Source organism: Amblyraja radiata, chromosome 22, assembly GCF_010909765.2.
Source record: "Amblyraja radiata isolate CabotCenter1 chromosome 22, sAmbRad1.1.pri, whole genome shotgun sequence".
In the NCBI taxonomy this organism is placed as follows: domain Eukaryota; kingdom Metazoa; phylum Chordata; class Chondrichthyes; order Rajiformes; family Rajidae; genus Amblyraja; species Amblyraja radiata.
This window is the reverse complement of record NC_045977.1, coordinates 36,404,933-36,549,111: the sequence shown is the minus strand read 5'-3', so window position 1 is coordinate 36,549,111 and position 144,179 is coordinate 36,404,933. Positions and strand designations below refer to the sequence as shown.

General features: G+C 45.1%; 3 protein-coding genes and 2 long non-coding RNA genes across 6 annotated transcripts in view; 4 read left to right on the top strand and 1 right to left on the bottom strand.

Moving 5' to 3' along the window:
- Positions 1-61,107: 61,107 nt before the first annotated feature.
- On the top strand, positions 61,108-78,279 carry LOC116985927. Its single transcript, XR_004415373.1, has 3 exons — positions 61,108-61,241; positions 68,913-68,914; positions 78,229-78,279. It is a non-coding gene; the product is annotated as an uncharacterized LOC116985927 (long non-coding RNA).
- On the top strand, positions 63,285-68,909 carry gfer (growth factor, augmenter of liver regeneration). Its single transcript, XM_033041050.1, has 3 exons — positions 63,285-63,496; positions 64,840-65,051; positions 67,510-68,909. The coding sequence occupies exons 1-3, from the start codon at positions 63,290-63,292 to the stop codon at positions 67,670-67,672; spliced, it is 582 nt and encodes a 193-aa protein (XP_032896941.1). The 5' UTR covers positions 63,285-63,289; the 3' UTR covers positions 67,673-68,909.
- Positions 78,280-80,365: 2,086 nt separating the features above from the next.
- Positions 80,366-117,905, top strand: syngr3 (synaptogyrin 3). Of its 2 annotated transcripts, none has more exons than XM_033041048.1 (4): positions 80,366-80,487; positions 107,596-107,830; positions 113,250-113,395; positions 116,827-117,905. In XM_033041048.1, exons 1-4 carry the CDS (start codon positions 80,389-80,391, stop codon positions 117,016-117,018), a joined length of 672 nt encoding a protein of 223 aa, XP_032896939.1. In that variant the 5' UTR covers positions 80,366-80,388; the 3' UTR covers positions 117,019-117,905. The 2 variants fall into 2 exon arrangements, with proteins under 2 accessions (XP_032896939.1, XP_032896940.1); XM_033041049.1 differs by lacking the exon at positions 116,827-117,905 and adding an exon at positions 114,555-115,208.
- A 239-nt stretch (positions 117,906-118,144) lies between these two features.
- On the bottom strand, positions 118,145-131,423 carry LOC116985925. The gene is made up of 3 exons (XR_004415372.1): positions 131,413-131,423; positions 125,345-125,353; positions 118,145-118,262 (listed from the first exon to the last, which is right to left on the bottom strand). It is a non-coding gene; the product is annotated as an uncharacterized LOC116985925 (long non-coding RNA).
- Positions 131,424-137,809: 6,386 nt separating this feature from the next.
- The window catches only part of znf598 (zinc finger protein 598, E3 ubiquitin ligase), a 23,571-nt gene continuing 17,201 nt past the window's right edge, over positions 137,810-144,179 (top strand). The window contains exons 1-4 of the mRNA XM_033041046.1: positions 137,810-138,117; positions 141,522-141,634; positions 142,613-142,742; positions 143,397-143,608. Of these exons, the coding sequence (XP_032896937.1) occupies positions 137,887-138,117; positions 141,522-141,634; positions 142,613-142,742; positions 143,397-143,608 (686 nt within the window). The 5' untranslated portion in view covers positions 137,810-137,886. The remainder of the gene's footprint in view (positions 138,118-141,521; positions 141,635-142,612; positions 142,743-143,396; positions 143,609-144,179) is intronic.

The window sequence follows — 144,179 nt, the reverse complement described above, 5'->3', positions numbered from 1 at the left end:
CTTACACATCAACGTGGAGGGCGGCACGGTGGCGCTGTGGTAGAGTTGCTGCCTTACAGCGCCGGAGACCTGGGTTCGATCCTGACTACGGATGCTGGCTGTACGGAGTTTGTGCCTACTCCCCGTGACCTGCGTGGGTTTGCTCCGAGATCATCGGTTTCCTCCCACACTCCAGAGAGAGAGATGTCTAATTGGCTTGGTAAAATTGTAAATTGTCCCTAGTGTGCGTAGTGCCTGTCGTGTTAGGGTGCGGAGATCGCTGGTCGGCATGGACCCGGTGAGCCGTAGGTCCATTTTCCACGTTGTATCCCTCAACTAAACTAAACTAAACCTGCCTGTACATGATCTACAGTATATCCCTCTAATCACTGCCCTTCCATATGCCCATTTATAAACCTTTATAAGTGAGAAGTGGTTGGAACCTTCTGCCGGGGGTGATGGTGGAGGCAGATATGAAAGTGGCATTTAAGAGACTTTTGTATGCAGGGAATGGAAGGATAGGATGGATTATGTTCAGGCAGAGATCCGAGTTCGATCCTGACCTCGGGTGCTGTCTGTGTGGAGTTTGCACGTCCTCCCTGTGGATTTCCTCCGGGTGCTCTGGTGTACTCCCACATCCTAAAGACGCGCGGGTTTGTAGGTTAATTGACCCTCTTCTAATTTGCCCCTGGCGTGTTGGCAGTGGATGAAAAAACGGGATAACATTGAACTAGCGTAAACTGGTGATTGATGGGCTGGCGTAGACTCAGTGGGCAGAAGGGCCTGCTTCCGCACTGTATCTCTAGTTTGGTTTAGTTTAGTTTAGAGATACAGCGCAGAAAAAGGCCCTTCGGCCCACCGAGTCCGCACTGACCAGCGAACCCCGCACATTAAAACACTATCCTACACACACCAGGGACAATTTTACATTATTCCAAGCCAATTAACCTACAAACCTGTACGTCTTTGGAGTGTGGGAGGAAACCGAAGATCTCGGAGAAAACCCCAGCGTTCACGGGACGAACATACAAACTCCGTACAGACAGCACCTGTAGACGGGATCAAACCCTGGTCTCTGGTGCCGAAAGCGCTGTAAGGCAGCAATTCTACCGCTGCGCCACCGTGCCGCCCCAACTAACTAACTAAAAGGCGTAATTATGGAAATGTGATATGGAAGCAAGCATAAAATCAACCACCATTAATTTTAATCAATTTTATTTAAAAAATGACTTTAATTATATAGATAAAGCCACAAGATTAAAATAATCAGCCTGTTTTTCTGACATCCTATTTCCTTGTTTTTGAACAACTTCACTCCAACGTAGATGGCAATTTAATTACGGTGCATATATTGGACTGCAGTCTATAATCAACTATCAAATAACGAAACATCCCAGCTTGCTAAACTCAATAATCCTTGTAAAAACACTGTCAATTAACATTCTTGAACAATGATTTGTACAGGAGTGGTGCTTCTTTGGAATAACATGTATAATTGACAAGTCTTCCTTGTCTGATGTCACAAACTAAGCTGTCATAGTGTCATACGTTGTGGAAACAAGCCCTACGGCCCAACTTGCTCACAGCAATCAACAAGTCCCATCTACACCAGTCCCACCTGCCTGCGTTTGCGTCCACCCGATCTATTCCTCTCCTGATTTTGTACGCCTTTACAAGATCATCCCTCAACCTCCTGCGCTCCAAGGAATAGAGTCCCAGCCTGCTCAACCTCTTCCTATAGCTCAGGCCCTCGAGTCCTGGCAACATCCTCGAAAATATTGTCTGCTCCATTTCCTGCTTGACATCTTTCCTATTACATGGTTCCCAGAACTGTACACAATGCTCTAAATGCGGCATTATATAATCTATCTATCTATCTATCTATCTATCTATCTATCTATCTATCTATCTATCTATCTATCTATCTATCTATCTATCTATCTATCTATCTATCTATCTATCTATCTATCTATCTATCTATCTACTATTAAAACTCTGTGCCTGCCACCTGCCGTCTGGCTGCCGTCCGGCTGCCTTTCTGCCTTTTGATTCGTTCCATCGTGTGATGTCACAATGCCCAATACTCGCAGATGTCCAATCGGAATGGCCGATGCTCGCAGATGTCCAATCGGAATGGATCCATTTACATGTACAGCTGCCGGCTGCATTTCTTCCTTTGATTCATTGCCACGCCGAATCCAGACGCTCAATCTCCGAGATCTTTTCCATTTCGGTAGAGATTTCGCTTTTCTTTCTAAGTATCCGCTCCTCATTACATTTCATCATGTTTAAGTACATGTTTTTAATCAAATCCTTCTCCCCCCCCCCCCCCCACTCACTCATTTTGTCGCCTCCTGCTGGCCAGCGACCATAACGGCTGCTGGCGCCCGCATCTCGCCTCAAAGACGCCATTTGAAAACAGCCGCACTGCTCATTCCTGAGCCGCTTGAGTTGGAGGACCACGTCTCCCGTGGGGGCTACGGGTAGGGAACGGCTGCGTTGGGGGAGCAGACCCAACGGGTCTGCCCTCGGTCTAGTGTCATATATAACTGCAACGTCACCCTCCCAACTTTTATACGCAATACTCTGGCTGATGAAGGCCAATGTGCCAAAGGCCATCTACCTGTGATGCCAGTTTGTCAAGCTGGGGGACAGTGTGTCTGGCACAGTGGTGTGCAATGTTGGAGCCCCACAGGGAACGGTTCTGGCCCCGTTCCTCTTCACCCTGTATACAGCAGACTTTAACTATAAGTCTGACACATGCCACGTACAGAAATATTCAGATGATACAGCAATTGTGGCATGTGTAAGGAACGGGCAGGAGGAGGAATACAGGAACTTGACCAGTGCCTTCTGTGCCTGGAGTGAAGAGAACTGTCTCACCCTGAACACAACAAAGACTAAAGAGATGGTGGTTAACTTTGGCAGGTCCAAGCTCCCCCTTCAGCCGGTCAACGCTGCAGGGGCTGACATTGAGGTGGTGCAGACATATAAATACCTTGGAGTGCACCTTGACAACAAACTGGACTGGTCTGTCAACTCTGACTCCCTCTACAAAAAAGGCCAGAGCAGACTCTTTTTCCTCAGAAGGCTCAAATCCTTCAATGTGTGTAAGGATATGCTGCACATGTTTTACAACACAGTGGTTGCAAGCGTTATTTTCTACGCTGTTGTCTGCTGGGGCAACAGCATTAGTGCAAAAAACAATAGGAAGCTGGTCAAACTGGTTAAACGAGCTAGCTCAGTGCTGGAGGGGAGAGTAGACTCTGGGATGGATGTGCTTGAGAGGCGTATGAGGCACAAGGTGCAGGTCATCCTGAAAAACCCCGGGCATCCCCTCCATATAATTCTGGAGAGTCAAAAGAGCACTCGGAACAACAACCGGCTCCTCTCCCTGCCCTGTAGAACGGAGCGGTTCAGGAGATACTTCACCCCTGCAGCCATTAGATTTTATAATTCGGACCGCTAGGCTGTAGGGGGATGCATTTTGCAATTATTAATTTTTAACTGTTAATTATTGGTCTTTTTAAGTATTTATTGCTCTCAGGTAGTGTCCACATTGTATTCTATGTATTTTCTGTCTGCGTTCGTTTTGTATCTGTGGGTTTGTTGGTTGGGAGCTTCTGGACATCTGAATTTCCCTGAGGGGATCAATAAAGTATTTATTATTATTATTATTATTATTATTATTATTACTTTCAATGCAATTCAACATCTTTTATGTAGAGCTCCCTGTGGCTTGTAAACATTTGTGGTTAGCCTTACCACAACTTGTTGTCAATAAAAAGTGGTGTATATTTGAAACAGGTGAAATAGATATAGTAATCCTTATGCCCCTGTCCCACTTAGGCAACCTGAACGGAAACCCCTGGAGACTTTGCGCCCCACCCAAGGTTTCCGTACGGTTCCCGGAGGTTGCAGGTGGTTGCCGGAGGTTGCAGGTAGTGGAAGCAGGCAGGGAGACTGACAAAAACCTCCGGGAACCGCACGGAAACCTTGGGTGGGGCACAAAGTCTCAAGAGGTTTCCGTTCAGGTTTCCTAAGTGGGACCGAGGCATTACTGTGCAATGGAACGTACAAGGGCAGCACAGTGGAGCAGCGGTAGAGCTACTGCCTTACAGCGCCAGAGACCCGGGTTCAATCCTGACTATAGGTGCTGTGTGTATGGATTCTACACCTTTTCCCCGTGACCACGTGGGTTTACTCCGGGTGCTCTGGTTTCCTCCCGCACTACAAAGACGTACAGTTTTGTGGCTTAATTAGCTTTGGCAAAAATCTGTAAATTGTCCCTAGTGTGTGTAGGATAGTGTTAAGGGGCTGTCCCACTGTACGAGGTAATTCAAGAGCTCTCCCGAGTTAAAAAAAAAATCAAACTCGCGGTAAGCACATAGAATGTACGTAGCGGGTACGTCGGAACTCAGGACGTCTCTTAACGGCTCGTAACGCTAACGGTAGGTACTCGGGAAACGCGATAAGCTCGGGAAGATTTTTCAACATGTTGTAAAATGTCCATGAGAGCCCCGAGTACCGACGAGCGGCTATTACCGTAATTCTCCGAGTTCGAATTAGGGGAAACTCGGGAGATCTCTTGAATTAGCTAGTACAGTGGGACAGCCCCATTAGTGTGTAGGATGATCGCTGGTCAGCACAGTCACGGTGGGCCGAATGACCTGTTTCAGCGCTGTATCTCTCAACTAAACTGAACTAAAAACGAAACAATGACCTATCGCTTGCCAGACTTTGTCCCGCTCCTCACCTCTCTTCCAGCTTTCTCCCCTCACCCACCACAATCAGTCCGAAGCTGGCCTCCGACCAGAGATGCTGCCTGACCCGCTGAGTTACTCCAGCATTTTGTGTCTTTTTGTAAACCAGCACCTGCAGTTGCTTGTGTTTGGAATGCCCAAATCGTCCCTCCCTTGTGTCTATCTCTGTTACCCCCCCCCCCCCCCGCTACCCTCAGTAGTGAATCCACGCCGACCATCGATCACCCGTTCACCCAAGTCGCACCAGCTTCTTGTTTTCACCCAACATACAGCAAACAATGGCCTGTTTCCTTTATCATCGTCTGACTATCATCGACTCGTCTGAAGAAGGGTCTCGACCCAAAACGTCACCCATTCCTTCTGTCCAGAGATGCTGCCTGTCCCGTTATAATTCTTTTTTAAATACGAAGAAAGGCAGTGTGACCAAATAGGTCAGACAGTCTGGTCTCGACCTGAAACATCACCTTTCCATGTTCTCCAGAGATGTTTAGTTTAGAGTTACAGCGCGAAAACGGCCCTTCCGCCAACATAGCCCGCACTGACTAGCAATCCCCGCACACTAACACTATCCTACACACTAGGGACAATTTACACTTATACCAAGCCAATTTACCTACAAACCTGTACGTCTTTGGAGTGTGAAAGAAAACCGAAGATCACGGAGAAAACCTACGCAGGTCACGGGGAGAACGTACAAACTCCGTACAGACAGCACCCGTTGTCGGGATCGAACCCAGGTCTCCGCAGCTGCAAACGCGGTAAGGCAGCAACTCTACCGCTGCACCACCGTGACCGCCTGACCCGCTGAGTTACTCCAGCTCTTTGCGACTATTTCAACTAAGACACTGCTTGAGTTTAGTAATTAAGTTTTAGATTGCATTTCTTCACCTATCATACAAAAATGTCTCATTACATAAAAGCGTTTGTGCCCAAATTTCTTCCATCACCACCTCGAGAGAACAAAAGAAAAGTGCTAAATGCATGTTACTAAATCTGATCAGCTCAATGATAATGTATTTGATGTTGTCAGATTACAAACAGTGGCAGGACTGTGTGTTATACTGGGGATGCAGTGTGCAGTTGAGGGGGTACTTCAGCACCTTGTACCAGGTGCTGCCTTTAAACATCTGACCACAAAGAATGATGAATGAGATATCTGTACAGTGCTTGAATAACAGATTGCTCTCCCGTTAGATCACATTACCCCTTTATTTTTAGAAAATCAAAAACACCTTCAATAAAGTCATTTGGTATAGAGGAAATATCACATTTTCTTCATCTCTCAGCACCTGAAATTGCATTCCCAGCTGCTGATTAAAAGCTTAAGATAAAAATAAAGAACTTTGTTTGAATTCCATTGAATAATGCCAGCTTCCCAAATGAAAGAAGCTCTTTATTTCTGGTCATTGAAAGATGCAGTGTTCCTTTCATGTTCGTCAGGCAGGTGGAACGGGATGGAGGTATGTAGTTGTCAGTTCCGCGATTCAATGGGCCAGTGATTTCACTCAATATGCTGGCTTCACATCCAGAGATGAGCCTGGGTTCACGATGAGACACTGCCCGATTGGTTCATCATGGGTGCTGATCTCCCCACCATCAAAATATCACCTATTCCTTTTCTCCAGAGACGCTGCCTGCCTGACCTGCTGAGTTACTCCAGCATTTTGTGTCTATCTTCCTAGCATCTTCCTTCATTGGTTCTGCTTCTAGGTCATACTAATAGTCAAGAGGCAAGAGTCTCTTGGGGGAGTCCAGAACCGGGGGGCTCACCTGTTTCCACCTATCCACCCACCAGCCCCTGAGTTACCCCATCCCTCTCACCTCTTTTATACCAATCACCTTTCCACTCCATTCTCAATCCAGCCCGGAAGCCCCACCATCTCTTTGCCTCCAGTTGCTTCTCTTGAGGCTCATCGACCATTTGTCATTTTGCTCCAGATTCTTCCAGCCTCTGCACGCTCTTCCCCACCACTTCCGAGAATCGCACGTTGTGCTGAGATGAGCTGACAAACTCTGCAGCCAGTGGCACAAAGACACTGGATGGTACCCTCCATAACTCTTTTGTTAAAGTGAGTCACCTCCATAGCTTAAGGAGGGGCATTGTATCGGCAGCAGGCCATTCAGACCCTGCGGCCCATTCTAGAATGCAGAGTACTTTACACAATGCCTGATCAGGGCCTGTCCCACGAGCATGCGACCTGCATGCGGCAAGCGCGACTTAAAGGGCCGGTCCCACCAGCATGCGCCTGCATGCGGCAAACGCAACCAAACCAGAAGCGGGGGCCGCGCGGAGGTTGAGTGAGTGACGTGAAGTTCGAGCGAAGTCCGCGGGAGGTTCGCGCGTGACGTACAGCGTCGAGGCAGCTGCGGGCCGGCAGGCCGTTGCCGCGCGGAATTTTTGAACACGTTCAGTTTTTCGGAGCCCCGCGCGATGTCGGGACCAGCTTCGCAGAACTCCATACGGCTCCGGCGATCGAAGTGGGACCGGCCCCACGAGGCCGTACGGCTCAAGCGACCACGTTAGGTCGCGCTTGCCGCATGCAGGCGCATGCTGGTGGGACCGGCCCTTTAAGTCGCGCTTGCCGCATGGAGTCGCATGCCCGTGGGACAGGCCCTTTAGGCTTGGTCATTCCGGTCAGAGACACAGGCGACTGCAGATGCTAGAATCTTGAGCTCAAAAGCCGACTGCTGGAGGGACTCAGCGGGTCTAGAGAGGACGGCACGGTGGCGCAGAGGTAGAGTTGCTGCCTTGCCGAGGGTTTGATCCTGGCTATGGGTGCTGTCCGTACGTTCTCCCTGTGACCGCGTGGGTTTCCTCCGGGTGCTCCGGTTTCCTCCCAGACTCCAAAGACGTGCGGGTCTATCGGTTAATTGGCTTCTGTAAATTGTAAATTGTCCCTAGTGTGGGTAGGATTGTGCTGGTGAACGGGGGTGATCGCTGGTCGGCGTGGACTGGGCGGGCCGAAGGGCCTGTTTCTGTACCGTATCTCCTTAGTCTAAAGTCTGAACAGTATGCCTCCAGGTGCGACACAACACCTTTACATGAGCAAATAAAGATGAGCTTAACGTCAGTCAGAGGGGAGATGCTTTGAAGGTCTTGTTAGAGACATTAATGCACATATACCTATTCAAACCCAAGCTCATTTGAACTCTTGGGCCTGAGGTAAATCACAGAGCTCCGGCTGAGAAAGTGGAATAATTAGGGATCATTCATCAGTGTTACACTATTCACAATGTATTAATTGTGTGGGGTTTTCTGCTTGCTGGAAGAATAATACATTGTGTAAACTTCAATAACAAAATTCTGATGAAACTTCGGTGTCCAAATATCAAAGGTATGTGTTGTGCATGGACAGATTAGGGTTTACATACCAGCTCTGTCCTGCCGAAAATGGAGCTGTCGGAGAGAATGATTGCCAGAACCTTTAATTATGGCGCTTATTTGGCTTCAGAAGCAGCCTCATCTCATATAATTGCTGACTGAAGGATAATGGAGGGGGAAAAAATAGCAGCATGTACTGACTTTAGACTTTGCTTTGGAGATACAACTCAGGAGCAGGCCATTTGGCCCACCGAGATCACAATGGCCAGCAATCACCGCCCCCACCCCCCCACCCCCCCACCCCCCGCGGGCACTATCCTCCACACTAGGGACAATTAATGTTATCGAAGCCAATTGACTAACAAACCTGCACGTCTTTGGAGTGTGGGAGTCACGGTGGCGCAGCGGTAGAGTTGCTGCCTTACAGCGAATGCAACGGCAGAGACCCGGGTTCGATCCCCATTACGGGTGCTGTCTGTACGGAGTTTGTACGCTCTCCCGTGACCTGCGCGTTTTTTCCTCAGATCTTCGGTTTCCTCCCACATTCCCAAGACGTACAGGTTTGTAGGTTAATTGGCTTGGTAAATGTAAAAATTGTCCCTCGTGGGTGTAGGATAGAAACATAGAAACATAGAAATTAAGTGCAGGAGTAGGCCATTCGGCCCTTCGAGCCTGCACCGCCATTCAATATGATCATGGTTGATCATCCAACTCAGTATCCCGTACCTGCCTTCTCTCCATACCCTCTGATCCCCTTAGCCACAAGGGCCACATGTAACTCCCTCTTAAATATAGCCAATGAACTGGCCTCGACTACCCTCTGTGGCAGAGAGTTCCAGAGATTCACCATAGTGCGGGGATCGATGGTCGGTACGGAGCCGGTGGGCCGAAGGGCCTGTTTCCACGCTGTATCTCTAAACTAAACTAAACACCCGCAATAAACCCATGCGGTCACGGGGAGGTACAAACTCCCTACCGACAGCACCCGTGGTCTGGATCGAACCCGGGTCTCTGGCGCTGTGAGGGAGGGCGAGGAACTCTACCACTGCGCACCGTGCCGCTTTTTAAAAAAACATCAGAAGATTGCAGTCACAACAGGTTGGAAATATCTAGTCATTATTTCTCAGAAATTCTGTGAGAATGTAAAGCTTGTTTAACCAGCTTAGGGTTACTGCATTACCCCATTACTGCAACATGTTTATGTGCTTTTGAGTGAATCAGCATTGGGTCAACCTCCACGTTACCGTCTGGGAATTTTCATCTCAAAACATTTTTTTTTCCTGAAACGAATCAAAACATGAGACAAAGCAACTTGGCAAATATCAAGAGTCAAGAGAGTTATCTTAGTTTAGTTTAGTTTAGTTCACAGATACAGCGCGGAAACAGGCCCTTCGACCCACCGGGTCCGCACCGACCAGCGATCACCCCGTAATCTTGCACTATCCTGCACACTAAGGACAATTTACAATCTTTACCGAAGCCAATTAACCTACAAACCTGTTCATCTGTAGAGTGTGGGAGGAAACTAGAGCACCTGGAGAAAACCCATGCGGTCACAGGGAGAACGTACAAACTCCGTACAGACAACGCCCGTAGTCAGGATCGAGCCCGAGTCTCCAGCACTGTAAAGCAGCAACTCTACCACTGCGCCACCGTGCCACCCCTTTGGTAGCAAATATGGAAAGTTGAACGATGAGTGTTTCTTGCTCCACAGATACTGCTTAACCTGTTGAGAATTACCAACATTTATTATTCTTATTGCAGATTTCCAACATCTGCATTATTTTCCTATGGTGTTAATCCCATCCTGATGTTTTTCTTCCACAGATGCCAACTGCAAAGACAATGTGTGACAGAGCAGTTAACTTTAAGGTCATCTTCCCCAGGCAACTTCTTCCCCAGCCAACAATGGGCCATTGTGGGCTCCGTCCACTCTGAGGTCATCTGTTACCCGCCCAGACTCGTTCTCGCCTTTTCTCACCTCCAGTTTATTTCCTCCACCCCAAACCTCTAACTTTCTGAAGAAGGGTCTCGACCCGAAATGTCACGTAATCCTTTTCTCCAGAGATGCTGCATGACTCGCTGAGTTTCTCTGGCACTGTGTCTATCTTCAGCTTAATGTCAGTGTTAGGAATGATATTGGAATCTTTGCTTGGAGGTCTCACAACCAAATCACTATACATGGAGAATGTACGACAGTATAACTGGAAGACGTGGAATTCTTTGCCACAGATGCTGTGAAGGCCAAGTCAGTGGATAGTTTTAAGGCCAAGATCGATAGATTCTTGATTAGTACGGCTGTTAGAGATTATGGGGAGAAAGCAGGAGAATGGGGGTTAGGAGGGAGAGATAGATCAGATATAGAAACATAGAAACATAGAAAATAGGTGCAGGAGTAGGAGTAGGCCATTCGGCCCTTCGAGCCTGCACCGCCATTCAATATGATCATGGCTGATCATCCAACTCAGTATCCTGTACCTGCCTGCTCTCCATACCCCCTGATCCCTTTAGCCACAAGGGCCACATCTAACTCCCTCTTAAATATAGCCAATGAACTGGCCTCAACTACCTTCTGTGGCAGAGAATTCACAGATTCCACTGTGTGAAAAATGATTTTCTCATCTCGGTCCTAAAAGACTCCCCTCTTATCCTTAAACTGTGACCCCTTGTTCTGGACTTACCCAACATCGGGAATAATCTTCCTGCATCTCGATTGAATGGTGGAGTAAACTTGATGGGCTGAATGGCCTAATTCTACTCCTATTCCTTATGACCTTATGACCTATACCCATATGGGTTTCTGAAAGCCTGCATTTCGTAACCAAATGTTTGACACTTTTTTAAAGTAACAGAAATAGCAAAGAAGTTCAATGCATTGGATGTGCGAGACATGGGCCGACAGAAGGTTTTCAATAATGTTCCACATAAGAAACTCGAGGCAATGAGTGGGTTCTGCCCCTGTAGTCTTAGTTGGGCTAGTGGAGCAAGACATCTCATACAGTAAACCAGGGCTGTGGAGTCGATACCCAAAACACCCGACTCCGACCCCCGACCCCTAGGTATAAATATCTAAATCTGCTGTGATGACATGACACAAGAAGGCATTTCATAAGAGCCACATGAATCACCAGGCTACCTTTTAAACCCTTGAAGTACTTGAGTCTAAAGGTTGTAGCTATGCTAGTGTGGCTTTTTTATTGTTTATTCTTGAAAAGAAAGACATAAATCATTATGTTAAAAGAAAAAAAATTACATAGAAGAAAAATGACAAAATTAAAATTCCATTAAATGAAATAAAAATGACAAAAGTATTATTCCAAAATGTATTAAACTAAGGCCACAGGTATGAGCTAAATAGCTAAATGATGACAAAAAAAATATTCTCAAGTGCAATAGAAATTAAAACTAATTTCTCGTGGTTCATGCCGACAGATGGCAGCACCAATGTGATTTATCATTCTCTCGGGTGGAAATAAAGTGTGCGGTATGTTTAAAAAGTGGGAACTTTTCCGATTTATGTAGACTCTGAAATTTATGTTGAGGTCGGAGTCGGAGATTGTCGGGACTTTTTTACTGATGCCGTTTAGGAATTATCCTTTAATCAGATCATTAATCCGATCTTGCACTGAACATTATGCCCTTTATCTTGCATCTGTACCCTGTGGACTTGACTCTAATCATGTATAGTCTTTCACTGACTGGATAGCACGCAACAAAAGCGTTTCACTGTACCTTGTATCAATAACAAACTATACTAAAACTGGTTACTTATCTTTGGTGATCTTGTGGTCATGACTGCGATGAATCTGGGGAGAATCCTCATTTAACTTTGATATTTGTAGTTGGATCATAAATATTTGGAAAGAACTTGTTCACAGTCAATAGCAGTAGGATGCAGAATTTTATTTTCAAGAAAATATCAAGCAAATAGGAGCAGGAGGATGCAGATTGCCCCCTCAAAATGACACCTGGTTTTCTATTAATTGGAGAAAATTATTGTTTTGAGAGGTAGCACGGTGGCGCAGCGGTAGAGTTGCCACCTTACAGCGCCAGAGACGCGAGTTCCATCCTGACCACGGGTGCTGTCTGTATGGAGTTTTACGTTTTCTCTGTGACCGTATGAGTTTTCTCTGGGTGCTCCGGTTTCCTCCCACAATCCAAAGACATAGAAACATAGAAAATATGTGCAGGAGTAGGCCATTCGGCCCTTCCAGCCAGCACCATCATTCAATATGACCACGGCTGTTCATCCAAAATCAGTGCCCCGTTCCGGCTTTTTCCCCATATCCCTTGATTCCCTTAGCCCTAAGAGCTAATCCTAACTCTCTCTTGAAAACATTCCAGTAAATTGGCCTTCACTGCCTTCTGTGGCAGAGAATTCCACAGATTTGTGCAGGTTTGCAGGTTAATTGGCTTCAGTAAAATTGTAAATTGTCCCTTGTGTGTAGAATAGTGCTAGTGTACACAGATTGCTGGTCGGCGCGGATTCGGTGAGCCGAAGGGCCTATTTCCGTGCTGTATCTCTGAAGTCTATAGTCTAATTACTATGGTTTAAGGCGCGAACAGTTATGATAGGTTTTGACTAGGTGCACAATGTAGTCAGATCAAGTATACTTTCTTCAGAAAAAACATGTTGAGACATTCCTGCCTGAAACACGATCTTCCTTCAAGTTTTCATAAAAACTTGACTTTCCTAAATCAAAATAATGAATTGATGTGTCAAGATATCCATGGCCATGGTTATTTGGTATTTGAAAGGCACCTGATCATTAGTATTAAGAAGGAGAGAATGGTTTCATTGTTCCCTCTGAAAACAAGCTCATAAACTGTGATTAGTATTTAGAACAATATTATAATAATAATAATAAATTTTATTTATGGGCGCCTTTCAAGAGTCTCAAGGTTTTATGAACCAAAGATGAATAGGAAGGTTCCTTAAAATGAATAGGAAGGTTGTTATAATATGTATAAGAGTATATAATAGTACAGTATGTATTTATTTATGATTAATCTTCTAATGGGATAGCTAATGTCACTGGTTTATTATTAATTTCTCCTTGGCTGGTAACAAATACTTTATTCATATTTTGTAATTGCTCTCACTCTAAGTATTTGACCCTGGTGATGAATGATATTTGGTTGGAAACACAGTGTCTTCATTAAGCCATCCTTGCAAGGCTTTAAGATAGCAGAGCCACTTTTACAGATGGATAACTGAGGTGAGATCATTCTTACCACAGCCCTTTAGGTGATACTAGACTAAATGGGACCCGTTGGGTCCCAGCATCACACCGGAGGGCTGGTCCCCCAACGCAATATTCCACCTCTCCACCAATTCCAATATTGGTGGCCAGTGGGGGTAGGGGGGGGGGGGGGTTTGGAGCACTAGTATGGGTGTTGTGGGCTGAAGGGACTGGTTTCCAGAGGGCTATTATGGACATTGTGGGCCGAATGGATTCTTGGGCTGGCGGCTCAATCACTCAAGCCTGTTGTGCTGGCAGCTCACTCACTCACGGCTGGTGGGCTGGCAGTTGACTCACAGCTATTCCTTGAAATTCCATTTCACGCAGGGTGCAAAGCCACCAAATTCAAGTGCAGTTTCATACCATTTCAAGCAGGATGCAAAGCCACTAAAGACAGCGAGTCGTGACCTCTCCCTCCTCCATCTTGCAGAGACTGAGGATTTTATAGTCCCTCCCCTCACACCAGAAGGGGCGTGACCTTCATGGTGTGATTGACAGGGGAGAGAATCTCAACATTTTTTAAACACTAATAACTCTTTTATTTTTTGATGGGAAACATTCTTGGCACCTGATGAGCGGAGGGGGACTCTGAATAAGATGGCCAAAAATCACAGCCATACATGGTAGCGTTTTTAAAAAAATCAATATAAAGCACAAACAGGAAGTGGTCAAGATTAGACTTTTAATTAAAAAGAAGGCAAGGCAACTTTAATTAGGCAAGGCAACTTTAATTAGGCAAGGCAATTTTAATTAGGCAAGGCGACCTTAATTAGGCAAGGCAACTTTAATTAGGCAAGGTAACTTTAATTAGGCTAGGCAACACAACTTTAGCATTTCCAAACCAAAGGCAACAAGCTTTAGCATTTCCAAACCAAAGGCAACACAGCTTTAGCATTTCCAAACCAAAGGCAACACAGCTTTAGCATTTCCAAACTATATTTTCAAACTACATTAAGGGCACTGACAGATCAGTAAAACCATTCACAGTTTAGGAGACATGTGGTCAGTGTTATTCACAGCTCAGACTGAGAGATGTGACCCTCTCGCTCCCCCATCTTGCAGAGACTGACTGAGGCACTCAACACTTCCGGGTTTTATAGTCCCTCTGGAAGGGGCATGGCCTTCAGGAAAGAGAATCTCAACATTTTATCTAAACACTAATCACTCTTTTATTTTTCATCAATGGGAAAAATCCTCTTGTCCAGCGCAGTAGAGGGGGACTCTGAGTAAGATGGCCAAAATTCATTATCGTAAGTGGCAGCGTTTTTTCTAAAATCAATATACAGAACAACAGGAAGTGGTCAAGATCAGACTTTTAGTAATATAGATATTCGTCTAGTTTAGAGATAAAGCAGTGGAAAGGGGCCCTTCGGCCCATCGAGTCCAAGTCACCCATCTATGTTGTCCCACTTCCGCATCCACTCCCTACACGCTAGTAGCAATTTGTGGAGGGCCAATTATCCTACAAACCCACATGCCTTTGGGATGTGGGAGGAAACCAGAGCAGCCGGAGGATACCTACCAGACACAGGAAGAACGTCCAAACTCCACACAGCCAGCACCCGAGGTCAGGATCGAACCCGGGTCTCTGGCGCTGTAAGGCAGCAACTCTATCAGTTAAAGATCTAAAGCATTCCTCTCAAGCTTAGTGGTTCAGAGCAAACATCAGTATTGAAATGTTATTGACATCAGGAAGTCCAATGTATTAAAGTGCCTTTAATGTAGAAAAATATCATAATATTTATCAAATAAAAACTGATGCCGTCATTTAGGTATAGATTTATTATTGTCATGTGTACCGAGTTAAACATTATTCCCATATCATGTGTCTCCCCGCTCGATTGTAATTGTGAGTTGCCTTTCCGGTGACTGGTTAGCACGCAACAAAAGCTTCTCTCTGTCCCTTGGTACACGTGACAGTAAGCTAAACTGAACTGAACTGAGGTACAGTGAAAAGTTTGTTTGCATGCTATCCAATCAAATCAAAAAATATTATACATGAATGCAGTCAAGCTAAACTCAAAGACTACAGACAGAACAAAGACAAAAAATGCCAGAGTGCAGAATATTTTGGGTTAGCGGGGGCAGATAGTCAAGAGTTTTGACAATTGACCGTAGTCGGGATCGAACCTGGGTCTCTGGCGCCGAGAACGCTGTAAGTGAAAGTCAGCAACTCTACCGCCGCCCCACCGTGCCGCCCTTTGTTCAACGTTAACCCTGCAGTTTCTATGAGGAAAGCGGGGAGCAGCGACACTAACATTGATGAATCACAGCCAGAATTATCCAGTTTAATTTCCTGATGGAGGGAAATTTGCCTCATTGCGTTCAAACACGCACAAGATGGTTTTATGCAACAATGCCTTCGAGAATTCGGAATAACAAATGCCAAAGGGATTCATATCCAATTGGCATTTAACGTGATTCATTAACATACACTAATTTTGAAAAGTAAAACCAATAAAATTGTATATCCAGGTACGTGTCCAAATAGTGACTCTATAAATAGTTTTTTTACAGGATTGCACAAGAATCAGCAGAAATGTTACATTAATCATCAGAGTAGTTGCTGCAAGCCATGATGCAGGCATACCAGAAGAGCATCAACACTTTTTGTTTGTTAACAATATTTTTCCACACATTTGCCTTTTTGTTGTAATACTTTCAGAGAGGAATTACCACAAACATGTGACTGTAGTTAATAATCTATATAGAGAATTAGTTTTCTCTATCGATTTCGACTTGTATAGGAGAGCATTGGTTTAAGGTGAAGGGAGAAAGATTTCATTGGAATCTGAGGGGTAACCTTTTCACACAAAGGGTGGTGGGTGTATGGAGCGAGCTGCTGGAGGAGGGAGTTGAGGCAGGGACAAACCCAACGTTTAAGAAGCATTTAGACAGGCGCATGGATAGGATAGGGTTAGAAGGATATGGGCCTAACGCAGGCAGCTGGGGACTAGTGTAGATAGCATGTTGGTTAGCGTGGGCAAGTAGGGCCGAAGGGCATGTTTGTACACTGTACGACTCTATAATCATGTTCATAGGTGATAGGAGCAGAATTAGTCCATTACATAGAAACATAGAAAATAGGTACAGGAGTAGAGGCCATTCGGCCCTTCGAGCCTGCACCGCCATTCAATATGATCATGGCTGATCATCCAACTCAGTATCCCATACCTGCCTTCTCTCCATACCCCCTGATCCATTTAGGCACAAGGGCCACATCTACTCCCTCTTAAATACAGCCAATGAACTGGCCTCAACTACCTTCTGTGGCAGAGAATTCCACAGATTCACCACTCTCTGTGTAAAAAATGATTTTCTCATCTCGGTCCTAAAATACTTCCCTCTTATCCTTAAACTGTGACCCCTTGTTCTGGACTTCGCATCGGTGCTGAAAATATTTTTGTCAGCTATGGAGATGTTGACTAAGTACAATTTGTAAAATACATCGGTATGAATATAGGAAGTGGGCCTCACTATTCTATTAACTAAACCAATTACTTAGTGTCTCTAAAACTAAAGGGCCTGTCTAACTTGGGCGACCTAATCTGCGGGTTCTGGCGAGTTTGCCCTTGACTCATACTCGTAGCATGGTCGACACTCCTTCATACTCGATAGTGCTCTCCGCGTTCTCGATGCCTCAGCTAGGTCGCAGCGTTTTTCAATATGTTAAAAAATGTCCATGAGTAAAAAAAGGTTGCCATGGAAAATATCGATACTTTTTTTATTCGTAGGTTTAGTCATAGTAGGTCGTCATGTTAGTCGAAGGTAATCATGGGTAATCAAAGGTAGTCGAGGGTAGTCGTTGATAGTCTTCATCATAGTCGAAGGGAGGTCTTCAACATGTCATTTTTTCAAACTCTTCTAAACTCGCCAATTAGGTCGCCCAAGTGTGACAGCCCCTTAAGGCTAAGGTGGTGCCAGAAATGTGGCATCTCTTGTGTACTACCTCAGTGTAATCTACTATTCCTGCACTCTTACACGTGAATGTACCGGTCAAACACCGATTTTCCGGCACCCCTGGTTCCAGAGCCTTTCTGGATTGTCCGTATTGCCGGACCAACAGAGGTCACGGCCCCTGAGAGGAGTCCAACGGTACCGGAAAGTTCCGCCTAGGCCGCCGGGGAGTGTGGGCCGAGATACAGGCCCGCAAACGCCGGCAATGGAAGTCGGCTATGGGAACGGATCCGCCGGTTCTGGCCAGGCCGGAGTTCCAGAGCCACGGCCACGGGGGGCAAATTCGACCCGCCGATCGACCGCGGAAGTGTCGATGAGGTAGAGATCGGCCACCTCACCCGGCCTAGATGCCACATGTTCGAGGGGGGGGGAGGGGAGACGTCCGGTGGGGGATTTCAAGTGCGCTCTCGTAATGTTGTCCGGATTAAAGCAGACCCCCAGTTGCCGGAAAATCTGTGGTGCACCAGTACCAATGTATAGTAAGATTTTTACTAAACTGTATGCAAAAAAAAGGGAATTTCACTTTACCTAAGTGCAAGAGACAATAAAGTACCTTTGAGCCATTATTATTTCAAGACAGTTTGGTTGACATTCACAAACCGCCCGATCCTATTTGCCTCACAGAGATGTCTTGAGGAAATGGGAGCTCAGTCGGCACGAGAATGCTCCGGGGAGGAGGGGGTTAATGACTGGAGGTTAGGGTGTGGTTGTCAAGGTTGGGAGTGATATTTCCTCCAGAAATATTCCAATCAGAGGTAATTATAAAGATTTGTTCGTTTAGCTCAATATATGATTCTGTTCCGCATTCTATGGCGTGACACAACTCACAACGTCATGGTCTGAACATTGACTTTGGACTTTAAACCCTAGAGATGCAGCGAGAGGAAACAGGCCCTTCGGCGCACTGAGTCATTGGAGTGTGGGAAGGAAGTGGAGCACATGGAGAAAACCCACGCGGCCACAATAGACATAGACATAGGGAATTTCACAATGACCAATAACCCAGCAAAACGGAAGGAATAGATTAGACTTCTGCGAATCAGCGCGAAACAGGCCCTTCAGCCCTCCCAGTCCAGGCCGACAAGCGATCGCCCCCTACACTAGCACTATCCTAGACACTTTACAATTTACAATCTTACCAAAGCCAACTAACGGAGCACCCGGGGAGAACCCACACGGTCACGGGGAGAACGTACAAACTCCGTACGGACAGCACCCGTAGTCAGGATCGAAACCGGGGTCTCTGGCGCTACAAGGCAGCGACTCTACCGCTGCGCCACCGTGCTGCCCTCGTTCTCCAGTCGTAGGTAACTAATCAACAAACACGTCCCCCAACCTTTCCCTCCTCACTTCGCTGCACCCCATTAGATGCACTCCTATTTCTCCCAAGTTGAATGGAGACGTGCGGGGCTGACACTGAGTGGTGGGGGACTGGAACACCTTGCTAGAGGTGGTGGTGGTGGAGGCAGATATGATAGTGGCATTTAACAGGCTTTTAGATTGGCACATTGATGTGTGGGGAAGAGGGGGATATGGACCACGTACAAGCAGATGGAATCAGTTTAGCTTGGCATCATGTTCAGCACAAACATTGTGGGTCGAAGAGCCCATTCCTGTGCTGTATGTTCTGTGTTCTGTGTTCTATGAGATGTTGCCTGACCCACTGAGTTAGTCCAGCACTTTGTGCCTTTCATTGTAAAGCAGCATCTGCAGTTCCTTGCGTCGATCATAGCTAATGGATATTCCTTTAATGCCACACTCGGCTGGTTACTATTGTCTGTTCTCTAAAACTTCTCTTTGTGGTCACAGATTCCTTATGTAATCATAGGAAGCGAATCTTCTTCAGCTAATCTCGGCTGCTGATTCAATTTGAAGTCAGCTCAAACCACAGTCATTTCAAAAAAAAAAAATCTTATGTAAGGTTTATAATTTCAATAGATCGCAGATGTACAATTCAGTTACATATCATGGTATCAATTAAAACACAAAGTGTTGGAGTAACTCAACGGGTCAGGCAGCATCTCTGGAGAACATGGATAGGTGTCATTTCGGGTCGGGACCCTTCTTCAGAATTGATTCTATCCATGTTCTTCAGAGATGCTGCCTGATCTGCTGAGTTACTCCAGCACTTTATGTCTTTCCTTTTGTGAACTAGCATCTGCAGTTCGTCATGTTTAGTTTAGAGCTACAGCGCGGGAACAGGCCCTTCAGCCCACTGAGTCGGTGCCAACCGGCAATCACCACGCACACCAACACTATCCTACACACACTAATAATAATAATAATAATAATAATAATAATAATAAATACTTTATTGATCCCCTCAGGGAAATTCAGATGTCCAGAAGCCCCCAACCAACAAACCCACAGATTCAAAACGAACGCAGACAGAAAATACATAGAATACAATGTGGACACTACCTGAGAGCAATAAATACTTAAAAAGACCAATAATTAACAATTAAAAATTAAAAATTGCAAAATGCATCCCCCTACAGCCTAGCGGTCCGAATTATAAAATCTAATAGCTGCAGGGGTGAAGGATCTCCTGAACCGCTCCGTTCTACAGGGCAGGGAGAGGAGCCGGTTGTTACAATTTACAATTTTACCAAGCCAATTAATCTTTGGAGTGTGGGAGGCAACTGGAGCACCCGGTGAAAGGTCCTCACGTAGGTCAGAGGAAGAACGTACAAACTCCGTACAAACAGCACCTGCAGTCAGAATCAAACCCGGGTCTCTGACGCTGTACGGCAGCAACTCTACCGCTGTACCAACGTGCCGCCCTGCGATGTCTCGTATAAATCACAACTGGTAATCGCAACAGCGGTAGAATTGCTGCCTCACGCTGCCAGAGATCCGGGCTCGATCCCGACTACGGGTGCTGCCCGTACAGAGTTTGTACATTCTCCTTGTGACTGCGTGGGTTTCCTCCGGGTGTTCCGGTTTCCTCCCACACTCCAAAGACGTGCGGGTGTGTAGGCTAATTGGCTTCTGTAAATAGTACATTGCCCCGAGTGTGTAGGATAGTGTTTGTGTACGAGGGAAATCGCTGGTCAGCTGAGCTTGATGGGCCTGTTTCCGCGCTATATCTCTAAAGTCTCAAGTAAAATTCTCCTCCATCCTTGTTTCTACAGCCTTGTTCAAGCTTGTTGATTAACGATCCAATTATTTGGGGAAATTGAGTAGGAATTGAAAGCAGAGAGCACAGTCAAATATTTGCTTTTCATTTAGGACAGAAGTACATTAAATATTGAATAGTGTGGATAGACACAAAATGCTGGAGCAACTCAGCCGGACAAGCAGCATCTCCGGATAGAAGGAATGGGTGGAATTTCCCAAAACGTCACCCATTCCTTCTCTCCAGAGATGCTGCCTGTCCCACTGAAGTACTCCAGCATTTTGTGGCTATCCTTGGTGTAATCCAGCATCTGCAGTTTCTTCCTACACATAGAATAGCGAGTGCAACACCAGGCCCTTCGGCCCGCATACCTGTGCCGACCACTAACCCCATCTGCCCGCACGTGGTCTACGTATATTCCTTGTTTCCCTGCTTGTTCAAGTATCTATCTAAATGTCTCTTCACCCGACCAATTATATCTGCTCCCACCACGTAGCGGGCGCTCTAGGCATCTAACATGCTCTGGTACAAAAAAAACATGCTTCACACATGTGTTTAAGAAGGAACTGCAGATGCTGGAAAATCGAAGGTACACAAAAATGCTGGAAAAACTCAGTGGGTGCAGCAGCATCTATGGAGCGAAGGAAATAGGCTCCACACATGTCCTTCTTTCGACTTTATTCCTGTCACGCTAAAGCTATGCCCTCTAGACATTTCAACCCGCAGAGTAAGATTCTGACTTTCCACCCTTACTCAAGCGTCTCATGCATTTTATAAATTACTATCAGGGTGCGCCTCAGCCTGGGGGGGGAGTCCCAGTAAAAACAATCCTGCTCCGCCGAATCTGTCCTCATAGATAATACTCTCTATTACAGGCAGCATCGAAGATCACAGAGTGGACCATTTCAAGTAGAAATGTAGAAAGTTACAGTGTGTAAAAAAAATAGATATTACGGGCTTTGTAGTCTCCTTGTACCAATCAAACGCCAAATTCAAAATTCTATATTTTGAAAATGGGCAAAGCAAAAAGTAGCATGTTCTCTAGAAAGGATCCTAAAATAATTGATCGGAAGGGTGTGATTTTCAGTCAGGACGTCTGTATCATTCAGTCAGTGAGATGTGGATGTAGATGTAGACGCTCCTCCAGGCCACTCCATGCGCCCGTCCCGCGCTACCCACGCGCTAGCAGGTCGCGTAAATGGCGCGCGAATGACGGCCAAGTGGGACAGGCCCTTTAGATTTAACTCTTAGGGCTAAGGGAATCAAGGGATATGGGAAAAAAGCCGGAACGAGGTACTGATTTTGAATGATCAGCCGTGATCATATTGAATGGTGGTGCCAGCTCAAAGGGCCGAATGGCCTACTCCTGCCCCTATTTTCTATGTTTCTATGTTTCTCCCACACTCTAACTACATACAGGTTTGTAGGTGAATTGGCTTGGTATAAGTGTAAATTGTCCCTAGTGTGTGTAGGATAGTGTTAGTGTGCGGGGATCGGGTCGGTGGGCCGAAGGGCCTGTTTGCGCGCCGTATCTTAATACTAAACTATATCCTATTAAATGGTGAGGAATGCTTGAAAATTCACGTCAAACATTCCTGGTCCTTTTTTCTTGTGCTAATTACTTCACAATCCGCGGGTTTTTCCGAGAAAGCACCTGTTAAAATCTTGAGTGTGAATTTGCATTAACTACACGTGCACATATTTTGACCAGGCAGTTTGTCTAATGCCGCTGAATTCCCCAGTAGAATGACGGAAATGAATTTTACTGTTTACCGTATGAGCAATCTCGCATTTATTATCACCCGCCCTATCGCCAGTCCCTGAGCTATTTAAGAGTGTAGAATTGGCCACAATTCAAAACCAACAAAGATTTTTTTAATCCTGTGAGATTATAGATCACCTCCCAATCATTCCATGGAAATGAAACGTTTTTTACGGATGATTTAACTCAGATTATCAATCAAGACCTGGTACAATTACAACACATGTGAAACCATTTCAGAACACCCTGTAGCTAGTCCGAGAGCACGTTTACTGATTTTCATTCGTCAACTGTTTGGATTTGTTGCCAAGATGTTGTTCTTGGCATTTGGTTTGAGAACGGAGAACATAGGACAATACAGCACAAGAGCAGGCCTCAACCCTATCCCTCCCCAACTCCTAGGTTCACCCATCATTCCCCACCCAAACCATCCCCTCCCCAGGTATTATCCCCTGCAACCGCAGGAGATGCAACACCTGTCCCTGTACCTCCTCCCTCGCCTCCATCCAAGGACCCAGCAGTCCTTCCAGGTGAGACAGAGGTTCACGTGCACCTCCTGTTACCTCACCTACTGCATCTGGTGCTCCAGATGTGGCCCCCTGTGCATCGGTGAGACCACCGGTAGACTTGGCCAAGGCCTGCCGGACCACCCTGTAGCCAACGGTTTTAACTCCTCATCCCTTTCTTCCTCTTCTCATTCCCACAGTGACATTTCTGTCCTGGGCCTCCTCCATTGCCAGAGTGAGGTATTGCACAAACTGGAGGAACAGCACCTCATATTCCGCTTTAGTCGCTTACAACCGGTATGAATGTTGAATTCTCCAATTATAGGTACCTTCTCATTAAACCTCCTCCACCTTTCTCCCCCACAACCCCCCTTCCCTGTGCCCCACCTGAGCTCCCACCTATGTTTCCCCTCCACCCACCCTCTCCCCACCCACTCCACTACTTAATTCCCACTGGCTTCACAATCCGCAACTCTTCAAACCCGCCTCACTCACACCTTCCTTTCTTATCTCTGGACTTTGTTCCAACTGTCTGCCTATCAACCCCCCCCCCCCCGCACCCCCTCACCCGTGTCAACCTATTACCTGCCACGCTTTGACTTGCCTTTCCAGCTTTCTTCTCCCCCTTTCACCCCCATTCCCACTATCAGTCTGAAGAAGGGTCTCAACCCGTAACGTCACCTATCCATGTTCTCCCGAGATGCTGCCCGACCCGCTGAGTTACGCCAACACTTTGTGTCCTTCGGGCCACAATAAGACCAACTCTTGTCTACCTTTCACATAACCCATATCCCTGCATATCCATGTGCCTATCCGAAAGTCCTTTAAATCCCATAATATATCTGCCTCATCCACCACCCCAGGCAGCATACCCGAGTGAGTCATGTGAGTCAGGTCCATGGGAACCTGAGGGGCAACTTTTTCACACAAAGGGTGGTCGGTATATGGAACCTGCCAGGGGAGGTAGATGAGATGTTCAAAAAACATTTGGACAGGCACATGGATTGGATGGGTTCAGAAGGATATGGGCCAAACACTGGCAGGTGGGACTATTGTAGATGGGACATGTTGGTCGGCGTGGCCAAGTTCAGCCGAAAGGCCTGTTCCTATGCCATATGACTCTATGATTTAATGATATTCGTGGAACCTTCAATAATCCATATCCCATATACTATCGGAAGCCGCCCAAGGGAAATGTTCCACCATCCTCATGTTAGTTGGCATGAGCAAGTTAGGCCCAATGGCCTGGTTCCACTCTGTACGATGCTATGAACTGCTCCTAATCCTATTCTCTTATGTTTATTTCTTCACGATTTGCTGATTATGTCCCAGTAATGCCCCTGTTAAAATCTTGAGTGTGACTTTACATTAATTTCAGATGCGCATATTTTGACTGTGATGAATTTTACTGCTTTAGACGGGCTCACCATGTGAGCAATAACTCGCAATTATTATCACCTCCCTGCTTTCTTAAAGACTGTTTGACATTCACAGGTTCACATCCTCACATCCGCCCTATCACCAATCCCTAAGCTATTTAAAAGTATACAATGGGGCACAAGTTAAAAACAACATTGATATTCTAATTTTGTGAAATTATAGATTGCCTCCCTGGCCGGAACTGAGATGTTTTTTTACGGATGATCTAGATTTAACTCTCAATTTATCAATCAATCAAGAGCTGGCATAATTACAACTCAATTTCTTTCTTTTTTAAAATATTTTTATTAGAAGCATATACATATCATAACCAAAACACAATTTGTTTATCAGTTACATATTAACACAGCTTCTGTTTATTTCTTTATAGATTTTTTTGAAAGATAGAACTATAGAGATGAAGGGAGGAAGAAAAAATAAAAAATAAAATAAATTACCAGTAACACAATTTTGGAGATAGGTAGATTATAAAGTGTAATTATTCATCCAATCCTGGATTCAAGTTTCAGTCAAGCTGAACCATTTTACCCTTTCAGAAAATCAATAAATGGAGACCATATTCTAGCAAATAATTCTGATTTGTCAATTAAGACAAGTCTAATTTTTTCCTAGTGTAAGGTGTCAGACATCTCCACAATCCACATTTTAATTGTGGGGGTTGTTGGGTTTTTGATGGGAAGTGTTTTCCAATACTGAATATTCTGATGCAGTTTATTAAGGAAAGGAGGAAAATTTAATTTAAATAAAGTATATTTCTTAGTCACATAAATTCCAAGATATTTAAATTTTTCGTAGACTATTTTAAAAGGAGATTGTTGCAATGTATGTGGGTTAAGTTCTGATATTGGCATAGTTTCACTTTTATTCCAATTAATTCTATATCCCGAGAATGAGCCAAATTCAGATAAGATTTAGCAAGTTTGGAATGCTAGTTTCTGTGTTTGTAATGTATAGTAATACATCGTCTGCGTATAAAGAAATTTTATTAACTGTATCTTTAGTATTATACCCATAAATTTCTGGATGGGCTCTAACACTTTCTGCAAGTCAATTTCTATCAGAAACTACTTCAAAACTCCCTCCACCTACCCTGATCGCACTAAAACAATGTTCATGCATGAGTGATAGGATTTGTTGCCAAGGTATTTTTCTTAGGTTTAAAGGTACATTTCACAGATAATATCTCAAGGTATTGTTCTATGTCATAACACAAACGTCATAGAACAATTTTAGATAGTGAAGATGGTTGTCAAAAATAGCAGCAGGATCTTGATCGGTTGGCCAGGTGGGTTGAGGAATGGATGATGGAATTTAATAGTAAGATTAAACGAGAACTTACCAGTTTGAAGTTTGATCTGTATTTTATGAGGAGTTACGATGAGGGATTACGTGAAGAACCCCGCCACGACGCATGCGTGTCATTCTTCAAAGCAGCGGTGTGAAATCACAGATAACTGTAATGACTAAACATAGTAAGATTAGAGAAGAGATACCAGTTAAGTATATGATCAAGGGTGGGAGCGGAGGGCACGTAATCCCTCATCGTAACTCCTCATAAAATACAGATCAAACTTCAAACTGGTAAGTTCTCATTTAATCTTACTATTTTACTTCGGAGTCACGTGAGTGACTACGTGAAGATTTTAAAGCTCTGTGATTTCATGCCGTGGAAACGAGTCCATGCATCACGTCTGCCTTGATGACTGTACGAGGAATTGTGTTAACATAATTTGGACATGAATTCGACATTGAAATCATAAAATTTATTAACACAAATTTATAACCCCTTTTTATGGGTTTAAATTAATTTACAGAACTTAAAATTGTTTCTGCAAACGTTCCAGGTTTCATTACTGGTTTATTGTAAAATAATTTGAATGTTTTTTCCCCCAGACCATCCTGCTGCCTTGAGGATTTGGTCCATTGGTACATCCAACTGTATCGCTGCCAATGTAGCTGCAGCCCTGGTGGAATGAGATTTAAAAATATTAGTATCCACCCCAGCCTGTGTTAGCACCTGTTTCAGCCATCTTGAGATGGTCTGGACCGTCACTCTTTGTGTGGTTGCTTGCGGCTGACCAAAAGTGCCTTCTCATTGCCTCTTAGGATTTTCGTTTTCTCCATGTATAACGACAGATGTCTTACTATACACAGATGGTCATCTGTTGGGTATGACCTAAATTGTATATTGAGGCCTGCTGATCCCTGTCTGTTCTGCTTACTAACTCATAGATATGAAACGTAATATTTTCTGTTGAGGAAGTCATGTTGTCCAGTCTTAGTTTATGCAGTGTACTGTACCCTCTGTGCCGTGACCAATGCCATTAGCATGACTGTTTTTAATGTCAGTCTGTGTAGGGACAGAGCTGTTGCTGGAGACCAATTCCTGAGCATCTTCAGGATAATACTTACATCCCATATTTGGGAGTACCTGGTTCTTGGGGGATTAGTATTAAAAATTCCCCTCATAAGTTTTGTTACCAGTGGGTGAGTCCCAATAGAGTAACGCTCTGTCCCCTGCCATAGGTAAGTTGATAGGGCACTTCTGGCGCAGTTGATGGCACTGTAACTGAGCCCCTCATCATAGTGGAGGCCTGCCAGATATTCCAGAACAGACGGGATGTTCATGTCTCTGTAGGTGATGTTGTTTTTATGGCAGTTCATCGCCCACTTCCTGATATAGACCAGATACTGTTTTTTGGTTGACTGTCTTTGGGCCGCCGAGATCATGTTCACTGTTCGGTCCGTCAGTCCCAGTTGTAGTAGAGGTGTTTTTAAAACTCTACAAATTAATAAGTTCAAATGTTTATGGCATGGGTGGCTATCCCTTGTTACGGGATGTAGCAATAAATCTGGTCTATGTGGGATGGTGATACATGGTTCTAATACCATGTTTAATACCACTGGGAACCATGGTTGAGTAGGCCAATCGGGTACTACCAATACCAGACGCAGAGTCTTGTTGTATTTTCCTTAATACCCGACTGATGAGGCAGGAAGGAGGGAATGCGTAAATAAACAATTTCCCCCCCCAATGCAGCGAAAATGCATCTGTCGCCGCTGCCCCAGGGTCTGGTTCCCATGAAACATAATTTGATAACTGGTGGTTAAGTTTGGATGCGAATAGATCGATATCTGGTGTTCCATATTGCTGTAATATCAGCAAATACTTTTTTATTCAACATCCATTCGGTGTTTTCATTAAATTTGAGTGACCTGGTGTCTGCCACTAAATTTAGTCTTCCTGGTAGGTAAGTGGCTGATATCCAAATATCTCTCTGGAATACACCATTGCCAAATTGTATTAGCCAGATTGTCACATGATGTCGATTTGTTTCCACCCATGTGGTTATGTATGCTACCACGGTGGTATTGTCTATCTGTAGTCTAACATGCTGGTGATATGATCCAGTACAATATGACTTTAGGCCATGGAATGCACCCAACATTTCCAGGTAGTTTATGCCCAGTGTGAGTAATAATGCTGCCTCCTGAGCAGTCCATCTACCTCCACAGTTGGTGATGGTATTGGTGGCTCCCCACCCAAGTGCACTGGCATCAGTTTGTAGTACTATGGAAGGGTTACTGACAATGATTGGATTGGAACAAAGCCAGATGTTATCTATCCACCTTTTTATTTCATTTTAGCTTGATTGGTAGTTTCATAGGTCTGTCAAAGTGACCTGCATTAATTTAGAGTGCTAGTATTTTTGCTCTCTGTAAGTTTTGGAGAAACTCAGCGGGTGAGGCAGCATCTATGGAGCGAAGGAAATAGGCAACGTTTCGGGTCGAGACCCTTCTTCAAAATCACTAAGATATTCATCCAAACTTCTTCTTTTATAAGTACAGTTTGATCTTACTTGTGGTTAAACTCTTGCATGGTCGAAAGCTGTGATCTCTCCCCCATGCTTCTTCAAACTAAACTAAAACTACTAGCGAGCCTGCATGAGAATCCCAGCTGCAAACACGCCTCCGACTACGTATAAATCCCACCCGCATAATTACAGGCAGATAAAATATAAAAGCCCTGTCCCACGGTACGAGTTCATTCCAAGAGCTCTCCCGAGTTTGCCCTGATTCGAAATCGGAGATTTACGGTAATGGCCGCTCGTCGGTACTCGGGGCTCTCGTGGACATATTTCAACGTGTTGAAAAATCTTCACGAGTCTTCCCATGCTTACCTGCCGTTAGCGAGTCTTCCCGAGTACCTGCCGTTAGCGCTAAGAGACGTCCCCGAGCTCCGACGTACCCGCTACGTTCATTCTCCGTGCTTACCACGAGTTTGATTTTTTTTTTAACTCGGGAGAGCTCTTGGAATGAACTCGTACCGTGGGACAGGGCTTCAAAGGTAACTGGTTATAGTTATAACATACTGAGTTAAACTAGATGGCTGCTACACACAGTGAATGGTAGGGCTCTGGGGAGTGTTGTAGAGCAGAGGGATCTGGGAGCACAGGTACATGACGCACTGGAAGTGGCAGCACAGCTGGATGGGGTGGTCAAAACAGCTTTTGGCACAATGGCCTTAACCAGTCAGTGCATTGAGTATAGAAGTCGGGAGGTCGTGTTGCAGTTATATAAGACGTTGGGTGAAGCCGCATTTGGAGTATTGTGTTCAGTTTTGGGCAGCATGTCATAGGAAGGATGTTGTCAAGCTGGAAAGGGTACAGAGAAGATTTCTGACGATGTCGCCTGAGTTGAGGGCCTGTGCTAAGGGGAGTAGTTGAGCAAGCTTGATCTTATAGAGGTGGATAAACTCACGAGGAATAGATCGGGTAGGCGTACAGAGTCTCTTGCCCAGGGTCGGGGAATTGAGAACAAGAAAAGAAAGAAAACAAAAAAAAGCACAGTCTGGAATTGTGAAGTATAATTGTGAGATTTGGAAATTCGACATGTAGAAGAATTATGGTAAAGCCTTATGGGCCTGTCCCACTTACGCGACTTTTCGGCAACTGCCGGCACACGTTGAAAATTTAGTGGCGACCAGAAAGACGCTACGACTCTTTGAGCGACTGAGGAGACGACTCACGACCATACATGCGAGACCCTGGCACCCAAAGAGTCGTACCTTCTTCTGGTCGCTGGTGGATTTTCAACATGTTGAAAATTTTCGGCGTCCTGCTGCGACAATGACAGGTCCGGCAGGTCGCCGAAAAAAATCGCGTAAGTGGGACAGGCCCATTAAGGGGTCAGGCATGGTCCCCAACCACAAACATTGGGCAAGAATTTGGAAACTTCATAAAGAAACTGAAAATAACTGCAGGTGCTGGGAATCTAAACCAGCAACAGAAAGTTCTGGAAAACCAGGCAGCATCCTTGAGACTTGTCCCTAGCAGGTAGGATAGTGTTGGTGTGTGATGATCGCTGGTTGGGGTGGACACGGTGGGCTGAAGGGCCTGTATCCGCATTGTTCCTCTAAACTAAACATTAGACTCTAGAGATACAGTGTGGAAACAGGCCCTTCGGCCCGCCAACATGTACACTAGCACTATCCTACACACTAGGGATAATTTATAATCTTACAGAAGCCAGTTAACCTACAAGCCTGCACATCTTTGGAGTGTGGGAAGAAACTAGAGAACCGGGGAAAAACCCAGGGAGAACGTGCAAACTCCGTACAGACAGCACTTGTAGTCGGGATCAAACCAGAACCTCTGGCACTGTAAGGCAGCAACTCTACCACTGTGCCACCGTGCCACAGGGAGAAGCCAGATCTAATACGACAGGCCAATGATGCACCCAACATATAAGATCACCCATAACAGTAAATCTGCAGATAGACACAAAAAGCTGGAGTTACTCAGCGGGTCAGGCAGCATCTCTGGAGAGAAGGAATAGGTGAAGTTTTGGGTTGAGACCCTTCTTCAGTGCTCTTCAGTCTCGACATGAAACGTCACCAATTCTTTTTCTCCAGAAATGCTACCTGACCCGCTGAGTTACTCCAGTTTTTTTGTGTCTATCTTCGGTTTAAACCAGCCTCTGCAGTTCCTTCCTACACAGTAAATCTGCAGTTGTCTATAATAATCCTGCCTGTTGCTCCCCCCATTCTCCATTCACCCCAGCCGTCCCCACTCCTCAGCAGAAAATTATCAGTTTAGTTTAGTTCAGTTTAGTTTATTGTCATGCGTACCGAGGTACAGAGAAAAGCTTTTGTTGCGTGCTGTCTAGTCAGCAGAAAGACAATCCATGATATCCATCCAGGCATTTACAGTGTATTAATACATGATAAGGGGATAACGTTTAGGGTAAGGTAAAGCTAGCAAACTCCGATCAAGGATAGTCTGAGGTAGATAAAAATTCTGGAGAAACTCAGCGGGTGAGGCAGCATCTATGGAGCGAAGGAAAAGGTCTCGACCCGAAACGTCACCTATTCCTTCGCTCCATAGATGCTGCCTCACCCGCTGAGTTTCTCCAGCATTTTTTTATCTACCTTCGATTTTTCCAGCATCTGCAGTTCCTTCTTAAACAAAGGATAGTCTGAGGGTCACCAAAGAGGTAGATAGTAGTTCAGCACTGCTCTCAAGTTGTGGTAGGGTGGTTCCGTTTGTCTGAAACAAACTGGAAAAGCTGGTTTTCCGCGAGCGCCCTCATCGACAGGCAGATTATTATCTAAATGGCGTCAAATTAGGAAAAGGGGAAGTACAACGAGATCTGGGTGTCCTTGTTCATCAGTCGCTGAAAGTAAGCATGCACGTATAGCTGGCAGTGAAGAAAGCTATTGGCATGTTGACCTTCATAACAAGAGGCGTTGAGTATAGGAGCAAAGAGGTCCTTCTGCAGTTGTACAGGGCCCTAGTGAGACCACACCTGGAGTATTGTGTGCAGTTTTGGTTTCCAAATTTGAGGAAGGACTTTCTTGCTATTGAGGGAGTGCAGCGTAGGTTCACAGGGTTAATTCCCGGGATGGCGGGACTTTCATATGTTGAAAGAATGGAGCAACTGGGCTTGTATACACTGGAATTTAGAAGGATGAGAGGAGATCTTATTGAAACATATAAGATTATTAAGGGATTGGACACCCTAGAGGAAGGAAACATGTTCCCGAGGTTGGGGGAGTCCAGAACCAGGGGCCACAGTTTAAGAATAAGGGATTGGCCAATTAGAACGGAGATGAGGAAAAACTTTTTCACCCAGAGAGTTGTGAATCTGTGACATTCTCTGCCTCAGAAGGCAGTGGAGGCCAATTCTCTGGATGCTTTCAAGAGAGAGTTAAGGACTTGTCGCACTTTGCGATTTTTTTCGGCGACTGCCGGCGTCATATCAGTGTCACCAAAAGATTTCGAACATTTCAAAATCCAGCGGCGACAAAAATTTTTTTGCGACACTTGAAAAAAAAACAGCAGCGCGTCATACGTCATCACACTGCGTCACGCTGCATCACGCCGCTAATTTTTCGGTGACATGATACGTCAGTCAATGATGCTGGCAGTCGCCGAAAAAAAATCGCCAACTGGGACAGGCCCTCTATCTAGAGCTCTTAAAGATAGCGGAGTCAAGAGATATGGAGAGAAGGCAGGAACGGGGTACTGATTGTGGATGATCAGCCATGATCACAGTGAATGGCGGTGCTGATTCCGGTTCTTTTACCCCCCCCCCCCCCTAGTCTGGGTCAGTAAAACGCTGATTCAAATACTGTAGTCCAAACCCTTTATTCACCACGGGGTCGATTTCGGATCCACTCACTCGAGCCCGCAGCAGCCTCGCGCAAACAGAACAGAAAGAAAGACGATGACACGCCCAAGTGAACCGATCTCCTATTGATACAGATACACAGTGGCGGGAATCCAACGGCAGGAAAGTACGGAGGGAGGCAGCCCTTTAGCCCAATCACAGATACCGGCGGGAAAATACAGTGGGAGGCAACCCCTTTGCCCAATCGCAGATACATAACAGTTGTCAGTACATTGAAACAAGACAGAAACTTCTTCAGGGGTCCAGACTTGGTGGCCGCAGATGGGTCACATGACTTCCAGGAATTGGGTCTCCACTCTGTGATGTCATCACCAAGTCTTAAACAGATACCTTCCATTCCCAAAGCACCTCAATCCCTGCATATTCAAGAGTCAATAGTGTTTTATTGTCATATGTCCCAGATGGGACAATGAAATTCTTACTTGCTGCAGCACAACAGAATATGTGTATATGTAAACATAGTACATAGCAGGGGAGAGAAAAAATAGAAAAAGTTAAATAAATAACAAATATAGTGCAATAATAGTATTTTGCAGTTCAGAGCTCAGATCTTATCCATTGTTGTGTTTAATAGCCTGATGGCTGTAGGGAAGAAGCTGTTCCTGAACCTGGACATTACAGTTTTCAGGCTCCTCTTCCTGATGGCAATGGTGAAACGAGTGTGTGGCCAGGATGGTGTGGGTCCTTGATGATTTTGGCTGCCTTTTTGAGGCAGCGACTACGATAGATCCCTTTGATGGTGGGGAGGTCAAAGCCGGTGATGGACTGGGCAGAGGTCACAACTTTTTGAAGTCTTTTTCGTTCCTGGACGTTCAAGTTGCCGAACCAGGCCACGATGCAACCAGTCAGAATGCTCTCTACCGTGCACCTGTAGAAGTTTAGGGGAATCCTCTTCGTCATGCCATCTCTCCGTAATCTTCTCAGGAAGTAGAGGCGCTGACGTGCCTTCTTTATAAATGCATCGGTATGCTGGGTCCAGGAAAGATCTTCAGAAATATGCACGCCCAGGAATTTGAAGTCATAGAACAGTACAGCACCAGAACAGGCCCTTCAGCCCACAATGTCTGTGCTGAACAGATGCCCATGATCAACTCTTATCTGCCTCTACATAATCCATATCCCTCCGTTACTCCCATATCCATGCACCAATCCTAAATCTCACTATAGTATCTGCCTCCACCACCACACTTTAAAAAAAAATCAAAATAAACTTTATTCAAATAATATATATATACAATATAGGAACCGTGCAAAAAATACATCCAACATTCTCGGAGGCTATATTAAACATTTAACACGGTTTACGCAAATTACACCAATTATTTTTCCCCACCCTTGCTACTCATGTGGCCCATACTGGTGTGGAATCCCTTCACTTATTTTTGAGGGGCGTCTCCACCCCACCCTTTCCCCCCCCCCCCCCCCCCCCCCATGTCCAGCAGCGGAAGGACCTTAGACTGTGGTCCTCCCCCACCGAGCCTTGGCGTTGACTGCACCGAGCTTCAGCGCGTCCCTCGGCACGTACTCCTGCAGTCGACCACATTCCCCGACGGCCATCCCGCTCCGCTGGGAGGTCAACAACGCTCGGGCAGACCAACACACGTCTTTCACCGAGTTGATGACCTTCCAGCAGCAATCGATGTCAGTCTCTGAATGCGTCCCAGGGAACAGTCCGTAAATCCGAGTCTTCTGTGACAGAGCAGTTCGGAATAAATCGTGACAGGGACCCTTGCAAACCTCTCCAGGCACCACCACACCTGGCAGCGCGTTCTAGGCACTCACCACCCTCTGTGTAAAAAACTTGCCCAGCACGTCTCCTTTCATCTTTGCCCCTCTCACCTTAAAGCAATGCCCACTAGTGTTTGGTTTTTTCCATCCAGGGACTGTCTACCCTATCTGTGCCTCTCATTATTTTAAATACTTCTATCGGATCTCCCTGCAAACTCAGGCATTCCAGTGAAAAAAACCCAAGTCTGTCCAACCTCTCCCTGTTGATGTGTAAGAAGGAACTGCAGATGCTGGTGTAAACCGAAGATAGACACAAAAAGCTGGAGTAACTCAGCGGGACAGGCACCATCGCTGGAGAGGAGGAATGGGTGACGTTTCGGATGCGAGACCCTTCGTCAGACACTCCCTGTAGATCCCTGAAGAAGGTTCTCGACCCGAAATGTCACCTATTCCTTTTCTCCAGAGATGCTGCCTGGCCCGCTGAGTTACTCCAGCTTTTTGTGTCTATCTTCGGTTTAAACCAGCTTTTGCAGTTCTTTCCCACACACCCTCTAATCCAGGCATCATTCTGATAAACCTCCTCTCCACCCTTTCCAAAGCTTCCACATCCTTCCTCTAATGGGGTGACCAGAACTGCACGCAGTACTCCAAATGTTGCCTAACCAAAGCAGTCTATCCGAAACAAGATTATTTTGTCTGACTTTTGAGGCAAGTGCAGCCTCTTGTGGTTCTGACTAAAACAGCAGAGAAATATTTCATCACTGTTTTTATACTGATTGAACCAAGTGAAACAACTGGAGTAACTAATTTACAAAGATTAGATGAGGAATTATCACGATACTTTACCCCAGGAAGTAGGAGGGGGTGAATGGGGCAGTGCATGCTGTGGGAGGGAGTGAATGGACGGGAGCCCACCCTGGAGGTGAATGTGGCAAGGCAAGGCAAGGCAAAGGCAAATTTATTTGTATAGCACCATTCGTGCAAACAGCAATTCAAGGTGCTTTACAGGAAAGAAAAAATAAAATAGTCAATAATTAAAAATTGCAAAATAAGCAATACGACAAATGTATGAATAATAAAACAACGTCAATCAAACAATAAAACGATTTTAAAGAGCACATAAAAGGGTTAAAATTGGACGGTTAAGATTACCTGCATGTCGGGTTATGGAAAAGCTATAGTAAACAACAGTGTTTTTAGGCCTGATTTAAATGCGCTTACAGTCTGTGCACACCTCAGGTGTTCAGGGAGCTTGTTCCACAGGTGTGGAGCATAAAAACCCAATGCTGCTTCAGCCTTTTTAGTTCTGACCCTGGGAACACAGAGTAAACCTGTCCCTGAAGACCTGAGGAGTCTAGGCGCCTCATATACAACAAGTAGGTCAGAGATGTATTTTGGACCTAGACCATTCAGTGCCTTGTAGGTCAGTAACAGAATTTTAAAATCTATCCTCTTACACACAGGGAGCCAGTGCAAAGATTTAAGGACAGGTGTAATGTGGTCCATTTTCTTGGTGTTGGTCAAGACTCTGGCAGCGGCATTTTGGATAAGCTGCAGTTGTTTAATTGATTTTTTATTGAGACCTGTAAAGATGCCATTACAATAATCTAACCTACTAAAAATATATGCATGAACAAGTTTTTCAGTGTCTTCTTTGGACAGAAATCCCTTGATTCTTGCAATATTTTTTAGATGGTAATAGGCAGATCTGGTAATGGTCTTTATATGGCTGTTAAAATTCAAATCCGAGTCCAAAACTACATCAAGGTTTCTGGCTTTGTCTGTGGTTTTCAGTGCAATTGAGTCGAGTTGAGCACTCACCTCTAGCCTTGTTTTTTTGGGACCAAAGACAATAATATCTGTCTTATTTGCATTGAGCTGGAGGAAGTTCTGGTTCATCCACTCATTGATGTGTTTGACGCACAGGCTCAGTGAGTGTAGGGGACTATGGTCATGTGGTGACACTGCGATATATAGTTGTGTGTCATCGGCATAAGTGTGGTAGGATATGTTAAAATGCTCTATGATCTGAGCTAGGGGGAGCATATAAATGTTGAACAAAATGGGTCCAAGAATGGAGCCCTGAGGAACCCCGCATGTGAGTTTTGTACGTTCTGATTCAAAATTACCAAGGGAAACAAAATAATCCCGATCTTTCAAGTAAGATTTGAACCAGTCCAGCACAGAACCAGAGAGTCCCACCCACTTCTCCAGTCTGTCAAGCAGTATGTTGTGGTCCACCGTATCAAAAGCAGCACTGAGATCTAGAAGTACCAAAACTGAAGCTTTTGATGACTGTTTAGATGTATGTCGTTTAGGACCTTAGTGAGTGCAGTCTCGGTGCTGTGATGTGGCCGTAATTCCGACTAGAAAACATTAAAAATATTGTTTTGGGTCATAAAGCAGTAAATTTGTTGGTAAAATTATTGTCTTTGGTCCCAAAAAAACTACCCTTTCAATAATCTTTGCCAAAAATGCTAAATTAGATATGGGCCTGTTGTTGCTCATAGCTGAGGCATCCAAATTAGGCTTCTTCAATAGGGGCTTGATCACTGCTGTTTTTAAGGCTTTGGGAAAATGCCCCGATTGAAGGGAAGTGTTTACTATGTTCAGTACTTCTGGTGCAACACTGTTAAAAATATTTTTAAAGAAGCTTGTGGGCAGCAGATCAAGACACCAGGTAGTGGACTTTAGCTGTTGAACAGTTTCAGTCAGAGATGCACAATCTAAAAGTTTAAAATGTTGTAGATTCATTAGTGAATCTGGAGGCATAGGTGACAAAGCCATGTTCCCTGAGGTGGAGCTAGACATTGTTTGTCTTATCTTCAGAATTTTATCGGTGAAGAAATCTGCAAAGTCATTGAATGACTTGCTGGACAGGAGCTCAGGAGGGACTGATGATGAGGGGTTTGTCAGTCTATCGACAACGGCAAACAGGGTGCGGGAATTATTATTTTTGTTGATAACCTCTGAGAAAAAGGACTGCCTTGCCCCTTTCATTTCCTGATTATAGATACGGAGGTTGTCTTTGTAGATGTCGTAGTGGACCTGTAGTTTGGTTTTTCGCCACCTACGTTCGGCCTGTCTACACTTTGTTCTTTGGGATCTCACTGCTGTGGCATTTCTCCATGGTGACTTTTTCCTTCCAGATAAAACCTTGGTCTTTAGTGGTGCAATAGCATCCATAAGAGTCATAACATTGGAGCTAAAACCATCCACAAGGTCATCGACAGAGGCCGAGGGCAGAGTTGGTGGTGGTGTATAGGCCTGAGTAAACAATGCGCCGGTGTTTTCATTGATACAGCGCCTTTCGATCACCTCTGGCAGTGCCCACCCTTCCCACGGTAGGAGGGGGTGAATGGCCGGGTGCCCACCCTGCGCTCTGTAGGAGGGGGTGAATGCATCAGTGCCCACCCTGCTCTCAGTGAATGGGGTGAGTACCCGGTGTGGAATGGGGTGAATGAGTCAGTGCCCGCCCTGCCCAGTGAATGGGTTAGTGCCCACCGTGGGAGGGGGTGAATGGGTCAGTACCCACTCTGCCAAGGCTGTGACTGTGAATGGGGCAGTGCCGGTGCTGTGGAGGTGAATGGACACGGATCCCATTCATATTTCGCTTGGGCAGCTTACACCCCAGCGGTATGAATATTGACTTCTCTAACTTCTTGCTTTCCCTCTCTCTCCATCCCTCCCCAGTCTAGTTCTCCGACCACTCTGCTTGTTCCCTGACTAAATTTTATCTCTGTATGCTTTGCTGTCACCTTCGCCTAGCTAACAATGATCTATTCTACATTTTACTTGAACATCATCCCTTTTGATATCTCGTTTTCACACCATACATTTCTTATCTCCGTGTCTCTCTCGCCCCTGAGTCTGAAGAAGGAACTTGACTCAAAACATCACCCATTCATAAAGGTTTCAAAAGTATTTTATCGCCACGTATACCAATTAAGGTACAGTCATATATAAATTAGCATACAGCTGTACAAAAAAAAAAGCAACAAGACATACAACTACATAAAAGTTAACATAAACATCCACCACAGCGGATTCCCCACATTCCCCACTGTGATGGAAGGCAATAAAATCTAATCTTCTTCCTCTTTATAATCCTGCGGTCAGGGCAGGCAAACCAGCCGCAGTCAGCGCTGTCGAAGCTCCTGCGACTTGGAGTTCCCCCAAACCGTCTCTAACCAGAGATCTTATGTAAGGTTTATAATTTCAATAGATCGCAGATGTACAATTCAGTTACATATCATGGTATCAATTAAAACACAAAGTGTTGGAGTAACTCAACGGGTCAGGCAGCATCTCTGGAGAACATGGATAGGTGTCATTTCGGGTCGGGACCCTTCTTCAGAATTGATTCTATCCATGTTCTTCAGAGATGCTGCCTGATCTGCTGAGTTACTCCAGCACTTTATGTCTTTCCTTTTGTGAACTAGCATCTGCAGTTCGTTATGTTTAGTTTAGAGCTACAGCACGGGAACAGGCCCTTCAGCCCACTGAGTCGGTGCCAACCGGCAATCACCACGCACACTAACACTATCCTACACACACTAGGGACAATTTACAATTTTACCAAGCCAATTAATCTACAAACCTGTACGTCTTTGGAGTGTGGGAGGAAACTGGAGCACCCGGTGAAAGGTCCTCACGTAGGTCAGAGGAAGAACGTACAAACTCCGTACAGACAGCACCTGCAGTCAGAATCAAACCCGGGTCTCTGACGCTGTACGGCAGCAACTCTACCGCTGTACCAACGTGCCGCCCTGCGATGTCTCGTATAAATCACAACTGGTAATCGCAACAGCGGTAGAATTGCTGCCTCACGCTGCCAGAGATCCGGGCTCGATCCTGACTACGGGTGCTGCCCGTACAGAGTTTGTACATTCTCCTTGTGACTGCGTGGGTTTCCTCCGGGTGTTCCGGTTTCCTCCCACACTCCACAGACGTGCGGGTGTGTAGGCTAATTGGCTTCTGTAAATAGTACATTGCCCCGAGTGTGTAGGATAGTGTTTGTGTACGAGGGAAATCGCTGGTCAGCTGAGCTTGATGGGCCTGTTTCCGCGCTATATCTCTAAAGTCTCAAGTAAAATTCTCCTCCATCCTTGTTTCTACAGCCTTGTTCAAGCTTGTTGATTAACGATCCAATTATTTGGGGAAATTGAGTAGGAATTGAAAGCAGGGAGCACAGTCAAATATTTGCATTTCATTCAGGACAGAAGTACATAAAATATTGAATAGTGTGGATAGACACAAAATGCTGGAGTAACTCAGCCAGACAAGCAGCATCTCCGGATAGAATGAATGGGTGGAATTTCCCAAAACGTCACCCATTCCTTCTCTCCAGAGATGCTACCTGTCCCACTGAAGTACTCCAGCATTTTGTGGCTATCCTTGGTGTAATCCAGCATCTGCAGTTCCTTCCTACACATAGAATAGTGACTGCAACACCAGGCCCTTCGGCCCGCATACCTGTGCCGACCACTAACCCCATCTGCCCGCACGTGGTCTACGTATATTCCTTGTTTCCCTGCTTGTTCAAGTATCTATCTAAATGTCCCTTCATCCGACCAATTATATCTGCTCCCACCACGTAGCGGGCGCTCTAGGCATCTAACATGCTCTGGTACAAAAAAAACTTGCTTCACACATGTGTTTAAGAAGGAACTGCAGATGCTGGAAAATCGAAGGTACACAAAAATGCTGGAGAAACTCAGTGGGTGCAGCAGCATCTATGGAGCGAAGGAAATAGGCTCCACACATGTCCTTCTTTCGACTTTATTCCTGTCACGCTAAAGCTATGCCCTCTAGACATTTCAACCCACAGAGTAAGATTCTGACTTTCCACCCTTACTCAAGCGCCTCATGCATTTTATAAATTACTATCAGGGTACGCCTCAGCCTGGGGGGGAGTCCCAGTAAAAACAATCCTGCTCCGCCGAACCTGTCCTCATAGATAATACTCTCTATTACAGGCAGCATCGAAGATCACAGAGTGGACCATTTCAAGTAGAAATGTAGAAAGTTACAGTGTGTAAAAAAATAGATACTACGGGCTTTGTAGTCTCCTTGTACCAATCAAACGGCAAATTCAAAATTCTATATTTTGAAAATGGGCAAAGCAAAAAGTAGCATGTTCTCTAGAAAGGATCCTAAAATAATTGATCGGAAGGGTGGTATTTTCAGTCAGGACGTCTGTATCATTCAGTCAGTGAGATGTGGATGTAGATGTAGACGCTCCTCCAGGCCACTCCATGCGCCCGTCCCGCGCTACCCACGCGCTAGCAGGTCGCGTAAATGGCGCGCGAATGACGGCCAAGTGGGACAGGCCCTTCAGATTTAGCTCTTAGGGCTAAGGGAATCAAGGGATATGGGAAAAAAGCCGGAACGAGGTACTGATTTTGAATGATCAGCCGTGATCATATTGAATGGTGGTGCCAGCTCAAAGGACCGAATGGCCTACTCCTGCCCCTATTTTCTATGTTTCTATGTTTCTCCCACACTCTAACTACATACAGGTTTGTAGGTGAATTGGCTTGGTATAAGTGTAAATTGTCCCTAGTGTGTGTAGGATAGTGTTAGTGTGCGGGGATCGGGTCGGTGGGCTGAAGGGCCTGTTTCCGCGCCGTATCTTAAAACTAAACTATATCCTATTAAATGGCGAGGAATGCTTGAAAATTCACGTCAAACATTCCTGGTCCTTTTTTCTTGTGCTAATTACTTCACAATCCGCGGATTTTTCCGAGAAAGCACCTGTTAAAATCTTGAGTGTGAATTTGCATTAACTACACGTGCGCATATTTTGACCAGGCAGTTTGTCTAATGCCGCTGAATTCCCCAGTAGAATGACGGAAATGAATTTTACTGTTTACCGTATGAGCAATCTCGCATTTATTATCACCCGCCTTATCGCCAGTCCCTGAGCTATTTAAGAGTGTAGAATTGGCCACAATTCAAAACCAACAAAGATTTTTTTAATCCTGTGAGATTATAGATCACCTCCCAATCATTCCATGGAAATGAAACGTTTTTTACGGATGATTTAACTCAGATTATCAATCAAGACCTGGTACAATTACAACACATGTGAAACCATTTCAGAACACCCTGTAGCTAGTCCGAGAGCACGTTTACTGATTTTCATTCGTCAACTGTTTGGATTTGTTGCCAAGATGTTGTTCTTGGCATTTGGTTTGAGAACGGAGAACATAGGACAATACAGCACAAGAGCAGGCCTCAACCCTATCCCTCCCCAACTCCTAGGTTCACCCATCACTCCCCACCCAAACCATCCCCTCCCCAGGTATTATCCCCTGCAACCGCAGGAGATGCAACACCTGTCCCTGTACCTCCTCCCTCGCCTCCATCCAAGGACCCCAGCAGTCCTTCCAGGTGAGACAGAGGTTCACGTGCACCTCCTGTTACCTCACCTACTGCATCTGGTGCTCCAGATGTGGCCCCATGTGCATCGGTGAGACCACCGGTAGACTTGGCCAAGGCCTGCCGGACCACCCTGTAGCCAACGGTTTTAACTCCTCATCCCTTTCTTCCTCTTCTCATTCCCACAGTGACATTTCTGTCCTGGGCCTCCTCCATTGCCAGAGTGAGGTATTGCACAAACTGGAGGAACAGCACCTCATATTCCGCTTTGGTAGCTTACAACCGGTATGAATATTGAATTCTCCAATTATAGGAACCTTCTCATTAAACCTCCTCCACCTTTCTCCCCCACAACCCCCCTTCCCTGTGCCCCACCTGAGCTCCCACCTATGTTTCCCCTCCACCCACCCTCTCCCCACCCACTCCACTACTTAATTCCCACTGGCTTCACAATCCGCAACTCTTCAAACCCGCCTCACTCACACCTTCCTTTCTTATCTCTGGACTTTGTTCCAACTGTCTGCCTATCAACCCCCCCCCCCCCCCCTCACCTGTGTCAACCTATTACCTGCCACGCTTTGACTTGCCTTTCCAGCTTTCTTCTCCCCCTTTCACCCCCACTCCCACTATCAGTTTGAAGAAGGGTCTCAACTCGTAACGTCACCTATCCATGTTCTCCCGAGATGCTGCCCGACCCGCTGAGTTACGCCAACACTTTGTGTCCTTCGGGCCACAATAAGATGCCAAGACCAACTCTTGTCTACCTTTCACATAACCCATATCCCTGCATATCCATGTGCCTATCCGAAAGTCCTTTAAATCCCATAATATATCTGCCTCATCCACCACCCCAGGCAGCGTACTCGAGTGAGTCATGTGAGTCAGGTCCATGGGAACCTGAGGGGCAACTTTTTCACACAAAGGGTGGTCGGTATATGGAACCTGCCAGGGGAGGTAGATGAGATGTTCAAAAAACATTTGGACAGGCACATGGATTGGATGGGTTCAGAAGGATATGGGCCAAACACTGGCAGGTGGGACTAGTGTAGATGGGACATGTTGGTCGGCGTGGCCAAGTTCAGCCGAAAGGCCTGTTCCTATGCCATATGACTCTATGACTTAATGGTATTCGTGGAACCTTCAATAATCCATATCCCATATACTATCGGAAGCCACCCAAGGGAAATGTTCCACCATCCTCATGTTAGTTGGCATGAGCAAGTTAGGCCCAATGGCCTGGTTCCACTCTGTACGATGCTATGAACTGCTCCTAATCCTATTCTCTTATGTTTACTTCTTCACGATTTGCTGATTACGTCCCAGTAATGCCCCTGTTAAAATCTTGAGTGTGACTTTACATTAATTTCAGATGCGCATATTTTGACTGTGATGAATTTTACTGCTTTAGACGGGCTCACCATGTGAGCAATAACTCGCAATTATTATCACCTCCCTACTTTCTTAAAGACTGTTTGACATTCACAGGTTCACATCCTCACATCCGCCCTATCACCAATCCCTAAGCTATTTAAAAGTATACAATGGGGCACAAGTTAAAAACAACATTGATATTCTAATTTTGTGAAATTATAGATTGCCTCCCTGGCCGGAACTGAGATGTTTTTTTACGGATGATTTTTTTGAAAGCTAGAACTATAGAGATGAAGGGAGGAAGAAAAAAAAAATAAATAAATAAATTACCAATAACACAATTTTGGAGATAGGTCTGTAGATTATAAAGTGTAATTATTCATCCAATCCCCTTAATGAAGAGAAGACAGAGGTGATTTTGTTTGGCCCCAATGGCTGCCGTGAACCTCCCTTTGTTGACTTGGGTCCACTGGCATTGTCTGTAAAGCCAACCGTCTTGAACCTGGGTTTTAGGATGGACGGTGATTTTAAACTAGATAAACAAATAGGCGCGGTGGTTAAGTCCAGCTTCTTTCACCTAAGGAAGCTGGCAAAGGTGAAGCCCATTCTCGAGCGGGAGCATTTTGAAACAGTAATCCATGCCTTTATTACATCTAGGCTGGATTACTGTAACGCACTCTACTCTGGAGTCGCACGAGCTTCATTGGCTCGTCTCCAGCTTGTTCAAAATGCTGCCGCTCGCCTTTTGACTGGAACTCGAAAGAGGGAGCACATTCCGCCAATTTTGGCCTCCCTACACTGGCTCCCAGTGCACTTTCGAGTTCATTTCAAAATTATTTTATTTGTTTTTAAATCGTTGAATGGGCTCGTCCCGCCTTACCTCACTGAGCTGCTCCACCTATATGCTCCTGCCCGGTGCCTCAGGTCAGCTGATCAGCTGCTCCTTGAGGTACCAAGGTCTAAGCGGAAGCTCAGAGGGGATAGAGCCTTTTCTGTTGCTGCTCCGGCACTCTGGAACACCTTGCCGCTGCACATCAGACAGGCCCCCTCACTGTCCATCTTCAAATCCTCCCTAAAAACACATTTTTATTCTTTGGCTTTCGACACTGGCTGAGGCATTGCTCCTGTTCTTAGTGCTTTTAATGTCTTTTAATTTTTAGTGTGTTTTTTATAGTCCTTCGTTTTACGGTTTTTAATGGTTTTTAATTGTTTGTAATAGCTTTTTGTTCATGAGTTCTCATGTACAGCACTTTGTGGCAACTGTAGTTGTTTAAAGTGCTTTATAAATAAAGTTATTATTATTATTATTATTATAATCCTGGATTCAAGTTTCAGTCAAGCTGAACCATTTTACCCTTTCAGAAAATCAATAAATGGAGACCATATTCTAGCAAATAATTCTGATTTGTCAATTAAGACAAGTCTAATTTTTTCCTAGTGTAAGGTCTCAGACATCTCCACAATCCACATTTTAATTGTGGAGGTTGTTGGGTTTTTGATGGGAAGTGTTTTCCAATACTGAATATTCTGATGCAGTTTATTAAGGAAAGGAGGAAAATTTAATTTAAATAAAGAAGTATATTTCTTAGTCACATAAATTCCAAGATATTTAAATTTTTCGTAGACTATTTTAAAACGAGATTGTTGCAATGTATGTGGGTTAAGTTCCGATATTGGCATAGTTTCACTTTTATTCCAATTAATTCTATATCCCGAGATTGAGCCAAATTCAGATAAGATTTAGCAAGTTTGGAATGCTAGTTTCTGTGTTTGTAATGTATAGTAATACATCGTCTGCGTATAAAGACATTTTATTAACTGTATCTTTAGTATTATACCCATAAATTTCTGGATGGGCTCTAACACTTTCTGCAAGTCAATTTCTATCAGAAACTACTTCAAAACTCCCTCCACCTACCCTGATCGCACCAAAACAATGTTCATGCATGAGTTATAGGATTTGTTACCAAGGTATTTTTCTTAGGTTTAAAGGTACATTTCACAGATAATATCTCATGGTATTGTTCTATGTCATAACACAAAGGTCATAGAACAATTTTAGATAGTGAAGATGGTTGTCAAAAATAGCAGCAGGATCTTGATCGGTTGGCCAGGTGGGTTGAGGAATGGATGATGGAATTTAATAGTAAGATTAAACGAGAACTTACCAGTTTGAAGTAACTAGAGTAACTTCAGTTACCCAATAGAGTAACACTCTGTCCCCTGCCATAGGTAAGTCGATAGGGCACTTCTGGCACAGTTGATGGCACTGTAACTGAGCCCCTCATCATAGTGGAGGCCTGCCAGATATTCCAGAACAGACGGGATGTTCATGTCTCTGTAGGTGATGTTGTTTTTATGGCAGTTCATCGCTCACTTCCTGATATAGACCAGATACTGTTTTTTGGTTGACTGTCTTTGGGCCGCCGAGATCATGTTCACTGTTCGGTCCATCAGTCCCAGTTGTAGTAGAGGTGTTTTTAAAACTCTACAAATTAATAAGTTCAAATGTTTATGGCATGGGTGGCTATCCCTTGTTACGGGATGTAGCAATAAATCTGGACTATGTGGGATGGTGATAAATGGTTCTAATACCATGTTTAATACCACTGGGAACCATGGTTGAGTAGGCCAATCGGGTACTACCAATACCAGACGCAGAGTCTTGTTGTATTTTCCTTAATACCCGACTGATGAGGCAGGAAGGAGGGAATGCGTAAATAAACAATTTCCCCCCCCAATGCAGCGAAAATGCATCTGTCGCCGCTGCCCCAGGGTCTGGTTCCCATGAAACATAATTTGATAACTGGTGGTTAAGTCTGGATGCGAATAGATCGATATCTGGTGTTCCATATTGCTGTAATATCAGTGTAGATGGTTTATGCATGCAACCTATAATGTAGCTACCTCATCACCACTAACCACGCCCCATCATATTAGTATAACTGTAGTATCCTCCCTTTGTTCCTCCCACTAGGTTCCAGTACGCCTGAAGGCTGGATGCAGTCAGTGCTGGGACGTGTGTGCCATGTGCTATAATAAACTACCAGTAAAGGTTACAGTGTGTCAGACATCACTCCTTTACATGGCGTCAGAAGTTTAGAACTCGCGTTTCCCGTTTACCGGTTTTCATTTATTTTGTCCCCGTTAGTGCCCAGTGTTGGGTCTCCCTCGACATGGCATCCTCATGCCGAAAGCCTTCTCCCCTTGTCTTCGACGCTGACATTGCGGAGCGATGGTCGACTTTTGTGATGGACTACACTCACTACGTTAATATTGCGCACCGGAACGACCCAGCCGCGGTCAAAGCATCACTCTTGCTCAACCTGGCCGGTCCCGACGCAATGAAGAGAGCTCAAGCCTTTGTCTATGAACCAGCGGTCCTGGATGACAACGACCAGCCGGTCGAGCCAGCTGAATCGGCCGACGACCCGGTATGTCTTTTGCGCAAGTTCGCCGAGATATGCGACCTGCCCTCCAACCGTATACTGGAGCGGGCCAGGTTCTTCTCACGCAAGCAACAGCCGGATGAACCTGTTGAATGCTTCATTGCCGACCTGCGGCACCTTGCCCAGCGGTGCCGATTTGAAACCATGCGCGACCAGCTCACCAGAGACATTCTCGTCACTGGCATGATTGATCAGAAGCTGCGCGCCGACCTGCTGCAACGGCCTGACCTAACCCTGACTCAGGCAATGCATGCGTGCCGCATTGCCGAAGTGGTCACCCCTCCTCATGGACAGAGGGGTTCTGACAACCGAGCCATAAATCTAACTGGTGTTGCTGGACAACGACAGATGAAGGACAACTTTCGCCCTCCACCGCGGCCCGCTCGTACACCCCGGGACCCGAGATCTAAAAAGTGTCCAAACTGCAACTACGTGCACTCCACAGAATCACAGTGCCCAGCCCTTGGGAAGACCTGCAATTTCTGCGGGAGAAGAAACCATTTTGCAGCTGCCTGCCGTTCCCGTGGGAAAGTGCCCTCAGCTCCCAGACAACTCCTAAACAACCTTCTGCAAGTTGATAGCGAGATGGATTCTCAGCCCTCTGTTGACGCTGCCCCCGACTCTGAGCTCAGCTATTCCACGGGAGATGTAAGTATTTACACTCTCCTCCACAGCCGATCTCGCCTCCCCGATCCTTCTGTGAACATAACCGTAAACAATAAGTCCTTCTCTGCTAAACTTGACACGGGGGCAAAAGTGAACGTAATGTCAACAAAGCTGTTCCACCAGATAAGGAATAATGAGCTGCTGATTGCAGACCGCTCTGTTTTGCGTGCCTATGGGGGAGAGGAACTAACACCTGTGGGGAGGGCGACTTTCCACTGCGTGCTGCAGAAATCTTCGCAGGACCTGTCTTTCTTCATTCTGGACAGTGACTGTGTGACGTTGCTGAGCAACCAGGCCTGCCAGGATCTTGGTCTGGTGTCGTTTGACCGTACGGTCCACGAGGTGCAACCTGTGATGGATCCACTATCTGAGTACCCAGACCTGTTTGACGACAAGTTGGGGAAGCTGCCGTTGGTGTACAAGATCGTGACTGACCCATCTGTGGTGCCTGTGATCCGTCCACCCCATAGAGTGTCTTTTGCCATGAAGGGCAAGGTGGAGAGTATGCTGAAGGACATGGTCAACATGGGAGTGCTGGAGGCTGTCAGCGACCCTACCGAATGGGTCTCTACCATGGTCGCCACGTTGAAGAAAGGAAAAAATGAGATACGGGTATGCATCAACCCCAAGGACTTGAATATGGCGATTAAACGGCCCCACTACCCCATGAGGACTGTCGAAGATGTTGCCGCCCAGGTGGGACAGGCCACTGTGTTCTCCGTCCTCGATGCCAGAAGTTCGTTTTGGCAGATACCCCTGGACAAACGCTCCACGGACCTGACCACGTTCAGCACGCCCTTCGGCAGGTTTAAGTTTTTACGGATGCCGTTCAGCATCAACTCCGCCAGCGAGGTATTTCAGCGTTCAATGGAACAATTGTTTGCAGGTCTGCCCTGCGCGATTATTGTGGATGACATACTGGTCTATGGGAGGGATGTGGCCGAACATGACCACAACCTCCGGCGGATTTTGGACCGTGCTCGGCAGATAAATTTGAAGCTTAATCGGTCAAAGTGCAAGTTCCGGGTGCCTGAGGTCACATATGTCGGCCACATTTTCACGGCCCAAGGGTTGAAGCCAGACCCGCAAAAGACCAGCGCCATCTCAGAGCTGCCCGCCCCGACAGACGTTGTCAGTCTGCAGCGTTTCCTGGGGATGGTGAATTACCTGGGGAAGTTTATCCCCGACCTCAGCGAGTTGAGCGCACCCCTGAGACAGCTCACAAAGAAGGACATTGCCTGGGCATGGTTTCCACACCACCAGCAGGCGTTTGACCTGCTAAAGACGAGGCTGGTCAGCACACCTACCCTGAAGTTCTTTGATCTACGGCGTCCGATCGTGGTCACTTGCGACGCCTCTCGATTTGGTCTGGGTGCTGCCTGCCTGCAACCCCACGCTGATGACTCGCTGCTGCCCATCTCCTATGCCTCTCGGACCATGACGGACACAGAGCAGCGCTATGCTCAGATAGAGAAGGAGCTGCTGGCGGTGGTTTTCGCGTGTTCGAAGTTTAAGGACTTCTTATTTGGCACCAGGTTCACCGTTGAGACGGATCACCAGCCACTGGTAACGATACTTAACAAACCAATACACTGCGCTCCTGCCAGGCTCCAGCGGATGATGCTGCAGCTACAGCGCTTTGACTTTAAAATCGTATATAAGAGGGGCACCGAGATGCATGTGGCTGATGCGTTGTCCCGGGCCCCCCGGGCCTCCTGCGACCGGCACCCCTTCGAGCAGTCGGACTTACAGGTACTGAACGTTAACTTTGTCCCTTCTCAGCAACTACAGTGTTTAGTTCAACATACCGCAAACGACCCTGACCTGCAGCAGCTTGCTGCTGTCATCAAGCGCGGGTGGCCCACCAAACGGAATTCGTTGCCTGCCAGCGTCCACCCCTATTTTTTGGTCCGCGATGAGTTAGTACTCCGTGACGGCATTATTATCAAAGGACACAAAGTGGTCGTCCCTGCCTCGCTGCATAGCTTGTATTTTGACGCCGCCCACATGGGTCATCCCGGGGCAGATGCCACTATCTCGTATGCCCAGGAACAGTACTACTGGCCGGCCATGGCTAAATACATCCAGGCCAGGGTGGATTCCTGTCCGGACTGTAACTCGCTTGCCCCGCATCAGCAACGACAGCCGCTTTTGCAGCAGCCTGCCCCTGACATGCCCTGGTCTTCTCTGGCTGCCGATATTTTCGACTGGCGTGGGAGGCAATACCTTGTGCTAGTAGACTCTTACTCGAATTGGTTCGAGGTGGACCTCCTCCCTGCCATCACCTCCGAGATGGTGATCAGCAAGCTTCGCCGCCACTTTGCCACGTTTGGTTCCCCTGTCCGGCTGCAGACAGACAACGGACGCCAGTTCACCAGCGCCGAGTTTCGAGCGTTTGCTGCAAAGTGGAACTTTAATCATTTCACCAGCAGCCCGGAGTACCCGCAGAGCAATGATCTAGCTGAACGGGCGGTCCGCAGCGCTAAACACCTGCTTGAACAAACCCGCCTCTCGAACGGGGATTTCTATCAGGGTCTCCTAAACCTTCGGAACATTTCCAGAGACAGTACCATGGGATCCCCTGCCCAGCGACTTATGTCCCGTGTTGTCCGCCCTCCGATGCCTATTGCCCAGCAGTCCCTGATGCCCAAAGTCCTGCAGCCTGCTGATGTCCAGAAACGTATTGCCCAGAAGCACGAGATCCAGCGCCGATCACATGATAAATCCTGCCGCCCTCTTTCGCCACTGATGCCTGGACAGGTCGTCCGTTTGCAGACGTCCACCGGCTATTCCCGACTTGCCACCGTCGTCGGGTTTGACAGCGCGCCACGATCCTACCTCGTGGATTTTGAAGGGACTGTATACCGACGCAGCCGCCAGCACCTGTTGGCGGTTAACGAGCCCAAACCACCTCCTGCGATTCCGTATACCCCTCCATCGCGTGTCGAGCCTTCTTCCACTAACGTACCATCTGCTCCCTGCATGCCACAGTCGGTCCTTTTGCCTCGGGTACCCCCCCCCTGCTCCTCCCGGGTTTGCACCCCAGGCTCTGCTGTCACCTGCAAGGTCTTCTCTCTCTCCAACTTCACCTCGTTCTACCCCTTCATTCTCACCTGGCTCACCTGTGCCTCTCCGCTCCCCCTCCAAGCTGGGCTCCTCTCCCCCTCCTGTTTCTGTTCCTGTCCCTCCTATTCTTTCGGGTGGGGAGGGTGAAGGTGCTGTGCGCACTCGCTCGGGTCGGATTGTAAAACCTCCGGCTCGTTACGGAGAATATGTTTAGCTTTGCATGTACTGTATAATAAACCTGCCACTGTAGTAACTTGTTCAAATTGTAAGGGGAAGGATGTAGATGGTTTATGCATGCAACCTATAATGTAGCTACCTCATCACCACTAACCACGCCCCATCATATTAGTATAACTGTAGTATCCTCCCTTTGTTCCTCCCACTAGGTTCCAGTACGCCTGAAGACTGGATGCAGTCAGTGCTGGGACGTGTGTGCCATGTGCTATAATAAACTACCAGTAAAGGTTACAGTGTGTCAGACATCACTCCTTTACAATCAGCAAATACTTTTTTATTCAACATCCATTCGGTGTTTTCATTAAATTTGCGTGACCTGGTGTCTGCCACTAAATTTAGTCTTCCTGGTAGGTAAGTGGCTGATATCCAAATATCTCTCTGGAATACACCATTGCCAAATTGTATTAGCCAGATTGTCACATGATGTCGATTTGTTTCCACCCATGTGGTTATGTATGCTACCACGGTGGTATTGTCTATCTGTAGTCTAACATGCTGGTGATATGATCCAGTACAATATGACTTTAGGCCATGGAATGCACCCAACATTTCCAGGTAGTTTATGCCCAGTGTGAGTAATAATGCTGCCTCCTGAGCAGTCCATCTACCTCCACAGTTGGTGATGGTATTGGTGGCTCCCCACCCAAGTGCACTGGCATCAGTTTGTAGTACTATGGAAGGGTTACTGACAATGATTGGATTGGAACAAAGCCAGATGTTATCTATCCACCTTTTTATTTCATTTTAGCTTGATTGGTAGTTTCATAGGTCTGTCAACGTGACCTGCATTAATTTAGAGTGCTAGTATTTTTGCTCTCTGTAAGTTTTGGTAATGTAGAGGTCTAAATTGTGTGGCTGGAAAGGCAGCCACCATTTGCCAATTACTTTTGCTACCAATCTGATGGATGGTTTGCTGATGTCAATGAGGTTATGCAAGCCTCTATTAAATCTCTAGTCTTTCCCTTAGGCAGAGTCACCGACATGGGAACTGAGTCAATGGTGAAACCCCCAAATAGTCCATAGTAGTGGAAGGCGTTAGTTTAGATTTAACTGGATGGATAATAAATCCCAGTTTTTCAAATAACTGTTTTGTGGCTGTTACAGTTTGTTTGGCCAATTCCAAAGTTTTGCCCACAATGAGTATGTCATCTAAATATGCCATGACCATGTGTTTACGTTTCCGTAGAAACGCTAGGGCTGGTTTCAAAATTTTTGTGAACAGCCTGGGGCTGATGACACATTTGGCAGTGCTTTATACTGCCAGAGTTGCCCATCAGAGTTGAATTTTAAGTAACATCTGTGGTCACCTCGTATAGGCACTGAATAGTAAGCATCTTTTAAATCGATGCTGGCCATGAAGTAACCTTTGGAATTAATTGTTTAGCAGTAACAAAGGTATCCATTTTGTCAGATCTATGGTGATGCGACAACCACCATCTTTTTTGTTTTTGATAAATATATTGGACACGAATTCTAATGGTTCGTGTTGAGTTTTCTCAATTACACCTTTTATGTAAAGCCGCTCCAGTTCAGCTTGCGCTTTTGATTTTCCTTTATCAGAAGGCACGAACATTCGGTTAGGTATATGTTGAACTGGAGGGCTGTACTTGTGTATAAACTCTATTGTATATCCCTGGATACTGCTTAAGATGTAAGTATCGGTTGTTAACATGCTCCATGCATTCAGAAGAGAGTGTAGTCTCCCCCCCCCCCAACCTCCATGCTCCCTGTATTTTGTAGGGAACCAGACCCACCTACCTCCATAGTTACCAGTGGCAGGTTTACTTCTTGTAGGTTCTTCGCTGCTGTTGTTGCGTTGGTGTCTGGATTTTCGGTTTGGTTGGCGTTGGAGGTCCCCGCATCTTCCAAGAAGGCCGGCCTGGGCCATGGCCTAAAAGACTCATGTTTTGAATACCGGGCCTTCGAGCTTTCACCAGTTCTGCTGGTGGGTGCGTAGGGGTGCTGTCTTTGGCTGTAGTGTTTGTTGGAGTCCATTTTATTAGTCCAGTAGGTTCTCTTGTTCCTGCACCCCTTGCACACTTTTCTTTTCTTCTGCGGACCCCTCTTCCAGGTCAGCCCAGAACTGACCCGCAGTGCTCCCCTCTGATGAGGTAGAAGCACTGTGCAGCCCTTCAAGAGGTACTGCTGTGGGTTTATCGTAGGGCCCACAGTGACCCGACTCCATCTCCCGGAGTCTGTCACATGGAGCAAATGCTCCACACACCGCTTCATCCGGCTACAGCGCTCTCGGTCGCTGGCCGCCTGCGGTTGTTCAAAGTCGGACTCCTCTGAGTCCACGACCTTGTTTGTTTTTGTGCCTAGCCTTTCCGCCCGGCTGCGTGGATCTGGCCGGTACGGAGGCGACATCGGGCACAGCTGAACTCACTATCGGTGATCCGAGTGTCGCTGGCTGCTGCTGGCTGCCCGCTGCTCCGCGGTCCTCCCTCACCAGCTTTGTCCTTACTGCCCTGCCGTGGAGTGGATCTGGCCGGTGCGGAGGCGACATCGGGCACAGCTGATCCCATCTAGCCCACCAGCTTTGTCGCAGCCCGTTGGTTTCTCCACCTGTAATTAGCATGGAAAAACACAAAAAAGACCGCAGCTCTTACCTGCAGGTCCAGGTTAAAATTGTCGCTACGGGGGAACGTCGTTCCACCCCGTCTCCTGCCGTTTTCGACTTGTCCAGAAAGTCGACGGCCTCATTTGAATAGTCTCCCGCCCGGCCGTGGTGTTCTGGCCGGCGCGGGACCAAAAGTCGGCACAGCTGATCCCTTACGGGCTTGTGCCTTCAGCTGGGTCCTCCCCAGCCAGCTTCGCTCGCAACACTTGTGGACACTATTTTGTCCAGCTTCACCCCCTGTGTAAAAACAGCGCGGGGACAAAAACTACCGCAGAGTAAATTTCTTACCTGCAGGTCGCGGTTTCAAACTTACCGCTGCGGGGGAACGCTCCCCCCCGCCTGACGTTTCGCAAGCGTGAAAGCGATATGACACGCATGCGTCGTGGCGGGGTTCTTCACGTAGTCACTCGCGTGACTCCGAAGTAAAATACATGTGAGGTGTTGCATTTAGGGAGAAGTAACATGGGCAGAACCTACATGGTATGGTGACAGATGTTTATATCATTTCAAGGAATCTTTCCTTTAGATGCTATGATTGAAGACAGGGGATCAGTAGATAATCGAAACACAGTCACGAGCTCTCCATGAGGCATTCAATGCCGTCAAAAGAGAAATCTTCCAAACACAGTCTCTTGATTCATAGTTTCTTTATTGTAGTAGTAAAAACACTAAGTTTTTAAGAAGGAACTGCAGATGCTAGAAAATCGAAGGTAGACAAAAATGCTGGAGAAACTCAGCGGGTGAGGCAGCATCTATGGAGCGAAGGAAATAGGCAACGTTTCGGGTCGAGACCCTTCTTCAAAATCACTAAGATATTCATCCAAACTTCTTCTTTTATAAGTACAGTTTGATCTTACTTGTGGTTAAACTCTTGCATGGTCGAAAGCTGTGATCTCTCCCCCATGCTTCTTCAAACTAAACTAAAACTACTAGCGAGCCTGCATGAGAATCCCAGCTGCAAACACGCCTCCGACTACGTATAAATCCCACCCGCATAATTACAGGCAGATAAAATATAAAAGCCCTGTCCCACGGGACGAGTTCATTCCAAGAGCTCTCCCGAGTTTGCCCTGATTCGAAATCAGAGATTTACGGTAATGGCCGCTCGTCGGTACTCGGGGCTCTCGTGGACATGTTTCAACGTGTTGAAAAATCTTCACGAGTCTTCCCATGCTTACCTGCCGTTAGCGAGTCTTCCCGAGTACCTGCCGTTAGCGCTAAGAGACGTCCCCGAGCTCCGACGTACCCGACGAAATTCGACATGTAGAAGAATTATGGTAAAGCCTTATGGGCCTGTCCCACTTACGCGACTTTTCGGCAACTGCCGGCACACGTTGAAAATTTAGGGGCGACCAGAAAGACGCTACGACTCTTTGAGCGACTGAGGAGACGACTCACGACCATACATGCGAGACCCTGGCACCCAAAGTGTCGTACCTTCTTCTGGTTGCTGGTGGATTTTCAACATGTTGAAAATTTTCGGCGTCCTGCTGCGATGATGACAGGTCCGGCAAGTCGCCGAAAAAAATCGCGTAAGTGGGACAGGCCCATTAAGGGGTCAGGCATGGTCCCCAACCACAAACATTGGGCAAGAATTTGGAAACTTCATAAAGAAACTGAAAATAACTGCAGGTGCTGGGAATCTAAACCAGCAACAGAAAGTTCTGGAAAACCAGGCAGCATCCTTGAGACTTGTCCCTAGCAGGTAGGATAGTGTTGGTGTGTGATGATCGCTGGTTGTGGTGGACACGGTGGGCTGAAGGGCCTGTATCCGCAATGTTCCTCTAAACTAAACATTAGACTCTAGAGATACAGTGTGGAAACAGGCCCTTCGGCCCGCCAACATGTACACTAGCACTATCCTACACACTAGGGATAATTTATAATCTTACAGAAGCCAGTTAACCTACAAGCCTGCACATCTTTGGAGTGTGGGAAGAAACTAGAGGACCGGGGAAAAACCCAGGGAGAACGTGCAAACTCCGTACAGACAGCACTTGTAGTCGGGATCAAACCAGAACCTCTGGCACTGTAAGGCAGCAACTCTACCACTGTGCCACCGTGCCACAGGGAGAAGCCAGATCTAATACGACAGGCCAATGATGCACCCAACATATAAGATCATCCATAACAGTAAATCTGCAGATAGACACAAAAAGCTGGAGTTACTCAGCGGGTCAGGCAGCATCTCTGGAGAGAAGGAATAGGTGAAGTTTCGGGTTGAGACCTTTCTTCAGTGCTCTTCAGTCTCGACATGAAACGTCACCAATTCTTTTTCTCCAGAAATGCTACCTGACCCGCTGAGTTACTCCAGTTTTTTTGTGTCTATCTTCGGTTTAAACCAGCCTCTGCAGTTCCTTCCTACACAGTAAATCTGCAGTTGTCTATAATAATCCTGCCTGTTGCTCCCCCCATTCTCCATTCACCCCAGCCGTCCCCACTCCTCAGTGGAAAACGGTCAGTTTAGTTTAGTTCAGTTTAGTTTATTGTCATGCGTACCGAGGTACAGAGAAAAGCTTTTGTTGCGTGCTGTCTAGTCAACAGAAAGACAATCCATGATATCCATCCAGGCATTTACAGTGTATTAATACATGATAAGGGGATAACGTTTAGGGCAAGGTAAAGCTAGCAAACTCCGATCAAGGATAGTCTGAGGTAGATAAAAATTCTGGAGAAACTCAGCGGGTGAGGCAGCATCTATGGAGCGAAGGAAAAGGTCTCGACCCGAAACGTCACCTATTCCTTCGCTCCATAGATGCTGCCTCACCCGCTGAGTTTCTCCAGCATTTTTTTATCTACCTTCGATTTTTCCAGCATCTGCAGTTCCTTCTTAAACAAAGGATAGTCTGAGGGTCACCAAAGAGGTAGATAGTAGTTCAGCACTGCTCTCAAGTTGTGGTAGGATGGTTCTGTTTGTCTGAAACAAACTGGAAAAGCTGGTTTTCCGTGAGCGCCCTCATCGACAGGCAGATTATTATCTAAATGGCGTCAAATTAGGAAAAGGGGAAGTACAACGAGATCTGGGTGTCCTTGTTCATCAGTCGCTGAAAGTAAGCATGCACGTACAGCTGGCAGTGAAGAAAGCTATTGGCATGTTGACCTTCATAACAAGAGGCGTTGAGTATAGGAGCAAAGAGGTCCTTCTGCAGTTGTACAGGGCCCTAGTGAGACCACACCTGCAGTATTGTGTGCAGTTTTGGTTTCCAAATTTGAGGAAGGACTTTCTTGCTATTGAGGGAGTGCAGCGTAGGTTCACAGGGTTAATTCCCGGGATGGCGGGACTTTCATATGGAGCAACTGGGCTTGTATACACTGGAATTTAGAAGGATGAGAGGAGATCTTATTGAAACATATAAGATTATTAAGGGATTGGACACCCTAGAGGAAGGAAACATGTTCCCGAGGTTGGGGGAGTCCAGAACCAGGGGCCACAGTTTAAGAATAAGGGATTGGCCAATTAGAACGGAGATGAGGAAAAACTTTTTCACCCAGAGAGTTGTGAATCTGTGACATTCTCTGCCTCAGAAGGCAGTGGAGGCCAATTCTCTGGATGCTTTCAAGAGAGAGTTAAGGACTTGTCCCACTTTGCGATTTTTTTCGGCGACTGCCGGCGTCATATCAGTGTCACCAAAAGATTTCTAACATTTCAAAATCCAGCGGCGACAAAAAATTTTTTGCGACACTTGAAAAAAAAACAGCAGCGCGTCATACGTCATCACACTGCGTCACGCTGCATCACGCCGCTAATTTTTCGGTGACATGATACGTCAGTCAATGATGCTGGCAGTCGCCGAAAAAAAATCGCCAACTGGGACAGGCCCTCTATCTAGAGCTCTTAAAGATAGCGGAGTCAAGAGATATGGAGAGAAGGCAGGAACGGGGTACTGATTGTGGATGATCAGCCATGATCACAGTGAATGGCGGTGCTGATTCCGGTTCTTTTACCCCCCCCCCCTAGTCTGGGTCAGTAAAACGCTGATTCAAATACTGTAGTCCAAACCCTTTATTCACCACGGGGTCGATTTCGGATCCACTCACTCGAGCCCGCAGCAGCCTCGCGCAAACAGAACAGAAAGAAAGACGATGACACGCCCCAACGAACCGATCTCCTATTGATACAGATACACAGTGGCGGGAATCCAACGGCGGGAAAGTACGGAGGGAGGCAGCCCTTTAGCCCAATCACAGATACCGGCGGGAAAATACAGTGGGAGGCAACCCCTTTGCCCAATCGCAGATACATAACAGTTGTCAGTACATTGAAACAAGACAGAAACTTCTTCAGAGGTCCAGACTTGGTGGCCGCAGATGGGTCACATGACTTCCAGGAATTGGGTCTCCACTCTGTGATGTCATCACCAAGTCTTAAACAGATACCTTCCATTCCCAAAGCACCTCAATCCCTGCATATTCAAGAGTCAATAGTGTTTTATTGTCATATGTCCCAGATGGGACAATGAAATTCTTACTTGCTGCAGCACAACAGAATATGTGTATATGTAAACATAGTACATAGCAGGGGAGAGAAAAAATAGAAAAAGTTAAATAAATAACAAATATAGTGCAATAATAGTATTTTGCAGTTCAGAGCTCAGATCTTATCCATTGTTGTGTTTAATAGCCTGATGGCTGTAGGGAAGAAGCTGTTCCTGAACCTGGACATTACAGTTTTCAGGCTCCTCTTCCTGATGGCAATGGTGAAACGAGTGTGTGGCCAGGATGGTGTGGGTCCTTGATGATTTTGGCTGCCTTTTTGAGGCAGCGACTACGATAGATCCCTTTGATGGTGGAGAGGTCAAAGCCGGTGATGGACTGGGCAGTGGTCACAACTTTTTGAAGTCTTTTTCGTTCCTGGACGTTCAAGTTGCCGAACCAGGCTACGATGCAACCAGTCAGAATGCTCTCTACCGTGCACCTGTAGCAGTTTAGGGGAATCCTCTTCGTCATGCCATCTCTCCGTAATCTTCTCAGGAAGTAGAGGCGCTGACGTGCCTTCTTTATAAATGCATCGGTATGCTGGGTCCAGGAAAGATCTTCAGAAATATGCACGCCCAGGAATTTGAAGTCATAGAACAGTACAGCACCAGAACAGGCCCTTCAGCCCACAATGTCTGTGCTGAACAGATGCCCATGATCAACTCTTATCTGCCTCTACATAATCCATATCCCTCCGTTACTCCCATATCCATGCACCAATCCTAAATCTCACTATAGTATCTGCCTCCACCACCACACTTTAAAAAAAAATCAAAATAAACTTTATTCAAATAATATATATATACAATATAGGAACCGTGCAAAAAATACATCCAACATTCTCGGAGGCTATATTAAACATTTAACACGGTTTACGCAAATTACACCAATTATTTTTCCCCACCCTTGTCGCTCATGTGGCCCACACTGGTGTGGAATCCCTTCACTTATTTTTGAGGGGCGTCTCCACCCCCCCCCTTCCCCCCCCCCCCCCCCCCCCCCCATGTCCAGCAGCGGAAGGACCTTAGACTGTGGTCCTCCCCCACCGAGCCTTGGCGTTGACTGCATCGAGCTTCAGCGCGTCCCTCGGCACGTACTCCTGCAGTCGACCACATTCCCCGACGGACATCCCGCTCCGCTGGGAGGTCAACAACGCTCGGGCAGACCAACACGCGTCTTTCACCGAGTTGATAACCTTCCAGCAGCAATCGATGTCAGTCTCTGAATGCGTCCCAGGGAACAGTCCGTAAATCAGAGTCCTCTGTGACAGAGCAGTTCGGAATAAATCGTGACAGGGGCCCTTGCAAACCTCTCCAGACACCACCACACCTGGCAGCGTGTTCTAGGCACTCACCACCCTCTGTGTAAAAAACTTGCCCAGCACGTCTCCTTTCATCTTTGCCCCTCTCACCTTAAAGCAATGCCCACTAGTGTTTGGTTTTTCCATCCAGGGACTGTCTACCCTATCTGTGCCTCTCATTATTTTAAATACTTCTATCGGATCTCCCTGCAAACTCAGGCATTCCAGTGAAAAAAACCCAAGTCTGTCCAACCTCTCCCTGTAGATGTGTAAGAAGGAACTGCAGATGCTGGTGTAAACCGAAGATAGACACAAAAAGCTGGAGTAACTCAGCGGGACAGGCACCATCGCTGGAGAGGAGGAATGGGTGACGTTTCGGATGCGAGACCCTTCGTCAGACACTCCCTGTAGATCCCTGAAGAAGGTTCTCGACCCGAAATGTCACCTATTCCTTTTCTCCAGAGATGCTGCCTGGCCCGCTGAGTTACTCCAGCTTTTTGTGTCTATCTTCGGTTTAAACCAGCTTTTGCAGTTCTTTCCCACACACCCTCTAATCCAGGCATCATTCTGATAAACCTCCTCTCCACCCTTTCCAAAGCTTCCACATCCTTCCTCTAATGGGGTGACCAGAACTGCACGCAGTACTCCAAATGTTGCCTAACCAAAGCGGTCTATCCGAAACAAGATTATTTTGTCTGACTTTTGAGGCAAGTGCAGCCTCTTGTGGTTCTGACTAAAACAGCAGAGAAATATTTCATCACTGTTTTTATACTGATTGAACCAAGTGAAACAACTGGAGTAACTAATTTACAAAGATTAGATGAGGAATTATCACGGTACTTTACCCCAGGAAGTAGGAGGGGGTGAATGGGGCAGTGCATGCTGTGGGAGGGAGTGAATGGACGGGAGCCCACCCTGGAGGTGAATGTGGCAAGGCAAGGCAAGGCAAAGGCAAATGTATTTGTATAGCACCATTCGTGCAAACAGCAATTCAAGGTGCTTTACAGGAAAGAAAAAATAAAATAGTCAATAATTAAAAATTGCAAAATAAGCAATACGACAAATGTATGAATAATAAAACAACGTCAATGAAACAATAAAACGATTTTAAAGAGCACATAAAAGGGTTAAAATTGGACGGTTAAGATTACCTGCATGTCGGGTTATGGAAAAGCCATAGTAAACAACAGTGTTTTTAGGCCTGATTTAAATGCGCTTACAGTCTGTGCACACCTCAGGTGTTCAGGGAGCTTGTTCCACAGGTGGGGAGCATAAAAACCCAATGCTGCTTCAGCCTTTTTAGTTCTGACCCTGGGAACACAGAGTAAACCTGTCCCTGAAGACCTGAGGAGTCTAGGCGCCTCATATACAACAAGTAGGTCAGAGATGTATTTTGGACCTAGACCATTCAGTGCCTTGTAGGTCAGTAACAGAATTTTAAAATCTATCCTCTTACACACAGGGAGCCAGTGCAAAGATTTAAGGACAGCTGTAATGTGGTCCATTTTCTTGGTGTTGGTCAAGACTCTGGCAGCGGCATTTTGGATAAGCTGCAGTTGTTTAATTGATTTTTTATTGAGACCTGTAAAGATGCCATTACAATAATCTAACCTACTAAAAATATATGCATGAACAAATTTTTCAGTGTCTTCTTTGGACAGAAATCCCTTGATTCTTGCAATATTTTTTAGATGGTAATAGGCAGATCTGGTAATGGTCTTTATATGGCTGTTAAAATTCAAATCCGAGTCCAAAACTACATCAAGGTTTCTGGCTTTGTCTGTGGTTTTCAGTGCAATTGAGTCGAGTTGAGCACTCACCTCTAGCCTTGTTTTTTTGGGACCAAAGACAATAATTTCTGTCTTATTTGCATTGAGCTGGAGGAATTTCTGGTTCATCCACTCATTGATGTGTTTGACACACAGGCTCAGTGAGTGTAGGGGATTATGGTCATGTGGTGACACTGCGATATATAGTTGTGTGTCATCGGCATAAGTGTGGTAGGATATGTTAAAATGCTCTATGATCTGAGCTAGGGGGAGCATATAAATGTTGAACAAAATGGGTCCAAGAATGGAGCCCTGAGGAACCCCGCATGTGAGTTTTGTACGTTCTGATTCAAAATTACCAAGGGAAACAAAATAATCCCGATCTTTCAAGTAAGATTTGAACCAGTCCAGCACAGAACCAGAGAGTCCCACCCACTTCTCCAGTCTGTCAAGCAGTATGTTGTGGTCCACCGTATCAAAAGCAGCACTGAGATCTAGAAGTACCAAAACTGAAGCTTTTGATGCATCACTGTTTAAATGTATGTCGTTTAGGACCTTAGTGAGTGCAGTCTCGGTGCTGTGATGTGGCCGAAATCCCCGACTGGAAAACATTAAAAATATTGTTTTGGGTCATAAAGCAGTAAATTTGTTGGTAAACTACCCTTTCAATAATCTTTGCCAAAAATGCTAAATTAGATATGGGCCTGTAGTTGCTCATAGCTGAGGCATCCAAATTAGGCTTCTTCAATAGGGGCTTGATCACTGCTGTTTTTAAGGCTTTGGGAAAATGCCCCGATTGAAGGGAAGTGTTTACTATGTTCAGTACTTCTGGTGCAACACTGTTAAAAATATTTTTAAAGAAGCTTGTGGGCAGCAGATCAAGACAGCAGGTAGTGGACTTTAGCTGTTGAACAGTTTCAGTCAGAGATGCACAATCTAAAAGTTTAAAATGTTGTAGATTCATTAGTGAATCTGGAGGCATAGGTGACAAAGCCATGTTCCCTGAGGTGGAGCTAGACATTGTTTGTCTTATCTTCAGAATTTTATCTGTGAAGAAATCTGCAAAGTCATTGCACGACTTGCTGGACAGGAGCTCAGGAGGGACTGATGATGAGGGGTTTGTCAGTCTATCGACAACGGCAAACAGGGTGCGGGAATTATTATTTTTGTTGATAACCTCTGCGAAAAAGGACTGCCTTGCCCCTTTCATTTCCTGATTATAGATACGGAGGTTGTCTTTGTAGATTTCGTAGTGGACCTGTAGTTTGGTTTTTCGCCACCTACGTTCGGCCTGTCTACACTTTGTTCTTTGGGATCTCACTGCTGTGGCATTTCTCCATGGTGACTTTTTCCTTCCAGATAAAACCTTGGTCTTTAGTGGTGCAATAGCATCCGTAAGAGTCATAACATTGGAGCTAAAACCATCCACAAGGTCATCGACAGAGGCCGAGGGCAGAGTTGGTGGTGGTGTATAGGCCTGTAAACAATGCGCCAATGTTTGCATTGATACAGCGCCTTTCGATCACCTCTGGCAGTGCCCACCCTTCCCACGGTAGGAGGGGGTGAATGGCCGGGTGCCCACCCTGCGCTCTGTAGGAGGGGGTGAATGCATCAGTGCCCACCCTGCTCTCAGTGAATGGGGTGAGTACCCGGTGTGGAATGGGGTGAATGAGTCAGTGCCCGCCCTGCCCAGTGAATGGGTTAGTGCCCACCGTGGGAGGGGGTGAATGGGTCAGTACCCACTCTGCCAAGGCTGTGACTGTGAATGGGGCAGTGCCGGTGCTGTGGAGGTGAATGGACACGGATCCCATTCATATTTCGCTTGGGCAGCTTACACCCCAGCGGTATGAATATTGACTTCTCTAACTTCTTGCTTTCCCTCTCTCTCCATCCCTCCCCAGTCTAGTTCTCCGACCACTCTGCTTGTTCCCTGACTAAATTTTATCTCTGTATGCCTTGCTGTCACCTTTGCCTAGCTAACAATGATCTATTCTACATTTTACTTGAACATCATCCCTTTTGATATCTCGTTTTCACACCATACATTTCTTATCTCCGTGTCTCTCTCGCCCCTGAGTCTGAAGAAGGAACTTGACTCAAAACATCACCCATTCATAAAGGTTTCAAAGGTCTTTTATTGCCAATTAAGGTACAGTCATATATAAATTAGCATACAGCTGTACAAAAAAAAAAGCAACAAGACACACAACTACATAAAAGTTAACATAAACATCCACCACAGCGGATTCCCCACATTCCCCACTGTGATGGAAGGCAATAAAATCTAATCTTCTTCCTCTTTATAATCCTGCGGTCAGGGCAGGCAAACCAGCCGCAGTCAGCGCTGTCGAAGCTCCTGCGACTTGGAGTTCCGCCAAACCGTCTCTAACCAGAGACCACGAGCTCCGTGATGGTAGGTCCACAGGCTCCCCGCAATGGAGCTCCCAGTCAATCCCCAGCAAAGGCCGCCAACTCCTCGATGTTGGGCCGCAGTGCAGGCGGAAATTCGAGACATAAAAAAAAAAATATCGCATCTCCGTTGAGGTTTGAGATTAGAAAAGGTTTCCTCCAACTCCCCCCCCCCCCCCCCCCCACCCCCAGATAAAACAAGCTAAAGAACATTAAAAACATACATTTAACACATACAATTAAAACACAAAGAAAGAAGGGACGGACAGACAGTTGGCGAGGCAGCCATTGCTGGCACCACCCGGTGGTGATAGTCATAGAGTGTGGAAACAGGATAGAAACAGGCATAGATAGAGTGGATGAGGGAAGGGTATTTCCACTGGTGGGAGAGTCTAGGAGAAGGGTTCTTAACCTGGGGTAAATTTTATCTGCCCAGCGGGTAAATTTGTTGATTCTGGATTTATACATAATTTTCCTCATTGACTGACTGTGTTTGGTTCTGTTCATCATTAGTTGTTCATAAATAAGTAAAATAACATTGTTATGTGCTATTAAAGTTGCCAGGGGTAAACGGGACGAAAAAGGTCGGGAACCCCTGGTCTGGGACCAGAGGTCATAGCCTCAGAATTAAAGGGCGCTCTTTTGGAAAGAAAGAGAGGAGAAACTTCTTTGGTCAGAGCGTAGTGAATCTGTGGAACTCATTGCCACAGAGGGCTGTGGAGGCCAAGTCAATGGATATATTTAAGGCAGGGATAGACAAATTCTTCATTGGAATGGGTATGAAGGGTTGTGGGGAGAAGGCAGGAGAATGGGGTTAGGGGGCAGAGATCAGCCATGATTGATAGGCTCCTAGAAGTTGTGAATCTTCTCTGTACTTTTACTGCTTGATTCTATTGCTGCCCATACCTTGTCTCCACAGATGCTGCCCATACCTTGTCTCCACAGATGCTGCCTGTCCAGCTGAGTTACTCCAGCATTCTGTGGGTCCCATTCACAACACACCGGCGCTCCCAGCATGCCGCGCGACAGCAAGATGGCGGCGCCCAGGTGGGGTCCGGCGGCCGGGTTCCCCGTCACCCCGGGCAACGACCTCGCCAGCGGCGCCAGCAGCGGCGGCGCGGGCCGAAGCGCCGCACAGAGCGGCCAGGACAAGCCCAAGAAGCCGTGTCGGGCGTGCGTGGACTTCAAGTCGTGGATGCGGGAGCAAAATCAGCTGGCGGTGTCGGCGGGGAAGGAAGGGGTGAGGAAGAGGGACCAGTTGTGTGGGCAGTGGCTGAGAAGCAACTGTAATGTGGGTTGAGAACCACTTCTAGACTCCTTGTTGCAGGGGGATAAAGCTGGAGAAGAGAAGTGGGGGAAGAACAAAGTCTGGCAAGTGATGAGTGGCTACAGGTGAGGGGGAGGGGGGGGGGAAGGCGGAGTGATATATGGCTACAGGTGATATAGCTGTTATCAGGCAACTTAATCATCCTACCAGAACCAGAGTGCTGTCCTGAACTACCATCTACCTCATCAGGGACCTCCGGACCATCTTTGATCAGACGTTAATGGCTTTACCTTGCACTAAACATTATGCCCTTACCATATATCTATACACTGCGATTGGCTTGATTGTAATCATGTATTGTCTTTCCACTGGCTGTTTAACATGCAACAAAAGCTTTTCACTGTACCTATACACGTGATAATAAATTAAACTGAATATTAAATGAACCGTGAAGGGGAAGGTGGAGTGATAGATGGTTACAGGTGAGGGGATGGTGGAGTGATAAGTGTATACAGGTGAGGGGGAATGTGGAGTGAAAGGCAGATACAGGCGAAGGCCAGGGATGAGAAGGGGGCAAATGGGTGCCAGGTGAGAGAAATGTTTTCTTAGGTTTTAATTTTACAGATACAGAATGCGAATAGGCCCTTCGATCCACCAAGTCAGCTCCGACCAACAATCACCTGTACAATAGCACTACCCTACACATTAGGGGCAATTTACAATTTTACCGAAGCCAATTAACCTACAAACCTGTACGTCTTTGGGATGTGGTAGGAAGCCGGAGCTCCTGGAGAAAACCAACTCGGACACAGGGAGGAAATGCAAACTCCACACAGACAGCACCCGTAGTCAGGATTGAACCAGGGTCTCTACCGCTGCACCACTGTGCCGCCATTTGGAGCAGTTTTCGAGATAATCTACATTTTTGAGTATTTTTGTGGGTTGTCAAATCTGATGGAGCCTGTTCCTGGAGATGCGATGTGTATATTTCATTTTGTTTATTGTCGTCATGTGTACCGAAGAACAGTGAAAAGTTTGCTGAGTGTTATGGAGTCAAAGAAAAGACTATAGATGGTTATAATCACGCCGTCCACGGTGTACAGATACAGGATAAAGGGTATAACGTTTAGTGCAAGGTATGTCCAGTAAAGTCCGATTAAATACAGTTCCTGTTCCTATTTGTTATAACTCTTTTCAAACTCGGATACAGGCTACAATATTTAGTGCAAGATAAAGTCCGATTTATCATTTTTTAAAATTGAGCACTGCTTCAGAATGTTACATATTTGTGTTAATTTTCTTTACTTTGACTGCAGGATGTTTACGAGGACCTTGATAAGCCACGTCCGATTGAATGTCCTTTAGATCGTGAGGAGTTGGGGAGGAGCACCTGGTCTTTTCTTCATACGATGGCAGCCTACTACCCGGACAAACCCACCACAAATCAACAGGAGGACATGAAGCAGTTTATTTCTTTGTTTTCAAAGTACTTTCCCTGTGACGAATGTGCGCAAGATTTGAGAGACAGGTCAGTGTGATTAGTTTAGTTTAAAGGTGCAGCTTTTGCCCACTGAGTTCACGCTGACCACTGATCGTTCACACTAGTTCTTTGTTCACACTAGAGTGTTGTGAATCTATGGAATTCTCTGCCACAGAAGGCAGTGGAGGCCAATTCACTGGATGTTTTCAAGAGAGAGTTAGATATAGCTCTTAGAGCTAACGGAATCGAGGGATATGGGGAGAAAGCAGGAATGGGGTACTGATTTAGGATGATCAGCCATGATCATATTGAATGACGGTGCTGGCTCGAAGGGCCGAAAGGTCTACTCCTGCACCTATTTTCTAAGTTTCCCACTTTTGCATCCTCTTCCTACATATTAAGGACATTTTACAGAGGGCCAATTAACCTAAAATCCCACATGTTTGGGATGTGGGAGGAAACCGGAGCATATGGAGGAAACACACGTGGTCACAGGGAAATATTGCAAACTCCACACAGACAGTGCCCGGGGTCACGATCGAACCCGGGTCACTGGCGGTGTGAGGCAGCAGCTCTACCTGCTGCGCCACTGTGTCGCTACAGTGCCAATGTCACTTCATTTGTTTTACTTTTTTTTGCAGCCGGTTACTTTAGACAATTGTCTTAAGTGAAATTATGCTAAAGTTACCAACACAACAAAATACAGCATTTAATGTAACTTTAACCTCTAACCAAAGAAAGTCAAAAGGAGCACGGAATCTTTCGTTAATCCTGAGATTTGTTCGTTCTTCTTTGGTATTAACTGCTGATTGAGAAACGTTCTCCTCCCCATCTTTTTACTTCCCAACTACAGTTTCCCTGTTTAAGAATAAACATTAAAAAAAAATATTGCCTCATAAGAGCATAATTAAGCCATTCGGCCTATCGAGTCCGCTCCGCCATTCGACCATGGCTGATTTATATTTCCCTCTCCATCCCATTCTCCTCTCAGTAATGTTTGACGCCCTTACTAATCAAGAATCTATCAATCTCCGCTTCAAAAATACCCAATGGGCCTCCAAAGCCGTCTGTGGCAATGTATTCCACAGATTCACAACCCTCTGATTGAAGAAATTTCTCCTCCTCTCCATTCTAAAGGTACGTCCTCTTATTCTGCAGCTGTGTCCTCTGGTCCTAGACTCTCCCGCTACTGGAAACATCCTCTCCACATCCACTCCATGTCCAGGCCTTTCTGGTTCCAATGGTCAAATTTAATGATGAGGTTCACTTGAGTAAATCCTAATTCAAAGAAAAGTTTGATATATTCATTGCATTTATTCTGAACCCTTCTTTCACCTCCCAACCAGCCTGTTCCCTTCTTTCCCGAAAACATTGGGATACTTGTTCAAATATACTTGCTTTGGCACTGCCTTGTACCATCATTAATTGTGATTACTTGTGCACATCCGACAGACTCTTCCAACAGAAGGATCTTTGTGGCTGTGCTGAATCTTGACTCTTCCCAATGATGTCAATGGAACAGGAGTTACTAACTAATGTTTAGTTTTGTTTGGTTCGGAGAAGCAGCGTACAAACAGGCCTTTTGGCCTTCCGAGATCACGCCGACCATCGATCGATCACCCATTCACACTAGTTCTCACGTTATCCCACTTTTCGCATCCTACACACCAGGGGGAATTTACAGAAGCCAATTAACTACAAACCTGCACCTCTTTGGCATTAAAAGTGGGAAACCTGGCTACTTGCACTTACTGCAGTCATGGTGTTGCAGCATTAGGCCAGCAAGACACGGCTCCATTTTGGCGCCAACTCTTTATCTTGAGCCCAGGACTTTTCTGGTCCAATTATCTCGTTGTTCACTGTGTCACCATGCTAAAAGTATATAGTGTTTAAATGTGTCTGACAAGTGTATGGCAAACAGATAGTTTGGAAATGCCCAGCAGGCCAGGGTGAATCTATAGAAGGAGGAACAAGTTTACACTTTACATCAGTCAACACGGTAGCGCAGTGGTAGAGTTGCTGCCTTACAGCGCCAGAGACCCAGGTTCGATCCTGACTACGGGTGCTGTCTGTGGGGAGTTTGTATGTTCTCCCCGTGACTGCAGGGTTTTCTCTGGGAGCTCCGGTTTTCTCCCACACTCCAAAGACGTGCACGTTTGTACGTAAAAAGGTAAATTGTCCCTTGTGTGTGTAGGATCGTGTATGGGGTGACGGACAAATGTGAAGAAAAGAACTGCAGATGCAAGATAGACACAGTACTGGAGTAACTCAGCAGGTCAGGCAGCATCTCTGGAGAAAAAGGATGGGTGACGTTTCGGGTCAGAACCCTTCTTCATACTGATTGCCGGGGGGGGGGTGTGGTCAGGAGGGGAGGGGGGGGGGGGGTGGAAGAAAGCTGGGAGAGAGTAGAGGCAGGACAAAGCGTGGCAGGTAATAGGTGAACACGGGTGACGGATCTTTTTGAGAGGCTTTTGATTGGAACATTCTCTTTGTTGCACTATTGCAGACTGAAGACCACTCCACCAGACACGACCGACAGGCACAAGTTTTCCCAATGGATGTGCTTTCTTCACAACGATATCAACAAGCGTATAGGGAAGCCAGAATTCGATTGCTCTAAGGTGGATGAGCGATGGAAGGATGGATGGAAGGATGGCTCATGTGACTGATTTGTGAATCTTGCATTTTCAATTACTTTGACGTGTGTAGTATTTTTTCTTGTTCTTGACAAAATGCTGTCATCTGGTTTTAGTCGCATAGAAATCAAAACATATACCACCTTAATATTTCCCCCCTCCCTCTCATAATTTCTTAACCCCCCCCACCAAATTAAGGTAGGTATTTACTTCAACATAGGCATCCAGTTCTGATTGTGAGGGACTTGACTGATTTGACTCTCTTAGTCTGAGAAAGGGTTCCAACCCGAAACGCCACATGTTCCTTTTCACGAGAAATGCTGCCTGACCCGCTGAGTTACATCAGCATTTTGTGTATGACAGCATCTGCAGTTCCTTCCGACTCTAATTTTGCTCTCTCTCGCTCTGTCCTCTAGAGGGCGCAGATGAGTCAGGGTAGTAATTTGTATGAAGGTCTCCACCACTAGAGGCTAGTTTCGAGCTACTATCTTTGGTCCCCACTTATCCCTGACTGAATTTAGTCAGTGGGGGGAAAATAGTTGCGTTTTCTTAAAGTCTGCAAGCGTAACTTGTGTTGGGAAGTGAAACATTCTGGTTTTCCATTCCCTTTCTCCTTGAATTTGCATAAAATTGAAGATCTTGCTAGGAGACTTCAATGATTAATTTTTTTGATTGATTGCCACCCAGTGGCAAGAGGTAAAATAAAATGTTTCATGTTACTTCAAAATCAAATGGAGAGCAATAAACCACACTGGCAAGAGTCAATCATAGAGTCTCACCTCCTTGTGAACTCACAAACCAGTTTATATTGTGAATACAAGGAACTGCAGATGCTGGTTTACAATAGTCACCAGTGCTTTATTTGCCATGTGCAACTGCGCAGTGAAATTATTTTTGCATATATCACTTATACGGGCACCGCCATGTTTTGGCGCCATTACTCCACGCACGCTCGATGTACTGGGAGAGGTTCCCGTGAACCGACGTCCCTCTCCTCTCCTTGCCCGGCCATCTTTATGTCCCAGGGGACGCCCCCTGCCGTCTACCTGAAGATGCTGGAGGCATTACCCAGGATCTCCCTCCGACTGGCCATTGCTCCTCACGCCCGACTTCTCCAGCTACCTCCCAGTTATGCCGCCCGCCAAGCCTTCAGGCGGGTTCCTGATCCCGTCGACTGACATTAGGGGCAATTTTACAGATGCCAGTCATAGAAAGCCACAAAATGATGGAGTAACTCAGCGGGTCAGGCAGCTTCTCTGGAGAACATGGACAGATGTATCTGCAGATGTATCTGCAGTTCCCTTTTGAACACATGGACAGATGACGTTTCGGGTTGGGACCCTTCTTCAGACTCAGCAGGAGTCGCAGAAGGGGAGCAGTGAGAGAAGGTCTTGAGGAAGGGTCCCTTCCTGAAACGTCACCTGTCCGTGTTACTCCAGCACTTTGTGTGTTTTGTCTATACATGGTGGTGAACTTTCCTTGTGATTTTGGGACAAATCAGTAAATCCATGAAACTGAAGATAGACACAAAATGCTGGAGTAACTCAGCGGGACAGGCAGCATCTCTGGAGAGAAGGAATGGATGACGTTTCGGGTCGAGACCCTGCTTCAGTCTCACAAAACTGAAGATGTTTAAACCAGCATCTGCTGTTCCTTCTTACACAATCCACGAAACTGCTGAGGCCGTGAAGCTTTGAATTCCCTGCAATTGCACTAATTGTCAGCTAGACTATAACCGATGTAGCTGAATCTTGAAGTATGTGTCTGCCTTGCTGACAAAAACACTCACTCCTAATGGGCCTGTCCCACTTACACGAATTTTTCAGCGACTGCCGGCACCCGTCATAGATTGTTACAGGTCGCCAAAAATTTTCAACATGTTGAAAATCCAGTGGCGACCAGAACAAGGTACGACTCTTTGGCGACTAATCACGACCATACAGGCTTCACCCCGCTGGCTTCTGGTCACCGCTGGATTTTCAACATGTTGACATTTTTCACCGACCTGCAACGACCTATGATGGGTGCCGACAGTCGCCGAAAAAGTTGCGTAAGTGGGACAGGCCCATTACAATAAATGATAGATATTGTTTGGATAATATGTTTTCAAGTTTAGAACATAGAATTGCACAACACAGGAACAGGCCCTTCGGCCCGCAATGTGAATGCGCGATATGCTGCCAGGTTAAATTAATCTCCTGTCCTTGCATATCCCTCCATTCCCTGTACATCAATGTGCCTATGCCTCTTTAATACCACTTTAAAGCTGGATTATGTATGTCGCGATTATTGTTGCCATGACGTATCAGAACCACTGTGACTGTGTTTTAAAAGCAGTTTTGTGAGATTGAAATGTGTGTGGACATTGCTGCAAGGAAGAATTGCAAAATATGTTCTGTCGTTGCCACCACCACACAGACGGCCCTCAGTCGACATGCAAGAATATTAACGGCATGAGGAACCCACCTATTATTGATCCTTTGTGTGTGGTTTTGTAAATTATTACAATGGAAGCAAACGTGTCTAAGATATAGAAACAAAGATCTATTTACTTACTTACTGCCTATTATGCCTTCTGGCATGTAGGGCAGCAACAAAGGTCCTCCACTCCTGTCTGTTCTGGGCTAGCTTCTGGACACTACCCCAGGTCAGGTCCAGTGTTTTCATTTCCTCCTCTACAGTTCGACGCCAGGTGGTTTTGGGTCTCCCTCTTTTCCTTTTCCCTTCCGGTGTCCAGTGCAGGGCTATTCTTGGGATAGAAACATAGAAAATAGGTGCAGGAGTAGGCCATTCGGCCCTTTGAGCCTGCACTGCCATTCAATATGATCATGGCTGATCATCCAACTCAGTATCCTGTACCTGCCTTCTCTCCATACCCCCTGATCCCCCTAGCCACAAGGGCCACATTTAACTCCCTATTGAATATAGCCAATGAACTGGCCTCAACTACCTTCTGTGGCAGAGAGTTCCAGAGATTCACCACTCTCTGTGTGAAAAATGTTTTTCTCATCTCGGTCCTAAAGGATTTCGCCTCTATCCTTAAGCTGTGACCCCTTGTCCTGAACTTCCCCAACATCGGGAACAATCTTCCTGCATCTAGCCTGTCCAACCCCTTAAGAATTTTGTAAGTTTCTATAAGATCCCCCCTCAATCTCCTAAATTCTAGCGATTACAAGCCGAGTCTATCCAGTCTTTCTTCATATGAAAGTCCTGACATCCCAGGAATCAGTCTGGTGAACCTTCTCTGCACTCTGGTTCTCTTCTTTCACCATTGGCATTCATCCCAGCATCTGTTGATAGCCCTGTAAGTCCATCACGCCCAGTAGTGTTGATTCCTTCAGTTGCTGTTTCCGTAACATATTTGTTGTTTTACGAGACAGGGTTGTTAGCCCTGTGCTCGACCTCCAACCTGGAGGACCAGTGGATCGCTCTTCGTTTCGCCTCTACCCTTCGACCTGTCCAGCATGGGAGACCCTAACAGGAGACGAATCTCCCGCTGGCATAGCTCTAGGGGTCACTGAGACACACAAGCTCCCCGACCACGACAAGGTTGCAATCCAACAAGGGAGAAAGAACTGCAGATGCTGGTTTATACCAATCCTTTTACTCCAAAGATACTGCCTGACCCGCTAAGTTACTCCTGCACTTTGTGTCTATCATGTTCAACATGTACCTTGTCGAAATGGTAACAGGCTTTTTGTCCATAATTTAATGTCTTTTACGCAAATTATGAATCTAATTTTTCACTTATGGGGATAAATGATTAAGTGCACAATGAGGTGAAATTTGAATCAAGGAAGAAAAATAAATAAAAATAGAACAAAAGCAGTTTAATTTGCACTGAATTTGTATGAATGCAACCCGGCTATCTTGAATAACTAGGATGTGAATCAGCAGGAATGTCTAGTTTCACTAAATAGATATATTTTTTACCGATTTTCCCTCCCAGCGTTCTCACTGCTTTCTGCTCTGAGGCATGTTTATTAGTTTCACAGATACAGCATGGAAACGTGCCCTGAGTCTGAAGAAGGGTCCTGACCTGAAACTTCACCTATCCATGTTCTCCAGAAATGCTGCCTGGTTTGCTGAGTTACTCCAGCATCTATGGAAACGGGTCCTTCGGCCCACCGAGTCCATGCTGGCCATCGATCATCCATTCACATTAGTTCTATGTTATCCCACTTTCTCATCCACTCAATACCCACACTCGGGGGGTGGGAATTTACAGAGGCCAATTAACCTACAAACTCGCACGTCTGGGATGTGGGAGGAGACCGGAGCACCCGGAGGAAACCCATGCGGTCACAGGGTGGACGTGCAAACTCCACACAGACAGCACCCGAGGTCAGGATTGAACCCGGGACTCTGCCGCCGAGAGGCAGCGGCTAAACCAGCTGCGTCACCGTGCCGCCCCAGTTATAGGAGGAAATCCAAAGTATTGTCACCCTGCAGGAGTAATTCCTGCTAGCTAATTATGATGCCTGGAGGAAGCTGTAGAAGGGGAAATAAATCTGTGGAGGCCCCACCACCCCCCCCCCCCCCCCCCCCCCCCCCCTCACCGCCAGCCAAGTCAGTTCTTGGCGCTTGTTGGTGAGTTCTGACGATGAGGCATTTGGCCAGACAAGCTTGGGCCGTCTGCTCTGGGAACCACGCCACAGGGTCCATGGAGTCATTTCCCTGCAGTGCCTGCAGGACGTTCCGTGCTGACCACCGCCCGATGGACTTGTGGTCAAAGGTGTTGGTCCGGAAGAACCTTTCCACCAACGACAGATGGTGCGGCAATGTCCAGCGGACTGGCACATTTGCGTGGCATCTGCGCCAGGCCCATCCCAGGCTCCAGCTGTCTAAAATGATGCTTGCAGCCCCTACTGCAGGTGGTAACTCCATCCCACCAGCCTCTCAAGCACTGTATGTGCAGGGTATCCTTAAGTCGGGTGTTTGAATCCCAGACTGGACTTGTCAAATGTTATCGTGATTCATGTTTACTGTAACATCTGCTATATTAGATTTGGGTGTATGCAGCTTATTCCTGCGATTGGCTATCTCTGCTATAGAAATGATGCTATTCCAAACCAATGATGTGTAAAGAGACTATGAAAGGCCTGGTTTTCATTTTTAACTTGCAGTCTCAATCTAAGGCAGGTAAGTCTATTTCTGTAGGTTAGATTGATCATGTGGAGATTAAGACATTGGAACAAAATTATGCCATTCGGGCCATCTATTCTGCTCTGCCATTTGATCACGGCTGAGCTATTTTTCCCTTTCAACCCCATTCTCGCGCCTTCTACCTGTAACCTTCGACCCTCGTGTTAATCAAGAATCTATCCATCTCCACTTTAAAAATACCAAATGACGCAGCCTCCTGTCTGTGGCAATGAATTCCACAGATTCACCACCCTCTTGCTAAAACATTTCCTCCTCATCTCCCTTCTAATGGTACATCCTTTTATTCTGAGGCTGTGCCCTCTGGTCCTAGACTCTCCCACTAGTGGAAATATCCCAGCAGTGACTCATAAGATATTGTATTCAAATGCCTGTAATCCTCTGTACATACAATTCTCATGTCATTTTGTTTTCAAAGTGGGATAGAAGCATGTAAAATGTTTTTGTTTTTGCCCAAGTAAATCTTGTTCCCCATCTCTTTGCTTTGTATTAAACTCTAGTAAATGATTTTTTGATTCTACAATAAATAGACATGTAATGTTTAAGGATTCTTTGCTTTCCCCAACACCTCACCGTTAAAAAAATTATATTCCCTTTTTAAATCCCTTAATACAGCATTTGTTGCAGTTTTAGTTTTTTCGTTTTAGAGATACAGCTCGGAAAAAGGCCCTTCGTCCCACTAAGTCCACATCGACCAGCGATCCCCGTACACTAACACTATCCTTCAGGCACTAGTGTTATAGAGTGATGCAGTGTGGAAACAGGCCCTTCGGCCCAACTTGCCCACACCGTCCAACTTCTCCCAGCTACACATGTCTTACCTGCCTGCATTTGGTCCATATCCCTCCAAACCTGTCCTATCCATGTACTTGTCTAGCTTTCTTAAAAGTTGGAATATTCCCAGCGTCAACTACTTCCTCTGGGAGCTTGTTCCATACACGCACCACCCACTGTGTGAAAAAGTCACCTCTCAGATTCCCATTAAATCTTTTCCCCTTCACCTTAAACCTATGTTCACTGGTCCTCGATTCACCTACTTTGGGCAAGAGACTCTGTGTATCTACCCGATCTATTCCTCTCATGATTTTATACACCTCTATAAGATCACCCCTCATCGTTTTGCACTGCAAGGAATAGAGTCCTAGCCTACTCAACCTCTCCCTGTAGCTCAGACCCTCTAGTCCCGGCAACATCTTCGTAAATCTTCTCTACCCTTTCCAGCTTGACAACATCTTTCCTATAACATGGTGCCCAGAACTGTACACAATACTGTAAATGTGGCCTCACTAACGTCTTACACAATTGCAACATGACCTCTTGACTTCTACACTCAATACTCTTGACTGATGAAGGCCAATGTGCCAAAAATCTTTTTGACCACCTGATCTACCTGTGACCCGACCTTCAATGAACCATGCACCTGCACTCCTAGATTCCTCTGCTTTACTCCCAAGAGCCCTACCATTCACAGTGTAGGTCCTGCCTCCTGCCTATGGTCCCAAATTGCGGCACCTCACATTTCTCTGTATTAAATTCCATCAACCATTCCTCAGCCCACCTAGCCAACCGATCAAGACCCTACTGCGATTCTTCACAATAATCCTCACTATCTGCAAAACCACCCATTTTTGTATCATCAGGCGGCGCGGTGGCGCAGCGCTAGAGTTGCTACCTTACAGCACTTGCAGCGCCAGAGACCCGGGTTCGATCCCGACTACGGGTGCTGTCTGTACGGAGTTTGCATGTTCTCCCTGTGACCTGCGTGGGTTTTCTCCAAGATCTTCGGTTTCCTCCCACGCTACAAAGACGTACAGATTTGTATTGGCTTGGTATAAGTGTAAATTGACCCGAGTTGTGCGTGAATGTGCGGGGATCGCTGGGCGGTGCGTACTCGGTGGGCCGAAGGGCCTGTTTCCGCGCTGTATCTCTAAACTAAACTAAGCTATCAGCAAACGTGCTAATCTTGCTGTGTATGTTCTCATCCAAATCATTGATAGAGATGACAAACAGTATCAGGCCTAACACTGAACCCTGAGTCACACCACTAGTCACAGGACACTAGTAGGACAATTTACAATGATACCAAGCCAATTAGCCTGCAAACCTGCGTGCCTTTGGAGAGTGGGAGGAAACCAGAGCTGCCGGAGAAAACTCACGCAGGTCACGGGGTAAACGTACAAACTCCGTACAGATAGCACCGGTAATTAGGATCGAACCCGGGTCTCTGGCGTTGCAAGGTTGCGCCATCGTGCCGCCCTAATTGCCAGAACCAGTTTCAAGTTTCCTTCAGAAAGTTGATGCAAGAGTATTGATGAGCATGTGGAATCAATACCAAAATTGATGCTTACTCATAGAACCATATAGCACAGGAATATGCCCTCTAGCCCAACTTGTCCATGCTGACCAAGATGCCCCATCTAAGCTAAGCCCTATTGGCCCATATCTCTCTAAACCTTTCCTATCCAGGTGTTGTTTAAATGCTGTTATAATCCCTGCCCTCAACTACCTCCTCTGGCAGCTCATTCCATACACCCTCCATCCACTGAGTGAAAAAATTGGCCCTTGGGTTCCCATTAAATCTCTCCCCTCATCAGTTGCGTAGTCTGTCTCTCTCTGTCCCTCACTCCCACATCTCTTTCTCGCTCTCTCTCTCACACACACACACACACACACACCTCTCCCTCTCACCTCTCTCACACCTGTCTCTCACCTCTCTCTTACTCTCCTCTCTCTCACCTCTCTCTCTCACCTCTCTCTCTCACCTCTCTCTCTCTCCCTCTGTCTCTGTCTCTGTCATCCTTTCATAAAGTCAACTGTTCACAAGAAGGTAGAAGAAACCATCTGCCGGTTAACAATAGACAATAGACAATAGGTGCAGGAGGAGGCCATTCAGCCCTTCGAGCCAGCACCGCCATTCAATGTGATCGTGGCTGATCATCCCCAATCAGTACCCCGTTCCTGCCTTCTCCCCATATCCCCTGACTTCGCTATTTTTAAGAGCCCTATCTAGTTCTCTCTTGAAAGCATCCAGAGAACCCGCCTCCACCGCCCTCTGAGGCAGAGAATTCCACAGACTCACCACTCTCTGTGAGAAAAAGTGTTTCCTCATCTCCGTTCTAAATGGCTTACCCCTTATTCTTAAACTGTGGCCCCTGGTCTCTGTCTGTCTGTCTGGCTGTCTCTCTCTCTCTCTCTCTGTCTCCACTGTGGCAAACTGTGTGCCACTGATATCTGGCCATCAATGCCAATACTGTTAAGATCTGACACAGCAAAGTGCTGGAAGCTTCAGCACAATGACCTTGTTCAAGTTGGAACAGATGCAGGTCATGATCCATCACATCTTTTGAGGTGGAAAGCACCCTAAACCTGACACAATGTTTGGAAAACACATGAAATCCCCTCTCGGGCCCTACTCAAATTAACTGAAAGTAAAAAAATACGAGACTCAAGTTATGAGAGTCGAGATTGTTTAATCAGCATTTAAATTTAAAAAAATCTTATTTTATATCTTTGGTGCTGTTTTTGAGATCGGTGCAACCCGGCAGATAAAACTCGTTTTTATGCAAATCACTTAAGATTCAGGGGAATTTAGAGCACTGAAGCATGGCCTACAACTTGCCAAAAATGGACTTTCATTAGAGGGTGGTGAATCTGTGGAATTCATTGCCACAAATGGCTGTGGAGGCCAAGTCAATGGATATTTTGAAGGCAGAGATAGATAGATTCTTGATTAGTAGGGGGGTCAGGGGTTATGGGGAGAAGGCAGGAGAATGGGGTTGAGAGGGAGAGAGGATTTCCATCGTCTTTTCAACCAGGGAGTTCTGGATTCTTGCCATAGAGGGAGTACAGAGAAGGTTCACCAGACTGATTCCTGGGATGGCAGGACTTTCATAAGAAGAAAGACTGGATAGACTCGGCTTGTACTCACTAGAATTTAGAAGATTGAGGGGGGCTCTTATAGAAACTTACAAAATTCTTAAGGGGTTGGACAGGCTAGATGCAGGAAGATTGTTCCCGATGTTGGGGAAGACCAGAACAAGGGGTCACAGTTTAAGGATAAGGGGGAAGTCTTTTAGGACCAAGTTGATTAAAAAAAAATTCACACCAAGAGTGGTGAATCTGTGGAATTCTCTGCCACAGAAAGTAGTTGAGGCCAGTTCATTGGCTATATTTAAGAGGGAGTTAGATGTGGCCCTTGTGGCTAAAGGAATCAGGGGGTATGGAGAGAAGGCAGGTACAGGATACTGAGTTGGATGATCAGCCATGATCATATTGAATGGCGGTGCAGGCTCGAAGGGCCGAATGGCCTACTCCTGCACCTATTTTCTATGTTTCTATTCCTATCATTTGTTCAGTGAAATATTTTCTTCTCAGCTTCCTTGCAATCCTCCAACTAATTCACTGGCCCCATAGCAGAAGCCTCCACGTCACGGGGCTGGAAACTGGAGGTATCCCGAGATAACGCTGCTACCACCATCATCTCTTGCGACAAGTGGTGGCTCACGCTGATTGTCGCCGGAAGCTTGCGTCCTTTTCAGGACGGACGATGACGGCGAGGTCAACATTTGAAACGTGGAAGATGGACACGACATAAGTAGAACTAATTCATGTAAATGTTTTCTCGTAGTTACTAACCACTCTGTTAAGGGAAGTAGACCCGCGCTGCTTCTCGTAATTTTATAGACATCATTTCAAATTCCCCCTCATCTCCTTTATTCCAAAGAAAACAAACCCACTCTAGGTAGTCTTTTGTTGGTACTCATGACAAAAAAAAACCTCCAGACTCCTCAGAATTCACATTATCCAATTTGTCAATGACATAAGTCTTCGCTCTCTTCTCTCTATGACTTCCTGCATTAGGTGACAGGAAATTGTAGGTTAATTGGCTTGATTAATTGGCTTGATGTAAATGCAAAAATTGTCCAGTATAAAATTGTCCAACTTCCAGTATTATGCCCCAGTCCCACTTAGGAAACCTGAACGGAAACCTCTGGAGACTTTGCGCCCCACCCAAGGTTTCTGTGCGGTTCCCGGAGGTTGCAGGTGGTTGCCGGAGGTTGCAGGTAGTGGAAGCAGGTAGGGAGACTGACAAAAACCTCCGGGAACCGCACGGAAACCTTGGGTGGGGCCAAAGTCTCCAGAGGTTTCCGTTCTGGTTTCCTAAGTGGGACAGGGGCATAAAAGTCCGTGGTGGACTCTTTGGAAGGTACAAGGTATGTCTTCTGTCTCGGTAATCTGATTGAGGATGATTTGCGAAAGAAGGTGTTGTTCAAGCTGGAAAGGGTGCAGAGAAGATTTAACGAGGATGTAGCCAGGACTCGTGAGGCTGGGCTTGAGCAGGCCAGCACTTTATTCTTTGGAGCGCAGGAGGAATGAGGTGTGATCTTATAGAGATGTATAAGATCATGAGAGAAATAGGTCTGAAGAAGGGTTTCGGCCCGAAACGTTTCCTATTTCCTTCGCTCCATAGATGCTGCTGCAACCGTTGAGTTTCTCCAGCATTTTTGTGTACCTTCTGACATAGGTTAAAGGTTGGGGGGGGGGGGGGGTTAATAGGAACCCGAGAAGCAACTTTTTCACACAGTGGGTGATAGGTTTATGGAAGGAGCTGCCAGAGGAGGTAGCTGAGGCAGGTACTTTCATAACATTTTAAAAAACATTTGAACAGGTACATGGATAGGACAGGTTTAGAAGGATATGGGCCAAACACAGGCAGGTAGGACTAATGTAGATGGGCATGTTGGTCGGCCTGGGTGAGTTGGGCCGAAGGGCCTGTTTCCATGCTGTATGACTGTACAGGGGGGAAACTGAAGCACCCGGGGGAAACCCGATAGGTCACGGGGAGAATGTGTAAACTTCCCACACAAAAGGTGCAAAACATCAGGATTGAAGCAGATACCACAGCTGAGAGGCAGCAGCATTATCAGCTGGTCTACCCTTTCCCTTTGTGGCTGACAATGAGAACCAAGTTCCCTTCATCATCAACCGCTCGTGTATTTTCATACACCCTTGTGGCTAAACGTAATTTCCTTTTTTATTTTAAGAAGTCCTCTGTACTTTCCATATTCATTTTGGCTCGAACAACCAAACAATTGGTATAAACTCGGTGCAGGAAGGAACTGCAGATGCTCGTTTACATCGAAGATAAGACACAAAATGCTAGAGTAACTCAGCTGGACAGGCGGCATCTCTACAGAGAAGTAATGGGTGACGAGTCAGGTCGAGGCCCTTCATCAGACCAGAGATGCTGCCTGACCCACTGAGTTACCCACGCAGGTCACGGGGAGAACATACAAACTCCTTACATACAGCACGTGTAGTCAGGATCAAACCCGGGGAGGGGGTGTGTGGGAGGGGGATGTGTGGGGGGGAGGTGGGGGCTATGTGTGGGGGGAGGGGGTGTGGGGGAGGGGGGTGTCTGGGGGAGGGGAGAGGTGGGGGTGGTGGGGGAGGATGTGTGTGGCGGTGTGGGGGAAGCGGAGGGGGGATGAGGAGGAGGGGGTGTGGGGGAGAGCGGTGGGGGAAGGGGTGGGGGAGGGGGGGAGTGCGGTAGGGGTGTGGGCTGTGGGGGAGGAGGAACCTTCAAAGCCTTAATAGCTTTTGTACTAATTCACCGATCGGAACAAAACTTATTTGGCTTGCAGCAGAGGAGAATGGTGAGTAAGGTGGCAAAAATTGTAGCGCTATGGGGGATTGTTTTTGCCCAAATGTAATTACAACGCAGACAGGAAGTGGTCAAGATGAGAGTTTTAGTAATATAGATAGATGTCCCAGACAGAACAGTGAAACTCTTAGATAAGGCACAAAATGCTGGAGTAACTCAGCGGATCAGGCAACATCTCTGGAGAGAAGGAATGGGCGACGTTTCGGGGGTGGGGACCCTTCTTCAGTCTGTAGAAGGGTCTCGACCCCATTCGACCCCTATTCCTAGTTCTCTACATAGATGTGTTTAAGAAGGAACTGCAGATGCTGGAAAATGGAAGGTAGACTGAAGTGCTAGAGAAACTCAGCGGGTGCAGCAGCATCTATGGAGCAAAGGAAATAGGCAACGTTTCAGGCCGAAACCCTAGGGATTCGGCCAGAAACGTTGCCTATTTCCATCGCTCCATAGATGCTGCTGCACCCGCTGAGTTTCTCCAGCATTTTTTGTCTGCTGTCTTCATAGAAACATAGAAAACATTTTTCACACAGAGAGTGGTGAATCTCTGGAACTCTCTGCCACAGAGAGTAGTTGAGGCCAGTTCATTGGCTATATTTAAGAGGGAGTTAGATGTGGCCCTTGTGGCTAAAGGGATCAGGGGGTATGGAGAGAAGGCAGGTACAGGATACTGAGTTGGATGATCAGCCATGATCATATTGAATGGCGGTGCAGGCTCGAAGGGCCGAATGGCCTACTCCTGCACCTATTTTCTATGTATCTATGGAATCAGTGGGTCAGGCAGCGTCTGTGGGGGCTGTGCAGGCAGGGCAATACAGGGTGACGACGCGCGGGGGCGCGCTTTGGGGCGGTGCGCGCTCCCGCTGCGCGTCCCCGGTGCTTCCAGGGCTGTCTGAGCGAGGGACACAGACAGTGAGCAAGGCTTAAGATGGAAGGAGGTGCGTACGGCGCTGGCAAGGCTGGGTCTGGCGTTGACCCCATCGCCTTCCTGAAGCAACCCCAGACCATTCTCCGCATCCTGTCCTGGGTAAGGCAGTGCATTGCACCCAATGCAATAGACCTGCGTGCAAATGCAGAAACAAAAATGATTGATTTAAAAGAAAAAAATATATATATATTGAGAAATGAATGGGAGATGCGATCTGTATACATTGTGGGATCATGATATTAGCCAGGCAGAGATTTCTGACAATCCAGGTGTTGTCGCCTCACCTATTCAAAGAAGACAATGTATTGGAAACAAAATATTTTCCATTCTATTTTCTGTTTCTGAACGTGTTGTTTCAGCAGCGAATAGCGTGAAATGTCAGTGAATTTCACCGTAATGGTGAGAATGATTTTTTTTTAAAGATGGGAGCCGAACGCCCAATACTGCCGTGGGGCTTATTAATTGTTCAAGATGAAATGTACAAATATCGATCATCTTGCATTTATTTGTTCTCAGCGCTGGTGGTTGTTGACCCTGAACATTTTACACACATTTACAAGGTGCCCGAGAGTAGACCGTTTCCCAATCGTGACTTCCTGTTGTTATTTTAATCTTCTGTATCGTATAGGTGTGTGTAAGATGTCTGAAGGAGGGTCTCGACCCGAAACGTCACCTATTCCTTCTCTCCGGAGATGCTGCCTGTCCCGCTGAGTTACTCCAGCATTTTGTGTCTATCTTGTATGTGTAGTGTGTGTGTGTGAGAGGGAGAGGGTGTGTATGTGAGCGAGAGAGAATGAGAGTGTGTGTGTGTGAGAGGGAGAGGGTGTGTATGTGAACGAGAGAGAATGAGTGTGTGTGTGTGTGTGTGTGTGTGAGAGAGAGAGAGAGGGTGTGTGTGTGAGCCAGAGAGAATGTGTGTGTGTGTGAGAGAGAATGTGTGTGTGTGTGAGAGAGAGAGTTTGTGTGGGTGTGAGCCAGTGTGTGCGCGAGAGTGTGTGTGTGTGTGTGAGAGAGAGCAAGAGTGAGTGTGTGTGTGTAAATGTACTTCCCTTACCTTCACATCTCTGTCCTAATCCAGAAACAAGACTTACCAGCATGGGTTTTATCTTTCATCGATATTGTCTCTGGATTTGTATTAATTTGTCGATTGATGTCGGAATGATCAGATGCTGATGATGTCAATCCAAGGATTTTCAGTGACAGCATTGTAGTTCACCCCAGCCTATGTGAGTCATTGCATTAACAAATATCACATCGCTCACTGTAATCCCAATACTTGGAAGCATTTGGGAATTTCCTTCTATACATGGATTGGTCTGGTCGCCACAGAGTTAAATACCAGTAAAATAGATTCCGAGGAACCAGTTCAGAGCTTACCTTCCAACAAGGACCCCAGCATTGTATAGGCAAGGCAAGGCAAGGCAACTTTATTTATATAACACATTTCGTATAGAGTCTGGCTACAGTGAATAAGATATTAACTTGCTCTGAAATTCCTGGCCCCTTTATTTCACAATATAATATTTGGGTGCTGGCCCCTGGATTGATGCATCTGACCAGTTAGACATTAAATTATACTCCCAGACCTTGGTTAGGGCGACACAGCTGGTAGAGCTGCTGCCTCGTGGTGCGAGAGACCCGGGTTCGATCATGACCTCGGGTGCTCTCTGTGTGGAGTTTGCATGATCTCTCTCTGTGACCGAGCCTGAGTTTCCTCCTGGTGCTCCGGTCTCGTAGAGTGTATGCTCATGGAGCAGCACAGAACAGTGCCCTCCCACAACCCAAAGACTTGCGGGTTTGTAGGTGAATTGGTCTCTGTAAATTGCCCCTTGGTGTGTAGGGAGTGGATGAGAAAATGGGAGAACACAGAACTAGTGTGAACGGGCGATCGTTGGTCGGCTTGGACTCAGTGGGCCGAACGACCTGTTTCTACGCTGTATCTACAAACAATGAATGGCGGTGCTGGCTCGAAGGGCCGAATGGCCTAATCCTGCACCTATTGTCTATTGTCTAAATGTGTCCCATCAATAACATAAAAGCTCTCATTGTGAGTCATTTAACAAGTTAACTAATATTTTGACTCCAGCACTTTGTGTCTATTTTTCTGTGAACCAGCATCTGCAGCTCCTTGTGCGTTTTCATTTACTGTACTTGGAGTTCCTCTGTTCCTTTTGTTTATTTGACGGCAGGCAATTCATTGTAAGCGCCTTCTCAAAGGGTTTTGGCAAAGTTTAATTACATACAAAGTATTCAGTCATGTTGAACCTAATCTTCTTGTGTATCCCACAAATGAAACGTTGTCTCGAAGCAAGTGGCCGACGAATGAAACAGTTGGACCTTGTAGTTGGATGTGTTACAAGTTGTACCACTGACCCAGCGCTTCATGTTTGAAGCATCTTGCTTTGAGACAACACTTCATGCATCATTTATCCGCTGGGTTGTTCCAGCCTGACGTGAAGTTGTAATGTCTGATTCCAATCCTAATGAGGCATCGCTTGAGCTCATTCACAACGTGCTTTGTTCTTGAATTTGTTTATTGTTAGCCCCACAAAGGCTTTCACAACTTCATACATTCTAGGAACAGAATTAGGCCATTCATAAATTCACAAATTATAGGAGTAGACTTAGGCCATTCGGCCCATCGAGTCTACTCCGCCATTCAATCATGGCTGATCTCTGCCTCCTAATCCAATTTTCCTGCCTTCTCCCCAGAACCCTTGACATCCGTTCTAATCAAGAATTTGTCTATCTCTGCCTTAAAAATATCCACTGACTCGGCCTCCACAGCCCTCTGTGGCAATGAGTTCCACAGATTAACTACCCTCTGACTAAAGAAGTTTCCCCTCGCCTCCTTTCTAAAAGAGCGCCCTTGAATTCTGAGGCTATGACCTCTCCCACCAGTAGAAACATCTTTTCCACATCCACTCTATCTATGCCTTTCGATCCATCAAGTCTGTTCCACCATTCAATCATGACTGATCTATATTTCCCCTTCAACCCCATTCTCCTGCCCATGACCGCTGGCACCCGTACTAATCTGTCAATCTCCGCCTTAAAAATACCCAATGACTTGGCCTCCATAGCAGATCCGTGGCAATGAATTCCACAGATTCACCACCCTCTGGCTAAAGACAATCCTCCTCATCTCCATTCTAATATCTTAATCATACTCCTTTCACAGTATCATAAGAAAACATATTTTTGCTGGAGTAACTCAGCGGGTCAGGCAACATCTCTGGGGGGAAAAGGAATAGGTGGCGTTTCGGGTCGAGACCCTTCTTCAGACATTATTGGTGTCTTGGGTTAACCCCTGTGCGAATGACAGGAGGATGGGTGGGATGTGTGATAGAAATATAGTCACTTATTTCGAGATACTGCAGCTGTATTCTGTTCTCTTGCTGACCAGTGGCAGCTGATAGAGTGAGTAATCCCAACTCGGGTTGGGAATTTCAGGGGAATTTCGCATGTATTGCGTTTAAAAGAGCAAATGGGTCACAAGAGCACACGGAACGGCAACCGGCTCCTTGCGCTGTAGACCGGAGAGGTTCAGGAGATCCTTCACCCCTGCAGCCATTAGATTTCATAATACTGACCGCTAGGCTGTATGGGGATGCTTTGCATTTTTAATAGTTAATTATTGGGTCTTTTTAAGTATTTATTGCTTTCAGGTATTGTCCATATTGTATTTTTTGTCTGCTTGCGTTCTAAATATGTGGGTTTGGTGGTTGTTGGCTTCTGGACATCTGAATTTCCCTGAGGGGATCAATAAAGTATTTATTATTATTATTTTATTAAAATTTCCCCGCTTAAAACAAGAGGGGAAATCGTGCTTTTTTTTTAAGAGGGGGGGGTGGTTAACTCTGCTCTCCTTTTTCATGATACCACTCAAGGGGTGGCCGAGCTGGAATAATTTCCATTGTCTGCTTCCAGTCGCTTTTGTTCCCCACGGTTTCTGTGCAAAGATTACATTTTACACAGAGAGCGCTCGTTTGCCTTCAGTCATTTTATTACCATTGAAGAAAGACATAAAATGCTGGAGTAACTCAGCGGGTCAGGCAGCGTCTCTGGAGGAAAGGAATAGGTAACATTTCGAGACCCCCTTCTTCCACCCGAAACGTTACCTATTCATTTTCTCCAGAGATGCTGCCTGACCCACTGAGTTATTCCAGCATTTTGTGTCTATCTTCGGCTTAAACCAGCATCTGCAGTTCCTTCTCACACATTTTTATCACAACTGATGAACAGCTGATCCGATTCATCCGTCAGTCACGCCATCGGCCACTTTTTGCAGGACAACAAGCTATCGGCGAAGCTCTCAATTCAAAAATCAATTTTGACCTATTTTAAAAAAAAATATATATATATATATATACCCTTGCTGACTATTACTATTTGCTTTTGAATGGCATCCAGAATAGGAATAATTCCATTTAATATTCTGCTATTCTGATCGCATTTTATTGGCAAGATCTGGAAGGTGATGTCATCTGGAAGGTGATGTCATCTTGAAGCATTTGCTAAATTTGGCCATCTTGTCCCTTTTCACTGTAATGGTGACACAGCGGTAGAGTTGCTGCCTTTCAGCGCCAGAGACCCGGGTTCGATCCTGACCACGGGTGCTTGTCTGCACGGAGGTTGTACCTTCTCCTGGTGACTGCGTGGGTTTTCTCCGGGAGCTCCGGTTCCCCCCTTCCCCCCCCCGCTCCCCACACTCCAAAGACGTGCAGGTTTGCAGGTTAATTGGCTTCTGTAGATTGTAAGTAGGATAGTGCTAGTGTACGAGGTGTGTAGGATAGTGTTAGTGTACGAAGTGATCGCTAGTCAGCTAGTGATCGATGGCTAGTCTTCCTCGGTGGGCCGAAGGGCCTGTTTCCGCGCAGTATCTCTGAATATCCAGGTGTGGAGATATGTGGAATGTGACAGGGTTGAGTACTTCTAATAATTCTCTCACCCATTGCAGAGTTTTGTGCGTTTTTTAACTCGAATTATGACAGTAAGGCCCATAATTTTGCACTTTGTAAGGGTTTAGAAGTATTAGTTACAGGGTGGTGTGATAGGATTTAAAACAATGAGTAGAGTCATAGAGCGATACAGTGTGGAAACAGGCCCTTTGGCCCAACTTGCCCACAACATGTCCCAGCTACACTAGTCCCACCTGCCTGCGCTTGGTCCATATCCCTCCAAACCTGTCCTATCCATGTACCTGTCTAACTATTTCTTAAACATTGGGATAGTCCCAGCCTCAACTACCTCCTTCGGCAGCTTGTTCCATACACCCACCACCCTTTGTGTGAAAAAGCTACCCCTCATGTTCCTGTTAAATCTTTTCCCCTTCACCTTAAACCTACGTTCTCTGGACATAATGGAGTAGAAACAAGATGTTTTACAACAACAAAAAAAGACACAAAGTGCTGGAGTAACTCAGCAGCTCAGGCAGCGTCCCTGGAGAAAAGGAACAGGTGATGTTTCGGTTGAAACCCTTCTTTAGACTCCTGATGCTGGGTCTGATGGAGGGTCTCGACCCTAGTTTCTCCAGCATTTTGTGCCTAATAGATAGAACAATGAGCTCATACAAAATACCAGAAAAGATCAGCCAATAGAGTCAGTGTCGTACAGCGACCAACACGCCCGATCTACACTAGTCCCACCTGCCTGCGTCCGGCCCAACGCAATATTGCACACTGTAAAATATTCTGTTTCCCCCCCCCCCCCCCTCAACTACTTCTGTTTGTATTCATCAGGGTCATAATGCATCAAATTATTGCAATATCAGTTACAATATTTTATTGACAGCAGGATGTGTTATTCTCAAATCCTGCTGTTTTGTTGAGAGGGGGTGCAGGGGTAGATAATAGTTCATGACAGGATTCATTTTAAGGAAGGCAATGATGGAGGGGGTATTGGGGAATGGCTGAAGAGGTGTAACGAGGCAATAGCCGAATTTAGGGCTTTGGCACGGAAGGTATGGGCGGCACAGTGGCGCAGCGGGTAGATCTGCCGCCTCACAGCGCCAGAGACCCGTGTTCGATCCTAACCTCAGGTGCTGTCTGTGTGGAGTTTGCACATTCTCCCCGTGACCGCGTGGACTTCCTCCTAGTACTCCTGTTCCTTCCAAATCCCAAAGACGTGCGGGTTTGTAGGTCAATTGGCCTCTGTAAACCGCCCCTAGTGTGCAGGGAGTGGATGAGAAACTGGGATAATATAGAACTAATGTGAATGGGTGATCGATGGCCAGTAGGCACTCGTTGGGCTGAAGGGCCTGTTTCCATGTTGTATCTCTAAACTAAACTAATTTTCTTCCTCTTCACTAATTCATTCACAGATGGAGTTAGCTAAAAAATCCTGTCTATTTTTAAAGCAGAATAGATGGTGTTGAAATGCATATATTTATATGCTTGTTTGAGATTAACAACCAATATTCTCATTCATAAAATAACAATCTGTCATTATTTGTGACTGAGCCAATTGCAAGGTCTATTTATATTTTATCTCGAGCTATACTTTCATTCGAGCTTTTTCCCAGGGAGTCGATGATGAGCAAATTTGGAACCAATATACCAATATAATGTGAGCCTTTAAGATATATATATTTTTAAATTTGCGTGTGATCTGCTTAATTTAAGGTGACAGTCACCAGCTCAATACAGCAGAGAGCTGTTTCATGCTTTTCAAAAGCAGTTTTGAAGCTGAGCTTTGCGAGTTATTATTGCATCCAGCAGCCTTTTACCAAGGCTTTCGATTGCGTGAATAGTTAGATGTGGGGTATTTTTTTGAGGAAATTTGGTTGCTTGCTTCAAACCCGGCAATCTACTCCTTGCATGCCAACCTGAAGGACGGCACGATGGCGCAGCGGTAGAGTTGCTGCGTTACAGCGCCAGAGTTCCGGGTTCAATCCTGACTACCGGTGCTGCTTGTACCGAGTTTGTACGTTCTCCCTGTGACCGTGTGGGGTTTATATCCGGGAGCTCCGGTTTCCTCCCACACTCCAAAGACGTACAGGTTTGTAGGCTGATTGGCTTGATATCTTCATACCTACAGCCATCAGACTATTAAATACTACAACCTCCAAATAAGCTCTGAACTATGTAGACGGAGCATTGGTGTTGTCTTTTTGCACTAGGTGTTTTTTTTATGTGTACGTACATTTTTCTTTTTTTTCTTTTCTTTTTCTTTTTTTCTTTTTTGTATGGCTTTGTAAATATTTGATTAGTGTTCAAATGTTAATAATTTGGTGTACATATAGTGGCTGGTGTACATATGGTGTACATATAACCATATAACCATATAACAATTACAGCACGGAAACAGGCCATCTCGGCCCTACAAGTCCGTGCCGAACAACTTTTTTCCCTTAGTCCCACCTGCCTGCACTCATACCATAACCCTCCGTTCCCTTCTCATCCATATGCCTATCCAATTTATTTTTAAATGATACCAACGAACCTGCCTCCACCACTTCCACTGGAAGCTCATTCCACACCGCTACCACTCTCTGAGTAAAGAAGTTCCCCCTCATGTTACCCCTAAACTTCTGTCCCTTAATTCTGAAGTCATGTCCTCTTGTTTGAATCTTCCCTATTCTCAAAGGGAAAAGCTTGTCCACATCAACTCTGTCTATCCCTCTCATCATTTTTAAAGACCTCTATCAAGTCCCCCCTTAACCTTCTGCGCTCCAGAGAATAAAGACCTAACTTATTCAACCTATCTCTGTAACTTAGTTGTTGAAACCCAGGCAACATTCTAGTAAATCTCCTCTGTACTCTCTCTATTTTGTTGACATCCTTCCTATAATTGGGCGACCAAAATTGTACACCATACTCTAATACATAATTTTAACAATATAGCTGCTAAATTTGTATAAGATAATTACAAGCAGTTGAATAAGGGGTGGGAATTAATAAGCTTCGGCTTCTTCCTGCTCCTTTTCGGACACATATGATTTCATTTATTTATAGATATTGTTTATGACACTTTATAAATATTTTTGTTTTGGTTTTTGGATGCTGTTTCACATTTGCTTTTTATTCTTTTATTCTTTTTATTCTGTTTGAAATAAATAATAAAATAAATAAATAAATAAATATATTGTGTGTGTGTGTGCGTATGTGTGTATATACACACATACACACAGAGGTTTTTTTCATGTTTATTGTTTACATATTCTGTTGTGCTGCTGCAAGTAAGAATGTCATTGTTCTGTCTGGGACATATGACAAAATAATAATAATGATAATAATAATAATAATATATTTTATTGTCATTGCACAGAGGTACAAGGAGATTTGGTATGCAGCTTCCATCCGATGTAATAACTAAATTTAGACACCCGGAGCAGCAAGATTTAAAAAAACAGTTTTCACTCTCGCTGGAGTAACTCAGCAGGTCAGGCAGCATCTCTGGAGAAAAAGGATGGGTGACCCTTCTTTATCAGGCACCACCCTGCTTGATGTCATTTGCGACTGGCCCAGCTCCTCACTCCCCCCCCCCCCCCCCCCCCCCCTTCTCCCTCACCACCCCCTCCCCTTTCTCCAGAGATGCTGCCTGACCCACTGAGTCACTCTAACACTCTATGTCCGTCCCTCTTTGATATAAAGCAGCATCTGCAGTTCCATGTTTCTACAGATCAATTGTTTATTTGAATTCTTTGTTGCCTTTTCAACCATTGCCAGAACATTCCAGAACTCTGATGACATTTGTCATTGGATTTTAAATTAAAAAAAAAAAATAGGGATGTAAAGTAATGAAGAGTTTCCTTCTTTCAAATTGAACATTTTTTGTAATTGACGGAAAGATACAGCAAGGAAACTTATAGAGCCCCTTATAGAGCTTTCCTTCCAATTGTCCTTAGAAACAGAGCGTCATAATCGAGCCTTCATCATCCTCTCTATTGCAAAATTATTTTGCTACATTTAGATTAGAGATACAGCATGGAAACAGACCGCTCAGCCCACTGTCGCTATGCTGACCATCGATCGCCCGTTCACACACTAGTTCTATGTTAGCCTACTCTATCATCAACTCCCTAGGGCCAATTTACGGAAGCAAATTAATTTACAAACCCGCACGCCTTTGGGATGTGGTAGGAAACTGGAGCACCCGGAGGAAACCCACCTGTTCACAGGGAGAACGTGCAAACTCCACACAGACAGCATCCGCGGTCAGGATCGAACCCGGGTCGCCGGTGCTGTGAGGCAGCAGCTCCACCAGCTGTGCCACTGTGCTGCAATAAAATTGAGCATTTACATATAAAATGAATAGGCCAGGTTTGGATTACAATACAGGTGCAGAAAGGAACTGCAGATTCTGGTTTACACCGAAGATAGACACAAAGTGCTGGAGTAACTCTACAGGTCTGGCAGCATCTCTGGAGAAAAGGAAATGTTGATATTTAAGGAGAGCTATTAGCTTTGTATAAAAGCCTAATGTGGGGGTACACCAAGTTAGTGCTATGTTGCCTTTTATTGTAGTACTTCAGACTTTAGACATACAGCACAGTAACAGGCCCTTCGGCCCAGCGAGTCCTTGCCGACCAGTGATTACCCCGTACACTTACCTACAGCCATTAGGTTAGTGTGCAATTTTACAACTTCCTGAAGCCAATTAACTTTCAAACCTTTACGACTTTGGAGAGTGGGAGGAAACCGATGCACCCAGTGAAAACCCACGCGGTTACAGGGAGAACGTACAAACTCTGTACCGACAACACCCAAGAAGGGACTCGACCCGAAACGTCACCCATTCCTTTTTCTCCAGCGATGCTGCCTGTCCCGCTGAGTTACTCCAGCTTTCTGTGTCTATCTTTGAATTACAATGAAGTTTTTTTCATAGAACGTCCCTTCTGGGATTGTGGTTACATCATCGTTCAAATAGACGATAGTTACTATTTTAACTCGACCTTAAAAAGGGAATTTCACAGAATGGTTCCAGTTTTTGAGGATGACGTGTGACTGTGGGGAAGTCGGCTGACTGTGAACTGAAAGTTTAGAGTGAGTTCAGGAACTGCAGAATTTACCAATTTTTCTGTGGTTTTCAAGATTTTTATAATAAAGGTCATAATGATAGGAGTAGAATTAGGCCATTCGGCCCATCAAGTTTACTCTGCCATTCAATCATGGCTGATTTATCACTCCGTCTCAAACCCCATTCTCCTGCTTTCAACCTCATAACACTGTCCATATACTCCTCATAACATAGTAAACACTGCCCAGTCCATCATCGCTCTGACCTTCCTTCCATCGAGGGGATTTATCGAAGTTGCTGCCTCAAAAAGGCTGGCAGTATCATCAAAGACCCACACCATCCTGGCCACACACACATCTCCCTGCTACCTTCAGGTAGAAGGTACAGGAGCCTGAAGACTGCAACAACCAGGTTCAGGAATAGCTACTTCCCCACAGCCATCAGGCTATTAAACCTGGTTCGGACAAAACTCTGAACATTAATAACCCATTATCTGTTATTTGCACTTTATCAGTTTATTTATTCATGTGTTTTGTAGTCAATGTCTACTATGTTCTGTGTGCTGAAGCAAAGCAAGAATTTCATTGTCCTATCAGGGACACATGACAATAAACTCACTTGAACTTGAACTAACATTTACCACCTGTATTAATCAAGAGTTTATCTATCTCTGCCTTAAAAATATCCACTGATGGCCTCCACAGCCTTCTGTGGCAATGAATTCCACATTTTCACCACCCTCTGACTAAAGAAATTCCTCCTCATCTCCTTCCTAAAAGAACGTCCTTTAATTCTGAGGCTATGACTTCTAGTCCTAGACACTTCTGCTAGTGGAAACATCCTTTCCACATCCACTCTATCCAAGCCTTTCACTATTCTGTTTGTTTCAATGAGGTCCCCCTTCATTCTTCTAAATTCCAGCGAGTACAGTCCAAGTGACATCAAACACTCATCATAGGTTAACCAACCCACTCCTGGGATCATTCTTGTAAACCTCTTCTGGACCCTCTCCAGAGCCAGCACATCCTTCCTCAGATATGGTGCCCAAAATTGCAGACAATATTCCAAATGCGGCCTTATGGAGCCTCAACATTACATCATTACATCACCTTTTACGGCGATTAACTAATAAGGTGACGTTACTCTCCATTTTATTAGTTAATCTTCATAAATTCACAAGTTCTAGGAGCAGAATTAGGCCATTCTGCCCATCAAGTCTACACCGCCATTCAGTGATGGCTGATCTTCTGCCTTCTCTCCATAATTCCTGACCCCTTCTTCTAAAAAATGTATGAAAATGTCATCCCTCAGATTCCTATTAAATCATTTCCCATTCACCTTAAACGTATGCCCTCTGGTCCTTGATTCACCTACTCTGGGCAAGAGACTCTGTGCATCTACCAAGATCTATTCCTCTCATGATTTTAACCATTGTTAATTACTCAAACATCTGTCAACATCTGTGATATGTTTTGACTGTGTTAATAAAGGAAATGTGGCTTTAACTTAGATCATGGCAGTGTGAAAATGGCTATTCTGATTTTGTTGATAATAGTTACATGGATAGGATCTGTTTAGTGCGATATTCCCTTTATCCTGTATCTGTACACTGTGGACGGCTTGATTGTAACACATCATCATCATCAGCGGTCACTCGAAACGAGTGTGACTGTCCTCTCCATAGGGTCGTCAACTTGTGGGTCTGCAGATGTCTGTAGAGGCTGATCCACACACATTGGCGCAACGTGGGCAGCGGAGACTGGCGGTGGATGGTCATCGTCGAGCCCCCTTCCCTCTCTCCTTACGGTGCCGTCGCTTTGTCTCTGCGACACGGCGTAGTTCCATTTCGTGACGTGCAGCTCCTTCCCGCTACTAATCTGAGGAAAGACATTCCTGCCATAGAGGGAGTACAGAGAAGGTTCACCAGACTGATTCCTGGGATGTCAGGACTTTCATATGAAGAAAGACTGGATAGACTCGGCTTGTACTCGCTAGAATTTAGAAGATTGAGGGGGGATCTTATAGAAACTTACAAAATTCTTAAAGGGTTGGACAGGCTAGATGCAGGAAGATTGTTCCCGATGTTGGGGAAGTCCAGAACAAGGGGTCACAGTTTAAGGGTAAGGGGGAAATCTTTTAGGACCGAGATGAGAAAAACATTTTTCACACAGAGAGTGGTGAATCTCTGGAATTCTCTGCCACAGAAGGTAGTTGAGGCCAGTTCATTGGCTATATTTAAGAGGGAGTTAGATGTGGCCCTTGTGGCTAAAGGTATCAGGGAGAGAAGGCAGGTACAGGATACTGAGTTGGATGATCAGCCATGATCATATTGAATGGCGGTGCAGGCTCGAAGGGCCGAATGGCCTACTCCTGCACCTATTTTTTAGGTTTCTATGTTTCCTGCATGGATTTCCTCCAGGAACGCCTGTCCAGTGTAATGTGCTCCCAGTTGCTCGATGTGATGTGGAATTTCTTCAGACTGTTCTTGATGTTGCCCTTGAAGCGTTTCTTTGGCCCGCCGGGGTCTTGCCGACCTTCCTTCAGTTGAGAGTACAGGATCTGTTCAGGGAGACATGTGTTGGACATGCGGATGACATGGCCAGTCCATCGAAGTTGGTGCTGCATTATTGTGGTGGTGATGATGCTGGTCATGTTGGCTTCCTCCAAAACGCTGATGTTGGTGCGTTTGGCCTCGCAGCTGATCCTCAGAATCTTTCGTAAGGATCTTTGATGGTATTGTTGCTGTGACTATAACACAGGTATTGTTGTGACTATAACACATATAGTCTTTTCACTGACTGGATAGCGTGCAACAAAAAAGCTTTTCACTGCACCTCTTGGTACACATGACAATAATAAGCTAAACTAAATTAAACTTTGGATGGATATGGGCCAAACGCAGGCTTCTTGCTCGTCATGGAGAAGTTGGGTTCTGTAAGATTCAGTGACTCTACATTAATTGGGGACTAAGTATTTGTCAGGACAATGAGGATAATATGTTTGGCCTTAAATAGTGTCATAGAATCATTTGACTGTACATGGTCCTCAGTGTAACACCACTCCTAAAATAATAAACATCTCATCATGCAGTGTTCCCTCCGAACTGCACCAGAGTATGTCTACAGGTTCATAATAAGTCATAGGAGTTAGGCCATTCGGCCCATCGCGTCTACTCCGCCATTCAATCATGGCTGATCTATCTTTCAGTCTCAACCCCCTTCTCCTTCCTGCCTTCTCCCCGTAACCCTTGACACTTGTACTAATCAAGAATCTGCCAACCTCCTCCTTAAAAATACCCGATGACTTGGCCTCCACAGCTGTCTGCGGCAATGAATTTCATTGCTAATTCCTTTGGGCCCAAGTAAAAATTTGTCAAAACAGATGCAAAGGTTCTTAAATAGATTCTCCTTGATATTGTAGTTCACGGCTTAGGTTGAGGGCTACTTGTAACTTTGTTTTTGCTATTTTTTCTCGTGAAAGCATCTTATATTGATAGATAAATATTAATAGAAATAGAAGAGATGCAAAGAAATCACCTGAAATCTTTTTTTAAAAGACACAAAGCACTGGAGTAATTCAGCGGGACATGCAGCATTCGTGGAGAACAGGGGTGGGTGACGTTTTGGGTCAGGATTCTTCTTCGAGGGGTTTCTGCAAGGAACTGCAGAAGCTGGTTTACAAGAAAGACACAAAAGTGCTGGAGTAACTCAGCGGGTCAGGCAGCAACCCTGTGGAACATGGATCGGTGACGTTTTGGGTTGGGAGTCCTTCTACAGACATCTCTTTGAATGAATGAATGAATGAATGAATGAATGAATGAATGAATGAATACGTTTATTGTCATTGCACAATACTGTGCAACGTAATTCCATTACATCTCCTCCGGTTAAAAAAATACAAACACGACAACCATTAACACATATGTACACTTATTAGCAAAAAATAAATAGGTATTTTAAAAGAATTTAAAAGAATTTAAAAGAATTTGGCGGCATTTCTTGGAATTACATTTTGCTTCCCCAGCATTCTCTGTTGGAATTTAGCTCTTTTATCGCACATGGGTAGAAACTATTCTTTAGTCTACCGGTGCGAGCCTTCAGAGTCCTGAATCGCCTCCCAGAGTCATTTCATTTAGAGTCCTCTCCATGCTTTCTCCCCCCACCACAACAAGTCTGAAGGGTCCCGACCCCGAAACGACACCTATCATATCCTCCCAGAGTCACTCCAGCACTTGGTGTCTTTTTTTGATGTTACTGCAAACCAGCTCCTGCAGTTCCTTGAAATCTTAACTCTATTTCTCTTTAATTGCCTATTGATCTTGGGGGAGAAAATGCATCGATGATGTTTCCCTGGAGAATGTTGAGGACACAGCCTAGTGTGACAGCCTCATAGCAATTCCAAAGCGGGAAGAGAATTACTTTGGTATTTCTGAAGAGGCACAAAACAAATTAAATAGAACAAACAAAGTTGATGTGGAACTGGGACACCTGGGTGTGAATTTACTTCTCATTCCTCTCCTTGGGCCCCACTAGAGTGGTTGCAAATAAGCTGTAAGGTTTGCCTTACAGAGAATAAGCCAGGTTATATGTCTTATATGAAACATATAAGATTATTAAGGGCTTGGACACGCCAGAGGCAGGAAACGTGTTCCCGATGTTGGGTTCAGTCCAGAACCAGGGGCCACAGTTTAAGAATAAGGGGTAAGCCATTTAGAACGGAGACGAGGAAACACTTTTTCTCACAGAGAGTGGTGAGTCTGTGGAATTCTCTGCCTCAGAGGGCAGTGGAGGCAGGTTCTCTGGATGCTTTCATGAGAGAGCTAGATAGGGCTCTTAAAAATAGTGGAGTCAGGGAATATGGGGAGATGGCAGGAACGGGGTACTGATTGGGGATGATCAGCCATGATCACATTGAATGGCGGTGCTGGCTCGAATGGCCTACTCCTGCACCAATTGTCTATTGTCCATTGTTAACCGGCAGATGGTTTCTTCTACCTTCTTGTGAACAGTTGACTTTATGAAAGGATAATTTGATGATGATGATCTATGAAATGAAGGACATCCCTGGGGATGATTTATTTATGTTATAGAGTCATAGTCATCTAGCATGTAGAAACATAGAAACATAGAAAATAGGTGCAGGAGTAGGCCATTCGGCCCTTCAAGCCTCTACCGCCATTCAATATGATCATGGCTGATCATCCAACTCAGTATCCCGTACCTGCCTTCTCTCCATACCCCCTGATCCCTTTAGCCACAAGGACCACGTCTAACTCCCTCTTAAATATAGCCAATGAACTGGCCTCAACTACCTTCTGTGGCAGAGATTTCCAGAGATTCACCACTCTCTGTGTGAAAAATGTTTTTCTCATCTTGGTCCTAAAAGATTTCCCCTTTATCCTTTAACTTTGACCCCTTGTCCTGGACTTCCCCAACATTGGGAACTATCTTCCTGCATCTAGCCTGTCCAACCCTTTAAGAATTTTGTAAGTTTGTATAAGATCCCCCCTCAATCTCCTAAATTCAGACAGGCCCATCGACCCAACTCGTCCATGCCGACCAATGTGCCCCATGTAAGTTAGTTGTATTAGCACAATCATTGCAAGTATCAATGACCTGATCAATAGATAATAGTGGAAATGCTTAAAGCGACTCGGTGGTAGAACTGCTGCCTCACAGCGCCCGAGACCCAGGTTCGATCCTGACCTCGGGTGCAGTCTCTAATGATGTGGCATTTTAGGATGTAGAAGTGTCAAGAGTGTGCTGAACTGGTGACAAAAATATCATGAATGTGTAGTGCATCCCCACGTTACAGCTTAAGCTGAATACTGGATCAGCCCATCTGTGAGTGTTGTTGATATTGGCACCGACGCCAGTGTTAAATCAGTTTTCTATTGAGAATTTAGTCCTCTATTAAAGTCTTAGAGTCATACATCATGGAAACAGTCCCTTCGGCCCGACTCGTCCGAGATGCCCCATCTAAGCGAGTCTCGTTTGCCCACGTTTGGCCCATATTTCTCTGAACCTTTCCTATCCATTTGAGCATTATTGACACAAATATTCTGCTGTGTCTACTTTCTATGCCTTCTACGATACTATAAAACTCTATTCATCCCCGGAGGGAATTTTGTCTGCCGACAGTCACAACACACAAGGCACACAAAAACTTGAAATTAAAAAGAAAAGAGCGACTGTTGGCACAGCGCCCTCACCGGAACGAACAAATAAACAAACACAGTTTTATCCCCTGGGCAAAGGATTCTAAAACTAGAGTGACCCCCACGCAATGGATCTCCATTGTCTTTCCCTCCCCCTTCACGCTCATCGACCGCGAGGCCCCACCGCCGCCTAGTGTCCTGCTGCTGCTGCCGCCGAGGCTCCCATCGCCGCCACCGCTTGCTGCGGCTCCTTCGGCCCAGACAGGCCTCGGCGCCCGGCTTCTCCGCCCTACCCTGGAAGGCCTGTGGGGCGAACCGGGCCTACCGGGACGCGTTCCGGTCTCCTAGAGATATTTTAAAAGTTGTTCTTGACGTTTTGCAGTGTGTTATATTGCAGGTTGCAGTATTGGGCTTTCACAATGCTGAGACCTATTTTCTACACCCTGTATCTTCCCCTTTATTCTACCTATTGTACTTGAGTTTGACTAGATTGACAATAGACAATAGGTGCAGATGTAGGCCATTCGGCCCTTCGAGCCAGCACCGCCATTCAATGTGATCATGGCTGATCATCCTCAATCAGTACCCCGTTCCTGCCTTCTCCCCATATCCCCTGACTCCGCTATCTTTAAGAGCCCTATCTAGCTCTCTCTTGAAAGCCTCCAGCGAACTGGCCTCCACCGCCCTCTGAGGCAGAGAATTCCACACACTCACAACTCTCTGTGAGAAAAAGTGTTTCCTCGTCTCCGTTCTAAATGGCTTACCCCTTATTCTTAATTCTAGATTGTATTTATGTATACTATTATCTGACCTAATTTGATAGCATGCAAGACAAAGCTTTTCACTGTAGCTCGGAACATGTGACAATAATAAACGTAAACCTGATTGTTTAGTTTAGAAAAAAACCTTTAGCTTAGGCCCACGTGAAAAATTCAGTTATTTACAATACCTGTTTGAGTTCAAGGCAGCAGATGTCTATTGCCTGGGTTTCTGCATATTAGTTTAGTTTCATTTAGAGATACAGCGTGGAAACAGGCCCTTCGGCCCATCAAGTTCGCACCGGCCAGCGATCTCTGCACACCAGCACTATCCTACGCACACTAGGGACAATTTATAATTTCACCGAGCCAATCAGCCTAAAAACCTGTACGTCTTTGGAGTGTGGGAGGAAACCGGAGCATCAAGAGAAAATCCGCGCAGGTCACAGGAAGAACGTGCAAATTCTGTACAGACGGCACCCGTGGTTGGGATCGAACCCGGGTCTCTGGCGCTGTGAGGCAGCAACTCTACCGCTGCACCAGCGAGCCACCCTCCTATTGTCTAATAAAATTTGCACTGTCTTTTGTGTACAGTTCTCTCCTGGTTAAACCCTGTCATTATTATGCAGCCGATTCCTTATGGCAGCACTTGAGTTGGTGCTTTCGTTTTCAAGGAAGGGGTTAAGGGTGTAAGGAAATGTCCTGTGTAACGGTTGTTTTAATCTAAAACACACTATCGGTTTGGATTAATTGTAATTCCCGAGCCCGTGAATCATATTTTACATGTTATTTTATATCTTTTTTTTTACCACACACTTTGAATTGCATCTCTCTCTCTCTCCCCTCAAAGGTTGCCATGGAAACAAAGATCTAATATTGTTCCCTAGGAGATATTCTGGGAATTTCTGTCGAATCTTGCGCCATGATATTATTTTTAAAGATTGATGATATAGTAGAACATATTTGACTAAGCACCGTGTAATCATTCTAATTCCATATAAACGTCTTCATTTTGACCTTGAAGTGTAACACTCAAATTGGAGGAACAGCACCGCATATTTTGCTTGGGCAGTTTACAGCCCAGCGGTATGAATAGTGGTTTCTCTAATCTCAAGTAACACTCTCTCTCCGTCCCTCCCCCACCCTAGTCATCCTGCTAGTTTCACGGTTCGTGTCCATCTGTTGTCACCTCTTCCGCAGACCATTGTGGGCTCCACCTTTCCTTGGTCATCGGTGCCGGCTCTGATTTCTTCTGTCCCTTCTCATCACTCCAGATTCCCTCTCCCCTGACTCCCAGTCTGAAGAAAAGTCTCGACCCAAAACGTCACCCATTCCTTCTCTCCAGAGATGCTGCCTGTCCCGCTGAGTTACTCCAGCATAAATCAGCATCTGCAGTTCCTTCCTACACATTTTGTTTGATAATAGACAATAGGTGCAGGAGTAGGCCATTCGGCCCTTCGAGCCAGCACCGCCATTCAATGTGATCATGGCTGATCATCCCCAATCAGTACCCCGTTCCTGCCTTCTTCCCATATCCCCTGACTCCACTATTTTTAAGAGCCCTATCTAGCTCTCTCTTGAAAGCATCCAGAGAACCGGCCTCCACCGCCCTCTGAGGCAGAGAATTCCACAGACTCACAACTCTCTGTGAGATAAAGTGTTTCCTCGTCTCCGTTCTAAATGGCTTACCCCTTATTCTTAAACTGTGGCCCCTGGTTCTGGATCGCCAGGTCTGTCTAGTTTCAGTTTGGAAATACAACGTGGAACCAGGCCCTTTGGTAAATCAAGTCCGCATCGACTAATAATTAATTACCAGTGCACTGGTCCTATGTTATCCCAGGTTTGCATCTTGCACACTAGGGGCTATTTACAGAAGAATATTAACCTACAAAGCTGCATGTCTTTGGAAAGTGGATGGAAACCGGAGCACCCGGAAAAACCCACGCAGCCACAGGGAGAACGTGCAAACTCCACACAGATAGTACGTGAGGCCAGGATCGAACCCAGGCCTCTGGTGCTGTGAGGCAGCAGCTCTACCAGCTGTGCCACTCTGTTGATGTCTTGAAGCCCTGCAGTACAATAATAAGATAACAATAGCAAGACGATACAGACCACTACCAACCTGCAAGTAGTTAATAGACACAAAATGCTGGAGTAACTCAGTAGGGCAGGCAGAGGGAATGGGTGACATCTAGACAGAGGGAATGGGTGACATTTCGGATCAAGACCCTTTTTCAGACTGAGTCAGGAGAGAGGCAAAACTATTGTAAAGCGACTTTGAGTCTTAGAAAAGCGCTATAAAAATTACATTTATTATTATTATTATTATTAAGGTGTGAAAAAAAAAATCCATATCTCTCATTTCACTCTCCCCTGACTCTCAGTTTGAAGAAGGGTCTCGACCCGAACCATCACCCATTCCTTCTCTCCGGAGATGCTGCCTGTTCCGCTGAGTTACTCCAGCATTTTGTGTCTGTCTTCGGTGTAAACCAGCATCTGCAGTTCCTTCCTACACATGCAAGTAGTTAGGGATCCTTTCAAGCAGTACCATTCTGTGACAGGCAGCCATTCATCTATTTATTTGTCCACAAGGGCTTTAGTGTTGCCTGCAATATTGGACCCAACGTGCTAATTTCCCTCTGAACAAATCGAATACATTATCTTCTGCTCATAACTTCAACCGCACTGAAAAAGAAAGTGAAGACATCTAGAAGTATCTTGTGACTAAAGAGCCTGTCCCACTGTACGAGGTAATTGAAGAGTTCTCCCGCATTCTCCCCTGATTCGAGCTTGTGTAATGTACGTAGCGGGTACGTAGGAGTTCGTGGATGTCACATAGCGGCTCGTACGAGTAACGGTAGGTACTCGGGAAATCGGGTAAACTCGTGACGTTTTTTCAACACTGAAAAATGCCCACGAGTAAAAAAATACTCGTGATGAAAAAAATGGTTACTTTTTACTCGTACGAGCCCCTACGTACATTACACAAGCTCAAATCAGGGGAGAACACTTGAATTACCTCGTACAGTGGGACAGGCCCTCAACGCGGTTCTAAATCAGAGCTAATTGATCATCTGAAGTGTTATTTAACTCACATGAGTGTAGTTACCTTTTTTTTCCTTGGGCCATCTTTAAGCAAGTTATTTTCAACACATTGCCACTGTGACTCACAACAGCAACAATTCCAAACGCCATTTGTTTCTATGCACAGGTCTCTGACTCACAAATGGCTCCATCAGTCTCCAGCGCTTAAACTTTGAAGTAGTCACATTTAATTCATTAGAGCCATACCGCTTAAAAGTTTCTCATAACTTTAATATGCAGTCTTGAATAGATGCCTAAGAATGGATAGATGCCTTACAGGTTTAAGGTGAAGGGGAAAAGATTTCATAGGAATCTGAGGGGCAGAGATGGAGCATGGAAACAGGCCCTTCAACCCAATTTGCCCACACCGGCCAACAAGTCCCAGCTACACTAGTCCCACCTGCCTGTGTTTGGTCCATATCCCTCCAAAACCTGTCCTTATCCTATCTAACTAGTTTCACACAAAGGGTGGTGGGTATATGGGACGAGCTGCCAGAGGAGGTAGTTGAGGCTGGGACTATCCCAACATTTAAGAAACGGTTCGATAGGATAGGACAGGTTTGGAGGGAAATGGGCCAAGCGCGGGCTGGTGGGACTAGTGTAGTTGGCCGGTGTGGGCAAGTTTGGGCTGAAGGGCTTGTTTCCATGCTCTGTCACTCTATGAGGAGGAATTTCTTTAGCCAGAGGGTGGTGAATCTATGGAATCCATTGTCACAGACTGCGGTGGAGGCCATGTCATTGGGTATTTTTAAAGTGGAGATTGATACATTCTTGATTAGTAAACGTAATAAAAAATACCAGGGCTCTGGTTTTCACGCTCCCTAGGGGACAGGGCCCCACGGAGTTGGATTAGAATTAGAATTAGATTCCTTTATTGTCATTCAGACCTTTCGGTCTGAACGAAATTATGTTGCCTGCAGTCATACACAGAATCAATAATAACAAAACATACAATAAACACAAATTAAACATCCACCACAGTGAGTTCACCAAGCACATCCTCACTGTGATGGAGGCAAAGTCTTAGTCTCCGTCTCTTCCCTCCTTGTTCTCCCTCTGCGCTGAGGCGATTGATCCAGGCCGGAGATGCCGCCCTCCAGTCCAGCGGACCTCCGTGGTGATGTCGCCGCCGCCGAAAGCCGGAACGCCGTCTCCGCTCCGAGACAGCCCGCCACAGCATCAGCCGCCCCAGCTCCAGGCCGCCGCCCCAGCTCCGGGTCCCGCAGTCTCCGCTCCGGGCCGCCGCCCCAGCTCCAGGCCGCCGCCCCAGCTCCGGGTCCCGCAGTCTCCGCTCCGGGTCCCGCAGTCTCCGCTCCGGGCCGCTGCCCCAGCTCCGGGTCCCGCAGTCTCAGCTCCGAGCCCCGCTGCATCAGCTCCAGGCCGCCGCCGAAAGCCAGAAAGCCGCACCAGCAAGTCGGGCCACCACTGCCTTAGCCCCGAAGACGGCCAGCCTCTCGTTGGTGAGTCCTGGCTGGCTCTGCCTCCGGAGCCTCGGGGTCAGTCGCAGGCTGGAGGCCGCCAGCTCCGCCATTAGGCCTCAACGCAGACGGAGGCAGAGAAAGGGGATACGACACGAAAAAGTCGCATTCCCCCGAAGGAAGAGACAGAGAACATGTTTCACCCCCCCCCCCCTAACACAACCCAACAAACTAAAACTTAACCCAAACAAGACAAAAAACGTCAGGATTTCCACGCGTTTGAAAAGTGATGAGCGCCACCACAATATTATCCAGCAGTTGTATATTATTGTCATGAGAATTTTCTTTCGTTTTCACATTGTCGCACACACTTTACTCACGATACTTATTGTCAGAATAGCAACTCGCTGGATGGTTCAGTTTAGTTTATTGTCACGTGTACCGAGGTACAGTGAAAAGCCTTTTTTGTTGGGGGGCCAGCCAGTCAGCAGAAAGACTATACGTGATTACAATCGAGCCGTCCACAGTTTACAGATACAGGATAAAGGGTATAATGTTTAGTACAAGATAAAGTCAAGTAAAGTCCGATTGGAGATAGTCCGAGGGTCTCCAATGAGGTAGATGGTAGCTCAGGACCTCCCTCTAGTTGACGATAGGATGGTTCAGTTGCCTGATAACAGCTGGGAATGAACTCTCCCTGAATCTCGCGGAGTTTGAACCAGCCCGTTCGCGGAGGTCAGATGTGGCCGCTGGACTTACCATCACCCGGCGGGGTCCCAACATCGGAAGCCTGGATCTCCTCAACGCAGAGGGAGAACAAGGAGGGAAGAGACAAGGACTTTAAGACTTTTGCCTTCCATCACAGTGAGGAGGTGCCTGGTAGACTCACTGTGGTGGATGTTAAACTGTGTTAAATGTGTGTTTTGTTATTTTATTCTATGTTATCACTGCAAGGTATACAATTTCGTTCAGACTGAAATGTCTGAATGACAATAAAGGATACTTTACTTTATCTGGAGGTGTGGATTTTCACACTACTTTATCTCTTGCCTGATGGGAGAGGGGAGACGAGGGAGTGGCCAGGGTGAGACTCGTCCTTGATTATACTGGTGGCCTTCCCGAGGCAGCGTGCGGTGTAGATGCAGTCAATGGAAGGAAGGTTGGTGTGTGTGTGTGTGTCTGTGATGTTCTGGGCCAATTCCACCATTCTCTGCGATTTCTTGCTGTCTTGGGTGCAGCTGTTCCCAACGCATGCTGTGATGCATCCCGACTCAATGCTTTCTACGGCGCATCTGTAGGAGTTGGTGAGAGTTGTGGCGAACATGCCGAACTGCCCAAGCCCTCTAGGGAAGTAAGGATGGTGCATCATTGCAGAATTAGAAGTGCAAGCAATGGGAGGGAAAGAAAAAGTAATTATTGTTTTGTTCTGGGAGCAGGCTTGTAGATCTCAGAATTAAATGATCGGTGGTGTTTCCGACATTATAATAATGTTGATTAGAGGGAGTTCTCTTGTGAAGGGGAAAATAACACTGGAATTGAGACTCCAGTCTATAATTATCCTTGATCATCGCTCGCTGTGTGGGCATATTGCAGTAATGCCACACCACGTATAGTATAATTACCCCACTGGTGCAGAATGCAGTCCAGATGGAAGGGTTATTGCGTGGAGTATACGTGTGGAAACAAGGGCAACGCGGTGACCCAGCGGTCGAGTTGCTGTCTCTCTCCGCGCCAGAGACCCAGGTTCAATCCTGACCTCGGGTGCCATCTGTGCTGTGGGTGGCTCGATTGTAATCGGGTATTGTCTTTCCGCTGACTGGCTCGTATGGTAGAGTCTGTGGAATTCTCTGCCTCAGAGGGCAGTGGAGGCCGGTTCTCTGGATGCTTTCAAGAGAGAGCTAGATAGGGCTCTTAAAAATAGCGGAGTCAGGGGATATGGGGAGAAGGCAGGAACGGGGTACTGATTGGGGATGATCGGCCATGATCACATTGAATGGCTCGAAGGGCAAAATGGCCGACTCCTGCACCTATTGTCTATTGTCTAGTTGCTGCCTTACAGTACCAGAAACCCAGGTTCGATCCTGACTACAGGTGCTGTCTGTACGGAGTTTGCATGTTCTCCCTGTGACCACGTGGGTCTCCTCCTGGTGCTCCAGTTTTCTCTCGCATCCCAAAGACGTTCAGGTTTGTAGGTTAATTGGCCCTCTGTAAATTGCCCCCCTAGAGTGTAGGAGTGATAGCGTGAACAGGTCATCAATGGTGGGCATGGGCCTAGTGGGTCGAAGGTTTCTATGCCCTAGCTCGAAATAAAAAAGAACTGCAGCTGCTGGTTGATACACAAAAGGACACAAAGCGCTGCAATACCTCAGCCGGTCAGGCAGCGTCTCTGGAGAACGTGGATAGGTGATGTTTCGGGTCTAACCATGGAACTTGTCCATGTTCTCTGGAATCAAATGCTTAGAATTCTGGATGCACTTGTGTTATTATCAAGTCTCAGCTAATTACTTCTCAAATGTGCGGTCAAAAATAAGAGGCAAGGACAATTGCAAGTGTGTCGGCCCATTCATATGACCAATAACTATATGGACTCTTAAAGCAACCAGGCAGAGGCTTTGTCATGGACTGAATTTCCAGTTAAATATGAGGTCTTGAATATGTGCTGGAAATATCCATGATATTTGAATGAATCAGCATAGAACTAGGGACCTAGAAACATAGAAAATAGGTGCAGGAGTGCCATTCAAAATGATCATGGCTGATCATCCAAAATCAGTACCCTGTTCCTGCTTTCTCCCCATATTCCTTGATTCCGTTAGCCCTAAGAGCTCTCTCGACTCTCTCTTGAATACATCAAGAGATGCACCTAATTTAATGTGTCTCCATCTACCTATAACTTGGTCCTGAGCTTTCTTGGTTTATGTACCAGGTGAGGTAGATTGAGGTAGAAGTGCTTTCTCACATGTATAATTGCAGCCAAAAATAAACATTTGTTTTGGACAAGCCCTTTTTAATTCTCCTGTTTACCATAATTTGCTAACTTGCATCTAGGGGTGTGGATACATGCTTTTTCCCCAGCGTAGTGGAGTCTAAAACTAAGGGTCATAGATTTGGTTTGGTTTAGTTTAGGTTAAAGATACAACGCTTCGGCCCATCGAGTCCGCACTGACCGCGATCCCTGTACGCTATGGGTGGTGATGAATCTGTGGAATTCTTTGCCACAGAAGGCTGTAGAGGCCAAGTCAGTGAATATTTTTAAGGCATAGATGGATAGATTCTTGATTAGTACAGGTGTCAGGGGTTATGGGGAGAAAGCAGGAGAATGGGGTTAGGAGGGAGAGATAGATCAGCCGTGATTGAATGGTGGTGTAGACCTGATGGGCTGAATGGCCTAATTCCACTCCTATCCCTTCTGACCTTATGACTAGCACTATCTTGCACCTTGGGGACAATTTACAATCTTTACCGAAGCCAATTAACGTACAAACCTGTGAGAAGAAACCGGAGCACCCGGAGAAAACCCATGGGGTTACGGGGAGAACGTACAAACTCCGTATAGACAGCACCCGTAGTCAGGATTGAACCCAGATCTCTGGCGCTGTGAGGCAGCAACTCTACTGCTGCGCCACCGTGCCTTCAGGTAGAAGGTACAGGAGCCTGAAGTCTGCAACAGCCTGGTTCAGGAATAGCTGCTTCCCCACACCCATCAGGCTATTAAACTCAACTCAAACAAAACTCGGATCATTAAATAGCCCATTGCGCTTTATCTGTTTATTTATATGTGTCTATATATATTCATTGGTATATGGTCACACTGATCTGTTCTGTATTTATTTATGTCTACTATATTCTGTTGTGCTGAAGCAAAGCAAGAATTTCATTGTCCTATCTGGGACACATGACAATAAACTCTCTTGAATCTTGAATCTAGGGAAAAGGGAATCTGAGTTTTTCTAACAGAGGGTGGTGTGTATATAGAACAAGCTGCTAGACCAGGTGGTAGAGGCAGGTAAAATAACATTAAAAAGATCATCGTTTGGCCAGCTATATGGATAGGACAGATTTTGAACAATATGGATTGAATGCAGGCAAATGGGCGTCATGGTTGGCATAGAAGTGTTGGGCCAAAGAGCCTCAGTATTGGAGTACGAATCTATCAAATTGTGGAGGTGATGGGTTTCAAAGATCTTCATGTGTTTGAGCTCGATTGTGCCCAGCAATGATTTTGAGAAGGTTTAGAAACAGAAACAGAAAGTCACCTATATTCTGAGGGCTGAAAATAGCAACTGACTTTTTCTCAGTATCCCGATTTCCAAATGATCAATATTTTCTGCCAATATTGCTTCATAATGGAGGGAAAACAAATTGGTTAATGTCTGTGTTTGTGTCCCCCTCACCCCTCCCCCCCCCCCCCCCCCCCCTCGCTGGTGCCTGTTGCAGGCGGATACCCAGAGAAATAACTGAACAATTATGGAGGAGCAAGTGGTTTACAGTCTCCCAGAGGAGGCTAGGTATCTGTTTCGTTATTAGTATGACTCATGCCTGATTCTGCAAGAACGGACTGTTACTGCAACCTTCTGACTCTCAAACCTCGAGCACAGTTGGAGTTTCAAAATAAGCCTTATATCCCACTAATATGATCAGTAATTTTTAGATTCCTGTGGGGCTTTCTGGTTTGGATTGTGAATTCATCAACCTCAAAATGGGCAGACAAAATCTCAAAGCAACTTGGGAACGAGTGCTTGGGAAATAGAACACTACAGCACGGGAACAGGCCCTTCGGCCTACAGAGCCCGTGCTGAACATGACGCCAAGACCAACTCTTATCTGCCTGCACATAATCCATATCCTTCCATTCCCTGCATATTCATGTACCTAGGGCGACACGGCGGCGCAGCGGTAGAGTTGCTGCCTTACAGCGCCAGAGACCCGGGTTCGATCCTGACTAAGGGGGCTGTCTATACGGAGTTTGTACATTATCCCCGTAACTGCGTGGGTTTTCTCCGGGTGCTCCGGTCTCCTCCCACACTCCAGAGACACACAGGTTTGTAGGTTAATTGGGTGATCGCTGGTCGACGCGGACTCGGTTGGCCAAAGGGCCTGTTTCCACATTGTGTCTCTAATGACTAAAGTCTATCAAAAATTCTCCAGACCATGCTCTGACGCATCCCAATAAAATCCTTTATCTGGCGCGTCTGTAGATGTACGTGAGGGTTGTTGGGGACATGCCGAACTCCCGAAGCCTAGTCTAGTCTGTACGGGACAAAAATAAACACCCCAAAACCCTATCAATCTGGGGATTACATCATTTAAAATGTGTTTCATTGAGGGCTTTGATGCAGTTTAGTGCAGTAATGGATCCTGGGTCAGGATACTGGATGATCTGCTCACTAGTCCATGCCGATCAGCGATCCCCGTACACTAGGACGTTCACAATCCGACACACTAGGGACAACTTACAATCTTTACCAAAGCCAATTAACCTACAAACCTGTTCATCTTTGGAGTATGGGAGCAAACCGGTGCACCCAGAGAAAACCCACACGGTTACACAGAGAGCGTACAAACTCCGTACAGACAGCATCCGTAGTCAGGATCGAACACGGGTCTCAGGTGATCTAAGGATTTTTGATTGGAACTGTTATTGTTATGGAGTTAAGGGATATGGAGAGAAGGCAGGAACGGGGTACTGATTGTGGATGATCAGCCATGATCACATTGAATGGCGGTGCTGGCTCGAAGGGCCGAATGGCCTACTCCTGCACCTATTGTCTATTGACCCATAAAGCTCTCAGATCTTTACATTTACACACTGTCATTGCTTCTTCCACAGGTATTCTCCATCGTTGTGTTTGCTTCCATAGTGAATGAAGGCTACGTCAATAAAGGCAACAATCAACTTTACTGTGTCTTCAATAAGAATGACGACGCTTGCAACTATGGCATTTCAATTGGGATCACGGCCTTCTTCATTTGCGTCCTGTACATCACCCTGGATTTCTACTTTCCGCAGTTGAGCAGCATAAAGGACAGGAAACGCGTTGTAATGGCAGACCTGGGACTTTCAGGTAAACACGCTGAAGACTGCAAAAAGGGAAAGACTTTGACTGTTTCTAATTATTAAGTTATAAGCAACTCCCTATATCCAATTACACTTCTTACTAAAAATCAGCCATGATTCAATTATCTATCGTTCCCTCTCAACCCCATTCACCTGCCTTCTCCCCATAACCCTTGACATCCGTATTAATCAAGAATCTGTCAATCTACTGTCAATATCCATTGACTCTGTCTCTACTGCCATCTGTGGCAATGAATTCCACAGATTCATCACCCTATGACTAAAGAAATCCCTCATCTCCTTTCTAAAAGTACATCATTTTATTCTGTGGCTGTGCTCTCTGGTCCTAGACTCTGCCACTAGTGGAAACATCCTCTCCACATCCACTCCATCCAGGCTTTTCACTATTCAGTAAGTTTCAATGAGGTCACCCCTCATCCTTCTAAACTCCAGCGAGTGCAGGCCCAGTGCTGTCAAATGCTCATCATCCGTTAACCCAATCATCCCCAGGACCATCCTCGAAAACCTCCCCTGGACCCTCTCCAACGTCAACACATCACTCCGCAGAAACGGGGCCCAAAACTGCTCGCAATACTCCAAATGCGGTCTGACCAGTGCCTTCTAAAGCCTCAGCATTACATTCCTGTTTGTAAAGAATGATTTGAAATTCCTCTCCATCCAACATGTATTGAAAATAGACACAAAATGCTGGAGCAACTCAGCCGGGCAGGCAGCATCTCTGGAGAGGAGGAATGGGCGACGTTTCGGGTTGAGACCCTTCTTCAGACTGATGTTGGGAGTGGGCGGGACAAAGAGTGAGCGCCCACTCCTCTGACATCAGTCTGAAGAAGGGTCTCTACCTGAAATGTCACCCGTTCCTTCTCTCCAGATATGCTGCCTCAGTGTCCCGCTGAGTTACTCCAGTACTTTGGGCCTACCTTCGATTTAAACCAGCATCTGCATGTATTGATAATAAGTAAACTTGCAAATGATTCATTTTGTATTTGCATGGCATTAACAGCTCTATTTTTAGAAAGTTGTTTTGTGAAGTAATAATCTCTGACTTGCCAAATTTGACGGCACTGGGCCTGTACTCGCTAGAGTTTCGTAGGATGAGGGGGGGTCCTCATTGAAACTTACTGAATAATGAAAGGCCTGGAGTGAATTAGGAGAGGATGTTTCTACTAGTGGGAGAGTTTAGGAACAGAGGCCATAGCCTCCGAATAAAAAGACGCACCTTTGCAAAGGAGATTAGGAGGAAAATCTTTAGTCAGAGGGTGGTGAATCTGTGGAACTCATTGCCACATAAGGCTGTGGAGGCCAAGTTAATGGATATTTTTAAGGTGGAGGTTGACAGATTCTTGATTAGTAAGGGTGTCGGGGATTATGGGGAGAAAGCATGAATATCAAGTCTGCCCTCAATCTCCGACGTTTCAGAGAAAACAATTCAAGTCTACCCAACCTTTCCCTATAGCTGCAACATACTAATCCATCATCTTCTGACGCTCCAGAGAAAACAATCCAAGTTTACCCAATCTTGTATTTAGTTATTTGATCTTGCACACAATCATTTGAGGTCTATTTTCCTGGTGTGCGCTCTTGTGTAGATCCTGGTACACATAGTTGGTCTGGGGCCAATAATTTGGGATGAGCAGAACAGGAAGGAGCTGAAAATGTAGACACAAGGAACTGCAGATGCGGGAATCTTGTGTAGAATGCAAATAGCTGGAGTAACTCAGCGGGTCAGGCAGCATCTCTGGAGGACTTGGATAGGCGACATTTCAGGTCGAGACCCTTCTTGAAATGTATCTGCCTCGGATGGAACTGAGCTTGCTGGCAAATGCGCTAATGAGTCCAGACAAGGGTAGCACGGTGGCGCAGCGGTACAGTTGCTGCCTCACAGGGCATACAGCGCCAGAGACCCAGGTTCCATCCTGACTTTCTGCAAATATTGCTTCATAACAGAATGAAAACAAATTGGTTAATGTCCCCCCCCCCCCAACCACCCGTGCCTGTCGCAGGCGGATACCCAGACAAATAACGGAACAAATATGGAGGAGCAAGTGGTTTATAGTCTCCCAGAGGAGGCTAGGTATCTGTTTCGTTATTAGTATGACTCATACCTGTTTCTGCAAGAGCCGACTGTTACTGCAACCTTCTGACTCTCAAACCTCGTGCACAGTTGGAGTTTCAAAATAAGCCTTATATCCCACTAATGTGATCAGTCCTTTTAAGATTCCTGTGGGGCTTTCTGGTTTGTGTTGTGAATTCATCAACCTCAAAATGGGCAGACAAAAGTCTGAAGAAGGGTTTCGGCCCAAAACGTTACCTATTTCCTTCGCTCCATAGATGCTGCTGCACCCGCTGAGTTTCTCCAGCATTTTTGTGTACCTCAGACAAAATCTCAAAGCAACTTGGGAACGAGTGCTTGGAAAATAAAACGGTACAGCACGGGGACAGGCCCTTCGGCCTACAGAGCCCGTGCCGAACATGATGCCAAGACCAACTCTTATCTGCCTGCACATAATCCATATCCTTCCATTCCCTGCATATTCATATACCTAGTGCGGCACGGTGGCGCAGCGGTAGGCTTGCTGCCTTACAGCGCCAGAGACCCCGGGTCCGATCCTGACTGCGGTGTGCTGTCTGTACGGAATTTGTACATTCTCCCCGTAACCGCGTGGGTTTTGACCAAGATCTTCAGTTACCTCCCACAGCCCAAAGACATACAGGTTTGTGGGTCAATTGGCTTGGTATAAATTTAAAATGTCCCTAGTGTGTGTAGGATAGCGTTTGTGTGTGGGGATCGCTGTTCGGTATGGACACGATAGGCCAAAGGGCCTGTTTCCACTCTGTATTTCTAAAAAGTACCACTGATCCCGTTGATCTCTACTAAAGTAGGTAAAACAAAATGGAGGCCAACATTTATACAAAGGGACCACCTTATAGACTATGGCACAGCACTGCATCAGAAAGATGAGATTTGTGCTGGGTACCAATTTTACCCCATGGTTTTAGTATTTTCACTTACTTTAATGCAAACTGCACTTTAAGGTGCTTCCTTATTTTGGAACCAAAGAGTCGTGAAGTGGAATGTTCCTCTTCTGTTAATCTCTGTAGAGTCATCACTGTTAATTAAAAATCAAAATTGGGCGAACTGGATGTCACAAGAACCAATGCAAATAGCGGTACCTTTATACAATGACAATAGGAGCAAGTTTCATAAGTTCATTAGTCATATGTGACAATACCCCTGTAATTTATGCACATGAGCTGTGCTCATTCTCGCACATGCTCAGTCAGTCAGTGACCTTTGACTTGGAAATTAATCATTCCTGTTGTTGATTCCAACATGAGTGTGTGTGCAGCCATCTTTCTCTGTACATTATGTCCTAGTTTACTTATTTTATAAGCAGACAGATATCAAAACATCATAGGAGAAGAATTACGCCATTTGGCCCATCGAGTCTACTCTGGCTATCATGGCTGATCTATCTTTCCCTCTCAACCCCATTCTCCTGCCTTCTCCCCATAACCCCTGACACCCGTACTAATCAAGAATCTGTCGATTTCCACTTTAAAAATACCTGACGACTTGTCCTCCACAGCCCTCTATGGTAATGAATTCCACAGACTCCCCACCCTCTGACTAAAGAAATTCCTACTCATCTCCTTTCTAATGGTACAGTACATCCCTTTATTCTGAGGCTGTGCCCTCTAGTCCTAGACTCTCCCACTAGTGGAAACATCCTCTCCACATCCATTCAATCCATGCCTTTCATCATTCGGTCATGGCTTTAGATTTGCCTCGAAGTTCAAATTAGATATGCTTTTTCTGAAATTCCATTCCATTTACTTCAAAAAGACTTCCCCAGAAATATTTAAGGCAAGAAGGGAAAGATTTATAAGGGACATAAGGGGCAGGTTTTTCATACAGAAATGATGGGGATATGGAATGAGCTGCCAGAGGAAGTGGTAATGTGTATTTGAGGGGCCTGTTCTTTCCCCAGTTACCCCATTTCCCTTAATAAACGTCTAAATTTTATTTGGATTGTCCATAATCTTATCTGCTGGAGCTACCTGAGAACCCCATTTTGCCCACCTGACTTTCTTCTTCCTTAGGCTCCCTCATCCCCAACATTCCTCCCAGGAATGCACTTGATCCCAGCTGCCTATACCTGACCTCTGCCTCCTATTTCCTAGCCAGAGATGATGTTACAGCTGTGCTAAACACCAGTAAAACCTAACCTAGGTTACAATTTTGATAACTACATTTGGATAAGAATGAGACAGCATCACAGGGGGAGAGGTATTTTCAAGTTAGTTACCTAAAATTGGAGAATTCAATGTTCAAAGCGTTGAGCTGTAATTCACCCAAGCGAAATATGAATAGTTTTGTTGTGTGCAAAGTTGTGCTTCGGTGGAATTGTTTAGAGCAGATTTGCTGAAGGAAAAGTCAATATGCATATAATTTATAAGGTCTTGATGGTAAGTATGAACCCTCCACAAATACCGAAAATATGTGGCTTGCTCATTCTGTTTAGTTTTAATAACAGATTTAAATTCTTAAATTCCAATGGTGGGATTAAAATTTGTATTTTACTAGATTAGTTTAATCCTTTGCATAACCAATCAAAATCCTTTTCCAGTATATTATCCCATGTAACATATTACCCTGAATTGAAATGCATCGTTCTTTTGACATACAATCTACAGAAGGATGTTTATTAATTTTGACAAAAAATATGACAATGGCCCGGGCTTTTTAGTGAATCCAACAGTACCTCATTCAGTGTAGGAAGGAACTGCAGATGCTGGTTGAAACTGAAGATAGATACAAAGTGCTGGTGTAACTCAGCGGGTCCGGCAGCAACTCTGGAGAACATGGAGAGGTGATGATTCGGGTCGGGACCCTTCTTCAGACCCGTGTCACATCAGTGTCTTATCCCATTGGCCAGCATTCCCTCCCCTCTGTGCAACTTAAACCATCCTTTGAGAGTTAGGGTGAAGAAAGGTCCCGACTTGAAACGTCACCTATCGATGTCCTCCAGAGATGCTGCTTGGCCCGCTGAGTTACTCCCAACACTTTGTGTCTTTTTTCCCCCAGAAAACATCCTTGTTTTTTTTTAATCTTTCCAGTCCAATGAAGAGCAGTAACCTGAAGCTTTTAAAACAAAGAACTGCAGATGCTGGTTAAAAAGGACACAAAGTGCTGGAGTAAGCACTTCAGCAGATCATGCAGCATCTCTGGAGAACATGGATCAGTGACGTTTTGGGTCGGGACACTTTAACTCATTCTCACCACAGATGCTGTCTCACTTATCGAGTAGCTCGAACAATTTCTGTTCTTATTGCTGACTTAATTACATATGCATTTTAATTTTTTTGCTTTTCACTTATTGTTACCCCTTCTGAATCTGTTTCAGGACTATGGACGTTCTTGTGGTTTGTAAGCTTCTGTTTTTTGGCAAACCAGTGGCAATACACTCCATCAGAAAACCTTCCTCTCAACCAAGGTGCCGATGCTGCTCGAGCTGCTGTTGCCTTCTCTTTCTTTTCCATACTGTCCTGGGTAAGTACTTCATGGTGTTTCCCACAGGGCAGCACTGTGGCGCAGCGATAGACTTGCTGCCTCACGGCGCAAGAGACCCCAGTTCAAACTGGACTACGGGTGCTGTCTGTATGGAGTTTGCACGTTCTCCCTGTGACCGCGTGGGTTTTCTCCGGGTTCCTCCCACATTCCAAAGACGTGCAGGTTTGTAGGTTAGTTGGCTTCTGTAAATTGTCCTTAGTGTTTGTAGGGTGGAACTAGCGCACTGGTGATCGCTGGTGTGTGCAGATTCGGTGGGCCAGAGGGTCCGTTTCCACGCTGTATCTCTAAACTAAACTAAATTAAACACTGAGTGATTTCGAACCCAAGTTAATATTGAATCACTTGCATCTAATACTCCAGTCAAAATGTAAAAGAGAATAAAAGCCAGGACAAAGAAAAATCTAAATGCTTTGGCCAAAATGTTATGCCATCGCCTTCTACAATTATTAAAATGATTTTTTGAGTTTCATTTTGGAGTAAACAGTATACAGGGTGATCACAGTGGCACAACGGTAGAGTTGCTGCCCCACAATGCCAGAGACCTGGGTTTGATCCTGATCTCGAGTTTGCACATTCTCCCTGCGACCGCGTGGGTTTTTTTCCAGGTGTTCCCATATCTTCCCGCATCCCAAAGACGTGCGGGTTTATAGGTTAATTGGCTTCTGTAACATTGGTGTGTCGGGAAGGGACAGGGAACGTTCTCCCCGTGACTTGCGTGGGTTTTCTCTGGGTGCACAGGTTTCCTCCCACACTCCAAAGATGCACAGGTGGGTCAAAGGGCCTGCTTCATCGCTGTATCTCTAAACTAAACTAAAAAGAGATGTGGTGGATATATATATGAGCTGCCAGAGGAGTTAGTTGAGGGAGTTACTGTAACAACATTGAACAGGAAACATTTGGAGGGATATGGACTAAATGACGGCAGGTAGGAGAAGCGTTGATGGGACATTTTGGTCGGCATGGGCAAGTTGGGCCGAAGGGCCTGTTCCCATGCTGTAGGACTCTGTGACTCTAAAAGGAGTATCAAACTGAGTTCCATGCATGCTTGTATAGAACAAAGATTCCAGGTAATTCTATATCAAATAAATTTTTTAATGAATTTATAAAATTTGCTTAATTCTGTCCATTTTTTTTGCAGGGATACTTGTCTCTCTTGGCCTTCGACAAATTAAAAAATATAGGTTTTAATGAAGATGTCCAAAGACTGGTTCTTCAGTCTTCACCATCTTCACTAGTATAAACCTGCCTCTGTGTCTGTTAACAAACTGACTCTGTTTCCCATTCACATTCCTATTTTAATAACATTAACAGATAGCATTAAATTATTTATAATAATTTAAATCATCTTGCACTCTAATGAGTGCAGGTAATTTGGTGCATAATATTAACTCTAACCGAAGCATACACATATCGTCTCTGCAGAATTAATCATGTAATACAAAGCTGTTCTTTCTGCAGTGACATCTTGTATGCACAAACACAAAGCTAGCCGTGTTAGTATTTCACAATATAGTGTGGAATTTGGGACTCATTTTAGCTTCAGAGAAAAATAGCAGACAAGAGATTATTTTCAATTTATATTCATGATTTGTTTTAAATAATTAATACAAAATTGATACCATAGCAAGCAGAAATGGCCAACAATCTTGAATGTAATGAAATCAAGTGTTTTATGTTCTGTAAATTAGTTTATTTTGACATCATGTTCGGCACAGACGTTGTGGACTGAATGGCCTGTTCCTGTGCTGTACTGTTCTCTCTTCTATAGATTAGTTTATTTTGACATTATGTTCGGCACGGACGTTGTGGACTGAATGGCCTGTTCCTGCCTTGTACTCTTCTTTGTCTATAAATTTGTATAGTTTAGCATCGTATGTTCGGCACAGACATTGTGGGCCGAAGGGCCTGCTCTGTACTGTTCTGATCTATGTTCTCAATGTAATCAGAATTATGATATTAAGTACATTAAATTAGCTAGTATTAAAATTTGAAGCGTAATAGAAAGGAACTGCAGATGCTGGTTTATACCAGATAGGCACAAAATGCTGTTTAACTGGGTCAGGCAGCACCTCTGGAGGAAATGAATAGGTGCTTCACGCAAACATCACCTATCCATTTGCTCCAGAGATGCTGCCTGACCCGCTGAGTTACTCCAGCATTTTGCTTCTATCTTTACTGAAATATTGGCATCTCTGTTTCCACTTTATGTACCTTAGCAAATAAAGTGTAGCTTAGTCAGGAGTAAGATATAACAAAAGAATTTCTGTGTGACAAAAAAAAGACCCAAATTCATTTGTATTTGGTGAATTTATTTACATTGCATGTGATAACCTCTCTGTGATATAGAACACATTAATTTTTCATTCAATTCATTCAATACAAAGAACTGAGTCTCTTTGCGTGCAACAAATCCTTGCTTGCAATTTCAATATGTCATGATTCCCATTACAACCCAAAATTGACCCAAAAATAAATGAATTTTAAAACAATTTCTCACAGATAAAAATATGGTAATGAATAACTAAGTGAATTTAGAGAGAAGTAAATCTTGGGACATGAATGGTGAAAATAAATTGCTAACTTGTAAACTTTATGAAATTATCCAAACCTTCTACCTACGGTGAGAGATTGATATGAACATTAAATAAAAATTCACTGCGGGCATGCGTGCATGTTGTAAGTTTATTATTGTCACATGTACCGAGGTGTAGTGAAATGCTTTGTTTTTCATGCTATCCAAACAGAACGGATAATACTGTACATAAATACAATCGTCAAACTCAGGCACAAGATTGAACACCTAAAGTAAACGTTACAGGAATATCTGAACACTATTATCTGCACAGGGAGTGTGCGGGGCCATCGGAGAGCGAGGAGGGTCACGGGAGAACAAAGGGGGGTCCCGGGGGGGAGGGGCACCGAGATCGATGGGGAACCCAGCGTGTGGCAGCAGGCAGTAGATAGGGCAGTTTGGTCTTCTTCTTCCGTACGACGTGCACAGCCTAAAGTTGTAGGACAACTTGTTCTATTTGATCTTATTCGATGGTGCATGCCAGGTTGATTGCATTCGTCGAAACAGGGCGGACCACATGAAGGTTGCAATCTCCCACCCCGACAGTTCGGTGAACTTTTGTAACTTTATCAGCGCTTGTTGACTGCCTGGTTGAGGTCTGCTACATGGTTTTACCAGATTGTACCCAAAACAAAGCATTTCACTGTACCTAAGTACAGGTGACAATATATTATCATTGAATCAAAATCCGAATATGGAATGCGGTTTTGCAAAGAGTAGAGAGACTGAACTAACATAGTCTATTAGATTAACTGTGTTACTGTTGTGTTTTGCCTGATTATCATACACTAACAAGCATAACTCTATATTTTTGTTCCTTTAATGAATCTCATTAAAGGCTGGTCTCACCTTCAAGGCGTGGCAGAGGTACCATTTGGGAGCTGACTCTTCCCTCTTCTCTCACGATCACTTGGACGCTGGCCACCCTCCGTACAGTGCTGGGATCGAGAACACGGAAACCTTTCAGAGCCCTCCGTTTGCTGAAAACCTGGGGACAACGGCCAAGGGCTACCAAGTGCCGTCATATTAGAGGCCACAGGTCCTCCTTGTCATTTCAAAAGTACAGTTTCCCTTTCGTTGGCCTAGATAGATTTCTAATCCAGCCTATCAAACATCAAATCTGCTCACTGCCTCAAGAAGGGTCCAGACCCGAAACGTCGCCTATTCCTTCTCTCCATAGATGCTGCCTCCCCCGCTGAGTTTCTCCAGCATTTGTCTACCTGCTCATTGTCCTTTGTCTCTCCTCCAGCCCACTCTAACACATTCGACCTAACGCATTGGCAATTCGTTCCAAGGGGTCCTGATCAACTGCACGAACTTGCAAACAATTTACATTTTAAAGTGTTTGCAGCCACTTTCCCCCACAAAAAGATCGAGTAAAAATGGCGATGGAATTTGTAAAGCTACACTGGAGATTTGATGTTTGACTCATTAAACTGAAGCCTATGTAGGCCAATGGAAAAGGGATATTGTGGTACAGTCTTAATCTGTGGTGCAGTGTGGATTGTTCACTGGTTGGTAGACTGCAAGAGTACTAAAGTGCTGTCTAAGATCATTAGGCTTTTCGTGTGCTAAACTGATGCTGGGTAAAACTTTCTTTGGCTAATAATGTAGTGTACTCACTATATTAGTGGTATTGTCATTCTTGTATTAATATATAGAATATGTTGGAAACAGTCTGTCCGACGATAAAGAACTTACTCAGTGTTTTTCGGAACTCTCTTCTTGTTTGGGCTCTCTGTGTGAACTCATGATTCACAATTCCACATGATGTGCTGGATTTTCTAGTGGCGTATAAAGCTTTAACTTGTCAATGCTCAGAGTTAAGTGGGGATGTGATTTTTGTCTGTATTCCTGCCGTCTGATTTAACTGTGTATAGCTGCAAAGCAATTAAAGAGATGGATGGAGCAACTTGGGGGGAAAAAAGGTCAGCTGAACTTTTGAATTGGTACTATGGAAATATTTTAAAATACTGTTTTATACATGTGATTGCAGATGTATATGATTGATTAGAACATTACTCAAGTGGTATTGGTTGTGACTTTAGTGCAGCCTGGCTGTTTCTATATAACCTAAAGTTTGTGTGTGTGTGTGTGTTTTTTGTACAGTAATCTCATTCTTATAGTAGGTCTGTGAATGGAATTGTCCGTGAATTTGATCATAATTAACCTGAAGGGGGAAGTCACCATTGCAGAAGAAAGTTTTTTAAACCTCTTTCATCCAGCTAATCTATTCTTTGAGCTTTCGGGTCCATGCCAACAAAGTATGCTGGACTAAAAATAAGGGAATGTAATTATAACAATGTTAAAACAGTCTAAAGCATCCCATATCCTTTTGTGATTGTATGTATGTGCGACCAGTGGGGTTAAGTGTATACGTAATATGTGAACGTTAACCTTTCACCAGCATAAAACCTTTGTAACAATTTAACAAAATGGTGCCAGGGGAAAAAAAAAAGTGCAATTTTTTTATATTTTGTTTCGGTGAGCAAGTCAATTTAATGTCACAAATACATGATTGAGGCAAGATAGATTCAAACAAAGTTACTTCAATATCATCAATGGTACATGTTTTTGAATTTAATTTTTTGTGATCACAGATGTGCCAAACGTTTTATAAAAGCTAAATATGTGGGCTGGTGAGGTGGAAATATTTTCCCCTTTGATGGTATGGGGATTTATTACAAAGAGGAATGGAATACAGTGAGTGGATATATTCAATCATGCGCTGATGGGCGAATTGGCCAGTTTCTAGAAATGTAGCAATGTGCTGACCAATTATCCAGAGAAGACGTCTTGTGACAAAACAAACTTGGTTCCTCCTTTATTGTTGAAAGGTTGCAAGTGGAGGGTTTAAAATAATGTTAACATTACAAGATTTATTATAAATTCTAAATAACCCAATAACAAAAACACATTTGCAATGAAAAAAGGTTGGCAAGTGGCACACTATTAATACAGAAAGGGACAAATTAAATAACTTCTTCCTAAATATGCATTCATTTTGTTCTTGGGTAAAATAATAATTTTGATGTGCTAAATTAGCTGATAATAACTCTTCTGACACATACTGCTGAGTCTTTGTTTTGCAGAGAAACAAACAGTGCCTTTTTTAATTACTTTAACAGGACCAAACTTAGTAAAGAGGAGACACAAGGAATTGCAGATGCTGGAATCTGTGCAAAATATAAAGGGCAGGAGTAACTCAGTGGGTCAGGCAGCATCTCTGGAGGACATGGATAAGTCTGAGGATATAGGTTCAAGTCTGAAGAAGGGCCCCAACCTGAAATGTGGCCTATCCACGTCCTCCAGAGATGCTGCCTGACCCGTTGAGTAACTCCAGCTCTTTGTGTTCTAAACAATCAACACCCGTTTGACTATGAGAATGATATGTAGGGGGCATGGGGAGTGTGGGTTGAGAAAGCTCTGCTGAATCTGTAGGTTAAGATGAATGGTTTTAACAATATAGCATGAAGACCACAGCTTGCATAAGTTTGTTACTGTAGCTGTTAACACTTGTTACTTACTGCCTATTATGCCTCCTGGTCCTCCACTCAGTAGTGTTGATTCCTTCAGTTGCTGTTTCCGTAACATATTTGTTGTTTTACGAGACAGGGTTGTTAGCCCTGTGCTCGACCTCCAACCTGGAGGACCAGTGGATCGCTCTTTGTCTCACCTCTACCCTTCCACCTGTCCAACATGGGAGACCATAACAGGAGACGAATCTCCCGCTGGCATAGCTCTAGGGGTCACTGAGACACACAAGCTCCCCGGCCACGACAAGGTTGTAATCCAACGGGAATTTAACACTTGTATATAACAGTAATAACCCTTGTTTGTAAGAGAAACAAACTAAGCAGCACCTTTTAACCTGTGTTTACAAACCTGTAGTGCTGTTGCAAGTAAGAATTTCTTTGTTCCATAAGACAGAGAAGCAGAATTAGGCCATTCGGCCCATCAAGCCTGCACCACCCTTCAATCATGGCTGATCTATCTGCCCTCTCAACCCCATTCTTCTGCCTTCGTCATGCAAGCTTTGGCACCCTTACTAATCAAGAGCCTATCAATTTCTGCTTTAAGAATACCCAATGGTAACCTCCACCACCGTCTGTGGCAATGAATTCCACTGATTCACCACCCTGGGACTAAATGGATCTCCATTCCATTACGGAACATATAATAATTAAACACTCTTGACTCTTAAATCTTTAAAGGCAATAACATTGAGTATTGAATATAGGAGTTAGGAGGTCATGTTACAGTTGTATAAGACATTGGTAAAGTCATACTTAATTGCGTTTAGTTTTGGTCACCCTGTTATAGGAAAAATGGTGTTAAGCCGGAAAGGTTGCAGAAAAGATTTACGAGGATGTTGTCAGGATTCCAAGGTCTGAGCTATACGGAGAGGTTGAGCAGGCTAGGACTTTATTCCTTGGAGCGCATGAGGAGAGTTGGGCCGAAGGGCCTTTTTTCCACACTGTATGTGAAAAAACTCTATGAATGTAACATGCGGAAAATTAACATAGAATGGTAGCCACCCAGAAGATTGCTTATTCAACCCCAAAGTATCTGTGTTAGATGTTTCAAAGAGCCATCCACTCAATCCACCTACTTCCCCCACAACCCTACAAATATTTATCCTCAGGCACAAAAAAGCTGGAGTAACTCAGCGGGACAGGCAGCATCTCTGGAGAGAAGGAATGGGTGACGTTTTGGGTCTCGACCCATTCCTTCTCTCCAGGGATGCTGCCTGTCCCACTGAGTTTGTTCAGCTTTTTGTGTTTATCTTTGGTTCAAGTCAGCATCTGCAAATATATATCCTATGTGTAGGAGGAAATTGCAGATGCTGGTTTAAACCGAAGATAGATACAAAATGCTGGACACAGCGGGACAGGCAGCATCTTCTTCTTTGACCCGAAATGTCACTCATTCCTTCTATCCAGAGATGCTGCCTGTCCCACTGAGTTACTTCAATATTTATCCTGTTCCCTTTTTGGAAGGTACTGCAAGTGAAGACAAAATTAACATTTCCCAATTGCATATTCTTTCCCCCTTGTGTCATCTTTTTCACGTTATCAATTGTGTTACCGCTGTCTCCTCTGTTAATAATCCACATGACACTGGAAACAGTTTTTCCACATTTACTGTATCAAAACTTTACAAGATTTTTAACACCTCTTCCAAATATGGCCTTCTCTGTTTTGGAGAGAACAATCCTAGTTTCTCATGATTCTCCAGCTCTCTGGAGTCTCTCATTCCTGGTGCCATTCTGGAAAACCTCCTCTGCACTCTTCCGGAAACATTGACAACCATTCTACAATGTGATGTTCAGAACTAAACACCATACTGCAAGTAGGATCTAATTAGTGTTTTGGGAAGGTTAGTTTCGTTTAGAGACACAGCGTGGAAACAGGCCCTATGGCTCACTGCGTCCATGCCAACCAGCGATCCCCGTACACTACACACTAACACTATCCTACAAACACGAGGGGAAATCTATAATTTTACCAAGCCAAATAACCTACAAACCTGTCATTGGAGTGTGGGAGGAAACCGGAGCACCCGGAGAAAACCCACGTAAGTCACAGGGAGAAGATACAAACTCCGTACAGACAGTACCCGTAGTTGGGATCAAACCCAGGTCTCCTGCGCTGTAAGGCAGCAATTCTCCAGGTTTGATCATGTTTTGTTTTTCAATTTGGGGAAATGGATTCAAACCACTCTGACCTGTGAAGGCCTTCAGGAAAGAGAGAGTAACCTTAATCCGATGTTAAAATGAGTTACAGGTTGAGCAGTTTGTAAGGGTCCTTGACAAGGAACCTTCCATTTCGTCTTTAGCAATGTCATTTAAGCAGGCTCTAGGAAGCAAAGGTCAAGATTTTTCTTTTGAGCTTGAGATAAAAATGAAGGATTGTCATTATTTTTCTTTTTGCTCTCAGGATAGACATACGATGGATAAGAATTAAAGCATTTTTCACCAAATACAATTCAAGCAACCTGTAGTTTGGAAAGCACCTGCCATTTTCTAACTACAATGCAAATTCCATCAGACATTCAAATGTGGTTGACTGACTAGTTACTGACAGCATGGTTAAGATTCTTAAATTAAGTCGTACTTGTTCCCATGTTACCCATTTTATTCCCAAATTTGGGAATACAGGCTATAAAAGCAGATTTGCAATCTTCCAAATGGAAACAAGACACTAATGCCCCTGTCCCACTTAGGAAACCTGAACGGAAACCTCTGGAGATTTGCGCCCCACCCAAGGTTTTCGTGCAGTTCCCGGAGGTTGCAGGTGGTTGCCGGAGGTTGCAGGTAGTGGAAGCAGGTAGGGAGACTGACAAAAACCTCTGGGAACCGCACGGAAACCTTGGGTGGGGCGCAAAGTCTCCAGAGGTTTCCGTTCAGGTTTCCTAAGTGGGACAGGGGCATTACCCCCACTCCATCTCCCCACAATCGTAATTGTTTTTTTATGCTATGTTTTTTTGTCAATTCCTTTTACTAATAAATATTTTTGTTTCCAGTCTAATTCTGGTTATGCAGTTTCACAAGTTTATCATTATTTTAGTGAGCTATTTTTTAACCCTGCTTATCCCCGTAACTGCGTACTTACTTTCCCAAATCCAGTATCAGTTGAGATTCAGTTGATGTTAGAAACAAGGAACTGCAGGTGCTGGTTTACAAAATAAGACACAAAGTGCTGAAGTAACTCAGCATCTCTGGAGAAGATGGATAGGTGACGTTTCAGGTTGGGACTCTTCTCCAGACTGATTGCTTCAGCACTTTGTGCCTTTTCTATTAAATATTAATTGTAAATCCAAATCTTGTGGTGGTGGGTTCTAGTCCAAGCTCACAACAGTGTGGAGTCGTGCAAAGGAGTGTTCCCCGGCTGGAGACACTGTATTTCTGATGAGATATTACACAATGGCTTCATCTGCTCTCTCCAGCTCCCTCTGGCCTCTTTTGAGGAGCAGATGGTTAATATTTACGCCTCAGTTAAGGTTATTACATCACATTATTGTTTGTGTGAGATTGTTGTGGATTTATTATCTGCTATGCTTCGTGCACTGCAACAGGGGTGGCACAGTGGTGCAGCTGGTGGAACTGCTGCCTCACAGCACCAGAATCCCCGGTTCGATCCTGACCTCGGGTTCTGTCCATGTGGAGTTTGCATGTTCTCCCTCTGACCTTGCACCTTCGGTTTCCTCCCACATTGCCAAAGACGTGCAGGTTTGTCGGCTAATCGGCCTCTGTAAATTGCCCCTAATGTGTAGGGGGTGGATGGGAAAGAGGGATAACATGGAACTGGGATAGTGTGAACAGGTGACAGCTGTTTCCATGCTGTAACTGGAAACTAACCTAAATAGTATCTACATTTCAAAAGTACTTCATTGGGTCTAAAGTGGTTGGGAACATGATACATGAAATGCAAAATAGTCAATTTCAATATTGAACCCATGTGACAAATAGTTTCTTGCAGGAAAGAAAAACCTTTATAGAGATTGATGTTACAAATTGAATTTGTGGCGTTCGTGATAATGCAATAGATTTTCTCTAGCCGTTTCCACTTCTGAATAATTATAGATTTCCATGCTTACACTGCCAAATGTAAAAATTGTGACATTCCAACAAGGTGCCCATTTATCGATGTACAGCTGGTGTAAAGTTAATTCAGATCATCAAGCTTTACTTGAAATGAGAAATCACCAATGTGCATTTGAATTTTGTGCTCAGAACCTAGAGAAAATAGTCTTCAAAAAAATGGTACTGGTATACTGGTGTCCAAACTGTGTTAGTTGGCGTGAAGTGAATGGGAAAAAATGATACAAAACTAGAAAAAGGTTCTAAAATATTGACTGTTTTAAAAGTGTTCATAACAATTTGTACGGTTTTATTTCAAATAAAGCAGACAACGGCTGTTGTAGTGAGATTTGATTCTTATTGATTGGTGCTCATAATTTGTGCCAGTTTGTATCGCTTAATTTTGTCACCTCGGGTGACTTTGTCAGTTTTGGTCACTGTTTTATGTAGAAGTATCTGATTACCACTGTCACTGTCCATTGATGCATTCATGAACTTCTGTTGAATTAAAGCGTTTGAAATCCTGATCATTTATTTATGAACCTCAAAACTTCCTGGAAAGTAAATGGAAAGTGCTCAACAACTTTAATGACAGTTCAGAAACATCAGAAGTAGCCAGTCAATGACTAACCCCACATTGTATCAATCAAGTAGGTAAATATCAGCCTGACCAAGTGATAAAATGTGGAGTCTTGTCCTGAACTAGATCACTTACAGCAAAGGGACACAAAGTGCTAGAGTAACTCAGCAGGTCCAGGCAGCATCTATGGAGAAAATGGATAGGCGACGTTTCAGAATTGTAAGTTACAGATGTTTTAACACCATTAATTCAGAAGATTACACCAGTGATTTTAAACTACCTAAAATGTCTCAGCTTAACTAATGAAGCGTCACGAATGGCATAGTTCACCCATTCCTCAGATGTGAAAAAATGGTGCAAATGGTTTAATTCAATGCCTTACTTTCCCCATATTAAAGGCACCTGAAATATCTGTGTTGCTGTATTGGCTAAGGTGATGGCAGGCAACTGAATCCACTGCCAAACCAGATGTCAGGCTCTTTATACATTGGAAATGTATTGACACTCCCGTGTGATGATGTTTTAAGTGATTACAATGGCAGAAAAGTCGTAATTGCCACTGAGTTATCTGGGCAGTTAGCAGAACTTTTGCATTGTTTTGACAAGGAAACTAGTGGTGCAGGTGTGGCCTGGTGGTGCAGTGTAGGTTATAGTCCACCTTATATGCCATAGTTTCCTGGAACGTTTGCAATTCGAAGCAAACTCATCACCGAGAAATTCTTATCGATTAGTGGTGCTCACTTTGCTCCAGAAACTGCGTTAAAAAGCAGCAAAGAAGTTGCTTTTTGAGATATGGATCTGTTTCGAGGACTAGAGGCTCACAGTTAAAATTGATTCATTTGGCTCGTTTATCTCAATTATGTCCCATCCTTATATACATTGAATTTGCATTCCTTGCCCTTGCTTATGAATCCCACAAAAATCATCATTTAATCTCTACAACCTTCACCAGCAGAATTCTGAATGTTTCACAATGATATATACTTTATGCAAGTCCCCGGAGTGTTTCCTAAGTGATTAAAACTACTTGGCGTTTCTATACCCGGTCCTTAAATTTCTTTAAGTGGTTTTCTTAAGTGCTTAAAAAAAAGTTACACGCAAACGATTGTAAATGATTTCAAACTGAATTATTTGGGGCACAAAGTAAAATGTCATTGAGATGTGTGGTGATTCACTGGCTATTCATTACACAACATTGATTTCCTTCATGAATTGTATATGGACAATAATGCAAGGTGCCTGCTGCACGGAGGCTGTGGGCCTGGTGCAGAGCCTGGAACTCTCGCTCCATCCCTCCCCCACCCAAGTCGCACCAGCTTCTCGTTCTCACCTAGCAAAGGCGTTTCCTTTATCATCGTTACTTTTTTGCATATCTTTCATTCATTTGTTCTATATCTCTCTCTACATTATATATCGTCTATATTTCTTGTTTCCCATTCCCCCGACTAATCTGAAGAAGGGCCTCGACCCGAAACGCCACCCATTCTCTCTCTCCAGAGATGCTGCCTGTCCTGTTGAGTTACTCCACCATTTTTTGCCTATCTTGGATTATAATAAATTTTTCTTGGGGACAGAAAATGCCTTTGAGTAATGAGTGAATTATATTTTTGTTTCTCAGGAACATGGGTGATATAGGCCACTAAACTAACGTCGTTGCCAAATACACATCAATACTTCACAGTCCACCAAGAGACAAGTGTACACAACCTTCACTTGTTTTATCCACACGCAATTCCTTTACAAACCAGTGTACAAAATTGTCCTTTTGTCCTACAATAAATCTGTATCTTGAATCTTTACTTGCATTGGGATAAATCTTAAATTAAACAAAATAATTTGGCTGAATTTAAGGGGTTGTTTTCGAAGAATTAAACTGAAGTTATGGTTTTGCGAGATTCTGCAGCCCAATCAAAAATCTGTTGGAACTTCACAATCAGTATTCTAACATAGAATTTTTAAATTTTTTTTAAGTGATTAAATTGGGATTGTTTTGTTAAAAGCACAATCAAATAGTCACTCGTATATGTAAAAACCATACTTAAAGAACGATTATCCAAAAGATTCCAATGTGGGAAATGGTGCACTTTGTAATACTCCCTCTCCACTAAGGTTCATGGATATAAAGTACAGTGCAGTTACAGTGGTGCTTATGCTGTGTTTAAGTAGTGTCCGCAATCAGTGATGTATGGAAAATATAAACAATTAAGTGAATCTACTGTATTTACATCTTGGTTTATTTGTTCTTAAAGAACAATGGTCTGTTGTTGTGATCTTGTGCCTGTGTACAATAAATTCTCAATAAAGATGTGTCGGTGCACATAAACAATTGCTGGGCGGACCTCATTTCTTACGTGAGCGTATCTTTTCTGACTTTTCTCAAGTATTATCTCTGGTTTGGAGTTATAATTTCATTGTATTTAGCCCATCTCTTCAGAATGTATTTAAGAAGGAACTGCAGATGCTGGAAAATCGAAGGTACCCAAAAATGCTGGAGAAACTCAGCGGGTGCAGCAGCATCTATGGAGCGAAGGAGATAGGCAACGTTTCGGGACGAAACGTTGCCTATCTCCTTCGCTCCATAGATGCTGCTGCACCCGCTGGGTTTCTCTAGCATTTTTGTGTACCTTCTTCACAATGTATGCTCGATATATGTAGATCTCTCTGCGGTTTTAGCTACTTGCCTCATTTGAACGATCTCCAATTGGACTTTATTGGACATCAGTGTTGTGTCTTTGCACTAAATGTTGATTCCTTTTCCCATTCTTTGTGCACTGTGGATGACTTGATTGTATTCATGTGGTGTTTTCTTTGACAGGATAGCACGCAAACAAAGGCTTCTCACTGTACCTCGGTACATAGACAATAATTAACTAAACTTAGAACCTCATGAGATTCCTCAGATAACAATTGTGATTGTGCAAGTTTCAGACTCCAGGTCAAAGTCCTTAATCGGTTCTTTATTGTGCATTATCTTCCAAATTTGCCAGCTCATCTTAAATCCCCGGCAGCACACTAATTCGCATATTTAATTATTTAGCCTTTAGTTTAGTTTAGAGATACAGTGTGGCAACAGGCCCTTCGGCCCATTGGGCCCACGCTGACCAGCGATCTCTGTACATTAGCACTATCCTACACACTAGGGACAATTTACAATCTTTAACAAAGCCAATTAACCTACAAATCTGTACTACATTAGAGTGCGGAAGAAAATCTCAGCACCCGGGCAAAATCCATGTGGTCACGGAACGTACAGGCTCCGTACAGACAGCACCCGTAGTCGGGATCAAACTTGGGTCTCTGGTGCTGTAAGGAGTGTAGCGTAGGTTTACAAGGTTAATTCCAGGGATGGCGGGACTGTCATATGCTGAGAGAATGGAGCGGTTGGGCTTGTACACTCTGGAGTTTAGAAGGATCTGAGGGGATCCCTAATTTGAGGAAGGACATCCTTGTGATTGAGGCAGTGCAGCGTAGGTTCACGAGATTGATCCCTGGGATGGCGGGACTGTCATAGGAGGAAATATTGAAAAGACTAGGCTTGATTTCACTGGAGTTTAGAAGGATGAGGGGGCATCTAATAGAAACATATAAATTATAAAGGACTGGTCAGGCTAGATGCAGGAAAATTTTTCCCAATGTTGGGCGAGTCCAGAACCAGGGGGCACAATCTTAGAATAAAGGGGAGGCCATTTAGGACTGAGGTGAGAAAAAAACGTTTTCACCCAGAGTTGTGAAATTGTGGAATTCCCTGCCACAGAGGGCAGTGGAGGCCAAATCATTGGATGAATTTAAGAGAGTTAGATAGAGCTCTATCTCAATCGGGTAGTAGAGGCAGGTACTATCGCAATGTTTAAGAAACAATTAGACAGGTACATGGATAGGTCAGGTTTAGAGGGATATGGGCCAAATGCATGCAGGTGGGGACTGGTGTAGATGGGACATGTTGGCTGGTGTGGGCAAGTTGAGCCGAAGGGTCTGTTCCACACTGTAAGACTCTATGACTCTACAATCTGCATTTGTCTTGTAGCAGAGTCCACATTGTGAACACTGAATGTGGTACACTAGATTGGATGAAGTGTAAGTGAATCACTGTTTGAGTCCCTGCATGATGGGGGAGAGCTAAAAGGACAAGCCAGCCAAGATGAGTGAAATAACAAATTACAGAATATAATTCAGCGCCATCTTTTATTTAATTTCATTTAATATTTGCATTTTAAATATCTCTTGATTTTTCTTTTGAACTAATTAAAAATCTCCTCCTACCACTTTGTATCTCCCAAGGACGCACATGCTTAAGGTTGCTCACACAGCATGCCTAAGAATACCGTTCCAGTTTCTGGTTGACATAACGGTCTTGCCAAAAATATTACACTCTGGTGCTGCTTTAGTTAGGTGTGATTCAACAGCTAAAATTAGCTCCGGTGAATAATGCAATAGAGTAAAACTACTATGAATCATTTCAGCGGCTTATAGTAGGTGGAAGGCAAAAAAAAACACTGTCTTGATATCTTTTATCCGTAGACTAAAAATGAAGATGCTGGTAAATTTTAACTTGCAATGATTAGACACAGTGATTGCATTATTCTTGTTGAAACAATGAAGTGTAGATGCCTGGATTTCTGGGGTAGCAAAAAATGTCTGGGATGAATTTCTTTTCCTGCTTTATTTATCTATATATTTCTATATATATTATGCATTACAACCACGTTATGAAAATAATCCAGGCCCAGCCCTATGCTGAACTACATATGCCCAATCCCTTTCTGTTCTGGATTCCAGCCAGCTTCCTGACAGGTTCAGAAGATCGTAAGTGATAGAAGCAGAATTAGGTCATTCGGCCCATCAAGTCTACTCCGTCATGGCTGATCTATCTCTCCCTCCTCACCCCATTCTCCTGCCTTCTCCCCATATTCCCTGACACCCGTACTAATCAAGAATCTATCTATCACTGTCTTAAATATATCCACTGACTATGCCTCCAGTCTTCTGTGGCAAATAATTCCACAGATTCACATTGAAATGTGTTTTGGGCTTGTGCCTCTGACTAAAGAAATTCCTCATCTCCTTCCTAAAAAGTTAGAGCAATGATAATTATAAATTTGGCTCTGTTATGCATGTTTGTGAACCGAAATGTTTTATGAAAAGCCAATAGCTTTGTGTCCACTGTTAAAGATAATGACCACTCTTGATTACAGAATTTTTTTAAAAACAAAAGCCAAATTGTAAATCTCAAATTGATGGAATAAGATTTTGAACTGCCAGCAAGAAAATATACCCAAACCACAGATGGAAAGAAGAATTTATTTCTCCATTTAATAATTTAACTTTATGACAAGCTGCATTGGGTGCAGATAAGATTTACGAGGATGTTGCCAGAACTCAAAGGCCTGAGCTATAGAGAGAGGTTGAGCAGGCTAGGGCTCTATTCCCTGGAATAGAGGATGAGGGGTGATCTTATAGAGGTAAACGCAATCATGAGAGGAAGAGATCGGGTAGACGCACAGAGCCTCGTGCCCAGGGTAGGGGAATCGAGAACCAGAAGACATAGGTTTAAAGTGAGGGGGAAAGATTTAATAGGAACCTGAGGGGTAACTTTTTCACACAAAGGGTGGTAGGTGTCTGGAACAAGCTGCCGGGGGAGGTAATTGAAGCAGGTACTATTGCAACATTTAAGAAACATTTGGACAGGTACATGGATAGGACAGGATTAGGGGGATATGGGCCAAATACAGGCATATATAGGCACTAGTGTAGATGGGACATGGTGGGCAAGTTGGGCCGAAGAGCCTATTTCCATGCTGTAAGACCCTTTGACTTTGACTAAAACAATGGAAATTTACATTACAATTTATTTTAGGAGGCAATTCTCATAACTGCAGCTCATCAGTATATTTCCAACAATGAATCAGAGTTGTATGACACAGAAGGAGGGCTATTTTGCATTTGTAAGTGAGCCAGATGAATATTATAATTGTCTTTGTTACCTAATTTTTTGATTACAATGTCTTTCTAGCCTTTGGTTATGGGAAGTAATTCTTACAGAGCTCACAAATCACTACCCGAGCATTTGAGATCTGTTATAAACATTTTATGGACGTCACAGAAAATTGCGACGCGGACTGTTTTCTAGCACCGCAATATCCTCCCCCTCAATCTCCCCCTCCCCCCTTAATGGTCATACCAATTACTTTCACTATATTCCCTGTTTTTGACTTTTTTTTGCTCTACATAGAACTACGAAATTACCCTATTTTCCTTCCTACTTACTCTAGTTAGATGCCTGATAACTTGCATTCACCTCAATGATATCTCCTCTCAGTCTCCCCTGTACCAAAGAAAATAAATTCAAACTTGGGTTAATTTAAACCTTTACCCTGTTTGGGGAAAGGGAGGGAGAGAAAAGTAGGGAGAAGAGGAGAGTGTTTAGTTTAGTTCAGTTTATTTTATTGTCCAGTGTACACGTTTTGCTGCGGGCTATCCAATCAGCGGAAAGATTGTACATGATGTGTGTGTGGATGTAATTATGTGAAGCACTTTGGGGTCAATGCAAGTTGACTAAAAATGTGCTATATAAATAAAGAAATTTAATTTAATAATTTTAATGATTACAATCAAGCAGTCCACACAGTGTACATACAGATACAGGATGAAGAGAAAAATAACGTTTAGTGCAAGATAATACAAACCCTCGATGGTTTGTATCCGGGTTTACGAACCCTGCTTGTAAACAGGGTTCATATTCCTATTGAAAACAGCCTTCAACCTATTTCTATTACATCACCGAGTCGCCACTCTTCTTCTGTAAGTATGTAAATATGATCGATTGTTGAAATCATTAGGACACACCTATGCCAACAAAACTGCTGTCGACAGCGAAAGGTCAGCCTGAGTTGGAACTCTGTGTAATGGTAACTAATGCGGGAGGAAATATCCACAGGAACACGACACCAGAATAAAATTGGCCTTTTAGTATTATTGTGAAGTCAAGAGAAATAGTCAGCTGTGCAGGGAGGAGAAAGGTCAAGTGAGTAATAGTTAGGAGAGCTGATCTAATACCAAGATCATATAATGCCTCGATGATGCACTGACTGTTTAGTTTAGAGATAGTGTGGAAACAGGCCCTTCGGCCCACAATGTCTGTGCTGAACATGATGGCAAGACCAACCTTTACTTTGGATTTTGGAGATAAAGCATGGAAACAGGCCCTTCGACCTACCGCGTCCGCGCCGACCAGCGATCACCCATACACTAGTTCTATCCTACACACTAGGAATAATTTACAGAAGCCAATTAACCTACAAACCTCCACGTTTTTGGAATGTGGGAGGAAACTGGAACACCCACGTGGTCACATGTACAAACTCTGTAGTAGTCAGATGCACACCATTAGTCAGAATCGAACCTGGGTCTCAGGCACTGTAAAGCAGGAACTCTACCGCTGTGCCACTTTGTCATCCTTTGGCGTCACTGTGCCGCCCTTGATATACATCAAAATTCTAAACCGGGAGTCACTGAGAGGATACGGGGAATGATGGATGATTGTAGTATAAACCGATGTGAGAACATCCATCAGTAGAAATCAACCTAAATGGTCTTGACTTTAAGGTCACAATATGTATGAGAACTAAGATTGTCACGTGTACCGAGGTACAGTGAAATGCTTTTGTTCTGTGCAAACCAGTCAGCAGAAAGACAATAAATGCATGATTACAATCGAGTCATCCACAGATTGCAGATGCATGATAAAAGGAATAACATGCAGTGCAAAATAAAGTCCAGTAAAATCCGATCAAAGATAGTCCGAGGGACTCCAATGAAATAGATAGTAGTCCAAGGCAGCTCTCTAGTTGTTGGTAGGATTTTAGGTAGAATGGTTCAGTTAAGGTGACTGGACCTATGCTGCACTCTCTGCATCCTGTACAAGTGTATGACTGAGCTGTGAGTCAGGGGAGCCGGCCAGAATGAAACAACCTGGCCATAGATACAAGTCTGCATCAATATGGAGCTCTGCAGGTCAGCGGGTAGACAAGGTGAATGCATCTTCAAAACAAATTGTTGCCTTTCTCCTCTGGGTTTGTGCCTTGGGAATAATTCTTCACCGCACACAGACAGGATGTAAAGAGCACTCGTCATAGCCTGTGATTTAAGCCAAAGGAGCAGCACGACTAGTCTAAAACATAGTTTATTGTGACAATATAGGGCATTTGACACACCGCTGTCACTATTAGATATGATTTCAAGCACATACTTCACATATTGTTCAGAAATACGATAAATGATGGCAGTGAGCAGATGGCAAATCAAGGAAATGCCATATTCAGCCACTTACTGTAGTTGACTGAAATAATAGGATTGCCAGAACGTGACATCTTTTCAGTACAAAGTTTAATCCCCTCTTCATGTTTGGCTATTTATGTCCAAATCGTTGGTGTCCTCATTTCACCCCTAAAATCTGTTTCCAATTCTCCATCCCTAAGCCACAGCACAGAATGGATAAGATACGTATCAATCCTGAATCCAGCTTCTATTTTTTTTAGTTTAGTTCAGTTAAGAGATACAGTGCAGAAACAGGCCCTTCGGCCCATCGAGTCCATGTTGACCAGCGATCCCCACACACTAATACAATCCCACACACACTAGGGAAAACTTACAATTATACCAAACCATTTAGCCTACAAATCTGTATGTCCTTGAAATGTTGGAGGAAACCGGTGCGCCCAGAGAAAACCCACGCAGGTCATCGGAGAACGTACAAACTCGGTACAGACAAGCATCCGTGGTCAGGATAGAACCCGGGTCTCTGGTGCTGTGAAGCAGCAACTCTACTGCTGCGCCACCATGCTGCATAGTTTGGAGTAGCAAATGGCACATTTTCAGTCAATATGTTCACAGTAGTGGACTAATTATTTTAAAAAAGCCACTGGCACTCAGCTGCTGCGCCCATCAAGCACACACAACGTACGCAGAAAGAAAAATGCAGGAGTAACTAGGGCGGCACAGTGGCGCAGCGCAGAGTTGCTGCCTCACAGCACCAAAAACCTGGGTTTGATCCTGACTTCCGATGCTGTCTCGACGGAGTTTGTATGTTCTCCCTGTGCCACTTTGTCACCCACAATGGAGGGATCAAAGAGGAAAAGAGATCCTTGAAAACCAAGTCATTGATCCTACAACATCCCTACCCCACAGTCACTGGTGTGAAAGAAATGTTTAAGCCCAGATTGGTCTAATCAGCTAATTCCATGCACTTTGCACCATTATACAGTGGATGGCATGATCTTACTCGAGAATAAGTGACGAACAACTAATATAATCAAAGATCTGACTATAGTGGAGGTAGCCTACTTCCATAGAAGATTCAGAATGCAGGCAATGGAACGGCAAACCAATGATTCAGGCAGTAGTACTGGAAATGGCCAGGTGGACTGTAAGTCTTTTGCAATCCCCTCTGTAAATAGGGATTATTTCATATACCCAGGATGAAAGTGACAAATGTAGTAAGGTGGACAAAAATGCTGGAGAAACTCAGCGGGTGAGGCAGCAGCTCCACAGATGCTGCCTCACCCGCTGAGTTTCTCCAGCATTTTTGTCTACCTTCGATTTTTCACGCATCTGCAGTTCTTTCTTAAAAAAATGTATTAAGGTGTGTACGCTGCATGTACCATTTCTGTTCTAGGAGATCAAATTTCATTCCAAAAGTAGAAAGTGCATCTACTTTGAAAGATACCATATCGAAACAAAAAAAGTCCTATAATAAACCAAAAGTCTAAGAATAACAAATTTCGTAGAGATTTGTGAAAAGTAGAAATGAGGATTTAGAAATTAAGTAATAGTTTCATTGTTCCATTTCAGTAAAACACCCTTGACTCTTAATGTGCAAGGAAGCCTGGAGAGTTATTAACAACATACAATGGATTATCTTCTGGAGAACCAGTTTAGCCAGTTGATTTAAGATAATATTTCAAAAGCACACTGCCGCCCCTTTATGGCAAATGACTGGTATTGCAGCTGCTTAATAATATTATTTTGATATTGCAATGTTTTCATGTTGGTAACAAAAAAATAAATGAGTAATAATGATAAACATAGAAGTATAAACATACTTGAAATGGTAGAAAAAATAGTCCAAAACTGCACTTTCTGATGCACCAGTTACTGACTGAACAACCAGTGCAGTTGGTTTAAGTTTATTATTGTCACTTGTACCAAGGTTCAGTGAAAATGCTTTGTTTGGCATGCTATCCAAATGGATAATACCGTACATAAATATGGAGTTTGTACATTCTTCCTGGTATCGCTTTGGTTTCCTCCATGTGTCCCCGGTTTCCTCCCACATTCCAAAGACGTGCAGGATTGTAGGTTAATTAGTTTCTGTAAATTGCCCCTAGTGTGTAGGATAGAACTAGTGTACTGGTGACCCATGACCTGGGCATGCCGAATATCGAATACCAAACTCGCTTATTGTGGGAAGAATTGAGCTGTTCTTCCATTTTGTCTTTAACATGGGCAGCACTTCACTCCAGTGAAGTTGCTCTTCAGCGCTGGGCTAAACATCTGGTTCAAGTGGCCCATTAAGTCAAGCACCTGAACACCTGCATGTCTTGTTTCTGATGGGGAAAATTACAGAATGCTCTATCATAGAAACATAGAAATTAGGTGCAGGAGTAGGCCATTCGGCCCTTCGAGCCTGCACCGCCATTCAATATGATCATGGCTGATCATCCAACTCAGTATCCCGTACCTGCCTTCTCTCCATACCCTCTGATCCCCTTAGCCACAAGGGCCACATCTAACTCCCTCTTAAATATAGCCAATGAACTGGCCTCGACTACCCTCTGTGGCAGAGAGTTCCAGAGATTCACCACTCTCTGTGTGAAAAAATTTCTTCTCATCTCGGTTTTAAAGGATTTCCCCCTTATCCTTAAGCTGTGACCTTGTCCTGGACTTCCCCAACATCGGGAGCAATCTTCCTGCATCTAGCCTGTCCAACCCCTTAAGAATTTTGTAAGTTTCTATAAGATCCCCTCTCAATCTCCTAAATTCTAGAGAGTATAAACCAAGTCTATCCAGTCTTTCTTCATAAGACAGTCCTGACATCCCAGGAATCAGTCTGGTGAACCTTCTCTGCACTCCCTCTATGGCAATAATGTCCTTCCTCAGATTTGGAGACCAAAACTGTACGCAATACTCCAGGTGTGGTCTCACCAAGACCCTGTACAACTGCAGTAGAACCTCCCTGCTCCTATACTCAAATCCTTTTGCTATGAAAGCTAACATACCATTCGCTTTCTTCACTGCCTGCTGCACCTGCATGCCTACTTTCAATGACTGGTGTACCATGACACCCAGGTCTCGCTGCATCTCCCCTTTTCCTAATCGGCCACCATTTAGATAATAGTCTGCTTTCCTGTTTTTGCCACCAAAATGGATAACCTCACATTTATCCACATTATACTGCATCAGTCAAACATTTGCCCACTCACCCAGCCTATCCAAGTCACCTTGCAGTCTCCTAGCATCCTCCTCACAGCTAACCCTGCCCCCCAGCTTAGTGTCATCCACAAACTTGGAGATATTGCCTTCAATTCCCTCATCCACATCATTAATATATATTGTAAATAGCTGGGGTCCCAGCACTGAGCCTTGCGGTACCCCACTAGTCACTGCCTGCCTATCACAACAGTTAACCCTGTAAACAACTGCATGTGACTGACTTCACATTTATACTCTCAAATATGCACAATATATATTATATACAAATGTTGGTCTCCTGTTTGACTGTTCTCCTTGTCTGATATAAAGAAGTTAACTATCATCGTTTAAATTATTCCCACAGTCCCACCTGCCCTCTAAACGTTTCCTATCCATGCACCTGTCCAAATGAATTTTAAATGCTGCTAATAGTAACTGCATCAACTACCTCCACTGGAGCCCTGCTTGTACATTTTGGGAAGGAGATAGAAGTAGGTAGTGCGGAACTGGAGAACAGTTGGGTTGGAGGGCTGTGGAGGGGAGATGGCTGGAGGTGATGTCTGAGATGGTGGCTGTTCTGTCTGTGGGGTCATGTTGGTTGGTATGAGGAGCTGGCGCCTCGCCTCGACGCAGTGGAGGTCAGCCTGCTTTCCTTCTTCTTCTATGTAGTTTTTTTTGGCGGTTGGCAAACAACTTTTTAGCAAAGATCTTATAGCGGAGCAAGATAGGCTACTCCTGCGAAATGCAATGGACTGACGTGTAGTACGCTATGGAGGGGATCATGGGCATTTTTCCACGCCCATTTTAGTAACCTGAGCCTACCTGACCCGACCCAACTCGCAGTGTAATCAATGTTGTGGGGCAACAGTTTGTGTGGGTTAGATTCATAAATCTGTCAGTTCATACTTCTTGTCAACAATAACATTTGATTCTGGTAATTGTCTTTTTTAATTTTTTTTAAATCATTTCTTTTTAAATGGTTCACAAGCAGTGTTTAAGTTGATTTTGTAGTAACCGGAACCGACCCGACTGGCAGGGTGATCGACATTGCGGAACTTTTTGTGCGTGATATAGGGTTAGATTCATAATTCTGTTAATTCTTGTTAAAGAATAAAATGTTTATAAACACACATACATGAAAATTATATAAATGTATATAATCATATAACACACACAATTATATTTCTTCTGATCCAATAATGAACTTTATTTCAGACTAGACAAGGGACATTAAATAAGAAACATTGTAAATTTCCCCGCATCTTCACACACACTAGGCCTTATCCCCCCCCCCCGGCACTCCCTCGCCTGCCCCCTCTCTACAATGTCTCCCCCCCCCCCCCTCCTATGCCCCTCTCCCTCTCCCGTTGCCCCGGGCCCCACACTCTCTCTCCTCGCTGCCCCGCACTCTCTCTCCCCGCTGCCACGGGCCCCGAACTCCTTCTCCCCGCTGCCCCGGGCCCCGCACTCCTTCTCCACGCTGCGGATCCAATCTTTGGCCGGAAGCAAGAGGGCGGAGCAAAATGGCGGGGGCAGGTTGCTAAAATGAGTCATAAAATCGCCCATGAATCCGCCCATGAGCGTACTACACGTTTGCGTGAGAGTAATCCAACTTGCTCCGCTATAGGATCTTTGCTTTTTAGTTCATTACCGCCACCAACTGGTATGGAGTGTGGATCAAATAACATTATACCTTATATACTAATAACCTATATCTTTCCAAACAAATTGGTTACCCTGAGAAAAAGCATTAGGATTTGATAGCACTTATATGAATTCTTTTGTAAAATATCTATTAAATCAAATTGTACTTTTTCTTTTCTGAATCGTTCACTCATTTGTCTTCTTTCTTCCTCATACCTCTCGCAATGTATAATGACATGCTCTCTTGTCTCTTCTTGCTCAAGCGTGTTCTACCTTTGTTTTCATCCGCCGGGGGGGCGGGCGGGCGGGTACACGCGAGTTTCCATTCATCAGGAGACGACGCAGGCAATGAGCGAAGTAAAGGAACCAGCGGCCGCCATCAAAGATCTTACTCGACGCTCAGAGCGCACGCGCCCACCTCGCCGCCCGGCGCGCTGCGTCACAGGTCGCGCCCCGCCCCCCCCGCCACCCGGCGCGCTGCGTCACAGGTCGCGCCCCCTCCCCCGCCACCCGGCGCGCTGCGTCACAGGTCGCGCGACGTCAGACGCCCCCGCCGCCCTGCGCGCTGACGTCAGCGGCGGGGTCAGGGCGACGAGGCGGCGGGACGGGAGCTGACAGACTCCGGCATGGCTTCCAACAAGGACGGAGCCAAGGGCCGGGCCTCAGCTCCAGCCACGGCCCCTGCCCCCGCCCCTGCCGGGCCCGGCGCCGACAAGTTCTGCGTGCTGTGCTGCCAGGAGCTGGATGTGTACGCCGTGGGCAAGTGTGACCACCCGGTGTGTTACCGCTGCTCCACCAAGATGCGGGCCCTGTGCGGCCAGCGCTACTGCGCCGTGTGCCGCCTGCAGCTCGACAAGGTGAGGGCGGGGAGAGAGGGGGGGAGGGATAGAGAGGGGGGAGGGATAGAGGGGGGGAGGATCGGTGCGTGAGGAGGATCGGTGCGTGAGGCGGAATGGATCCGGCCCCTTCCCCGTCCGCCCTCCCATTCCCTCTCACTCCCCCACTGCTCCCACACACCCTCTCCCCCCCCCCCCCACCCGCCTCCCTCACGCCACTCCCTCCTTCCTCTCCCTCCACCCACCCCCTTCCCCCTACCCCTCCGCCCCAACTACCCCTTCACACCCCACCCCACCCCTTTCACTTTCACCTTCACCCTTCACCCCGTTCCTTCTCCCCCCCCATACCCCCTTCCTTTCACTCCCATACTCCCCTCTTTCCCCCCCCCCATACCCCCTTCCTACTCCCCCCATACCCCCTTCCTTCTCCCCCCCCATACCCCCTTCCTTCTCCCCCCCATACCCCCTTCCTTCTCCACCCCCCATACCCCCTTCCTTCTCCCCCCCAGATCCCCTTCCTTCCCCCCCAGATCCCCTTCCTTCCCCCCAGATCCCCTTCCTCCCCCCCCCCAGATCCCCTTCTTTCCCCCCCCAGATCCCCTTCCTCCCCCCCCCAGATCCACTTCCTCCCCCCCCCCAGATCCCCTTCCTTCCCCCTCAGATCCCCTTCCTCCCCCCCCCCCCAGATCCCCTTCTTTCCCCCCCAGATCCCCTTCCTTCCCCCCCCCGAGATCCACTTCCTCCCCCCCCCAGATTTCCTTCCCCCCCAGATCCCCTTCCTCCCCCCCCGATCCCCTTCCTTCCTCCCCCCCCAGATCCCCCTTCCCCCCCCCATACCCCCTTCCTCCCCCCCCATACCCCCTTCCTTCCCTCCCCCCCCCCCCATACCCCCTTCCTTCCCTCCCCCCCCCCCCATACCCCCTTCCTTCTCCCCCATATCCCCTTCCTTCCCTCCCACATATCCCCTTCCACCCCTACCCCCTTCTACCTCTTCTTCTCTCTCCTTCCCCGTCCGGCCTCTGCTGCCGGCCAGACCATGAAAGGCCTCTCTGGTGGCTGCGTGCTTGCAGCCTGAGCCAAGTGTCCGGGCCACATCCTTGTGCACCTTGAGCGGGTGACTACGAATCTGAGAATATAGTGAAACAGCCAGTCTACTGGATATGAATTTTGGTTATCGAGTCGTCTTGTCTTACAGCAACATGAGAATTGGAGTATCGTGTGCAGTTTTGGTCCCCTAATTTGAGGAAGACATTCTTGCTATTGAGGGAGTGCAGGGGATATGGGGAGAAGGCAGGAATGGGGTACTGATTGTGGATGATCAGCCATGATCACATTGAATGGCGGTGCTGGCTCGAAGGGCCGAATGGCCTACTCCTGCACCTATTGTCTATTGAATCAGTGCTTTGTACAAAACGGACATCACACCCCTTTTGTGCTGTCAGTTACCCCCTCTCCAAATACCTTGGTGTGCATGCGAAATATGAGGATTGTGGGTGGAAATTTAAAAAAACGACATTGACGTTCTCTAATGGTTAGGATCGTCAAATCTCCCTCTGTGTAGGAAGGAACTGCAGATGCTGGTTTAAACCGAACATACACAAAAAGCTGGTGGAACTCAGGCAGCATTTCTGGAGCGAAGGAATGGGTGGCCTTTCGGGTCAAGACCTTTCTTCACATCTAAGAAGGATCAGTATGAAAGTTCTTCAGTCCGAAGAAGGGTCTCGACCTGAAACTTCACCCATTGCTTCTTGCCAGAGATTCCGCCTGTCCCGCTGAGTTACTCCAGCTTTTTGTGTCTATCTTTGGAAGTTAACAGGCGGTGTCACATAACCGGTATTGCGACATGTCCTAGTGCATTGTCATATAAATGTGGGTGTGATTGACAGTGCCTCTGCTTTATAAAATAGACTTTCGTTTTCCCCGTGCAAGTAAAGTATAAATCAGAAGTTACTCATTATGCTGACTTTTGCATTAGGTATTTAAATGCAGTGATCATTTTGCATCTCAAAAGTTTATTTTTGGGGCATGGCTATTTATTGTGGTACATTGTGTACATTGATCTTGCTTTTTGCTGCTGTGGATGTTGGATTATTTTCTGTACCTATTATCATTTGGTGCAAACATGATTCAGGTGCTCAGAGTTTCAACCAAGAGATTTGTAATATCATGCTATACAGTCCCCATTGGAAAGCAAAATTATGCTTTTCCACAGCCTGATGTGCCGACATTACTATTAATTTGGTGACTGATTCAAATAGCCTCTCAAAACTCTGGAAGATCCAGATAGACACAAAGAAGGGCCCACCTCAAAACGTCACCTATCCTTTTTCTTCAGAGATGCTGCCTGCCCACTGAGTTACTCCAGCACTTTGAGTCTATCTTCGGTATAAAGCAACATCCTCAGTTCCTTTCTACACTAGAAGATCCAGAGTGGAATCCCCAAATTCATTTGAACCATAGAATTGAACAACATGGAAATGGGCTATTTGGCCTAAATCGTCCATGCTGTACCAGGGGCAGCCTTCTGCATTAATCACATCTTCTTGCACTTGATCTATGCCCAAGTCTCTCCTCGTAACTGAACTGGACCATCCCGAACAATATCCTGAGGAAACTACCTCTGTTACCTTTCCAGCTCTATCACATCTTTCCTATAGCTTGATGACCAAAACTACACAGTTGATGTCTGACCAATGTTTTATAACATAACTTTCCTATGTTTGTATTGGATGCCCTGACTAATGAGGACCAGTGTGTTGCCACCTTCAAAGATCTATGGGCATGTACTCCCAAGGTTCATCAAAATCCCTTAAGATCCTACCATTCCTGGTATATGACTTGGTCTCATTGTTACTCCTATCACCTCACCTTTGTTAAGAATTTTTTTTTTAGCATGAAATGCTGGAGTAACTCAGCAGGTCAGGCAGCATATCTGGAGAACATGAACAATTACATTTTGGGTTGGGACCCTTCTTCAGACTTAGATTCTGCCATCTGCCATTTTTTTGGACCATTTCACCAAAACATTGATATCTCTCTGCAGCCCAAGTCTCCTTTCCATGTCATCAACAATTCCATGAATCCTCCTGTAATCAGCAAATTTACTAATCGCATAAGCCCACATACACTTAAGTCATTCACGTACATTACATACAAGGGTTTCAGCACTGATCCTGCATCCTGTGGGATACCATGTTCTCTTTCCTCTTTATTTATGAAGACTTGCTCTGAACTTTCACCTGCCCCCTTCTCCAGAATTCTCAAAATACAAAATATTTCCTTCATGAATACTGATCACTGGGCTAATGGGTAGAGATAACCACAATGTATTTTTACGGATCACACCTAGTGATTATAGTTTTGTAAATATGCTAATCTCATTCATGTCAGTGCACTTTTTTCTGCCTGTCATTTGTTCTATTCAGGTTGCGTTTGTGAAGAAAATTGCTCTCTATTCAACAATAGAAACTCATCAATTCCACCATGAAAAGAAATATGACATTTACATTGCTGATGGAAGGATTCATACTCAGTTCAGGTAATTCATAGTCACAATAAAAAATAATAGAATCTCAAAACAGTTATTTAAAAAAATATTTTAATAATGTTCTTCATAGCTTTTTATGTGAACACATTTTTGTTCATTCTGTCCAGACACTTTGAGGGTAGACTTTCTTTGTCATGGCACATTGGATCTCATGGAGGAGAAAATGAGCAGCATAAACGTGCAGCCATATGGTTTTTATGTAATAAAAATGGGTGGATAATTGAACCGGTTATTTGCAGGGTGGAAGGACTTTGCAGTGTAATAAACATTTGATAGGATCAGATCATATTTGTTTATTGTCACATGCGCAATGATACAATGAAATTTCTCATTCATATTAAACTCGTAGAGTAAATAGTATCTAATAATGATCAAAACAACAATACAAACAACACTATCTGAAAAAGAAAGTGTGAACTTGCAACAAACCTTTAGCAGTATTTTGAGGAGTGAAATATTCAGTTCTGTTTTGTAACAGGTTAATTTTCTTCATAATCTCTTTACAATTTAAGATCTGCCTCCCTGCCCCCTGAGCTGATTAGCTCTTTAAACAAAAGATTGCAAAAATATCTTTCTTAAAATCGGGGAATGAGGGAGAAAACTTGATAGGAAGCACCATGTGCCGACTGCTGGGAAGCTAACAATTTGTCTTCACTTTCCCTGTTCGCACTCTGTAAGCATTATTAGACAGCAGTGAGAAGCATCAATTCTGAGATTTGTTTCACATATACATGTATTATTCTTTCTTTACACTCAATTGTGATATAGCTAGGTTGTATTATTAAATAAATCTCAATGAAAGTGGTTTTAATTCAGCTTTATTTAACAATAATACTACCAATATAGCTGTGTTGGAATTGTATGTCTGTAAATTAAAGTTCAATTGGTTAAAACTAAGCACAGATATTTCAAATTCAACGTATTTTATATTTGTTTGATTCATACATTATTGCTAATCATTTATTTTAGGAAACTCTTACAACATGACTGCTCAGTATGTCTTGAGTCAAGACCCTTTAATACTTTTGAAGAATTAGAGCATCACATGAGGAAGCAACATGAGATGTTCAGCTGTAAGCTGTGCGTAAGACACCTCCAGGTGAGTTACCTGATCCTGGTTTTAAGGTATTGGTTGTCTGGTGTTGTCACTCGTGTTATGCGAGTCTACATGCCAACTCCGACTCCCAATTCCTACATCTGTGCCCAAGATGAGGTGTTCCATTCCAGGACATCCGTGATGTCCTCATTCTTTAGGGAACAGGGGTTCCCCATTTCTATCATAGATGAGGCCCTCACATCTGTCTCCTCGGTATTCCACAGCTGTGGAACCTTTCACTCCCTCCACTGATATTTTCTGCAGATGAAATCAATATTGACATACTGAATTATTTGAAGCTAATGCTTAGAGTCATAATTATACAACACAGAAACAGGCCCTTCGGCCAAGCTTGCTCATGCTGATCTAGTTGCTCCATCTACACTTGTCCCACCTGTCTGCGCTTGGCCCATATCCCTCTAAATCTTTTCTGTCCATGTCCATTGTTGTTCTAGTATTTGTCTCAGCCAACTCCCTAGGCAGCTTATTACATGTACCCACTACCCTCTGTGTGGAAAAGGTTGTCTCTCAGATTCGGGTCAAGACATGCGGGTGCCAGAGGGGAAAGGAATTGGGTGCTGGGGGCAGTGAATTGGAAGGAAAGGTATACTACATGGCTATTACTAATAAATTATTTCATAATTTAATGATTTTCAGATTTTCAGCTATGAACGGAAATGGTACAGTCGCAAGGACCTTGCTCGTCATCGAATACACGGTGACCCGGACGATACTTCACATCGTGGCCATCCTTTGTGCAAATTCTGTGACGACCGATATCTGGATAATGATGAATTACTGAAACATTTGAGGCGCGACCACTACTTCTGCCATTTCTGTGATTCTGATGGTGCTCAAGAATATTATAGGTGAGTTGGGCAATGACTCCACATCTACAAAAATGGCAAGCAGGGTTGTGGTTGTGTATGTTTGAACAGCACAATGGAGCTTGTGGAGGCATGAGAGAATTTGCTGATGCTGGTTCAACATGCTTTATCCCAAACAAAACTCCAATCTTTTCATCTAGTTAATCCAGGATGGATATTCGCAGTACAAAATGGGCTACAATTGTAAAGTACCATTCGTAGACTAAACTGATGACCAGTGAGAAGTGACCATATCATTTATTACGTTTATAATAGGTTGCAATTGTGTAGAAAGAGCTAATACCTGGAATGTGATTGTGTTCCATGTTGACTTTTGGCGCAGAACCTCAAGAATATGGTCTTCCACTTCAGTCTGATGGTGTTAAAGTCTATATGTAACACTACATTAAGAATTAGATTTGTTTTGTTTCCTTCATTTGCAGTATTCTCATCATCCCACTCCATAAGAAACCTATTAAGTTTAACCGTCTCTTTCCTGAAACCAAGTGGACCTAGAAGTTGAGTGTTTAAGGGTCAGCACTGCTGAACTCCACCCTGTCCACCCTTGCTGTCA

Bases quoted from the DNA above. Each gene is read 5' to 3' on its own strand.
- syngr3 (XM_033041048.1), top strand. From the start codon at position 80,389: ATGGAAGGAGGTGCGTACGGCGCTGGCAAGGCTGGGTCTGGCGTTGAC. The intron at 80,488-107,595 runs GTAAGGCAGTGC...CTTCTTCCACAG, and splicing joins TTCTCCGCATCCTGTCCTGG to GTATTCTCCATCGTTGTGTT. The intron at 113,396-116,826 runs GTAAGTACTTCA...ATCTCATTAAAG, and splicing joins TCTTTTCCATACTGTCCTGG to GCTGGTCTCACCTTCAAGGC.
- gfer (XM_033041050.1), top strand. From the start codon at position 63,290: ATGGCGGCGCCCAGGTGGGGTCCGGCGGCCGGGTTCCCCGTCACCCCG. The intron at 63,497-64,839 runs GTGAGGAAGAGG...CTTTGACTGCAG, and splicing joins TGTCGGCGGGGAAGGAAGGG to GATGTTTACGAGGACCTTGA. The intron at 65,052-67,509 runs GTCAGTGTGATT...GCACTATTGCAG, and splicing joins GCGCAAGATTTGAGAGACAG to ACTGAAGACCACTCCACCAG.